At 42.2% G+C, this 144,179-nt stretch overlaps 1 protein-coding gene and 1 long non-coding RNA gene across 2 annotated transcripts; one reads left to right on the top strand and one right to left on the bottom strand.

The window, feature by feature from the left end:
• Positions 1–60,860: 60,860 nt before the first annotated feature.
• LOC120232165 lies at positions 60,861–70,563 on the top strand. The gene is made up of 3 exons (XR_005528509.1): positions 60,861–60,987; positions 66,675–66,773; positions 70,504–70,563. It is a non-coding gene; the product is annotated as an uncharacterized LOC120232165 (long non-coding RNA).
• Positions 63,029–125,994, bottom strand: MRPS9 (mitochondrial ribosomal protein S9). The gene is made up of 11 exons (XM_039232660.1): positions 125,825–125,994; positions 114,341–114,520; positions 94,178–94,240; positions 94,063–94,093; positions 81,996–82,075; positions 74,218–74,303; positions 73,102–73,177; positions 70,515–70,680; positions 69,490–69,598; positions 65,297–65,466; positions 63,029–63,307 (listed from the first exon to the last, which is right to left on the bottom strand). The coding sequence occupies exons 1-11, from the start codon at positions 125,957–125,959 to the stop codon at positions 63,216–63,218; spliced, it is 1,188 nt and encodes a 395-aa protein (XP_039088591.1). The 5' UTR covers positions 125,960–125,994; the 3' UTR covers positions 63,029–63,215.
• Positions 125,995–144,179: the final 18,185 nt, after the last annotated feature.

The following is a 144,179-nucleotide window of genomic DNA, read 5'->3' as shown; positions in this document are numbered from 1 at the left end:
CTAGATCAAAGTTCCCTTGCCCTTCACTAGTTCTACCTGTCATGTCTGTAACATGGCCAGTTCATCCTTGGGGGTGCTGGTGTTTTCTCTGTACAGGGGGTGATGGAAACAAAAGGAGCAAGTGAAAATAGGAGATGCTTGGATTTAAGTCTGAGCTCTTCCCCTTCCTAGCTGTGTACATTCTGGACCTATTCTTTAACGTCTTTGTACCTCAGCTTCCTCATCTACAAAATGGGGATAATTCTAGAACCTACAGAAAATCACATAAAAATGCTTAGAACAGTTTTTGGCACTCCATAAATGCTAGCAATGACCATTTTCAATATTTTGCACCAAAGTGCCCTGAACAGTAGAATATTTGTGAGGCTCGGGACAATGCCCCAAAGTAGCTTCTATTGGCTTGAAATTTCTTTCAGGTATTCTATTTCACATTAAACATTTATGCAAATTTTACAGTCTACTCCATTAATAGTTAGTTTGTTGAGTTTGTTTTAATATCTAACTATTGTTTTTGCAAAAGTGTTTAAGAAAAGTGCATATTCTAGAAAGATAATTCTATGTTGTACCCTTGACATGGGGCAGAGACTCTCAGTGACACAGTTCTGTAGTTTGAGATACACAGTCCCAGAGGGCCTTGCTTGAGCCAAAGACACAGAAGACCGAATCCGAGGCCAGCACCGTAAAGTATTTCTCACTGATGAGTTCTGTGTGGGACTGATCTAGCCCCTATGCCCTCCTCTGCTGACCCTCCCTAAACTGAGAATCAACATCAGGCCATCTTTCCTCATTCGGGAGAATTGGCCCCTTGTTGGATATGTGGAACACAAGCAATGTGGGCACAGAGATAAAAATCTTGGCTTGTATTTCCCAGGCTATGATCATCAATAAAATAGGGCAGAAGAGAGCTATAATCTAATGTACTATATTACTGTAATTAGAGCTTCATGCATAGAGTTCTCTCCCGCCCTCCTTCCAAAATAATGAAACAGTTTAAAATAAATAGTAGTGACTTTATTCTCCATCATGCGGTGTTCAGTGATTGGGTAATTATGGTAACAGCGTACAGTTAGTGGATGTTGAGTTCAAAATGTAAGAAAAGACATTTGGGGAAAACACACACAAGGGATAGGACCACAGAATCATAGCATTGTGAGCTGGGAGGCATCCGAGCAGTTGGGTACCCAGTACCCCAACCCTTACAAAAGAGGAAACAAAAGAGACTCAGAGATTGCCAATGTGAGAAGCTTAGATGGAAGTGGAGTCAGAGCTAAAACCTGGGTTCCTCTCTCCTGTTCAATATTCTTTTCAACTCACATGTCTCTGGGAAACCACATAAGTCAGAACATTCTAGAAAGCTTTCTACATGGCAGGTAGACTTTCCTTCCCACATCTGCTGAGGTAGAGGACAATGTTTCTGTGCTTTTGTCTATCTTCATTGTTTCTGGGCCCCGAAAGTCATGGCTACTGAATGTGAACAGCAAACCAGCACTGAACACTTGATACATTTTTTGTTTTATCCCTTTTCTTCCTTTGATGTAGTGGAGAGGAAAAATTAACAAGTGTACAAATTAAGATTTTGTATAGCTTACTCTTGATGAGGTTAATTGTTTATTTTTCAGTTAGATTTTATTTCTGTTATTACATTGAGAACATTAGATAAATAGTAAACCTTCTCAGAAGAATATTTACATTTCTTTACATTTACACGTAAGAAATTCAGGAACAGTCAATGCTTTTTGTAATGAAGGCACAGGGGTTTCCCAAGAAAACAAGCTAAGGGTCCACTTGTGGAACAAAAAGGAAATGGACTCTAGCCTACAGATGTGTAAAACAGGTTCAGAATGACACAAACGTGCACTGTTCATGGGACATAACCCATGAACTCATGGACCCATGGACATAAACACAAACATTGCAAAAGTGACCGACAGGCTCTCCCTCTTGTCTTCTCCTCCTTCCTGTAGAAAAGGAGAGAAGGGCATGAGCTCATCTCTACTGCTAATCCCCACTGATTCTGTCATCTGCTCCTCAACTCCAGAACAGCCACACCCAGGGCCTGGGGTAAGTGGTCTCATTCCTTCCCACCCTGTCTGGTAGCCATCCAATGACACTCTCTCCCCACCACTGCTAGAAGCTAAACCCAACCTGAACAAGGTGGATGTGGAAAGTCTAATTCTGTCAATGACGGGACTATGAGCCACCCTGGAAAGAGCCAAGCCAGTCACTCAGCAGGAAGCAGCAATGCAATTGGGAAATATTCTCTGCAGAAGTAAGGTCCATGCCATTTCATCCACAGAGAGATACAGAAAACACTAAAAAGCAAATTTCTCATAAAAGATAATGTTCTCTATATTCTTCTTTACTCTAATTCCAGCCCTCCCTGAACCTTGAAATGGTAGCTGAAGCTCTTGTGTCTTGATTAAGTCATTCAGATGTCAAGGTGGGATTATGAAGATGTCAAGTTAGCTACTGAGATGGAGGACATAAACATGGGAAGACCCTTCTTTGTGGACACCTTTGCCTTCTTAGGGCCATCGGATGGTGCCACCAGCACAGGGCCCAATATAGGAAGTGGGAGCGCCCAGGTGACATACTGTGGCTGTATGCATTTCCAGAGTACTTTCCCATCATAAAGTGCTCTCTCGGTCAAAATTTTGTTGATTGCCCAGTGATAGCAGAGGTGCCATTGTCTTCACTCACTTGTGAGGAAACTGAAGCAGAAGGAGGCTGGCACACAGTCAGTGAGGGAATAGAAAAGACTAGAGGAATGTATGCTAAATATCTGAAGGCCAGTCTGTTCTAGATACTTAACAGTGCCTTACCTAATTGGTCTTCTCTGTAAAATGGATCTAAAAATGGCATCTCCCTTATAGGGTGTGGTAAGGATGAAAGGAAATAGTGCACCAGAAATGTCTTGCCTGGTGTCTGACACACAGGAATTCTTCAGTTTAAGTGTTAGTGGATCCCTATAATATCCTTACCAGTGTCTATTATAATCCCCACCTTATAAATCAGGAGACTAGGGCACAGTAGGAAAATGACTCACTCAGTTAACCAGCATGTTAGGTGGCCTCGTTTGGCCTCAGATGTAGGTCGGTATGACTCCAAAACCTGTCTACTCAAGAACACAAATATTCCAGAACTCAGGTTGCCTGTTCCCAAGTTCTGTTGCACTTTCATAGACCTGTTCATCCCGATTTGAGATAGTCTCCTACAGAAAGTGTTGTGACCTGGTATGACAAGCAAACACAAAGCCTTCTGTCTTAGAAAATACAGAACAATTTTTCATCATTTACACAAAGCCCCAGGCATCATTCATGTTCCATGAAGACTTTGATGACATCAACCATGAAGCTCTTATTGGAGCCCACAGAGGGTCTAAGCAGCTCTGAAGCCCAGCTGGGTGTCTGAGGCCAATAACGAACATTAAAGTCAAACGAATGTTCTCATCAACATTCCTACGATTTTAAAAATTCTTTGCCTTTATTACATAATTTCCAACTCACTTCCTTTTTTGGGTAAAATGTTGAGTAGCTACAAAAAAGGTAATTGGGGAGAAAAACCCTGTTTTATATCTATGGCTTCTTGCATGTAGTACGCATTCCACAGACACCTGTACAATGTATAGATAAACTGATTATGAATGAATGCATCTGTTTTCTTCTAGTGAATTAGCTCTGAGGGTCAAGTTTACAGGGACTGACAAAAAAAACTACATCCCTGAGAAGTCACAAGTGTCCAGTAGTGCTTCTCTGAAAAGTATTACTGTCTTAACATTTTCAATAGTGCAGATGCAAGGATATCCCCCACGAATGTGGCCAGAGGCTGCTGGGTGGGCTAGTGTAGCCAGCACTCATACCTGCTTTGTAAGTATTCAACCTGAACTTGAGTAGGAGGCTCCCACATTCAGGCCAGGACTCACGGCACAGACAGGGAGCACACTTTCCTTTGGTGTTGTAGCCATTATGTGCCACTTGCTGTGGACTGGGCAGTTCTGATCCCATTTCCACCCATCTGATGATTCTTCAAAAGAATCCAATCCACATGCTAAAAGAGCTACAGGCTGACATCTCTGTGACACGACACATGCTTTGTGGGAAGTGCCATGACGGAGAAGTTCTCAGTGAAAAGCACCTGTTATTGTTGGAACACCTGAGTCAGAGTCTTGGCTCTGTGGTCCCAGCAGGGAATGTTTCTCCTCCCTCCTTATCTGTAAAAGCGGCCAGTTAAACAGAACTTCTGTGCACAGAAAAAGTTTGTGAAAGCGCTTCGTAAACAACAAAGAGAGAAGCTGGCCCATCTCCAAAGATCATTACCACCAACAGAGGGGCAGAAGAAAGCTCACGGAGTGCATTTCTAAGTGCATTGCCTTTGACTTGGAAAGAAAAATATCTCCTGATATAGGCTCAACAGCTAGCAACTTCAGATTGCTTTCATGTACCCCACTCTCAGATATGCTGAGCTGGAGTCGCCCTAGAGTTAGCCATTTGTGTGCCTGCCATCTTTACAAATTTTGGCCATAGACAGCTGAGTCTCGCCTAGGTTATAATTTACCTAGTATTTCTTCTCACATCAAACTTAGGTGAATTTTATTTCTGCAAGTTTTCATCTCGGTTTAAGCAATAAAACATAGATTTGACATGCCAGTAACACATGCTTCTGTGTTGCATTAAAATATGTGGGTAAACACTGTATTAAGCAGGAGATCACTGCCTTGCCTAATCCAGGCAGGTGTAGGAAAGGGAGCCCGCAGAAGCATTGTGTGAGTTGGCACAAGGGATGACTTGGATGTCTCCAGAGTTGAGTGAAAGAGCAGCGCAAACACACTGAAAAGCCACCTCGAACTATGATCCAGTATCTCTCCACTTATCATAAGGATTACTTGCCTTCCTATAGCACTTTACAGTTTTAACAACACATTCATTATCATTTTACAAGGAGTCCTGACCCCAAATCTGGCTGCAAGTGGGGTGGCTGATACCATCCTTTTGCACAAGACTGGGGGTTTGTACGAGATCATGTTGAAATAAGAACAGCACCACTAACTTCTCTGCCTTCAGATCATTTCACTGTAACCTCCTCAGGGGGGAAATATTTTTACAAGGACTGCTTTTCCCTCTTTAGACAGGACAACTCTTTCATGCCACTTTTTATCTATCTACTCTTTTACCTGCACATCTAGTTATCCATTCATCCATCCATCTTCCCATCCCCTCACCCATCCGTCCTTCCATCCGTCCATCCATCCATCCATCCATCCACTGATCCATCCAACCACTTAGCCACTTCCCCATCCGTCCGTCCGTCCGTCCGTCCATCCATCCATCCATCCATCCATCCATCCATCCATCCATCCAATCATCCATCCATCTGGTCAATATTTGGGGACTTTCTCTGTTACTCAATATACAGAGCACTGGAACTACCTGCCAATTTTTATTCTTACAAAATGAAAAGTGTTCATTGTGAATTGGAGTGGCAATAAGAATAATGTCTGCATCAATTTCTTCTGATTTGAAAATCTACCACAGATTTTCCCTGATGGTAGCAAAACACAGTAATGTGCTCTACTTCTTCCTGTCAAATGAAACAAAATACTCAGGAGTATGACAACAAAAGAAGCAGGAAAAGACCTAGTTTATAAGAGTCCTCTCCTTCATAAGTGCGTTGGAAGTACAATAATTATGGTTATGTTGTTGGATCACTTTAGATGAAAAGGGCACACTTCCAATTACTTCACATGAATAACAAGTTCAAATAATTAGACATATATCCCTGATAGAGTCTTGGAACTTTTTGGAAGAGCTAATTTAAGCATCTAGGTGTTTTCTCGGCTGCCATTCAGAGTTGAGACTCACTTATCTTCATGATTGCACTCTGTTTTGGTATTTTAATTCCTCCATTTCAGAGTTGAGGGCAGCAAACCAATTATCAGTGATGCAGGTGGCCTAACATATTGAGAGCCCATAAAGGAATGTGTCTCAACGTAGATAAAAACAGAACTTCAAAAATCATACAGAACAGAGTGAGACAAAATAGGAAATCTATTATCAGCTAATACAGAAAAGAAAGAAAAACTTTCAAACATGCAAAAAATAAGTAACTAAAACACTGGAAATTTCTAAATAAAAAACAAATCCATTTTTAACACTCTTGCTAAATTTTTTACAATGTACCCCAAATAGGCTGTAACTTCAATGAAATTGTTTTTGCCACACTCTCCAGTCACCAATGGTTTCCTTATCAATGAATGCCACAGAGCAATGGTTCTCAAACTTTAGAGAACATCAGAACCACCTGGAAGGCTGGTGAAACCACAGATGGCTGGGAGCCACTCTCAGAGTTTCAGACTCAGATTCAGTAGGTCTGGGGTGGAACCCAAGAATGTGCATTTCTAGATTCCTGGGTAATGCTGTCGCCATGGTTAGTCTGGGGACCCCACTTTGACAAGCACTACAACAGACCACCTCTAGTCTTTGTCTTCCTTCTCAGCTATGTGTGATACCAGGGACCACTCCCCAGACTTCTGAGTGCCTGCCATCTCTCTCCTTCTCCTTTTTAGAATCCTAGTGTTCCTTGGGAGGCTATGCCAGCCTTCTGTCCTTTCCCTGAAATCTTCCTGAGCAACCACCTTGAATTTGAAGCCTTCAGTTAACCACGTACATCTGGTAGCCCCCAGGCTGCAGCTCCAACTTGATATAACGTGAGCTTCACAAGGGCACGGTGCATTGTCTTGTTCATGGTGCGTCCCGAGTGAGCAGTGTGCCTGGCATATAGAAAATGCCCGACAAATACCTGTTACAACTTCCTAGTAGTTACTTCTACCTGAAAGCTCCACAGGCTCACTTGCAACTGAAATTAAATGTCTTTGGAAAGCAATACAGCAAAGAAGCATTATACAAGCTAGTTTCCTTCCCTGTACTTCCAATGGTACCATCATCTACCCATTCCATAAGATCTAAGAAACCTAAAGGTCATCCTTGAGCCCTTGTGTGTCAAACACCATGTTGTGCTGGTTTCACCTTCTAAATCTCTTTCAGGTCCATCCATTTCCCCCCAGTCTCATTGCCACTGCCTGATCAAGTCCACCCCAGCCTCTCACCTGGATGCCATGGCAGTCTCCAGTCCTTCCTATAATCTCTGCACCACACTGTCAGCTGAGAGATCAGATCTCATTCTGTGTACCTGTGACTAAAGCCTACCCAGCAACTCTCCTTGGCCTTAGAGCAAAGTCCCACCCCTCTCCATGGCCTTAGTCTTTCTGACTGAGTCCCTACTGCCTCTCCAGCTATATCTCACATGCTTCTCCCCAGCCCTGTACTTCCATCTTCTCCAACTTGTTTTTGTTCCTTGAATACTCCATGCATTCTCATTTCTGAGCCATGGCTCATGATTGTTCCTTCCACCTGGAATATTCCTTCCTTTTCTTCCCCCTACATGTTTCAGCTGACCACCCTCTACTCATTTCTCAGTTCCCAACTTAAACATTCACATCCTCCAAAAAGCCTTCCCTTCTCTTCTCATAAAAACACAAAACAAAACAGAACATCCCCCAAAACTGGGCTATGGCTTGTCTTGTGTTCCTATGACCATCTGTATATGCATATACTAAGTATTACCCCTGCTCGTTTAATTATTTGTCTTGTTTGCTCTCCAGGAAAAGGCCCATGTCTACATAGCGCTAGGCCCAGGGCCTGGATCTGGTCATCACTGCTGAAGGAATAGGCCAACCAGACTTAACAGGAGGAGATTTAAAAGATATTAAGGGACATGAGGGGACCTGCTGGGATGGTGGAAATATTCTGCATTTTGTTCAGGGTGGAGGTAATATGAGGGTAAGCACAGATAAAAATTCATCAAGGGGCGCCACGGTGGCTTAGTCGGTTAGGCGGCTGACTTCGTCCTAGGTCATTATCTTACCGGTCCCGAGTTCGAGCCCTGCGTCGGGCTTTGTGCTGACAGCTTAGAGCCTGCTTCAGATTTTGTGTCTCCCCCTCTCTCTCTACTCCTCCCCTGCTCATGCTCTGTCTCTCTCTCTTAAAGATAAATAAACATTAAAAAATTTTATAAAAATAAATTCACCAAGCTGTACACTATAAAGAGCGGTGCATTTTACATATGTAGATCATGTTTTAATAACAGAAATGAATTATTTTAAAATTGTGGTATAATTCATATGGAGATATAAAAATTCATACGGATTAAAACAATTCACATGGGTATAACACCAGAGTTCAGTAACAACCCAAGGCATAGAAGTTCCTTAGGATGTTAATTATTTCCTGAAGATCCAGAATTAAAAACACGGTGAAGGAATTCTTAAAGTCTTGGTTCTAAAAATGTAACTGCTTTCGGTGGACTATGCCTTACTTAAATTTGAGGCCCTGAAATATTTTTATAAAGGAAGATAACTTCAAAGTCATTTCCCAAAGAATCACATATACTATTTAAAAACCCCATTTCACAAATTAGACAGGTTTGAGTTAATGATGTATAATTATATTTCGACATTTGAGGTATTTTCACTCAGGCAATGAAAACTGCTCAGTTGGGTCCACATTATTTTTAAGACTATCACTTTTCTTTTTCTCCGAGCAGGAAGAGGACACAGGGCAAACATACTATGTGGTTCATTACCCTGTTTAAAAGGAACCTTGCCACACTGACTTTCCAAGCATGCCAAGCAATGTGGGATTGTCTAGTTGTCTTTCTTGGACTAGAATGTAAAACACGGGAAGTTCAGGATTCATTTTCTCCCTAGTAGGCCAAAATGCAGAGCATTGAGTACCCTGTGTTCTGTAGTTACTTTTCCCCAGAAGACCCCTGTTCTCTGTCATGCTGGGTTTCCTAACAACCCCTCTGGCTCTGTTGCTATTTGATCAGACCACCCAGCAGTCCCTTGGACCAGGTAAGTGCCAGTTTTGAAACACAGCAATTAAAACATTCTTCAAGTTGGGGGGGGGAGCACCTAGGGGACGCTACATGCATCCCAAATAATGACATCTACAGCCACTAATCACGAAAAGGGTGCTTTCACTTTAGACAATAGTCATTGCCTTCAGCCCTCTCTGGTGATTTGTCTACAAACATACCTGTGTTGCTTCTATTCTTTAGTATTATTTTAGTCAAAGTTTTATTTTCCTTAGCTTCTATTTGCTGCTGGCATTTTGACATTCAAAAATCAAAGGAGAGAAGAATTTAAAACTCTTGGTTATTTAACTCAGTGAAGTACCACTTTACCATGTGAACACCATTAATACCAGACGAGAGAAAAAAAAAAAGTATCTAAAACCCTTTCCGGTACCAAATTAGAAAAGCCAAAAACCTGTCTGACTGTGAGGAATGGAGCATCCTCGTGGTCCTTTTTCTGATGAGAAAACTGAGGTCGCTAAGGGGCAAAGGAGAGATGCCTGAGTGTCCCACAGCAGAGGTACTTATTCCTAATTTGGAGCACTCTGTCGCCGTTTCCAAGTATCACCCAGGAAAAGGAAATAATCTGATAAAGTTGACGTTACACTGGGGAAATGAGAAGGGAGGGGAGGTCCGGGGCAGCTGGGATGGGCGACGGGCAGGGATGGTGATGGTGGTGATGATGATGGTGACGGTGGAGGCGATGGTGGCGGGGATGGTGATGGTGATGGTGACGCCGGCCGGCTCCACTCCCGTTTCTCCATCACTGCCTGTTCTCTCTGCCTTCTCCGTCCCCGCGTGGCCTCTGCCCGGAGAAACACAGCCGCCAGGATTTGCACCCACGCCGCACGGCCTCGGGCACAAGGCTGCGGCGCCCCGCGCCCCCCGCGCCCCCAGCGCCGCTCTCCGCCGCCGCCCGCAGCCGCGCGCCCCCCGGTGCCCGCACCGCCTCGCAGGGCGCGCACCGGCCCGGCTCCCCGCCCGCGCGCCCGACCCGCCCCACTGGCCCGACACCCGCGCCGCGAGCGCCCGCGCCCCCCGGCCCGCTCCCCGCCGAGCCCCCCACGGCCCGGCCACCGGTCACTTACGCCTGCGCCGGGCCCCGCCGCCCCGCGGCCCCGAGACAAAGGCTGCGCGGCCGCTGCGCCGCCGGCTGCTCCTCCAGCAGCCTCTGCCGGGGACCTGGAGGAGGGGGGTGGGGGGAGGCGGAGGAGGCGAGGAGGAGGGGACGGCGGGGAGGGGCCGCCGCGGCGCCGGCCACCGGGCTGCAGCGGCCCAGACCCTCGTCCAGCCACCCGGCCCGCGGCTCTCCAGGGTGCCGTCCTCCCCGGGTCGTGGGCCAGGAAACCTCCCCCAAGGGACCAGGGTACCGCCCCTCGGGGGTTGGGGGTGGGAGGAAGAGGAAGGAGACGTGTGTGTGTGTGTGTGTGTGTGTGTGTGTGTGTGTGTGTTCCTTCTTTCCACTTATGCTCCCCTCCATCCGCCCCCGCGCCCCCCCCCACCCCCGCAATCTCAGGACAACGCCAGACTCTGCCTCACCTGTACAGCTCTGGAGGCGCGCCCACCGACCGCCTTTCCGTCCACGCACCTCTCCCCATGACGTCCAACCGTTTTGTGAAGCGCGAAACTGAGACCTGGAAGGGCAAGTGCCCAAAAACGCAAGGTGGGAGAAGGCCAGGATCGCGAACCCTGTCGCGGGGAGACCCACATCTCACCTGGTTTCCTTTCCCGGGCTTAGCTTGGGGCCAATTGCTTACTCCCCTGCCCCTAGCAAGGGACCGAGGGACCGGAGAGGCTGGAGGGTAGGCGAGTGCAGGCCACCCCTGCTCCCCCAGGCACTTGCGGGGAGTCGGTAGGCTTCCCTTTCTGGGAAAAGTACCACTTTCGCTTGGCTCTGTCATCTACATCTTGTTAAGAACAGTGGCTTTGATTTATTTTTATTTTAAAAACTTTTCCTTATGGAATTAAAAAAAATCCAAAGTAGGATACCATAAGGAACCCCTAAGTGCTCAGCTGGGGCTTCAAAGATTTTAAGACTCTCCATTCTTCTTTCATTTATTCCCCACTCTTCCCCATCCCAGAGGCTAAGGACTTTAAAAGAACATAAACACAATACCATTCCCTCACCTCACCAGATAAAGACTAATTCCTTGCACATCATCTGACTCTGATTTGTTACCAGCTGATGGTTATTAATGAATGGTTATTGCCAGGTTTGTGTGGAGCGCCTTACCTATGCTGCTCAGCTTTGGTGGGGACCCCAAGTGTCCCCAAAGCTGGTGGTAGACAGGTTGTACCCATTGTTGCGGGCTTGCAGTGACTCACGGAGCAGGAATGAGGCAGCGCAGATCTAGCAAGGGCCAGAGACTTCTTCCTAGCCCCAGACCCTTGGAAAATTGTGACTGCAGCCTATCCTTCCAGGAAAATGCACACACAGAATTCCAGGGGTATGAATTACTTCTCACAAGCCACCTGCACTCAAGTACGGGTTACAAACTACAGAGCAAGTGTTCCTTGCAACCCCTCGGAGCCCCATAGATGGGATTCTGAGGATTCTGCTGGGTTCCCCTCTTGTTTGCTGAGAGTGCTGGGGCCCCAGGACAGCAAGGGAGCCACAACAGGGTTTGGGGCCATTCCCCCTGGGAGAAGGCTCAGTATTTAAGTCCTCTGCAAGTGTGGCGTGGAAGGGGGGGGTCTCAGCGGTTTCTCAGGATAGCATCTTTCCAGGATGAAGAGGCCTGAGCTGTGCCAAGGGCATCGAAACACTCGGCTTATCTAACCTCCCAAGTGGCAAAGCTGGAACACGTCTATGGGTGCGGGGTTTGGGGGGAGGAGGGTTGTCAAACATTAAGCATAGCAGAGCGGTCAGGATGCATGCTCTGAACTCTGCCTGACTTTAAAGCCAGTACCTCTTGCTAGCCCTGTGACCTTGGGCAAGTTACTTGACATCTCTGTGCCTGTTTTCTCCTTGGGAGAAAAAATAGGGCTGTCGTTGGAACCTGCCTCTTTGGGCTGCCGGGGGCCGGGTGGGGCATTTATGCAAGTTCAGTGCCTCGTTCAGAAAGGTTGGAAAGGTGCTCAGAGGAAATATCTCTGAGATGCCAAAGGGACTAATGTATTCTCTATCCACCCACCCCAGCCAGACTAGTCTTGGTCAGAAGAGGGAACCTGATGTACCCTCTCCTGCCTCTCCAAGACTTATCTCCTCTGTGAGGTCACTCTGACAACCTCAGGCAACAGAAAATCTTCCCCCGCCTGAGCTCTTGGGCCACCCCGCATTAGGGATTAACGCTGTAAGTTGCTATGCCTATTTCTCGGGCCCACCTAGACTGCAGATGTGTTGTGAACAGAAATTGTCATCAACTGTCCCAGCTTTGCCCATGACACCCTGTTCCTCGCCCACCCCAGCATTGGAGCAAAGAATGCTTCCTGTAAGGTATGCAGATTATCCTTCTCCCAAGAGGGTTCCACCCAGGCCAGGATTCCCGTGTTCTGCAGCCAGCCCAGCAACTAGCAAAGTAGCTCCAATCTGCTCACCTGCCAGCCCTGACCAGGGCTGGGTCTGAAGAAGAAGGGGTGTGATCCTGGGCTGGGGCATCCCGGGCATCCTGATTATGACACTCTGACTGTGAATCTTCATCTCCTGCTTGCTCTAGAATCTCAGTGCTGCACTGGAGAGCATTACCTACTTCCCCTGGTGTGGCTCTTGGTTTCAGTGACAGTGTTCTGAAGAGAACCAACCTTTCTCTTCTCTCTCTACCTTCCCCTATCTCGGTACCACTTCCCTTCCCTCACTGACAAGTCTCTTCCTTTCCTACCTCGTAATATGGGTTGCATTGATTTTTCTTTTTTTACCTTTTACCGTTTTAAAGTATTTATTTATTTTGAGAGAGAGAAAGAGAGCACAAGCTGGGGAGGGGCAGAGGGAGAGAGAGATTCCCAAGCAGGTTCCGCACTGTCAACACAGAATCCCACATGGGGCTTGATCTCACAGACCGTGAGATCATGACCTGAGCTGAAATAGCCAGAGGCTTAACTAACTGAGCCACCCATACTTGGCCTACTTCAATTAGGGAGAAGGTAGGTGAGGAGAATCAAGACTAAAGTTCACGTAGAATGATACAAACAGATGAAAGGTAGTGTCTAGTCATGCTCAGGGGAGAAGTGTTAAAGTGGAGGTCTTCTTCCAGAATGTAGAATATTTTAGGGATACTCAGACTTTATGGGTCTTCTTGGGAATAAATTTACCCAAGAGCCCTTGGGTTAAGACGAAACCCAGCAAAGAATATTATTACCATCCTTTTGCTCTTTGTGGACAATCTGACACTCTTTACCAGCTCTAAGAAAAAGCTCTATAAGCCATTAAAATGACAAAGAACTTCAGTCCTGATAAAGAAATAGAGTTTGGCTTAGCTAAATGGAACACCATACAAATGTGAAGGACGGCTTGGGGTGATGAATGGATTCACGGCTATAAAGATGAACTTACAGAAGATTAATAGAAGGGAAGATGGATAATATCGGGGCTTCCAGCTGTTGATGAATGCTAAACTTATTGACATTGAAGATAAGCTTAGATAAAAGACATTCAGTTCAAATGGAGAGAAAATACTTCAAAATAAGCCTAATGCTAGCAACTAAATTAAGGCAGTAAATATATCTGTGGTTCCAGCCCATTTGTTATGATAGAGACTACAGATCATTATAATGAACGGCAGATTATTAGCCACAAAATACCCTGTGCATCACAGGGAATTTGAACCACTTGCTCCCACATCAAAGGAAGTCCACTTGTCCCAAGAAGGAAGCTTTCATACGCTAGTTAGAAACTAAGACAATTGAGAATATCCCAGGGGGTGGCTTTAAAACGTCAAGAAGAGCTGTCTATGAACCCTCCCACTGAACCTGGATGGGCTTGGTTCTGCTTCACAAACAGAGAAAGGTAGCAGATCTTCTGCGGGGCAGATCATAAAAGGCATGCAGTTTCCATCCAGCTCGGTTGGAATGCTTGCTCTCCAGTGCTCCCTCTTGGGAAACGCCTCCTCAGGACTTTCAGATGATTTCAGTGAATATCCAACAGTAAACAAAAATATGCCAGGTGAGGTAGGAGATATTGCCTTCAAAAGGCTTACAGTCTTAGCAGAGATCAGCGGGACATAAGCTGAACAAGAAGGTTGGGGTCTCATTGAATTCCAGACTGTACTCTGGCCTTCCTGGCGACATAGGAAAGTGACCATCTCTGTGCCCAGTGTCCCCTCCTGTAAAAGAAAGAGGTCATGAAGAGTGAATACACAGGAGGCATTTAGGACATGGCAGGTATCCCATAAATCCCAGGCATTGTTAAGGTTATCATGTGCGAGGATACACTCACTCTGTGCCACAAAGCAGAGAAAGGGCTCCTGGACCTGCTCATATCATCAGGTGATTTCTTTTTCAAGAAAAGCAGATGTGTGTAATGTATTTGATTAATAGGCTCTATAGTTTTATAACCACTTCACAATGGCTTCCTTTAAATCAGGGCTTTACCATCTGTTTTAGACTATGACCCACAGTAAGAAATACATTTCCCATTGTGACCTAATACACACCAGAATCCACCCCTATAAAGCCATATTAAAAATTTCATTGAACAATACTGGCCCTATGTGCAATGCACTCTGGTATTTTCGATTCTGTCCTGTTTCATTTTTCAAAATCCACTAAGTTGAGCCCATAACCCATCCAATGGGTCAAAATCTACAATTTGAAAAGCAGTGCCTTATGCAACCATTTTTATATGGTTTCCTTGCCCTAAACTTTTCACTGTTTCCCCCTTCGTTGCCCAGTTCTTCTCCACTTTCTGGAAGTCTCAATTCTCCAGGATGACCGGTCTACTGCCTCCCCATCCAGATGGGCGGTCACGATGAAGCTGAACTCACTGCTCCCAGCACAGAGCTGGCACGTGGCAGGTGTCCAACAAGGAGTTTTGAGTTGACCTTAGAACAGAGATACTACCTCTATTTTTGCTCATGTTTTACGTGTGCTGAGCACTTAGGTCTCAGGTGATTCCTAATTTGCTGATGATGCACTGTCAGTGTCAGAGACAAGAGACTCGGCTGGCATTCCTCTCTCAGATGTTCCAGGCAAACAGACACGGTTCTAAAACCTTAGCCTGATCACAATGCCCGTCTTTCTTGAAAGCTGTTTTCACTTTACAACCACAGGACATTTCAAATCAAATTCCAGAAAATGCCTCGCAATTAAAATTTAACACTGCCTGCCGCTGCGTGCCAGCTTTGCTACTGCTTTTTGTCACTGCCCATTATAAATAATGACCCTGGCATGCATTTTGTTACTAGAGTCATTAACCCAAAAAAACCGTTCCACTCACATGAAACAAGCCATGCATCTGCTAAGATGACTTGGTGGGTAGGTTTTTTTCCTTTTTGTTTTTAATTCTGCAGAACCTGATGATAGGCAATAAAATGAGCCAGTGGAAATTTCAGGGAAATGTACATTAGAGCTGCTGATTCTTCATGGGGTATCTATGTATGGCTTATAATACAAAACATTTTTGTCCACTCTTGGGGCTTCGTATTGACAAAATGAGACTGCCTTTGCACAGGGGTGTCCCACCTTAATTTCATTTTATCTGCAGATAAAAAGAATTACCTTCTCTTCATGGGGAGCCCATGATGGAGTAGAAAGAAGATGGGGTTTGGTGTCACAACACACAGGTGTTGGCTTAAAGCTCTGACATTCATTAACTGAGCAACTAGAAGCCAATTGCTTTAGATCTTTGAGCTTCATTTCCCTCATCTGTAAAATGACATTAATAATGCAGATAATAAGATACCTCTCAGGGTCATGAGAAAAGTCCATGCAACACAAAGTGGTCAGAAGCCATTCCTTGTTCATGTGCATAATGCATGTCTTATACCATGGCATTCTGCCTTCCTGACCAAAACTGCAGGGGCCAAGGAATGACAGGTGAATGAAAAGCAGTTGGCCAGTGATCATGGGATGGCCTAAGTCACTAGATGAACAACCCCAATCAATTAATTTAAAAAATAGCTTTATTCAAAGAAATGAATACCCATAAAGTCCAGACAGTGGGTGTGACAGACAGAATAACAGTCCCCAAAGATATTCATATCCTAATCCCTGGAATTGGTGAATATATTATATATACAGATGTGGTTAAGTCAAGGTTCTTGGGGTGGAACAATCACCCTCAGTAATCCAGGTGGGCCCCGTGTCATCACAAGAGTCCTTATAATCTGGGGATCAGAATCAGGGAGGGGGATATGAGGACAGAAGCAGAGGTTGGAGTGATGTAGAGCCATGGGCCCAGGGTTGCAAGCAGCGTCTAAGGGCTGGAAATCCACGGTCTCCTAGAGCCATTAGAAGGAATGCAGCGCTACCAACAGCTTGATTTTAGCCTGTGATATGCATTTTTAGACCTTTGATGGTCAGAATGAAACAATCATAAATTTGTGTTGTTTTAAGCCACTAAAATGGAAATTTGTCACAGCAAAAACTAATCAGTCAGTGGAAGAAGGGGACTGTCATGGGAAAGAAATATACAAAGGTGGGCTTGTGGGGGGCTGGCCTCATTCTAGTTCTTGATTTGGGTGAAAGGAACCCAGACACATGGGTATTCAATTTATAACTGTGTGTTCAATGTTAGATACATGCTATGTATATTTTTCTTATGTAAGTTACATTTCATAAGTTAAACATAGTTTCAATGGCTTTTTTACTTGGTAAAAGCTGGGATCTAGCAGAAAATAGATAAGACCCTCAAACTGGATCATTGAGGAGAGTTTAAAGGACTGGATAGTTACCACATGTGACCAAGTTCAGGGAAAGAAACAAAGGCCAGCACACTGGCCTGAGACTAGCGATGGAGGGAAGCCATCACCACCGGGCTGGAAGAGGCAAAGGAGAAGGGCCTTCCAGAGCCTGAGAGGAGCAGCTGTGTGGAGAAGACTTTGAGACAGGCGCCGGAGCTGTCAGGGGAGGGACCTCAGAGTGGGGGAGGGAGGGGAGAGTTGCAGCCCACCAGCCAGCCCCTGTGGCTGCCTCCCATTGGCTGATCCTACCCAGAAGCTAGAGCACAGGACCTGGTTGACGCCTCCCCTGCCGCAAAGCAGGGTGGAGAAAGTTGGAAAGTGGGTCTAGAGAGCCAAAGGAAAACATCCTAGACAGTCTGTCCCCTCTTGTCTTTCATTTGTATTAAAAAAATCATGTTTTCCACAGAGGGGGCGTGCAAAATTATATCAGTTGTGATATTCAGCAATTCGTCCGTATACCGTGGGAAACCTAATACTTTGCCCTGACAGTGCTCTTCCTATAATGAAACGTAGGTGGTGGGAAAGAGGGAGAAGGAAAACAATGAACAGAAACAGATCTGCTGCATATTCCTCTTCTGTGGCTGGTGGTGATGAGGCCTAAGTGGCATTATTACTCAGCTTGCCCCTCCTCCCATACTATGTCCTTCTTCCTCTCCACCAGTGTCTCAGCTGAATGATGAGGTTCTCTGATGTGTGATGGTGACCCAAACCCTCATACCTGAATGACTGGAGTCCTTGACTTACTGCAGCTTTCCATGGATGAGGACAGTTGGGGGGGAGTACCAAGAGGCTATATCCCCAGGAATCCCTTAGGTGAACCCCCCAATCCTCCCTGCTCCTCTGTTTTTCCCCGATAATTTTTAGCAATGATCCAGTTTTTCCCTGGTAATTGAGATTCGTCATGCTGCTCAGCCCAGTGATCTTTTGTAGGGTTTTGACTCAACAGCATGAGAAGATCTAAGTGGCCAGGGAGCAGTCTCCTATTCTAATTTAATAGTGCTATGACTATGTTCCGTGGTGAGAGGGTCCTCTGTCAGGTTCTAGGATTTCCAAAGTTACCAGTTCTAAGATCACAGGATGAGAAGGAAAAAGCCTCCCAATGGATTTCTGGGGGATTAGGTATAAGAGACTCAGAGACACTGCCACCTCCAACCTTTGATTCCTAGACCCATGGATCTGGATAATAGGAGAAGGCACTGAACATTAACCATTGGTAGGAAACACATGCTACATCCTATCGGATGGCTTCCAATAATTTTCAGGGTATTCCTCCCATCTGCTACCATAATTGAGCCTTCAAAAGGCCATCCTACCATTCTATTGATGCTGCTTTTGGGTGGTAGTGGGCCATGGGGTAATACTAGCCCATTTCATGAACTGCCATCATTGGAAAATGCGTCCTGGGTGGAGAGAAAGTTGTAAGGGGTATTTTGACTACAAATGAGGAATTCTTCAAGTCCACATTTGGGGATCTGGCAGAGCACTGAAGAAAGAAAAGGCAAATCCATGCTCAGAGTATAGGTTATCATTTTGAAGACAAATTTCTGCCTCCTCCATCATGAAAGAAGCCAGTGTAATGGATCTTGTAAAAGGTAGCTGCACTGGAGAATGGTGTCATATCAGGAACTCCATGTTGGCTTCTGCTGTTGGAAAGAGCCAGATCCTTGTTGGTGAGGAGAAGACCCTCTTGCTGAATGCCGAATAATCCTCATTCCTGCCACCTAGACACATGGTCATTGTACAGGGTGGTGGGGAAAGGAATGGCAGCTTTAGAACACATCATCTTGTACACCTGATCTTAGAGAGCCTTACTTTGGGTGGATGACTCTTGTGAGGATTTGCAGAGAATTTAAATCACTCCACATTCCATGGAGGTTAACCACGTTCCAAGAGGTTACCACATTCTTCTAAGAGCTCCTTCTGCCAGTTCTCAAATATTGCTCTTTCCAACCTCGCACTGGCAACTCATCTGTGAGTCACAGCTCAGGAGTCAGTGTAGATCCAGACTTCTTCTTCCACGCATATGGACAACCTCAAGTTTTGCCCACTGTGGGGGAATTCCCTTCACCAGTGGTTTTTAGGACCATCCCTGAGTGTGACTGCAGTGTCATCTGCCTCTAACTATCCAGCTCCCAGTTATTTCCATTAAGATCAGGAAACCTATTCCATTGTAGTATCTTCCACCCTGACCTTTAGCCTGCAGAGGACACCACCACAGAGTCCCCTGGTGGTGCTGATGGCCCATTTCTTAATGCTGTGGTGAGGAGGGTGTCCCTTAGACTCTCCCAAGAAGTGTGCTGAAAAGACAGATGTGCAGGTTGCACAGATCCATGCTTTGTAACTTAGCCACTTTCCTGAGCCTATGAACTTCTTTTACTATGGGCTATCTGGGGCATTCTGAGACTTTGCTCTCACTAATTGTAGTGAATCTGTGGAGGAAAGGGGTGATGGTGGGAAGTATCAGTGTGGCTCTGAGTGTACATTTTCTCACTTACTCCCCTCTGCCAAGCTTCTTCTCAGAGACAGAGGCCCAGGAGAATCTTGCAAGACACTCCTCCCTGAATATACATGGAGAGCGTGTTATCTGAGCAGGGCAAGGGGTGGACTGTGATAGACATGGAGAATGCCTCTTCCTTCATGGCACCAGCCATGCCCTGTGTGAGGAGCATGGGACACAGACAACCTTTGCTCATCAATCAGCTCCTTGATAGTCCATCTCAGCTGCAGAGAGCCTCCTAGCCTGAGGTCACAGCCATATGGATGAGAGCCCTCATCTGATGACTGAGTGAGGTGGAGCATGAAAGCACGGGTATTCTGGATTCTAGTGAATTGTTTTCGCCCCAGAGCTCCCTGCCAGCTTAGCTAAGACTTTGGGGGGCTCACAATGGTGGTTGAGATTCTTCTCTGTCCAATACTTTTTCTTGCCCTTCACAGGTATTGATCTGTGTATTAGTCAGCTTGGGCTGTCATAACAAAATACCACAGACTGAATGGCTTAAGTGGCAGAAATAAGTTTTCTGACAGTCCTCAAGGGTAGAAGTCCAAGATCAAGGTATTGGAACTCATCAGCAGGGGTGGTTTCTTAGGAGGCCTCTCTCCTTGGCTATAGATGGTGGTCTTCTTGGTTTTCATATCATCTCTCCTCTGTGTGTGTCTGTGTCCTAATCTCCTTTTCTTACAGGGACACCAATCATATTGAATTAGGTGGCACACTGATAACTCATTTTAACTTAATCACCTCTTTTGAGACCCTAACTTCAAATACAGTTGAATTCTATGGTACCAGGAGTTAAGGCTTCAACATAGGAATTGGATTAGTGGGCGGGAGGGAGGAAGGGACGACATGGTTCAGCCAATGAAAATCTCTATGGAACGTATTGCACCCCAAGCCCCATCAGCATCTGCTTCTGGGAAATCCAGCCTGGGACACCTAGCTAACACATTAACCCCAATTCCCCATGTTAGTCGGCTTAGCCTGATGGAATCTTCCATTCCTTCCATTTTGTCTACTGCCCTTGTAGTGCACCAGCCATGCTCCTGCTCTTGCCCCTTCCCTCTTTCCGTGTAAAAACCACCTCCTCTCAGAACAAACAGCTGCAGATGAAGCCTTATTTTGTCAATCTTAATATTAGTACCTCTTTAATGTGTCTCTTCCATTCCATGACTACTGCCTTCCATTCCACAACTACTGCCTTAAATCCCTTGTGATCCTTTGCCTGGGTTTTTGCAACAACATCCTAAATAGGCTGTCTCCTATCTTGCCTATGTTTAATTCATTTCCTGCACTGCATCCTGAGTGATCTTCCTGAAGAATTCTGCAGGCATAATATCTGTGTGATATTAAACAGATGCATTTTTCCTTTCTCATAGGTAATGTAGGCTTCCCTTCCATTGAATCAGTGGCATTCAGAGCTTGAGAGGGAGGCGGAAAACCCCCTAGAAAGGGGTATGTGCTCAGGTCTGCACAACAAATGAGATATTTTAAATATATGGCAAGAATGTATTCTTATAAACCTGGCTAAAGTGAAAAAGAAAAAGATTGTTTGTTTTTTATTTCCTTCTATGCTTCAAAATTATACTTCCTGCAAGTCAAGAGGCAATCAAGAGTCATGAACAGAGTTTGCTGAGGACATAGAGTAGGGACAGGCTGGGACATGAGGAGATTTCCCACTGGGGGGATCAGGGGAGCCCTTATAAAGTTGGAAGAGGAGCTTATAGGAGAGAGAGTAGGGCAGGGGTTCAGAAAGTAGAGATTCTGGTTAAGACTGGAGCTAATTCACCCACACCTGAAACTTCTCAACAGCTTTGGAAGAAACCACTGGATAGGGAAGATCTCTCCTCTATCCACTGAGCACAGCCTGGGAAAGCAGAGTCCTGGCAAGGGTTGGCCTCTGGTTCCCATTCATAGTTTGTGGGAAGAGGAGAGGCCTGAGGGAACTGAGGATCCCAGAAGGGAAGAGCCGCAGGGCTGAGAGGAGAGAGTCTTCAAGTGCCAGGGTCTCAGAGAGGAGGCTGAATCAGGTTGTGGAGTTGGCAGCCGCTGGCCAACACCTGAAGTGCAGACTGGAGGCCTGCCTCAGTGACCAGCGGCCTGGGTCACACTGAGGAGTGAGATGCTAGCAAGTCCTTAGAGGGAAGAGTGTGGACCCCAGGATTCTCCTGCCTCCCCCCCTGGGGAGGGGACCTTGGCTGCTCCCTGGGCCCAGACCCCATCTTCAGAACTTGGAGGGATGAAGGAGATGTCCTAAAAGGAGAGAAACTTCTAGAAGGACATTTTCAACTTGGACAGGCATAATCTGCCTCTTCCCCTCCCCTGTGATCTCTCCATCGGTGAGAAGATACAACAGGTGGTTAGCTACAGAAAATGCCCTTCCTCCCTGCCTCCATCTTTCCGTCTCTCTCTCCCTCCCTTCTTCTCCCCTGTCGTCTCCTTTCCTCTCTCTCCTTCTCCCTGCCTCTTTATCTCTCTCTCCTCCTTTTCTTTCCTTTCTTTCCTCCCTCCCCCTTCAAATTTCAGTTTATCATGTAAAATCTGACCCCTGTCTGGACCACTTCTGATCATTTCGCTTTCCTGCCAGGGCACCCTGTTCTCTCCCAGTGGTCAAACCCTAACACAAGCCTTTGCTACGAAGGAAGTGCCCATTGGCTCTGGGACATCTATAAAGGAAGGTGCACAGGAGAGAAGGAAGTTGGGAAGGACCATGGTGAGCATCTTCACAGAGATCCCAGTTTACCAAGTCAGGTCAAGGCCACACAACATGGTTAGACTCTGGGAGGGAAGACCCAGAGATGCCCCTCAGAGCAGGTGACTTCCAACCGTGTGACCCTTGGTTCTTGTGCATGCTTTACCCACTTGGTAATAATTTGCCCATTGTGGTGGAAACTGCCCATTGCAGTGATCAAACTCTAGGATGCCCCCCCCATGACCCTTGCCTCATGGTATATGATTTGCCTTCCTCACTCATGAGTGTGAGTGGCACCCGTGCCAAGAACAGAAACTCAGGGTTGGCTGGGAAGGAAATTGAGAAAAGCAAATCTTTGCACCCATGTAAAGAAATCTTTCTGGTGGTGAAGCCTCCTTTCTAGATATTAGCAGCACATATTATACTTGGCCTAAGATAATGAGAAGCATGGGGAGTGAACAGGACACCCAGGATGTCCGAAGTAGCCAGCACTCCCCGAACCCAGCTTCAGGCTAGAAAGTCTGTGCATTTAGACAGGTCTCCATCTGTCTTCTGTCAGGAGTCAGACCTGTCCCCTGGGGCTAGACTTTGGCTAAGGAATGGGGCTCGGAACACCTTTTCCAGCTAGATGCTTATCCTGTGCCTCATTTATTTTGTCTGAATTGAATCCTCAGAATATTAAACATACACATAATCAAATGTAAGTACAAGCCCACATTTGAAAGTCAAATATAAAAGGTTTCTGGATTTGTATCATTTTGCATTATCCAGGCTTCTGCTTTCATCCACGAGAATGAATAAATAAGAGTTGTCTGAGACCAAAATAATTCTCTGGGTAAAGCGGAATAAATGTATTAAAATGAAGGGAGGGGGAAATAAACCCTGAAGATGAAAAGGTTTTCACCCAAGATTGAGCTGGGAGAGATGGAATCTGCCTGTTATTTTCAATTTTGATCATTTGGCCTTTTATTACCAAGGTAATGATAGCGGAGTACAAGAACACCACTGAGGGGGAGAGAGGAAACCACAATGGACGAACGGGGCTGTTCATCAATTAGTCCCAAGCAGGCACTGCTGCAGAGCCCCTGACACCAACCTCGGAAAGTATTAGAGTCTAATCAGTTCTCCTCGAGGTTCGAATTAAATTCCTTTTTTGTGAAAAATCAAATTTCTTTTGATAACTTAATCAGTATTTTCAGAGGGAGCTTGAGAAAGCAACCCACTGAAGACCCCAAGTGAGGGAAGATGTTCATTCAGACGAGAGAGGCCCTCCATTCTGTTTCTTCCTTCCCATTCTTAGAAAAGAGTACACATCTTTCAGCTGGAGGGATTTGGGAAGCCTTCTCGAATGAGGAGAGATCATTTAGTATCAAGTTCCTGCTCTTTCAGCAACTTGAGATTTTTCATCTTGGGTTATTGAAGAGGCCCTATCTCTATTTTTAAAAATGGCTTCCTCGATAACATTTATGTAAGAATCAGTTCTATTTTTAATTATGCATGCATCTCCCCTTGTTAGGTTTAATAGGCGCTTTGATTAGGGAAATGGAATCAATGGATTGAAAGTATTTTTAGAAGGGTGACTTGGATTGTTGCTGCCTCTCTGAACACAGAAGTTGCAGTTTGTATTGTGAAATATAACATCCATACAGATGTGTGCAGTTTAACGGAACACTCTAAAGTAAACAGCAAATATAATCACGACTTGGATCAAGAAGTAGAGCATTATCAGTACCCTCAAAAGCCCACCCTGGACTCCTCTTTCTCCCACAACCACTGACTTCACTGACAGGCATGTCCTTATATTTCTTTGTATGTTTCCATTTTACATATGGATCCCTAAGTAAAGATAGGCTTCTCCCTCTCTGTCCCTGTCACACACACACACACACACACACACACACTCACGCTCAAATTGTCCCAGTTTGACCAGAGAAAAGCCCATTAGGTGCCTTCTCTGTCCTTTTAACTTTCCTGTTTGGTCTTTAAAAAACAACTTCTCCATAATATTATTTATAGAAAATGAAGTGCACCCATTGTACCTGTGGCGTCCAGTAGCTTTGACAAAGGTGTGTACCTATGTGACATTTGCCACCATCACAGAGACAATTTCTGGCACCTACAAACTTCTCTTGTGCCCACATTCACTCAGCATTATCTGCTTTCATCAGCATTGATCAATTTTGTCTTTCTCAAGTTTCACATAAATGGAGGAATACAGTGTGGGTTCTTCTGTGTCTGTTATCTTTCCACTTCGTGTGGGGTTTTTGAGATTGATCCCCATTGCTAGGTGCACCCATGGTTGATTCCTTATTACTTCTGAGTACTACTGCCCTGTCGAACACACCACAATTTGTTTTATCTGTTCACCTGTTGATTCAGGTTGTTTCCAGTTTGGGGCTAGGGAGAATAAAGCTCTATGAAATTTGCATATAAGAAAGTCTTGTTTTGAACATAATTTTCATTTCTCTTGGGTAAAAACCCAGGCACGAGATTGCTGTTTTTTGTACTTGGCCAATAACACACTGCACAAGATGACCCAAGTTCATCTTGTCCATTCCCGACAAAGCAGCCGTTTCTTCAGTGAACCCAGATTACTTTTTAGCAAGGAGCAGTACTTGGTGATCAGGATCAGGAGTTGAGTACGGCAATTGCTACCAGCAGTGCATGGCATGGGCAATGCGGTACCAGTAGCAGCGTCACTTCTGGTGGAGTAGTTTTATCTCTGTTTCCCATTGTCCCAACCATTGCAGGTCACCCTGCATCCCTGGCTTTCATGCAATAAATGCCAGTGTCATCCCTCAGTCATGAGAACACACACACACACACACACACACACCCCACACCAAGAAATCTCTTGCACATTTTCCCACCATTCTATGTATAGCTTTCTACCATCAAATGGACCTATTGATTTGCATGGACACCAATGTGTTCTTGGGTCCCTCCTGTTACAACAGAAGAATTGAATTGTTTCCTCCTCCTGTCTTCTCATCTCTTACATCCCCAGGGCTTCTTTCCAGCATCTTCATCTCCTTCCCCAACATCTATGCTTTCTCCTCCATCTTCACTTACTCACCCATTCCATTAGAAGTTAACTGCTCCCAAGACTCCCCATCTCCGTGTAAAACCAAAACTTCCTGAGGCCCCACATCCTCTTTGGCCACTCCCTTCCCTCTCGCTTCTCACTGCCTGGCCCCCTATTCAGATCATCTCCTTCCCCTTTACCCCCCGTGTGGCTTCCTTCCCAGCTGCACCTGTTCTGGCCAAGGTCACCAACGACCTCATTTGTACCAAATCGACTCTTCAGTCTTTACCTCTCTCTGCACTGAGTTGACCCTGCCGATTCCTCACTCCCCTTCCATGGAGGACTACATGTCCTTGATCTCTGGGGCTGGGCTGTCCACTTTATTCTGTCTCTCTGGCTGGTCCTTCAAACCCTTCTTCCTCCTCCTCTCTCTATTTCCTTATCCTTTAAATATCACTGGACCACAAAGGCCTTTTCTTTTTCAATCAACATACGCCCCTCTCCTGAGAGATATAATTCTCTTTCATGGCTTCAGATACCACCTGCATACCCCCCAATCCACATATCTAGCTCTATCCCTTCTCCTGGGCTCCAGACCCCTCCCTCTCTGCTCATCAGACGCCTGCCTGTGGATGGCTTGGCAAGTGGCCTCTCTCCCGGGCTCATTCTCCCACTCTAACTTCTAATCAAAGTGCCAGAATTGACAGATTCTACCGTCTAAATCATCTCTCTAGTCTGTCACTTTATTCTATGGCCACCACTCCAGCCTGTGTTGCTTCCTCCAGGATACACATGATACTGTGATTTATAATAAATATATGTGGTCTTCTCCCTGTGTCTGGCACAGAACTCCTAACACTCATGGGGTTTTCCTACGTGATAAGAGTGATAAAGGGGTCTTTTATTGTCTTAAGGAGCACCTTTCTGAGCACATCTGAGTTTATACTAATGAGGTGACAGGGTAGAGCCACAAGATCCCTTCAGGATGGGGCTGGTCACTAGAAAGACCAACTCATAGGAGGGCTGGAACTTCCAGCTCCACCTGTCAATCTCTGGGAAGGGCTGGAGGCTACATATTAAGCTTTATAAAAACTCTTGAATAATGTGATTTGTTGAGCTTTCCAGCTGCTAAATACATTCGCATGCTGGGAGGGGGGTATAGCCTAGTTCCATGGGGACAGCAGCACCTGTGCTCTCAGCCTTTCTAGATCTCACCCAGTGTACCTCTTCATCTGGCTGTTCATCTGTATCCTTTATAATATCCTCTGTAAGGAACTGGTAAAGGTGAGTAAGTATTTCTCTGAGCTTTGTGAGCCATTCTAGAAACTTATCAGTCCCAAGATAGGGGTCATAAAAACCCCTATTTCAACCAGCTATCTAGATGTACAGGTGGTGGGGCGCCTGGGTGGCTCAGTCGGTTAAGCATCCTGACTCTTGATCTCAGCTCAAGTCTTGATCTCATGGTCATGAGTTCAAGCCCCGCATTGGGCTTTGTGCTGGTCATGAAGTCTACTTAAAAAACAAAAACAAAACAAAACAAAAAACCAAGAAGTACAGGTGGCAACCTGGGCTTGAGATTGGTGTTTGAAGTGGGGGCAGCCTTATGGGGCTGAGCCCTTTACCTGTGGGGTCTGATGTATCTTTGGGTAGCTGGTGTCAGAATTGAGTTAAATTTGTCAGACAGCTATTCAGTGGCCACTGGAAACTGGGGACTTGCTTGGTGTTGTTAGAAAACACACCCGAATATGCCAGATCTTCAGAAAAGCTACTGATCACATTACTTAATACTGTTTGCAATTACAATATTTATTTATGAGCTATTTTTAAAAAGCATTGATGATTTATCTCCACTACTAAAATATAAGCTCTGTGGGAGAGGGATCTTGCCTGGTTTACTGATTTGGTCTCAGCGCCAAGAACACTGCCTGGCATATGGAGGAAGGGAGAGAAGGGAAGGACAAGGAAATACAGAACTATGTCTGATTGAGTTTCTTGGGGAAAAAAGTAAAGGCTGAAAATTTCCTCCAAGTATGACACAGAAGAATCTAGAAGAGTATGAGAAAGTTAAGTATGGAAACTGACTGATGGACTCATTCCATCATGAAATTATATTTTTCATACCTCAAAGATTCACCTCTTGTAACAAAGCTTCCTTGGTGAATAGTAACTACATTTGAAACTTACCTTGTCCTTCGATGTCCATTAAGTCATCTCAGCATGCATGCATATTATATATTTATTTTTCCTTATGCAGTAGTAGGAATTTAATAGAACTTTGTGGAACTAAACTGACTTTTGTGTTTTACACAGCTATGTGAATATTATATATAAATACATCAGGTATGAGTGACTCCATGAGACTAATTCTTAAGGAAATTTATCGTGTAGCATTGGATTATTCAAAATAATTTGTGTCATGTGTATTAATGAAACAAACACCTATCGGCTCACCACCCAACTTTGCCAGCCCATTCACAGTACTGTCAAACTCCATGTCTGCTCCTGACCAGTCCCATCCTCCTGCCTTCCCGAGAGTCATCACTACCTTGAGTTTTGTGTTTATCACTGAAATACTTCATCAACAATCATGCCAAACATCACCTAACCCATGAGAGTTCACCCATCAAAGTAGTCAGCTCACACCTCTCAGAACATTTTCTGTTGTCCCTTATGGAATTACCTTAGGAGCCTCTCTCTGCCATATACTTTGAATATCCTCTCTTACAAGGATATAATTTTTCAAAACAGTAAAGCGCTAACAATGCTTGCTTCGTTTCTTCAATATTTATTATGTGTCAGGCACTGTTCTATGCTCCCTGGATTTATAGCTTCCTTAGTTCTCACTATGTCCCCGAGTCTATTTTATAGCTACACAATAGAGACTTCACTTGGTGAATAACTCCTCCCCAATCATCTGGCTAGTAAGTAGCAAAGCTGGGTAAATCTGACTGTGAAACCTTATCCTACTCACTGCTTCATGACCCTGGTGACCCTGCAAAAGCCAACTTTTGAATAACGGGAAAGGTAGGGTTAATCAGGATAGGAAATACCATCTGTGATTAAGAAAGTGGTGCCTAGGTGGCTCAGTCGGTTAAGCATCTGACTTCAGCTCAGGTTATGATCTCGCAGTTAGTGAGCTCAAGCGCTGCTTCAGGCTCTGTGCTGACTCAAGCCTGGAGCCTGCTTTGGATTCTGTGTATCCCTCTCTCTCTGCCCCTCCCCAATGGTGTATGTGCTCTCTCTCTCTCTCTCAAAAATAAACATTAAAAAATAATAAGAACAAGACAACACTAGAAGTACTAATTTTCTTCAGTCATCTTGGCTGTAAAAGGAAGTGCCCAGAAAGAGCTCAGGGTTTGAGAAACAGTCTGAAGGTGACCTTGGAAGGGCTCGGCATGGGTTTGAGGCTTGTTAAACTGTTACACGATGCATACAGACCTGTCTTATCACCTTTGCTACACTGCCCCTCTCCTGCACATAAAGCACCTTCATGGCCAGTCCAGCCCCTCACTCGAAACTTCCGTGTTGATAAAGAGGAGGACACAGAAGGAAAACACCCAGTATTTGATCTTGCATTTCTCTTCAGAAACCAATACTGCTATGCATGTCTATGATCAAAAGATGGAACTCTTTGTAACCAAAGTACCAAAGCAATTCCCTGGAGGAAGATGATCTTCTTGACAAATGGTGCTGGGCAATAGGACACACACAGGCAAAAAAAAAAAAAAAAAAAAAGGTGGTGGACCTTGACTTAATGTCACACATTATACAATGAAAATTTCCTCAAAATGGGATCACAGGACTTAAAAAATGTAAATGCAAAGAATGTAAAACTGTCAGGAAAAGTAGGAGAATATCTCTGGGACCTAGGGCTAGGAGAAGCATTCTTAGACTTGACATCAAAAAAAAAAAAAAAAAAAAAAAAAAAGGATCCATAAAAGGATAATTTGACCTCATTGAAATGCATGAGGTCACCTGCTTTGCTCTTTGAAGGATCCCATTACAGGATGAGGCAACAAGGTACTGCCTAACAGAAGGCATCAGCAAACCACATATCTGATAAAGGATTTATAGCAGCAATACATAAAGAACTCTCAACAGTCAACAGTAGAAAGCAAACAGTCTGACTAGAAAATGGGCAAAAGACATGAAGGGAGATATGACTTGTCTTCATGAGAGCTCCCAGATGGCAAAAGAGCACGTGAGAACATGTTCAATATCATCTGCCATTCAGGCAATGCAAGCCACAAGAGGATATCAATCCATACCTACCAGAATGGCTGAAGTTTAAAATAGTGGCAACACCAAATGCCAGCAATGATGTAGAGAAGCCAGATCACGCATGCATTGCCGGAGGGAATGCAACATGACGCAGCCATTCTGGCAAACAGGTTGGCTAATTCTTATAAAACCAAACACACAGCTGACCCAGCAGTTGCACTTCTAGGGCTCCTGGGGCTCCCAGAGAAATGAAGACTTAGGTGCACATAAAAACATGTGCACGGCCACTCTAGCATATTCTCACAACCTCAAATTGCAGTAAAAGATATTTTAAGTTGGAGAAAAAATTTTAAATCGGCCATATTCATCAGCGATTGCAAAAACCACTCCCCTCCCCACTTAATAGAACACAGTCAGTAGCTAAAAAATGCCTTTCATAAAATTCTTTTCTGCTGTGTAGATAGTGCAAATCAGTGGATGACCAGGAAAAGTTCTTATGTGAAAAGAAGGGAAGTTTTCCATTTAATTTATTAATATTCTAAGAAGAGTTTCAAACACCTGGCTTTTGAGAGAAAGGAGTAGTGAGAAATTCCCCACAGTTTACATGCAGAGGCTCTGCCGGACCTCAGCCCAGAGCAGCACATTTCCTCCCTGACAATATCCTAACTCCTCCTGCCATGTAGCTGAGTTGTCAGAAATTCCCACCCAGCTTTATTTCTTGCCTTTCTCATTAGAAAACCCATACACTTTAAATTTTACTTATGCTAATGTTTTTCAAACAAACCTTGCTGTCTTATTTGCATAATATCCAACTAGTGTTCAAAATCTCACACTTATCTTGGTTAACTTCAAGCCTGGAGCCACATGAGGACGGAGATGAGTGACAGCCTCCTGTGACTCCATCTCCTCCACTCTGTGCAATCCAGGCCCATCTGCCGGACGCTTTTTTCATCACTGCCCAGGATGCCTGTGAGGAGGGGAGGAGGGTCTCCAATAGACAAGCCTGTGTGTTACATCCTCCAGGATTAGAGATATTTCTCCCTCAGTTTAGTGCTGAGTCAAAGACTTATACAGCTTACCATGTGCCAGGCACTGTTCTAAGCATTTTACATATGTTAATTTATTCCTTATGACCACCTTATGAAGTAACTAGTATTCTTATCCCATTTTACAGATAAGGAAAGTGAGGCACAGGAAAGCAAATAACCTGCCTAGGACATACAAACTGGTGGCAGAGATAGAATTCAGATTAAGCAATTCATATTTAGACTCTTAGCTATGCTGCTTCCCAGATGAATGAAAGAGTAGATGGCTGGCTGGCTGGATAGATGGATGGAAGGAAGGAAGGAAGGAAGGATGGATGGATGGATGGATGGAAGGAAGGAAGGAAGGAAGGAAGGAAGGAAGGAAGGAAGGAAGGAAGGAAAGAAGGAAGGAAGGAAGGAAGGATAGATGGTTGGATGGATGGATGGATGGATGGATGGATGGATGGATGGATAGATAGATAGATAGATAGATAGATAGATAGATAGATAGATGGATGGTTGAGTGATTGGATGGATGGATGGATATACAAATGAGTGAATGAACAAATGAATAAGCTTGTCCTCCAAAACAGAATCCCCATTAGCCTGGGAGCTTGATTCTCAAAGCCTATCTGTGGCCTCTGCAAGTCAGCCTTTGGCCTTGTTCCTAGCCCAGGACTTGCTTTTTCATGAATGCCATGGCTGCCAGGAGTCCAGGATTGGGAGGCAGGAAATCTGGGTTCTTACTCTGGCTGCACCACCAACTTGTGTGTTTTCAGGTAACTCAGTGGCCTGCTTTCCTATCTATAAATGAGAGAGTTCAATTAGAATAATGTCCAATATTCCACAATTCCATGTTTTGAATTGTCCAAGTGAAAGTCCATCAGTAAGACCAGATATATAGGAGGTGGGCATGAATCAGGTATCACAGACATGCACTAGAGAGCCCTGCAGAGACTGAGTGTTGTCCAAGTTCATGAACCAAGAGACCATGGTAGTATTGTACGGCTGCAGCTCAGGGAGAGGTAGCAGATGTGGCCAAAAAAGGTGAATGGAGACTGATCCTCAAGGACTTGGAGCACATGCTGTGGTGTTGCAACTTTGTAGGCAGTAGGGAGACACTCAAGCTTGTTTTTTTTTTTTTTTTTTTTGTGGTAAAAAAATACATAAAAATTTCCTTTTTAACCATTTTTACATGTACCATTCAGTAGCATTAAGTACATTCATGTGGTGCAATGACCAGCACCCTCCATCTCCAGGACTCTTCCATTTTCCCAAACTGAAACTCTATGCCTATGAAACACTAATTCTCCATTTGCCCCTCCCTTCATCCGTCTCTGGCAATTACCATATGACTTTCTGTCCCTGGGGAATTGACTCTTCTGGGCAACTTATAGTAGAATTACACAGTATTTGTCCTTTTGTGACTGGTATATTTTTCTTACATAATGTCCTCAAGACTCATCCATGTTATAGCATGTGTCAGAATTTCCTTCTTTTTTCAGGCTTAATAATATTTCTCACATGTACATATCACATTTTGTTTATTCATTCATCCATTGATGGACACTTGGATTGTTTTCATCTTCTGGCTGTTGTGAATAATGCTTCTATAAAGATAGATGTACAAATATCTGTTGGAATTGAAAGATTTGAAAAGTTTTTTTTAACTTTTATTTGCTTTTGAGAGACAGAGCATGAATGGGGGGAGGAGCAGAGAGAGAGGGAGATACAGAATCCAAAGCAGGCTCCAGGCTTTGAGCTGTCAGCATAGAGCCCACCATGGGGCTTGGACTCATGAATGTGAGATCATGACTTGAGCTGAAGTCAGACACTTAACTGACTGAGCCACCCAGGTACCCCTGAACTGAAGGATTTTGAGCAGGATACTGGTTGGACCAGATTTTTCCTTTGGAAAGTTCTATATGGCGGTGCAGAAGAAGATGATGATGATAGCAGCAATAAACATTTAATGAGTGCCTACCATACACCAGGTACTGTCTCAAGTACCAGACATGTACTGATTCATGTAATCACCAGCCCATCTCACACCTACTCCCTTGAGGTAGATGCTGTTATTGTCTCCATCTTACATTTGAGCAAATGGAGAGAAGCTGAAGAAGCGGTCCAAGATTTCACAGAGAGAAGATAGAGTCTGTAAGTGAATCCAGAAAATTCACCTGTCAAACCTACCTGCTCTCGTGACGGACTGGGAATGTGGGCTACAGAATGGAGGCCATTTGTGGGGCCATGGGAATAATCCAGGCAGGATCTGACAAGAGTTGTGAAGTGAACCCAGGAAGCAGTGAAGGATGGACATGAGGAGAGAGATTGGAGAGCTTTAGGAGGTAGCATGGACAAGCCCCTAGTATGTGAGTGGCCCTGGCTATGAGGAAGCGGTAGGAGTCTGAATGACAGGCAGCTTTTAACCTTGATCACATAGGTGGAGAGAGGTGTCATTCACTACAAGGACGTGAATAAACTGGCAAGTAAGGTGAGGGGAGAAATGGTGATTCTATTCAGTACCTCTGATAAGTACTGAGGATAATCAGAGGAAAATACCAGCAAGACCTCCAGATAGAGGTGTCCACCAAGCACCTGTAAGATAAGAGTCAAACTCACTAGAAAAACCTTGTTGGAGGCACAGATTGGGAAGCCATTTGCATAGGGGAGGACTACGATCTTGGAAGCAAATGAGCTTGTTCATGGATCATGTGTATAGAATGAAAAGAAGGCAGAGACCAAATCCAGGATTGGGAATCACAAAGCCAGGGTAGAGGACACACTAGGGTTTATAAATTTTAGAACCATCATGGCAGCATAGAGGCAGGGTGTGTTGCCCCCATTGTATTGTCCTATGTGCCATTTATCTCATTTGGAGGGAACACCAATGGCTAAGGACTGGGTCAACAAAGGGAAGACAGCAGACATTTGCAAAGAAGCATCAGAAGGGTAGGAGGACATGGAAGCCAAGGCAGGAGGATTTTTCTAGAAAAGTGGTATCAAATGCCTCACAGAGAGCAAATGAGAAATACCTCAAAGATGTCCACTGACTTTTGCAGTTAACATCACTGGCAATCTTAGAAACAGCCATTTTATGGAAGAGGTGGGAGCAGGAGCCACTTTTTCTGGAGTGAGGCACAAAGGGGAGGTTGGCACATCTATGGGGTATGGGAGCACACCTGAGGAAAAGAAGGAATAGCCCTTGGGCTGCTGGAGGGTCATTGGGGGAAGTGTGGGCACATTTATAGAAAGAAAAGGAATGGTTCTGAGGGTAATCAGAGGATAACCAGTGGGACCTGGTCTGGGGGGGCGGGGTTCAGGACGTTGGGGCTGAGATAAGGTGCACACTTGCAAGTATTCACCTGTGGTAGGGGGCCATCCTGGAACAGAGAAGGGCAGTAAAGAATGGCTACGTGTCTGCTGGGCAGACTGTGGGAAAGCTGGAAGCTTCCGAAAATGAAAATGCTCTGCCCTGATGGGGACACAGTGGAGCTGACACACTCACATGGGGAAATGACAGGTTCCTTTTGGGAAGTCATTTGGCAGTAGGTATAAAAGTCATAGTTCATGCCCATTAACTCAATAAAGTCCATTTGGGGAATTTACCCTCGAGCTAAAGGAAAAGAAAAGCATGTATGGAAATATGCTGGTGGCATATTATTTACAATATTATTTTTAAAAAGCGCATGTGGCTAACGGTATGGAACCTAGTTAATTATGGAACATATGCTCAATGGATGGAATATTATGAGGTCATTAAAATCATAATTATGACGCTTATAGCTGCACAGAAAAGTGATTATGACAGTAAATGTAAAACCAGTTTTAAAATGGTATGTAGAGCTCTAATTGCAGCTACGTGAAATGGGCTTTCACATGAAAGTATACTACAGTAGAATTTCTAAAACAGACTAGCTGTCAGCTGGGGATACTGGTAAGATTATGGGTGCTTTGTTTTCTTTTCCCAAGTAGTAGATTCCTTCTGAATCCTAATGCTACAGTGCTGGTTGGAAGGATAAAAATGTAGCCTTGTAGCCTATGAGTTATACATTATTCCAAAGAGAACATAGCTGATTTTTCTCCCTCTGCACTCTGATGGTACTGAGGTCCAAGAAGGTTATAGGATGTCTGGGTGGCTCAGTCAATTAAGCAGTGGACACTTGATCTTGGCTCAGGTCATGATCTCACAGTCAGAAGATCAAGCCCTGCATGGGGCTCTGTGCTGGCAGCTCAGAACCTGCTTAGGATTCTCTCTCTCCTTCTCTCTCTGCCCCTCACCCCCTCGCTAGCATGTGTGCTCTCTCCCTCCCTTAAAATAAATAAATAAACTTTTAAAAAGATGGATTTTATGTGGCATAGTGATTCCATTAGAATACCCCTCTCATCCAATGTCAAGGTGGAGTGTTGATAGTAAGTAATGGTGGGGGGGGCTCCTCTCTACCAAAGCAGCCTAGGTCATCAACAGCCCACAGTGTATTGGAGTGCTTTGCATAGAGGACATGCCAGCCCCACCTTGAACGGCATTCTCAGCGACATGACATGCCGGGATGGATTGTGGGTGGGAGGCAGGGAAGGGAAGAGAGGACTCTTCTTGCCAATCCCAGATCCACAAGCCAGTGTGGCTTTCCTTCTGCAGGGGCAAGTCCTTGCTGTCACCAGCATTCTCATTTGCTTCTGATGCCCCTCTCCCCCAAGCCTCAGGATGGAATGCAGTCCTTATGTCTTGTTTTTGAGTCTCAGTCTCTTATCATTGATCTTCCTCTTTCTCTCTCTCTCTCTCGTTTGTACGCCAACATTTAGAGAGTTTATTAACAGTTCCAAACGTTGATGTACATATACATTTTGAAAAGGCACTAAAAGGCGAATGGTAGCAATTCTTTGTCGGTGGCAGGGCGGTTTGAGGTAGAAGCAATGGGTACCCGACTGCTGTGTGCCAGAATGTTTTCTCATTAGAATAAGCTGCTGCTAAGTCCAATTTTGGCTTCTAGTCTTCTCTAACAATTTGCCTTTTGTTAAAAAAAATCAATTTAATAAGTGAGATAATTAGAAGTTCAACATGTAAGCATAAGAAAAATCAGAATTTAGAAATTTATCTGCGGTAGATGGATATTAAAGAAGAATAATAAGCCTGATGTTTTTCAAGAGGCATTACAATGCACATGAATCACCTAGATTAAATTCTGGAAGGGGGCAGAAACTCCATTCCCTTTCCTCTCTTTGCGTTTAGTTGCTTATTCGATTGTAAACTACTCCATCTTGTGGTTGAACAAGGGTACTCATAGCTAAAAATCTGGACCCTTGTCACAGTGAAAATCACTGTATTCTCTCCCCTGTTATAAAAGTTATGAATGGGCTGTAAATTTTTTTTAACTATACCGAAAAGCAAAAAGGAAAATTTATCAATAATTTCATTGTCTAGACATATCTAGACATACATATATTTTGTAAGTCAAATATAGGGACGTAATACTTGCTTATCCTTTTATGTAAGACACAGTGGTTACCATTTGCCTTCGAATGAATCATCATCTCAACATGATTCAAGAGAGAGCTAATCAGTGTTTGGTTAGTGGGTTGGAATAAAAACTGAATATTTTCAGGGGTGTGTGGGTGGCTCAGTCGTTAAGTGTCTGACTTTGGCTTAGGTCATGATCTCATGGTTGAAGCACTGCATCAGGAACTACACTAACAGTGAGGAGCCTGATAGGTATTCTCTCTCTGCCCCTCCCCTACTCATGCTCTTTCTCTCAAAATAAATTAAAAAAAAAAAAAAAGAAATTAAAAGCACACATTAGTATACTCCTGAGCCACTAGTGTCTGTCACCCCCTCAAACCTCACAAGCACTGGGTCAGGCTCCACATGCAGAATGACATCTCAGCTTCCATTTTAGTGTTACCCATGAGTGGGCTCCATTCTGTGGAAGGTGCTAAGTTTGTAAAGACCTGCTTTGGAGTTTGGGGTGCCTTGCTTTCAGTCTCCAAATTCTCCCTTCAAGCCCTCTGAGATCCGAAAGGCTTTCTACCAATCAACCAGGCAGTTCTAGGGAAGAGAGGAGTGTGGAGACAAGGGTAAGATGCTGGATGGTGAGCTGCACCTTTGTCTGAGATACCACCATTCGTCCATTCAGATCCCAAGTTCAGAGGCAGGCTGGGTGAGAGGCAAGGGGAGGAGGGAATCTGGGAAGTTTTGGACCAGGGAGAGACCACAAATGTCGATACCTTGTGGACAGTCAGAAACACCTATCAGACATATGTGATGATATCTGGGGCTGGTATTTAGGGAGCTGATAGACAAAGGCTAAAATTAACCCACTGTGCTTTTATAAACAAGTATTGTAAAGGTAGGGGCAAGAAAGTCAGAAATTAAGTAAGCTGACCTTACAATTTTGAATTTGTCCCATCTTGGTAATGAACTCAATGGGAATTCTTAACTTGCTGGTGTGGAGAAGACCCAGTCTATGGATGAACTTCGGGGTACTGTGAACCTCTCAACGTTTTGTATGGTATTGCCAATGCATGACGTTTTTCTCGGGCAAGAGTCCTTTGCTTTCATCTAATTCTATTACTCTAACATAGATTAGTAGAATTTTCATGCAGTTTAGTCACATCATTTGGAAAGAAACTGAGTGTTGACAGTGTGCATGATGGCTTTGAGCTTGGACAATATTTGTTTGCGAAGATGTCTGTAGAGAAAGCCTCTGACACCTGTGTGTCCGACCACAGCTGACAGCCCTTGTCATAGTGTGTGAGATAGGTCAAGGCAAAGAGAAACAAGAGCCAAAGCATCCCTAGAAGAGAGAACATCAACATGAATTTCAAGCCAATTGAAGCCAAACCAACTCACGTATGAAGAAATAAGCATAGCATGGTCCTCAGAGACCCGGTGACACATCAAGTCAGGTTTTCCTACTGGTTTTTTCTCAGGAAGAGAAGGCCCAGGTAGAATGAATACCAACATCACATGCCTCTCTAAACGGTGCCTGCAGATCAGGGCTTACTTTTTCCCCAAAGCAGTTTTGACTTTTTGGAACAACACTGGTAACACCTGTAGGGAAAAACAAACAAACAAAAACCCACCACTGACCTTTCTTCCCTTCTAGGCTTTTTTTGGCTGGCCTAATAATTACATGGACACAAAACAGATTAAGAGGAGAAAAACAGGTTTTAATTTTGTACATATAAAAGTTCGCAGAAATATGAGACTCCCCAAAGTGACCTGAGCAGGGAGCTTTCGTATCTTTTAATCAGAGAAACACTTATTTGTGAAGAATTGAGAAGGGGTTTGGGCTTGGGGTAGCAAATAAATGAAGTAATGAGGTTTGTTTATTCAGCCTTGGTGGCCTTGAATGCCCTATTTTGGGGATAAGGATGCCTTCCACCCTCCAGATACAGGGAGGGTAGCCTTCACATGGGGAGTATTTACTGCTTTCAGAGGACAAAGGAGGGTCAGAGTGTTCATTTTGCACTATTTCTTAAGTAACTTTATATATTTTTAAAGTTTATTTACTTATTTTGAGAGAGAGTACACAAGTGGGGGAGGGGCAGAGACAGAGGGAGAGAATCCCAAGCAGGGGCTCGAACCCATGAACGGTGAGATCACGACCTGAGCTGAAATCAAGGGACACTTAACCGACTGAGCCACCAGGCGCCCCTGTTTCTTAAGTAACTTTAACGCAAAATGATCAACAAACCAAAGTGGCACATTTTGGGGTGGCCAGCCCTGAACCCCATCAGTTCCCTCCTCTGAAACTTCCCTTGAAGGTGCACACACTAAAGCTGAACTGGTGGTTGTAGAGAGCAGAATCAGGTTAGTAGCTGAGTGGTAAGAGGTCTGCAGAGGGAGAAAAGAGTGTAGATTAGAATCGGGATGGACAGAGAAGAACAAATGGAAGTAATTTTGCGCTCAACTCCTTAAACCACCTCCCGGTCCCCTCGATCGGTCCAAAATAATGGCTGTGCTTCATTTATCTGGCACACGGAGCTCATCTTCTCTTTCAGTAGATGTACATTAGACTCCACGTGTCCTGTTTGATTTATGTCACAGCAGCGTTTTTCACCGACCATTACATAGGCTCCTCCCCTAAGGGCAGTGAGATGAACTTGGAAGACAGCAGAGGTCAAAGCTGTTAACTTCTGACTGAGTAGCTCCCAAGTTCACATGATGGTGTTGAACTCTTGTTCAATTACCATGGAAGGGTTTAAGATCACCTTTTCCAATTCATAACTCCCACCACTTGGGAACAAGATCCTCAGGGCTACAAAGAGCTTGCAGTAGTGATACCCAAATGGATTTTCTATTCTGAAATGTTTATGTGGCCTGATTTCATCAACAAAGGTGCCCAAGTCTGCAATTTGGCCAACATTTAAGGTGGAGTATGTAGTGACAGAAAGAGCCAGATACCTGAGTCCATATCATCCTAACCATGTAGGTGGGAACCCTTTACACACCTTGTCACCACATAGGATAAAAAGACCAATATGATTCAAAGGTAATGTCAGAGCGGAATCTGTAATATCTCAGATCTGGGGTTTTCCATGACCTATGCTACTAGTAATGTTAGCATCCATACATCTGCATTTTCTCGGCATGTAAGAGCAGAACAGATTGCAAAACATCGGACATGGGAAGCCTGCACTCTGGCTTTGGCAGCTTTAAACTCTTGGTGTTGTTACATGGCCAGGTTAGACTTTTAGTCCACTCACATATAGCTTGGGGTGTTAGGTATTCCAATCTGGGAACAGCTGAGATACCCTGAGTCAGACAAGGGTTGCCTGGGAACCATCTAAAACATTTGGTGACTTGGCACACATCTGTGCATGGGAGGTAGTGCTAAGAGTTGTTTTCAATCTCCTTGACATGTTGGAAGATGCCATCCATGGACTCAATCCACGGGGTTTGACAGCAACATCGTCCTGGTATATCACCCAGGAAAGGTCCAGTAGCATGTCTTTATCTGGGAGAGGGACAGTCCTTGAGCTCCTACAGAGGTTTTTCCAGGCCCAAATTACCCACCCAAGGAAGAGGCAGAGTGATCTTTCTCTTGTCCTGGATACCATATCCCATCATTCACCCATTTTCCATACTTAGTCCACCAGGTGTCCACACTGGAAGGATAGAAACCAGTTCAGGTTCTTTTGCACTATCTAGATGTTGACTTAATGAGTGGTCATATCCATCAGTTCCTGCAGCCAGGGTATAGTAAACTGGCCAAAAGGGGTGACGGGCCTGTGCCTAACCTGTTGAAAAGCATTGACAGGAGCAAAACACAGGTTGAAAGGGAGCCCATCGTGGGAACTCCGAGGGTGCAGAGGACAGCCTGAAACAAGCATTCTCCAGCCAGCCTTCTAGTAAATGATTAATAAGTGTGGGGGGGAAATGCTGGCTAATAAAAAGAGGTGTGCATATACATATGTGTAGGGAGTCTTAAAAAAGAAGGGGAGAGAGAGGTGGAAGCAAGTTTCTTAATCCATGATCTTGGGAAGGGTTGTCAACCTCGTGATGCCGCCTAGGGAGTGCTGACGACAGTGACACCATCTCTGGCGCCCCACCTTGGTCATCCCCCGCCATGACCACCCTCAGGGCCACATGCTTGAGGCCCCATGGAGGTTAATGGACACCCTGACCTGAATGAGGAAAGGCTTGTTCTGAACTTTTCTCAAGTGCCTCCACTTGAGGTAATTACTGGAGCACAGAGGGCCCCACTTTAGATAACGACCCTGCAGCCTTACCACCATGTTCGTCCTGCTATAAAAGCTGGCGATTAAGGTCCAGATTGGGTGGAGGATAACTGAAGAGTGTCTTGGATCCTCTCATCAGTAAGTTACCCTGAATAACACTGTAAACGGTATGGGGTGGCCTGCTTCAGTTTTCAGTCTCAAAGTGCCTTCTCAGTGTGGAAGACACTACTGATGCTCTTTCACCTTCTGACAAACAGCAAGCTGGGCAGGAGCTGGAAAATGAAATAAGCACGGGGTACAGGGGCCGTGCTGGGGATAGCCCACAGTCTGGGGACAGTCCAGCCACCACCATGTGGGGAGACTTGGCCAGGTCTTTTGAGTGTCCTGGACCAGAGCATGAGTATGGGGACACCCTTGAAATGCTGCAGGGATGGTTAGATGTCCCAGCTGAAGCAGTGGGGGGAAAGTGAGCAAGCTGCAGGGGCCATGGCTTGGTTCTCGACCTGTGTGTGAGGAGATGGCTGCCAGGAAAAGGGAGTGAGGAGCAAGGGAATCGGAACTGACCGGGAAGCGTTGGCTTTGGCAAATCATGTGTGAGCCACAAGCTCCTCTAATGGGGACATTACATGCAAGAGAACCCAAGAGTGGGAGGAAGGCCTGGCAGAGGCTGGAGAGGCGCCTGGGCACCGACTGCCTTGTGCTAAAGTGAGTGCAGGTGTGGTTTGGGAGCGCTGGGCCCCTGGAAAATGGGGAGGCCTGGGATAAAGACTCCACTGATGAGGAGGACAAGTCCTGGAGGAAGGGGAGGAGGTACAGGACCGCCCTTTGATTTGGGTGGAGAGCCAGGCCACTTGTGAGCCTGGCCATGACCGACAAGAAATTCCCACTAGTCAGGAGACGACTATTCAAACTATTCAGAATATCCAAACATTCTGCCACTGAATTCGTGGAGCTAAAAACCATTTTAAGCCAAAGGGCTGAGAAGAGGTGGCTGTTTGGGTGTTAGGACTTTGGGATCCTGGGGAATGGTATTGTGTTGAATGGGTTTGAGGTGCCAAAAATGGCATCAGTCTCTGCTCAACCTGCCTTGAGACAAAGATTGACTATTTCAGGCATGTGCACTGGCACACAGCTAACTTGATCCATTGGGTAAGTGCTGACCTTGAGATGAGATACACTGGCCTGGTGAAGTGGGTGTTCCCACCTTTCCCTTATGCTGGGCCTCTATGGAATAACTACAAGAAGTTATATGTGAACTAGGAATGAAACATGCCATTAACACCCTGCATTTTAGACGCCCAGACACAGAATGATTTCCCGCTAGCATGAAAGACTGTATTCTGCAGCCAGGCCTAGGGCCATGGTGTGGGACTTGAGTATCTATCCTTACCCCTATGGTTCATGGGGCCATTGCTACAGTCATGCTGTGGTGGCGGATTTAAGTAAAGCCAAAAAGAACCTGTCATGAAGGACACAGACTAGTTGAAAATCAGGGAACAAAAGACCCTGCCAAGGATAAAATGGCAGACAGGGGACCCATCAAGGTCTCTCCTAAACAATTGTGGCAGGATCTAATATTACTTGGGAGCCCAAGAGAAAATAAGGATGAACAACTCAATTCGGTCTTGCCATGCCTATGGAAGGTGTTACCTAAGGGAAAGCAGTTTACTGCCCTGAAGGAGGGCTCAGAAGGGCCAAGTGTATCCCTGAGTGCCCTTCCACTAATGCAGGAATTTCATGGGTGGATACCTTTTACCAGAGTATTAGGGGTTAGGCCAGTACCCTCTAGTGCAGGCAATAGGAGGCAACCAGTGGCCCCCTAGTTGAATTAATTACTTATTGGTCTTGCACTAACAGATTGTACTAGCTCTAACATTCACTGGCTAAATGCACATTTATCTATGGAAACTCCACGAAATTTCAGGGAGAAATAAAAGTAATTGATAGTTATGGGAGACAAACTGTTACCAACTTGAGTCCTTGAGCTCTCCAAGCAATAGAAATTGACTGGGGCCAAGAGGAATTTCCAGGCAATTTTTGTTGGGGCTTAGGCTCAAGCACAAGAGAAAGGATCCTTCATGCTAGTGTTCTGAACAAAGGCCAGGGAATATTTTTGAAGAGCTTGAGGAAAGGAATGACATCTAAGCATGTAGGGGCTGGGCGAGATACAGAAAGTTGGGTGCACAGACTCTGGACAGAACATGTTTTGTCATGCATTGAATGGCTCATTAGCATGTCAAATCTCCACCCCTGAGTGTGATTTTTAGTATAATGAGAGCAAAAGTTGGTGAAAAGTTGGTGGTGAGAGGAGGGTAGGAGTGTCCCCCTTGGTGCAGACTGGTTTGGTCTTGACCAGTCTTTGTAATTGAGTCCTGCCTTTGGTAAGCATCTTGTTTCTGCTTTCCTGCAAGACAGGCTACTCAAGAGGCATAGGGTTTTATCTATCAAAGAATGCTGGATTTTTTGGTCAGAGTTGAAGGGACCTGAGTCCAGTCCCTGTTCTGTCTCAAAATTATCAAGGTCAGACAAACTAGCCTACAGATCAGCAGGCTTCCTTCCCACTATTTTCTAGGGCATATCTCCCCCACTGCTGAATGCATTTTGGGTGTAGATGTTTTACAGGATCTGGATATAATCACAACAGGCGAATTCAGGTTGTGTATCTGAATAGTAAAACCCATGCAAAATGGGTCATGCAAAATGGGAACCTCTATAGCTACCAGTTCCCAGAGAGTGACAAAAGTAAGACACTATAGGGGCACCTGGGTGGCTTAGTTGGTTAAGCGTCCGACTTTCGCTTAGGTCATGATCTCACGGTTCGTGAGTTCAAGCCCCACGTCGGGCTCTGTGCTGACTGCCAACTCAGAGCCTGGAGCCTGTTTCAGTCTGTGACTCCCTCTCTCTCTGATCCTCCCCTGCTCACGCTATCTCTCTCTCTCTCTCTCTCTCCTAGAAATAAATAAAACATTAAAAAAAAAAAAGTAAGACACTATATGCAACCACTACCACAGGTGTGTGATGAGATTACTGCCACCATGAAAGAATTAGAGGGGCACCTGGGTGGCTCATCAGTTAAGCATCCTTCGGCTCAGGTCATGATCTTGCAGTTCACAATTTTAAGCTCTGCATTTGGCTCTGCATTGACAGTTCAGAGCCTGGAGCCTGCTTCAGTTCTGTGTCTCCCTCTCTCTCTGTCCCTCCCCTGCTCACACTCTATCTCTCTCTCTCTCTCTCTCATAAATAAAAATAAACATTTAAAAAAAAAGAATTAGAGAAGGTAGGGGGGGTCATCAGGCTTGTTCAAATCCCTTCAATAGTCTGGTTTGGCCCTTAAAGAAATCTAAGGGGACCTGACAAATGACAATAGATTATAGGGAACTCTGCCCATATGCACTGCGGTGCCTAATATAGCCTTACATTCAGAGAAAATCATGGCGTCCATTAAGACATACCATTATGTACTGGACCTAATGCCTTTTTCAGCATTCCATTAGGACTTGAATCCCAAGATCACATGGAATGGGAAACAATGGGCCTTCCAGTCATTGCCCCAAGGGTATCTCCATAGTCCCACAATTTGTCACGTGATGGTGGCCATAGATTTGAAAAAGTGGATATTGCCAGAGGACATGGTGCTTTCTCATGAGGTAGTTGTCATGTTAACTTGTCATGATTTATCCTCCCTGTCTCAAGCAGCCACATCATTCCAGGCTTAATTAAAGTCACAAGGATGGGAGGTAAATGCCATCAAGATGCAAGGGCAGGGTCAATCAGTACAGTGCCTGGGTGTCCTCTGGTTGAGTGAGACACAGGTGATTCAGGAGAGTGTCATCCATAAGATCTGAGCCTTCCCAATCTCCAACATGGTAAGAGTAACAGGTTTTTGTTGGCTTATTGGCTTACTGGAGACCTTTTGTTTCCCATCTAGAGCAGATAGTAAGACCTTTATATACCTTGGTTAGGAAGGGAAGTCGATGGGATTGATGTGCTAACCAACAAGAGGTTTCTTAAAGGCAACAACGTTAAAGGTCCTGGGGTATTGATGCCTTGATGCCACATTCGAGTTGTGAATGAGCTGGGAGTTCATATCCAGAAGGGCTCCTCTGGTGGCAGTGACAAAATGAGAGACGAATCCCGTCAGGATAGGTCTCAGTTATGGAAGGGAACAGAAGCCAGGTATAATCCCGTCGAGAAACAACTATGAGCTGTTTATCTCATACGGCAACGGCCAGCAGTCCTGCTGCCTGACCGGCCCATGAGGGTAGGAACCTCTGCAGGTGGGAGAATGGATTAAGGACAAGTTCTGCAAACTGAAGAGTGCCTGTGCAAGGGAAGCACCTCACAGACATGGCACGCTTATCCACAGCCCCAGACATTATTCTCCAAGTAATGAAGGGGGAGGCTGACCTCCAGCAGACACATGGTACACTGATGACGGTTGCCGGGGGGAAGACCACTCCAAATGGAGTTCTTCTGCCATCCCACTGGAGTCTGTTTGGTTCAGAGAAAGAGATGTGGGAAGTATGCACTGAACCCGATGCAGCTGTCCAAGTATGGCATGTGTCCACTCAGTAACCATCCACACCACCAGGCAGTCATGAGACAGATCTACAAGCTGATGACAAGGACTGTCCCCCTTGCCACTTCCAGTCACAGCTGGGGCATACTGGTCAGACCACATGGCAAATAGATGGCATAGGCCCTTTGCCAGTATTGGAAGGGCACAGATACACATTGATCTGCATAGACAATGCCATGGAGCTTGTACCACCCTTTGCCTGTAAGAGTGCCAGCCAGGCTGCAACTATAAAGGGGTTAACGAACTAGAGGGCATATATAGGACCTGATGCGGATAGATAGTAATCAAGGGATTCAGTGTACTGGCCCTAAGGGTCAAGAATGGGCAGAGGTCTGGGACATATTATGGACTTTCCATCTGCTGGGCACTCCACTGCTGTAGGATGAATTGAAAGGATGAATGGACTGACCACATACATTTTCAAGACTTTGTAATCAAACGGCCTCCTCAGAGGATGGTCTCTATTACTAACAGAGGCAATTCCACACCTTGACGCCTCACCCACAGCAGAACAGACATCAGCATATGATGCTTAACCAACAGCAGCCCCACAGCATGGGCGCTCAGGTGCAGGACTGTCAGGAGGTTGAGGTCTATCTGGTTGGAGGAAGAACTCATTTTGCAATTGCTACAAGGCCTCCCACCTGGTAAGGCTTCAGTTCATTGGAAATTAGCTTGGAATGCCTTTCTAGGTAGCTTGGTGTCCCAATGCCTTGGGGCCAACGGCTCATATCCAGTATTATTCTTAATCTCTGGACATTGGTCAGGGCCCAACACCCACAAATAACTTCTGAAGCTCCAACTCTTCGTGCTGAGGCAGGGTTGTTAGTATGGATACCAATCAAGATGACAATATAGACACACCCTCTGATATTAAGGAGCAAAATCTATGGTATCATCCCCCAGGGAAAATCCCTAAGCCAGTGGTGGTGTTGACTCATGGGGACCAAACTGCTGTGTCGCTCTGAAATGAAGACTTGTCAAAGCTATTGCTGTAAAACATTTGTCTTATCGCCACAACCCTCACATTTCTGATGTTTCTTCCTATCACATCCAGAAACCTCTTCCTGTCACGGGCCACCACTTACACTGAAGTTCACCATCCCTCTGTGGAAAGGACCTCTTTACTGGGTCGCTGGGGAACTATACTTTTAAGTTTTTCTTTGGAGACGGAGTATTTCAGTGGAATACCACTTGACAGTGAGAAGGAATGAAATCCTGCCATTTGCAGTAACGTGGATGGAACTGCAAGGTATTACTCTGAGTGAAATGGAAGGTATTATGCTGAGTGAATAAGTCAGTCAGAGAAGGATAGTATGTTTTCACTCATAACAGAAGACCATGGGGGAAGGGAAGGGGAAAAAATAGTTATAAACAGAGGGAGGGAGGCAAACTATAAGAGACTCTTAAATACAGAGACCAAACTGAGGGGGGATGGGGGGTGGGGAAGAAAGGAAAATGGTTGATGGGCATTGAGGAGGGGACTTGTTGAGATGAGCACTGGGTGTTGTATGTAAGCCAATTTGACAATAAATTATATTCACAAAAAAAGTTTTTTCTTTGGGCTTAAAGGTATGTTAATGTTGCTGTCAGAACACAGGGGTGCAAGTCACCTCCTAATATCTGGCTCTAGGGTCATCACAAAAGGAGGACATGAGATTGTACGAGCTGTAAAGAAGGCAGGGGTAGAGCATAGAAGTGCTGACAACATTGACTCCATCTTTGGCCTTCCATCTTGTTCATGCCCCACGATGACCACCCTCAGGCCCACATGTTCCAGACCCCATGGAGGTTAATGTATGCCCTGACTGGAATGTAGGAGGGCTTGTTCTGATCTGCCCTAGAGAGGTACACAGAGGGCATGGTAGTTACTGGCAATGGCTGGCGTGCAGAGAGTCCCACTTTGGGTAACTGGTGGAGATTCTTTGGTGCATAGATGGTGCCACTTTAGAAAACGGCTCAGTGACCTCACCACCATGCCTCTCACTCCAGAAAAGCTGTGGATTAAGGTTGGTCTGGGCAGAGACTGGGGATGGAGAATGGCCACTTACCTCATGGATCCTCCTGCCTGCCCGATCTCCATGTCAGTAAGTTACCCCGAACAAAACTCTGTGTAAATGGGATGCACAGTGGGTTGCTTCATTTTTTCAGTCTCCAAGTGCCTTATCTGTGTAGAGGATACTTCACTGACCCTCCTCCACTTTCCTTCACTGTCTGTTTCAGGAGCCTGGGGATTGTCTCTAGAAATGCTTACTTGAAGGTCACCTGTTGGGGTTGTCTTCCAATTATCTCAGAAGTGATGAGCTGGGGCTTTTTTGGCATAGCTTGCATGAATCCAGAAGGACTTTTTTTTTTTTTTTTCATTGCAGAGTAAGTGGTCAGCAGGACCCTGTGAGGTCCTTTCCAGTGAGGTGACAGTGCGTGCTTCCTTCTAAAGACCTTGAGATTTGTTGGTCTTCTGGTCAAGAGTGATGATGAGGCTTGTCTGTCAGTGGAGGCTATGCCTCTTTACCTGCTGGTGATGCGCCTTAAATATGCAAGTTAGTAGTTCTTTTTTTTTTTTTTTAATGTTTTTTATTCTAGCAGAGAGAGAGAGCGTGAGCAGGGGAGGGTCAGAGAGAGAGGGAATCACAGACTCTGAAACAGGCTCCAGGCTCTGAGCTGGCAGTCAGCACAGAGCCCGACGCGGGGCTCGAGCCCACGAACCGTGAGATCATGACCTAAGTGAAAGTCGGACGCTTAACCGACTAAGCCACCCAGGCGCCCCAACAAGTTAGTAGTTCTTATATATAGCTCCTCATAGCCTCACACAGTTCCCATAATGTTTGCTTAATCCAGGAATGGAGGTGTTTTTGTTTTTGTTTTGAGAGAGAGATAGGGTGCAAGTGAGTGAGGGGCAGAGATCGAGAGAGAATCCCAGGAGGAGTAGAGAGAGAATTGGGGCTCACTGAAATCAGGGTGCAAGCCTACCTGAGGTGGGGCACGAGCTCACAAACCATGAGATCAGATGCTTAACTTACTGAGCCACCCAGGTGCCCCAGGAATGGAAGTTTGTATTTATTTATGTATTTATTTATAATTTTTAAAAGTGTTTATTTTTCAAAGGGACAGAGTGTGAGTGGGGGACGGGCAGAGAGAGGGAGACACAGAATCTGAAGCAGGCTCCAGGCTCTGAGCTGTCAGCACAGAGCCTGTTGTGGGGCTCAAACCGACAAACTATAACATCGTGACCTGAACCAACATCAGATGCTTAACTAACTGAGCCACCCAGGTGCCTCAGAAATGGAGGTTTTTAAATGTCAGGAGGCATTGGGTGTCCAAGCACTCTTTCAGAACTGATCAATCCATTTCTCCTATTTGGAGTATTCTGGATCTTTATAAGGGACAGGGGTACTGCATCTGGCCATTTAAGTCCAGTTTCTTGACTGGTCTTTCCTAAAGTCCTTTTTATGTCTAAATTCTTACATTCCACTTGTCCTGTTGATTGAGGACGATATGGAGTCTGAAACTGTAGTGAGTATCTCTGAGTCTCTGCAAGCAGGTGGTTTATCTCTATTGTAAAAGGAATTCCTTGGTCTGACTCGATCCACAAAGAAATGACAAAACACGGATTAATCTGTTATTAGTTTCTGTACATGATGGCAGTATCAGCACATCTAGTCAGCTAGCATCCAGTCTGTCCACCAAACATACAGACAAAAAACCAAACAGTGAGAATCGCTTAAGTCTGGGGGCAAATCTATAAAATTCATTTGGAATGCTGCCAAAGGTGGCGTGGCCCTGGGAAGACATCCTAAGGTATGTCAGTTTCTTCTAGAAAATTGGTGAGGCTGACAAGTGGGGGCTGGGAAAGAATCTGAGTAGCAATTTTGTGGATGCTGGGGCGGAATCAATTGTCTTTTAGTTCCTTACCTACACCCCATCTGCACGTGGGTCCCATTTGGTGGGAGAGAAATACAAGTCAACAAGTTCAAAGGAAAGGGGCTATAGATGTCTGTTTCGCCCAATGTGTAATCCAGCTGGTAACTTGTTTGGCACCTTTTAGGATCCATTTGTCTTTTTCAGATTGGGATGGGGAGCATTTGTAACATCGGTCCAGGAGGAAAGAGGGCCTAAAAGTTGAGTGGAGATAGGAAGGGATTTCTGTGTTGGGCTGCATACTTAGCCGCTCTGTCTGCCCTATTCCTTTCTAAAGATATGATATCCATTTCCTTAGTGTGGGTTGAGCAGTGAACAGCAGGGATGTTAGAAGGAGGGGAATAGCTTGGAATAAGGCAGCAATCATATGCACATTTGCAATAGGAGTACCAAAGAGGTTAAGAATTCGAGGAATTTCCAAATTGCGTCAACAGCATGGCAGACCCCCAAGCCTATCTGGAGTCCATATGAAAACTGGCAGCTTTCCTTTCCTCCAATGTCCAAGCTGTGGTGAGAGCTGGCAGTTCAACTGCTTGGGCTGATTTACAGCAGGTAGGGAAGGAATATGATGCCAGTGTTTCACATGGGGACACGAGGCCACAGCCATTGTTTACGTTTCCCTGGAAATGTCATTTCTAGCAGCCATGGCAAATAAGAAGTAAATCTGGGCCATCTCTGGGGGTGTCTAGCAGCTCCTCCAGTGACTTTGAGACCACTTCTAGAGTTGCAAGGCAAGCATCATGGTGGGAGTTGGGGGAGTGCAGTTAGCATGGTCACTGGCTTGAGAGTATTACAACTCAGGATGGTAGATTAGTCACAAACACTTGGTTGTAGGTGGTCTGTCACTGTGTGGAGAGATGCTCTGTCTTATGAGCTTGTCAGAGGGTAGATCCCTCATGAGGAATGTGGGCGAATGGAGAGCCTGATGAAAGGCTTTGTCAATCAAGATGGCTGCGCGGGCTAGAGTGTGCAAACCTGGGAGCCATGCCTGAGGCCACAGGGTCTGGCAGACATGAGCAGTATGCCGCAGGATGAGAAGTAGAGGCTGTCCTGAGACCCTGTTATTTTCATGGCAATATAGATAAAAAGCTCGTCAAAACTAGGTAAGTGGGGGGTGGGGTGTAAACGATGTTTATTTAAAGGCTTCAGAGAGGTTAATGCCTTTGAAGGCTGGCCAGGAAGCCAGCTCTGGGGTGTTCTCTGGAAGGAGGACATAGAGATTTAGCAAGGGCAGCAAAACTAAGAAGCTATTGGTAGCAGTAGCTGCTCGCCCCTAGACATTTATGTAGCTGGTTTGGTTTGGGGGAGAGGGATAGACAAAATTGACTCGAGGCATTTTAGGGTGACCTTTAGAACCCCCTGAAGACCTCTCATGTCCTAAGTAGGTAACAGTTGTTTGTACCCACTGAAGTTTAGATGGGGAGGCCTGACGGCCTTCTTCATCTGGTGCCTTTAGGAAGATGAGGGGGTCTGTAAGAGCAGTTGGGCTTGTGTTTTTACAGCATAACAGATCATCAATATACAGAATAAGAGGGGAGCCTTGTGTGAAGGCTACAGAATCCCAGCCAGCTTTAAGGACTTGGGGAAATATTGAAGGAGACCCATAATATCTTTGAGGTATGCGAGTCCACGTTAACTGCTTCCCTAAAGAAATCTAGAGTCAGGGCACAGTGGGATTAAAGAGAAAGCCAAGCAGAGGTCAGTCATTGTAAGTCAAATTGCATTCCAACTGAGGTAAGAGTGGTGGCCAGATTAGGGACACAGGGTAAGGAGGGGGTGTGGGACTTTATGGCTCTTAGGTCTTCCACAAATCGATAGATTTGGTTCCCGTCCGAGTCGAATTTATCTTCTTTCTTTACTGGCAAAAAAATTGGAGTGTTATAGGGTGAGGCAGTAAAGACCAGTGCAATCTGCTACTAATAAATCTCTTAGGGGCTCAACTCCCCTCTCTGTATGTCTGGGGACAGGGTGCTAGGTTGCTGATGGAAATGGCTTATTCCTTCCCAAGAAATGCACTCAGCTCAACACTCAGTAACAAGCCAACCTCACCTGTGTGTACAGCCCGGAGACAAACTTGGCATCTTTTTAAAGACCCCTCTTCTTCAGAGGAATCTAAATCAAGATGAGTTACCAGTGAGGAGAGAAGGAACCCTGCAGTTTGGTCCAAGGGCAGGGAAATAAGCACCTTTCTCGTTATCCTTTACAGTGGCGTTGAACTTCCATAACAACTTTGTGTCAGAAGGTTTGCTGATGAGAAGCTGGACCCCAGCAAGGCATGCCAGGTGCCAGGAAGGCCTGAGGATATTGGGTGGCTGAGCCAGGGCCATGGAATAGGGTGCCCAGAGTCTCTGATACCTTGAATAGAATCAGGTGACAGGCAGAGGTGAATCCTCTGAGGGGATGGTGAGAGCAAATCACACGACGGCCAATTTAAACATCCGGTCCACTGGGACGCCTGGGTGCCTCAGGCAGCTGAGCATCTGACTCTTTTGATTTTGGCTTAGGTTATGATCCCAGGGTCGTGAGATCGAGCCCCGCATCCGGCTTTGGGCTGAGTGTAGAGACTGCTTGGGATTCTCTCTCCTTCTGCCCCTCTCCCCTTCTTGCAGTCATGGTCACTGTCTCTCTCTCTCTCTCAATTAAAAAAAAAAAATTCTGAGTCCTCTGATTCCAATTTAACAGTGGGCTTGAGTGTGACTAAGAATCAGCTAACTCTGAGTTGATGGTGAATTGTCCCACAGGAGAAAAACTGACCTTCTGGGGATGCCGAGGTCCCAGGAGATTGCTTCTTTGACTTTTCTCTCTTAAGTGAGGACAGTTATTGTTCCAATAGTATTTGTTATACTATCTGTGAATGTCTAGAGGCAGATAGCGAGGGTCACAGTAGCCTTTGAGTAGCTTTGAGAGTTACGATTCTGTCACTCTAAAGATTCACACTGCAGAGAAAGAAGAGTTGATTTTAACTTTTTTTTTTCCTAAAAGCTATTTTCCAAAGAATTTAGTAGCTGCTTCTACTGTGACATTTATAGGCTGGCCGGCCCATCCAACTACATTATTTCAAACTTACCTCTTTGTATCAGGGAGAAAGTTTCCTACTCAAGTGGAATTTAAAAGGTTTTTTTACATTCTGGAGTTTCTGGATTCACTGCAGTTACACGTTTGAAGCGTTTGTATAAAGCATTCCGCCAAGGTCTCAGATATTCTCCTTCCCTCTGAGCTCACAATTCAACCTTAGACCAATTTGCTTGGAGAAAAGCCTCGAATATTGTTCCTATCAAGCCTTGAATAGCAGCCTCCAGCTGAGCCATCTCCTGGTCATTTGCAGAAGGGCCTTGGAGAATTTCTGGCCATCTGTTTCCTCCTCAAAGGGGTTTTTCCAAGGGGCCGTCTGGCCTGCATAATAACCCCAGGATAATCACGGGTGATCTTTAGCAGGCAATCAGGTCTCTGGGAATAGGCTTGTGAATGGCTGCTAATCTTCCTAATTCCTCTCTACATTCGGTAGGATCTTCTGAAAGTAGAGGTAAAAGGTTTTATCATTTCAAAGGTCTGCTGCTGTCCAGGGGATGTGAATTCTTTGAAGTGGGAGTTGCAGGTCGCATCCGTATCTGTGTATCTGTATCCGTAAAGGACATTGCATAGGAAGGCCTGAGGCTGTCAGGGTCTGTGGACAGAGCCCTGGAAAGTAAGAGGAGCTGCAGGGGACAGTAAGCAAGCCTCATAGCTGGTCCCAGCTGCTTCTACTATATTCCCTTCTTGACGGTCAGCATGTCCACAGGCAACCTGGGCCAGGAAGTCCGGCCAGAGTGCCCTCGGTAAACCTCGTAAGGAAGGAGAAGTTAAAATAGGTAGCTGGGTGTTGAAGGGATTTTTCTGAGCAAGGTGGAAGGGTTTGGGGAGCTAAGAGAATTTTCTGGGGAGTGGGGGCTGGCTTCTACAAAGGGGGACTTCGATCCAGAGACTAGAGGTCCAAAAGATCATCTGGAGTGAGGGGATGGGGAAGCTGGGGGGTAAAGCGGCGCGCCAGAAGGTGGGGTTGGAGGGTTTTTGTTGGATGTGGATTTTAATCGTTGTTCCCAGTCTAATTTCCATTCCTTCACATTGTTAAAGGAGCTCCTAACGTTAGGCATCGTACTCCCCGCTGTCCTGTTCTCAATCCGATCGTCCCAGAGCTACTGGTAAGAGAGCTGTAGAGGAGGAGAGCTCATTACATTTGTTTTTAAGTACAGAAAATTTTCCACTTCAGAAGATCTATCATCTGGCCATTGACGAGCGGGGTCTCTATAGTATATTCATTCCAAATGCGGCTCAATCCAATAAGCCTTTTTAATGGAAAGACCTGGAGGTAACTTCCAAGGCTTAGAATAAATCAATAAATCCTAACCATGGAGGCAAAAGGCATCTCCAAAGTGAGTACAGAAGATGGAGCCCCCACAATCCAGAGTCTCCCAGAGTTCTCTTATGAAAGCACAGATCTTTGTTGTCACAGGTGAACAGTGTAATGAAAACAGTGGCTCTGGTCTGTCACTGGAACGCGAAGACACCTGCCCCAGGAATGGGGCTTATGGGGTTTTTCTAACATTATTAGCAAAACAATGAAAGTTGGGGCGACAAAGGTGCCCTACGGGCTGGGACCCCTAATAACAAACTCCCCTGAGAGCCGACACGAAGGACAAAGAGATCCCTGCCTGTGACCGTGTGTCTTGGATTCCTGGTCTCTCAGACTGGCTCCCAGATGCAGACTGGTACATGCACCTTCTAGATGGTGGAGGCCAGCAGGCATGCTCTCACTGATCACAGAGCCAGCTCTCAAGACAGAGGAAAACCTCGTCTACCTTTTACAGAGGGGACCCACAGCAAAGTCGGTCTGAAGAGACGCTGGTCTGGTGAGAACCGTGAACTCATATCAGTGTGAGGCCCCCGGCCGCTGAGGCCTATGCCTGTGTCCCGCCATGTGGGTTTCTTCCCTGTGACAAACAACACAAAAGACAGACAAAAGGAAGCAGTGACCATCTGTGGGAGGAACAGAATCAGTAGAGGGTAAAAGCACTCCTCACAAATCTTTACCAGAGTCACTGTATTCAAGGAACTAGTGCACACTGATGCTTCTCCCAAGGAAAGGGCTCTCACTATCCTCCTTCTAGGGGACCCTGCAGGCAGAGCCCCGGGAGGCCGATGTGGCACAAGTGTCACTTCTGCCAGCACTTGTCAGTGGTCCCAGGGCTCAGCCATGGCAGCCTCGGAGTGAGCTGTGTCCAGCCGCTTGAGAGCCCCACGTTGGGCACCAAATGTGCTGGGGGAGGGGGGGGATCTGACCTTTCTTCCTTTCTAGCCCAATCATTACATTGACACAAGACCGATTAACAGGAGAAAAACAAACTTTAATTTTGTGCATATGGGAGCTCACAGAAATAGGTGTCTCCCCAAAGTGACCCAAGCACGCAGCTTTTATAACTTCTAAACAGAGGAATAATTATTTGTGAAGAACTGACAAGGAGGGGTTTGGGCTTGGGGTAGCCAATGACTGAAGAAGTAACGAGGTTCATGTACACAGCCGTGGTGGCCCTGAGTGCCCTATTTTGGGGATAAGCATGCCTTCCATCCTCCAGGTGCAGGGAGGGTACCCTTCACCTGGGGGGTATTTTCTGCTTTCAGGGGACAAAGAAGGGTCAGAGTGTCCTTAATTAAGTAACATTAATTCCACGTAATCAATATGCCAAAGTGGCAGCTGCCCTGAACCTCATCACACGTATTCACCAGAACGTGCCCACATCACATACTCTACTGGGTATTTGCCCATGTTTGCTGAGTATGCATAGAACCCTGGAAAGTAGAGATAGTGACTCCAGTTTTCAGACAAGAAAGCTGAGGCTTGGTGAAGGCATTGTTTCCCAAGCACCTATTACGTGCCAGGCCCCATCTGGCTCTGAGTCTGTGAGACCAGAGCATGGGGGCCCCGTGGCTGCCACCTCCAGTGACTGTCCTGGTCGTGCCCTCAGCTCTGACTCACTCCCTGACTCACAGTCAACACTTTTTGCAGCAGAGGTGAAGACTTAATTGTCTTCTGATCGTTTTCTCTAGTTAAGACTCTGGGGACAAAGTTCTGACTTGATCATTTATTTTTTGTAACCCTCTTATTGCCGGACCCCAAGAGTTCTCCGTGAATGTGCATGGGGCCACAGAAGAGTCCAGACTGCACCAGGCAGACGGGCAGATCGCTACCTCTGAAATAACCTGTTTTTATGAGGAATCAGTAGTGAAGTCCTTGAACTATTCCTGCCCCTTCTGTGAGCTAGGCCATGGGGCATGAAGATGAGCTGAACGCTCCTTCTGCCTTTGCCGAGCTTACAGTCGGGTGGGAAGAGAGTACAGGAACAGGCACTACTGGCTGAGCGCTGTGACTGTTGTGTGGGGCCAGTGCTGTGGGAGCGGGGGAGAGCCAGTGGGACAGTGAGGTCAGGCCTCAGCACCTCAGGTGGCTGTTGCCAGTGTGTTCGAAGAAACAAGCCTGGAAATGTGGGTAGTGGCCATATTCTTTAATGGTCAGGGGCCCCCAGCACCTATGTGGCAGAGGGAGCTTTCAGACTACCTCCTACAGTCCCCTCTCAATGGCCATTTCTGTTTTAAGATGGCCCAGGGATGCTCCTGGGGCGCACGGTTCTTTTGTCTGTGGGACCACTGCCTTCTGGGGATAGGACCGGCTGTCTTCTAGGAGCTGTCCCATCTCCTGCCCCAACCACGGCCTTCCATGGGAGCTGCCACAGTTCCGACACGAGCCCCACTCCCTGCAGCGAGCTGGAGGTGGGCTCATGAATGGTGTCCCAGAAGTTCCTTGAGAAGCAGGTGATACATGAGAGCTGGCGGGAAGGAAGCAGAGGGTGCGGTGAGAGTTCCGGAAGCATGGCGTCCTGGAAGCCTGAGGTGCTACTGCCTTCCTGCAAGATGGCGCAACTCTTCCTGCGAATAGGCCGGTACCCTGGGAGCTTCTGGAGAAAATCCCCCTTTGTGGTAAAGATAGTCCAAGTTTGGGGTTTTTGCTGCCTGCGGCCAGGAGAGCCCTAATAGCACCTAATCCTAACTAAACACCACTACCGATTGATGTGATACTGTTTCCTAAACTCTATCCATTAAACACCCGTGTGAAAACCTCTCTTCCCTCTACCGTTTCCTCCCTTCACTTCAGAGATGCAATGCTCCAAAATTACAAAAGAAAGATTCACCTTAATAGTAGGGGACACCGTGAGGGAACAGTTTCCTCCAGAAGCCGTGGTGGCCTCAGTGTGTTGGGCTTCCAGGAAGGTTCCGATCATGGAGAGCTGGGTAGGAATCTTTCATTACTGACCTGGAGGCAAAGGCCTCACACAGCGAGGCTGGTTCCCCTAGAGATATTTTAATCTTTTTTGGGAGGAGTGCAACCAGGTGCTAGGAAAATGAAAAAGGAATAAGTCGGGACTTCTGATGAACAGTTTTCAGAGAAGATCCCAAAGTGGTTCTAACTTTTGTTAAAGCTGAAGCAGTGGTGAATTAGTGAAGAGTAACAGGGGGGCGCCTGGGTGGCTCAGTTGGTTAAGCGTCTGATTTGGCTCATGTCACGATCTCACAGCTTGTAAGTTTGAGCTCCATGTTAGCCTCTGTGCTGACAGTCTGCTTCAGATTCTGTTTCCCTCTGCCCCTCTTCTCTTTGCATGCACACTCTCTCAAAAATAAGTTAAAAAAAAAAAAAGTAATAGCAATTTACCAACTTGGGAAAGGGGTGTCTTCCCTTCATCTTAAAAAGATTTCCTGGAAGGAACTTGTCTGGTTGATGCTTACAACTGTGGTAAGTAAATGCTTGGTGAATAAAAATCAAATACGAAAAAGCACTAACGTAGAAGAGTCATCACAATTGTAGAACAGAGGGATCATAGCATAGCAGTGACTTTCATGGGTGAGGCCTTGTTGACAATGTAGGTTTTATTATGATTCAGGTAGGGTGAGGCCAACAGATCAGGAGGTAACTGCCACTGGAAAGACCTTTCGTTACAGTTCCCGAGGGGAAGGGGCACGCTGTGCCACGCGAAGCCATGCAGGGCAGCACCAGGGCCGGCCGGGCCACAGAGCAAGTGGAAAACATGGTTTTGATTGTGGTTTTTTGAGGCATGGAGCATGTGAGACTGTGTAAGCAGGCTTAGGGTTGGCTAGTTTCGGAGGGCTCTGGGACACAGGGGGTGTCCCTAGTTGTCTGGCACATGGCCTTGAGGTGATTAGGGCAGGAGGAGAGTGTCCTGGGGAGTGACAGCCAAAACAGGCGGTGGCTGGGGGTGTGGAGGCTGGATGGGTTGGTTGGTGAATGGAAGGTTGCAGGCCAGCAGGTCCGGCCCCAGGATGTGAACACATCAGAAACACGTGGTTAATACAGGCTTCTGCTCCATAAATCATTTATGATTTACACAAGGAAACGTGAAGTGTCTTCTAAGCCTAACTGAAATCCTCGATCTCTGGTTCCTTTTATATACAAATTTTATTGATTTAGTGTTTTCCTGTTTTGTTTTTTGAGAGACAGAGTGAGCATGGGAGGGGGAAGGGAGACACAGACTCCAAAGCAGGCTCCAGGCTCTGAGCTGTTGCGGGGCTCGAACTCATGAACTGTGACATCATGACCTGTGCCGAAGTCCGATGCCTAACCAACTGAGCCACCCAGGCGCCCCATAGTGATGATTTAGTTTAAGAAGCTTAACGGTTTATGATTGAAAGGCAAGTAATACAATGATGGGACTTGAGTTCTTCTTTTAAAATCTTTTTCACACTTTGCACCTCAGTAATCATTTGTATTCTATTTCCTGTGAAATGGCAGCAAAAATTCTTCTCTAAGACTTTGTGCACAGGACTGATGTTTGGTAGTTTTTTTAGGTTAGTGTTCAAAAATTATTTACGGTTTTTAGTCGTGTGCTGATTGTTTTAGCCAAAGGCTTAGAAGAGAAGCTTCTGTCGTTTTTCACCACACAGTTGTTCACCAGAAGGGTCATACTTTCTGTGGGGTGACAATTTTTATTTTTATGGTTCTTTGCCTGTTGATTCCGGGGACTGTGGTACAGCCTATTGAAGACACTTGACTTCAGTGTTTGCAAAACACAACTTACTGATTCTTTCTGGTAAACACCTGCAGTCCTGTACCAGGTGCCCCCGCCAATGGTTCTGGGGGGCTTTCCCAGGCTGGACACGCGCGACATCTGTGCCTTCCTGAATCCAAGTCTGGCCTAGCCCTTCTCACAGACACGGAGACACTTGGTCTGCAACATCCAATCGCTCCACCATTTGTGCCGTCATGGGTAGTTTGTTCTGTGTAGACCGTGAACGTCGAGCCACAAAAAAAGGAAACATCTACCGAATGACGTGGTCCTTCGTTTTCAAGGCAACTGCCTTTTGACACCACCACTTCTTACAAGCTCATGGGTCCCCATGTACTGTTGTTTAACCGAATGGCAGAGGTTAAAGACGGATGGCAGTCATGGCCAATATTCATAGAGCACTTCCCATGGGTTTCACGACGATCCTTGGACATGTGCTGTTCTCTCCACTTTGTGAATGAGCAACCAAGGGGTAAGGAGGTCAGCTTGCCCGAGGTCACGGTCACAAACTCCAGAGACTGTTCTGACACTTCCACGGACTGCCTCCGGGTAGCCTTCCACCTACTTTTACCATGTAACAGTACAGAAGGAAAATCCTATAGGTCACCTGTGGAAGGCATAGTAAGTGGACACCCACGGACCCATCTCCCCACCCTCTGCCCTCAACTGGTGCAGCACCTCTTCCATGTCCTACAACAGCTGCTCTGCCTCACCCACCGCCGTCAGGCCTGCATACAAAGGCCAGGCTCGTTTTCCTTAAACGAAACAAAACCCGCCTTCTGCCAGTGGTTCTTAACATTACAGGGAGGGAGGGACCCCTTTGGGCATCTTGTGAGAGCGACGGACCCACGCCTAGGAAAAATGACCCAACCACAAGACCTTGGGAAGGTTTCGAAGGTTTCACACGAGCCCTGAAGTGCGGGGAGCAAAAGAAAGAACTACTTAGCAGTTCTACGGAGATAACCACTTACACTGAGAGGCGGGGGCTGGGCCCTCGTGGGCAAACGGGTGGAGCCTCACCTTCCTCCAGCTCTGTCCTGGACTACTGTCGTTCATGTCTCACCTAGAACCTTCTCCCCACCACTGTGGTCCTAATGATCGAGAGATGGTGCAGCTGTGACACTCCTCTGGATGCGATGAAGGCTCTAGGTTGGTTGTAGGGAGTGGCATAAATGCTAATTAATCAATGCTTACCTGTCCATTAGGATGTGCCAGAAACCCTGCGTCCTCTGCCAAAGCTTCTGACTGCATTGAACAACGTGGACCATATGAGCACGGGTGGTCGGGGCGGCTCACGTGTTCCATCCTGTCCTGTTTTGATGCTGCACGGGGTTCAGAGCGCATGTGCTGGAGCCACAGTTCCAGGTTTCAACCTGGCTTGGCCACTCCCTTACTGTGTGACTTTGGGGATGTTACTCAACCTCCCTGGCACTGATTTTTCTGTACCTATCTAACAGGGTTCCTTTAAGGATTAAGCCCGTTCTTTTTTGTATTTAGAACAGTATTTGGCACCGAGTAGGACCCAGAAGCCATCAGCTCTTACTGTTATCTCGAGGCCGTAATCTTGTTAAATGCCTACTTTATAAAAGAAACCGGTTCCTGTCAGCCCTTCCAAACACTGTGTGTATACACAGTAGGTGTTCAGAACACACTCCCCAAGTTTCCCCACCCAGGTGACCCAGAAGGTCACAAATCAGAGGCTGGAAGGCCGAGTGCCTGCTGCTCCACCCAGAACCACTTGTTTGCGAAAGAGCCCGCCTCAAGCTGAGCAAAGAAACAAGGGCTTGGAGGCACTTTAATCCTCCTGGTGGCTGCCCTGTCCCCACACACGGAAGGCCGGGTGCCTGGACTGCAGTGGGAACAGAACGGGCTGCCGCTGCTTTCCCACTTTCTTTAATTTGATCCTCGTGAAAGGGCAGGTGGCACTGCCAGGGCAGACAGAGACCCCAATCTGATGTGAGGGTACTGAGAGTCGGAGGGCAGTGTGACCTGCTGAGTACACAAAACCCGTGTTTCCACCAGAGCCAGCACCTGTGTGGCCACACGAGAGGACACCTGTGGCTCCGCCCCCCAGATCCCTTTCCTTCCCCTGTCACCGGTGCCGATTCTGGCTCTTCTCCCTCCTTCAGACTCTAAACCTCATGGCTATTCCTCCAGACAAGAGTCTGCCTTCTTTCTGCCATGCGTCCCTCCCTGTGGATTCTAGCTGCATTGCGAGTGCCCCACCGCGTGACGGCCTCCCCATCAAGCCTCCAGCTTGACACCCGCCTCTCATGTCCAAGTGTGCCGGGTAGCACCACATCGTGGTCCCCAAACACCTGAAACAATGCAAAACCCAAGCCAGACCCCGTAGTGCCCCTGCCCCCTCTGCCAACTGCCCTCCCCGGGTTTGGAGTTCTCTGCACTTACTCTACTTGGTATCTGCCCCTGCTTCCTATAGCAGTAGGTCACCTTCGTCCAGGCCGTGTCTGGAACGTTCCACACACACTCCCCCTTTCTGGTCACCCTGCTTGATCCCTCAGTGTCACTGCCGTCTCCTAAGGGGCCCCCTATGTTGAGTCCTTTCTGCTCCACAACAGCTGTGATCTTCATGAGGTAGAGATCTTCAGAGCGTGTCCCCTAGAGCCACCTCACAGGAAGGCGGCACTTAACAGATTCTGTTACAGGAGGACCCTTGTGCAGCATGGGGGCTCAGGGCACTGAGCCCTGTGCAGGACAAAATCCATGTATAACTTCTGACTCCTCCATAAGTTAACTACTAATAGCCTACTGTTGACCAGAAGCCTTCCTGGTAACAAATAGTTGTTTAACACATCTTATGTATATTTATTATATCTTCTTGTAATAAAGCTAGAGGAAATGTTATTAAAGAGAAATTGTAAGATACGTTCACAGTACTGTACTTACTGAAAAGAAATCCACATGTAAGTTGACCCGTGCAGCTCAAAGGACCACTGTACTGTGTGTTATGATCCTACCGAATAGCTAAAATAGGGAAGAGTCGTGTGGCTAACAGTCTGAAATCCTTGTTCGGACCTCAGCCCTCGTTATTCTCTCGAAGGCTGTGAATCGCCCTGGGCAGCGAGCAGCGACATCTCTGTGACATTTCCGGCTGCCGCAGACGTGGCTGGCTTCCGCGGGCCCCCACCCGCCGGGAGCACTCCTGCGCGCAGGTTTCCTTCCGTTCCCCGAACATCCGTGAACTTGCCTTCCGCCGGCCTCTCTCCGGCTGCCGGAGTCTGCACTCCCACCTCCTCCCCCGACTCCCGTGTCTGTCGGGTCTCCTGTCCTTCGGCCCTGGTCAGCGGCTCCGTTCCTGGCGTCGCCATGACTGCACAGTGGTCCCCTACGACGCTGCCTACGCGTAGGTCCTCCAGCACCCCAGGGACCTGCCCAGAGAGGCAGGAGCAGCGCAGCAGGGGGTGGCCCCGCGGCCACCGGCCACCCACAAGCCCTCGGCAGACCCGCGGGGCCACGCCACGCGACACTTCTGTCTCGTCAAGGTGAGAGAAAGCAAGCCTGCTCCGAGGGGCAGGGGCTGCGCGAAACCTGCCGCAGCTTCACAAGAGAAGGGCGGCTGCGGAGGAGAAAACATGTTTCCTGCGATTCCGCCGGAGATGACTAGTGCACTGGGTACGGCGCGGCGACACTTAGCGCCTGTTTCATGTTACTGTCCCGCTCAAAGATCTGACACGTTTCGGACCTTACCCCAGATTTTTTTAAAGACAAATTTACAAAGAAATCAGTATTAGATAACTCTCTACAGGAAGGAAAACTGAACACCGAGGGTCTGTCTTTAAGTATTGTATTTGTTAAAACAATTGTATTAAAATGGATGTAAGGTACCTCTGTCACCAATTACCTTTCTCCCTCCAGAAGCCTACTGCAAAGGTGCAATAAAGTTAAAATCTAAGGTCCTCAAAGAACTTTAGAAATCCTGTAACAAACTCGAGTGAACACGAAGCCGTGACTGAGGAGTCCGGCCGTTGGCCAGAAACCCGAAATGTGATCTTTCAGACCCAACGCAGGCAGAGAGGCTGTCCTGGGGAAGCAGGCCTCGCCACTGACCTGCAGACGGCTACTGCGGCCTTCCGGGGAGTCACCTGCAGTCAAGGACTCAGCACCTGGGCCCCCACCCCTGCTCTTCCACCTCTGAATTCCCGGCCTACCCACCTTCCTTCAGGGCCTCCGGATCTCCTTCCTGGACACCCCTGCTGAGACCTGTGGGCCGGGGAGCACTTCCCCTGGGGTAGTCCCCTGTTTACCCAACACAGGGAGGGATTAGACTAACTTCATTTGGCTTTCCCTGCAGCTTTATGGAGGCAGAACTGACAAAGTCATAATAATATCTTTAAGATGTAGAGTGCGACGACGCGGTGTACATCTGTGGTTACCTGTGGTTTCCGATGCCCGAGGTCAACCACTGTCTGGAAGTACACCATCCTCCTGCTACTGTATCAGGTCAGCAGTGGCCTAACACCACTTCCCAATGCCCAGGGCACTCACCTCCCTGCATTGCCTCACGTGGGCATTTTATCTTCTCATGCCATCACGAGAATGTGGAGTACAGCACAATAATGTATTCTGAGGGCCCACATTCACATAACTCTTATTACAGCATATTGTCCTATTTTATTATTGTTAATCTCTTGCTATGGCTAATTTATCAATTAGACTTTATCATAGATATTTATGTACAGGGTAAAGCCCTGCTATATATAGGGTTTGGTACTACCTGTGCTTTCAGACATCCACCGGGCATCTTGGAACCTATGCCCAGGAGGGGGGAGGGGGGAGGGGGAGGGCAGGGTGGGTGAGGGGAAGCTACTGCGCATACACACAGATTGTGAAAGGGTTCCTAGCATCAAGTTACTTAACCCAGCCATCACCTCACAGAGTTACCCCTTCGCACCTTTTTTTGGTGAGAATGCTTGCGGTCTACTCTCCAAGCAAATTTCCATCATACAGTATCATCACCACCACGTTAGAGCCTCAGAACGAATCATTCTGTAGCTGAAAGTGTGTACCCAACATGGGGAGCAAGATGCTCAGGGAAAGAAGGTGGACTAAGACCAACACCACATGGTACCGCTTCTATGTAGCGTCTTTACAAAGCTGGACCCACAGAAACAAGGATGTGGCTGCCAGGGGCTGGCAGGAGACTGGCCCGCTGTCTGAAGCCGCTGAGCTCCTTGACGCCCAGCAGTTCAGTCCTCTCCAGCTCCTGACAAAGACGCTCACAACTCACTTCATTCTTCTGAACAAGCATCGTCATCGCTCAATTGGAACAGTCTGTGACAACAACTGCCGGGAGAACCTCAGAATCAGGGGAAATGAGTTCTGGTCTCCCTCTCATTAAATTAGGAGTGTAGCTCCGGTAGGTCCCTTCATTTTGGAGGCTGGGCCTTCTCATCTACAAAATGAAGTTACTTGACTAGATTTTGTTGAATGTTCCTTTCAGCTCTAATATGCCAACATTCTATGAATCATGCCTCTAAAACTGCTGTCTGAAAAAGTTTAAAAAATAAAGCAAGAGAAGGAAGCTAAACATGTTTTAAAAATTTTATTTACAAGGTAACCTTTACAAAGTAGCATTTAAAAATAAATCATCCCCACAACTCAAACGCCCAAAAAGTGCTGCCCTCCCGGTGGCTGGCAAAACTTTCTCGGATGTCTGCCGCATGCGGGCACACATGCGCGGCATCTCCTGGCCTGGCCCATGCAAGGGCGCTCAGCGCTTCTTCCAGGTGAACTTCCTGCGGGCTCCCTCCTGGCCCGGCTTCTTCCGCTCTCTGACACGTGGGTCGGTGGTCAGCAGTCCAGCTGCGGCACAGAAAGAGAAGCCTTTATGAGCCATGGAAACTGCATGCTGCATAGCGGGAAAGCAGCCAGCCCGGTAATAATCTACCAGCCTGGAATAAATCTCATGGCCGCGGTTTGCCTTCCCTCTTTGAGAACAGTCTCCCCATGTGGAGACAAACACCGGCTATACTGTTTGAGCCTGCTCTCCTTATCCCATGAGGGCCATGGGTCCCTGTCAGTTTTTAAGCCTGTTCAACTTAAGTCTGCTCTTGTGTGGGCGGCCACGCCTCACTGTGACTGAACTTCCGTCGCCCACTTATTGTTACAGGTGTGGAAGTTCCAATGGAGAAGAGAGGCAGAAAGCAGCACGGTGTGGTAAAGTGAGAGAAAGTATATGGACACTGTAGATCAACATGAATATATAAACACATGCAGCATGACTTATCACACATATCTGAGAAAAGAAACTTCTGGAAGCTTTCACTCTTAATCAGCAGGAGCAATTAAGATTTCTAGGGAATTCTCAAGTTATGCCCCAAATAATGTGCCCAAGTGGTGGCTGGAACCACAGGTTTCAAAACTTCCAGTGGTAAGAAAGCTCTTACACTGCTTTTATAACTATGTAAACAGACCACGGTCTTTCAGTGTCTGTTTTACTCTTCCAACACTAGCACTTCTCTTCACTGCATACAAGGTGCAGGTATCTTATTAGGAGTATCTGAATGGCCATAAAGCAACGGCAAACTTCAATCACTTGTTAAAGAAGTGTTTGCATTTACTTGTCTTTAAAAGGCATGGAGTAAAACAGTATATGGGGACAAAACGCAGACATGACTTGTCTAAATTCTAGTTTGAATTATAAGTAATAATACTTTACTACTTTTCAATATACACAGTAAGTCAAACGAGCAAAGCTGTTAAGTCAAGTCCTACAAGTTACTTTAATGACTAGATATGAATCCATGAAACGGTGGGATTCTTAAAAATCAATTTGCTTCGAACTTCTGAGAGACTTGAAAACTCAACTATCCTAAGCCACACGCGACGCTTATCTGCAGCACAGAGTGAGGGCCCAGAGGCTCCCGTGGGAGGGCAGGGGGCGCAGAGGCCAGCTTACACGCCCAGAGAGGAGCTGCGGGCACAGAGGTGCTAAGTGACCCGCCCAGGCCACGCAGCTGGCTAGGAGCGCCCGCAACACTTTCTTCCCTTTGCAAACAGCTGGAGGACGATCCGACCAGAACTGCCCGATCTGTAGGAAGTGCTAAAGCAGTGCCCTAATGGATGTACTGACTGCATAGTCTTTCTCACACTGCACAGACTCCTGTACTCATGATGGGGGCAGAGTGTTGCAGTGAGCAAGACAACATAATGCTTTTTTTTTTTTTTAAAGTAATTTTTTTAATGTTTTATTTCTAGGAGAGAGAGAGAGAGACAGCGTGAGCAGGGGAGGGTCAGAGAGAGAGGGAGTCACAGACTGAAACAGGCTCCAGGCTCTGAGCTGGCAGTCAGCACAGAGCCCGACGCGGGGCTCGAACCCACGAACCGCGAGATCATGACCTAAGCAAAAGTCGGACGCTTAACCGACTAAGCCACCCAGGCGCCCCGTGAGCAAGACAACATAAAATTCATGTCACATCACAGTGGAGTAACAAGTGTCCCCAATGATGCTGGAAACCGTGTGGGCTTCATCATTACATCAAACAGTTCAAATCTCTATGATAAAAGAATCACCAGTTCACCTGTTAAACACATTGGAAGAGCAAGCGCTGGAAGAGAAACTTTCCCTGACGCTGGGGAGCACCTCCTTTTCTTTCTTTTTCTAATTCAAATTTACCTCACAGAAATCAAAACTAAAACACACTGTCACGGTTCTGGAACACAAAAAGAGAAGCCAGCAGTCTGCAATTCTAAGTACTTTCTGATTTCCGGTAACTAGTCCGGGACTCTGTGAACACTTACAGATCACGCGGAGACAACTACCTCCCCCCTACAACTCCCACCAGCACATACCTTGTCTCATCCACTCGACCTCTTCCTCGGTGACAAAACTGCACAAAGCTTTTGCCATTGCCAAGCGTATGGCTCCAGCTTGCGAAGACCGCCCACCACCCGACACGGTGCAGGTCACATCATGTTTTCCAAGCCGGTCCAGGAAGTGGAAAGGGAACATCAACTGTTCTCTAAGACATGTCACAAGGAAAGGTAGTTTACTATAAAGATACTTGCTTTCTAAACTGCTCACAGTCTCAGCATTTATAAAAAGTGTATTAGGCCTGCCAGCGTTTGTACTTCACGACCAACCCGTATGTGAAGGCCTACTGGTATTTCCGGTATTTAGAATGCTCTGCTGACAGCAAGGTTTACTCCTCTTTTTCTAGGCTAGAGTAATATATGCCATCTCACTGTTGACCCCCCGCTTTCTCTCCTAAGAACGTTGCAAAGCTTGAAGATAACCTCGTGAAAAAGTTTCAAAGTTGGGGAACTCCACTAATCAACTGAATCTCTCTGGATTCAATCATCAATCAATTATCAAAGCCCACCTGGATTCACTAAACAAAATATATCATAAATACCTGTATAATGTCTGATGCTCATTCTGGCATGGCTGGTTTATAAAAGGATTAGCACCACATTCAACCCCCCCGCCCCGGCCCCAACTCAAAACCTATTCCTAGTACTAGTTTTGAAGCGGCGGGGTCCCACTACCTGGCTGGTGCCAGGTGACGCTGCACAACCCCGGCCAGGCCTGCCTGCCATAGCTGTGAGTGCCCAAATGGGCCCAGGAAGGCACTCCAGGATGAGGGACTGGAACACAGACACAACATGGCCCCGGACCTCCTCTCGCTTGACCCAGCAAGTATTTGAACACCATTCAGGTACCAGGTACAGTGTTTACCACTGCCTCTGTCAGGTACTTTGATTTTGCTGTTTTGCCTTAATACCTCTACTGAATATTTAGCAAAGCCAATTTATATTGCATTTGCTTGCTTTATCTGATGGTGTTGCATTCTGGACCCCAAATAAAGCTTCCCACACTGACGCGGAAAGACTGATGCAGACAAGATATTCCAGTGGTCCTCCTCAGACTACACGAGCAAAATAATCGCATGCAGATACATGGGCAGAACCTTCTCTCTGAACAAGACCTTCCAAGAACACAGTTAACCGGAGTTTGCAATAGTGCTGTTTCAACACGGGTGTTGTTTCACTACAACAAACACAGGCCTGAAATGACTTAACTCTATGTTGCTTTTGTGAATAAAGCAACCAAATCAAAAATAGGAATTTATAAAAACAGCACTATTATACGCAATAGCCATATTATTATAACAGCTAAAGAAAATTTAGAGATTGAAAATGTAATTCCACCATTTCACTTTGCCAACAGGGACAGAGGGGCCAAGACAGACTCCACGGGACTGTCAGGCATGCGCGCACGCACGGGAGATCTCTGCGCTGTCTAACACAGGCAAGTGGTTAGTGACAGGTAAGTGACATTAGAAAGAGAAGCTCTGGTCACCCACTTGTTTGGGAGCGTAAACATTTATCTGTCTTAATTCCTAAAATTCTAAGAGTCCCTAACAAATGCTTATATAAAGAAACCTAGACTGAAATTCAGAAGAACTACATCCTACAATCTACTCCAGATATACTCCAGTGACTGGGCTGGAGCAGTCAGGGTGGGACAGACCATCATGAAGCATCTGGACAGCTGGGAAGCTGGTGCACATGGAGGAACAAAACTGAATTTGTAAGTAGGTGACAAAACTCCCAAAGGGAAATGATTATATACAGCGATCGATTTAACTCCTCTGGACTGCAAACAAGCACAGGCAAAAGCAGCCTTCATCTTCTCTCAGGTATCTTAGAGGAAATCCTGAGTTAAGAGAATCAAACTTATTTTGTTTCTTGTTACATAATCAAAGTTATTTTGAAAAAAATAAAACAATTTCCTTTCTATCTTCCCTGAACACTACCCCTTAATGGTACCAATTCAAAAGCCTATAACTTAGCATGTGTACAAATGCGTACTTTTTTTTCTGTAACTGCTTAGAATGCTAACCTTATCTCCTCTAGTACATGGCTAGTGCTGTGTGGGGACCGTGTTTCTTTTGTACAGATGATCAATTAAGAGTTGCTCTAGTGGCGGGTTGACAGAGCAAAGGCCTTTCCAAATCAGAAGGGCTATTAATCCTTGCATTCCACAGTGCTAGGCACATAGTAAGAAATGCGTAAGTGAATCAACGAATGAACAAAAATTTTCTGGGTACCCTGGGAAGGCACCACAGTCAATGTTCCCAATGATCCCTCTGCTATGCTTGTGCCAACAGCCTGAAGGAAGGGCCCTGGGGACGGGGCTTGCAGTCCAGCGGGCTTTCAGGAGAACATCTGAGAGATTAAGTCCAACTCTCTCCTACTGACTAGCCAAGTGACCTTTACATATCTGAGCTAAGGTCACACAACTAGAAAACAGAACTAGAAGCAAGATCATATGATCCCCTGTTCAGCTGTTTTCCCACTGGCCAGTGGTCACCTCGTTGTGGAGTCTGTAAGCTCCTGAGTAGCTTCCGCTTGAGAAAAGGCCAGCCCATGGGTAGCACAGCTGCCCCAAATCCCTACAGCAGCTTAAAGATGAGAGGGTCTGGGGCGCCTGGGTGGCTCAGTCAGTTAAGCGTCCGGCTCCAGCTCAGGTCATGATCTCACAGTTCGTGGGTTCAAGCCCTGCATCGGGCTCTGTGCTGACAGCTCAGAGCCTGGAGCCTGCTTCAGATTCTATGTCTCCCTCTCTCTCTGACCCTCCCCTGCTCATGCTGTCTCTCTCTCTCTCTCTCAGAAATAAATAAATAAAAAATAAAACAAAAAAAGATGAGAGGGTCTGGGGCCCATGCCCGCCAACACTAGCTTTGGGCTTCCCAGATAAGTTTCTTAATGACAGAAATCGTATCTTAAATAGCTCTGATCTCTTCCCAATGCCCAGAACAAGACTGCACACATGGGCAATCCTCAGTACATGCCTGCTGAATCCAGAGTGAAGAACAAGTTCTGGGGATACCCAGAAGGATACCATTTAGTTATGAGAGCAAGCCATAACTGAGACTTGTTAAATCATCAGGAGTTCTATCTGAAAGCAAACTAACAGGTTCTGGGTCAAATGCTACTGCTCCAGGCACTTCCCACCGTTCAAGTTCTGGGTCTCTCTTTGGCTTTTCTCAAGGGAAAGAAAAGCTTCCTCCACCCAACTCCCTGCCAGAGGGATGGCAGAACTAGTCTGCTCCATTTGAAGAGAGCTGAACAGAGTTAGTTGCTCCTTGACCCAGACTATATAAGCAATAAAATAAACATATATTTCCCGAAGTAAGTATTCAGTCCAGAAGCTTGCTCTACACTAACAGGGTCCTCTTTTCTTTTAATAAGCATTGGGATCCTAAGAGCTTTGCCCCTTTTCACCTTAAATAGCCTCTTAGACATTCAGGGAAGAGGAGGATTAAAGAGACGGGCCTAATCATGTACAACTTGTGTTACTTGTGGGTCACGAGAATAACTTCTATAGAAATCATAACTGTCTCCAAAAGAGGCCTTTGGATAGTAACTCACAGATCTAAGAGGAGCATATTTAGAGGACTTGAACTGTAATACCTAGTTATGATTAATGTCTATTTCTCCATGGGCTACAAAGTTCAAAAACTAACGTTGCCATATTTAGCACTGGGAACTAAAGCAAAGCCTGATGAGCTCTTATTTTAACGCATAAATGTCAGGTTTCTTTGCTTGCTCAGTATATAATCAATCTCTGAGTAGGAAAAAAATCCAAAATGACAAAGCGGGTTTTTTCTAATACTTCTAATGGTAAGGGCCAAGGTTGGTTTTGGTTGGTTTGTGCACGCCCACCCCCAATTGGGGAAACACAGGTGGTAGTCTCTTTCTGGCATAGTCTGCATTTCAGAATGTGAGATACGTCCCAAATACTCCACTTCCAGTAGGGGCTGATGAAGGGAGGAGGAAGATTCAACTGATGAGGAATTTTAGAGATGCTTTTTCAAAATCCGGAAAGCTGCATAAAAAACGGTGATAGCTTCCCTCTAGCTAGTTTGATAAATTAATTACATTGGAAAAGATAAACTATCATTCAGACATATATAATCAGAAAATCAGAAGCCGCCTTAATATAAAGACAAAAATCAAATGAAGAACCAGAAACTAACCTGTCCTGCGTCACTGGGAAGTAAAGCAGATAATCGGTTCCATTTACTTTTATTCTTCCACTTCCATGCTCATAAACAATGGCTTCTGCTTTTGCACTCTTTCTTCTACCTTTAAAAACAAAGTTTCTATTAGGAAAATCTTTTAAGACTTTGGCCTTTAGGCCAATGCTTTCACACAGGTAGAATGACATTAGACAGCCCCCCCACCCCCACCATGACAATATATACCTGGGGTAGAGGGAGATTCTATAACTATTATAAGTCAAACAAAAACAAAACAAGTAACTACACCCTAATGGAGGTAGTAAAGCTTATTACAGGGTAATTTTGTTCCTCAATTGCATTTTAGGAATACCGCAATGATTTTCAATAACTGTCTTCTATAATAATCTTCTATAATCAATCAGAATGGATTTAATCCTATAGCTTTTGCAAATATATGAGTGGTATGCTAAAATATAATTGGTGGAAATGAAAGGAATCCTGAGGAAAGGTCCCATTTCTCTGAAAACACAGTTTCTTCAATTCTGAAGAGCTGCAGATTTATCATTCAATAGGGTCAGTCCTTAAAAGCCGTGTCATAACGAATGTCAGCATGGCTACGAGGAAGAAGCAAGGCAAGGCCCACGTTTTCACAGATTCGGTATCTGGCAAGCAGATTCCCTGAGCATTTTCATTTTCCATAGGGAACCTTTATTATAAACTTTTCTTTCTGGCAGTTGAAAAGGTGAAAATAAAAAAATGTAACATAAATCTGTGAAAATAAAGTGTTAACGTGATTGGGTAGGTACACATCCACATTTTTTCTTGGGACATTCATTAAACAGTTCAGATTTTTAAAACTTCAGTAGAGCCTTAAAAATTAGAAAATCCAATGTAGCTGCAGCAAAAAAAAAAAAAAAAAAAAAAAAAGGAAAAAAACCCTCAAATGAATCAAATGAATACCAGGGAGCAAGAGCAAATGAAAATAATTGTAGTTTCTCCGTTTTTACTAAATTTATTTTCTCTCCACAGAATGTCATTACCTTCACTTGTGCTGAAGGCCATTCCTTGCTCGTCATACTGCAAAGGTTCAATCAGCTGTTTTTTTGATTGAATGGTTACACTCCTACGAAACTGCTGCACAAATTCTTCCTCGGCACCACACTGCACTGTCAATAACCTTTCTAACAGCCGGATGAACTGTGCATACTGCAGACAATAAAATAAAAATTCATTAGAAGATGCAAGTGTAATTGCATTTGCTAAATTTTTTCTATTTTTGTAGACTTGATCTTTCCAATGTTGCTTTTCTTGATGAATTTTGACAGGATGACACTCCTGCACCTTCATGCTGCTTTTAAACAGCATGCAGATGCAACCCTTTCCCTGTGGATCCTCAGTGCCCAAGCTTTTCTTTTAAGAAACAAAAGACACTTACCAGGCAAAGAAAAATCCATTTCTCTATTATTATTAAATGAAACGGCGATTTAAATTCATTTAAAAAAATATTTAGATGATCTTCAAGTGTAACTTCTACTCTTTTATTAACTGGATCAAGAGGAGGTTCAAAAATAATTTCCAGTATGTACAGTAAAATGGGAAGAGTCTGATTTTGAGAAAATGCACCTCTTAAATTATATTTCATAATATATTTGGCAAATATATCTTTAGCTGTTCAAGCTGTGTTACTTTAATGTTTATGATTTCCTTTAAAACCGAACAATCAAGCTATTTAAAAATTCAAGAGATACTTGACTTAAAGGGCAACCTCTTGAAATAAATTATCCCTGCTACTCTGTGCGTTTTTTTTAATAGTTCTCCAACATGTGATTAGAAAGTAAACAACTTGGTATTAACCCCTTAAAATTAGAAGCCCGAGTAATCACTCTAAAGTGTTTATGTAGGAGACACCTAATACTGGAGATCCTTAGTTAATGTGGATTGTGAGACCCAATTTTTGATAAGCTTATTTATGTTTCTGTCAACCCTAAAAACCATCCTCCTCTGTCACCTCGGACTTTATCCGCCACTAACAATTGGAAATGTGGAAAAACCTCACCAGTAAGGTTAAACAGGCAGCTTTAGGCGCTGCTTCCGGGGCTGTTACCATAAAAGAGAAGGAAATTTTCTGAGTAAGGGTGACATACTTCGCCACCTGTGATACCGGGCCTGACAGAGCTCTGCTCCTGCCCTCCACTTATAGACCTGTGTCCTTAGCTCTCAGCGCTTCTCTCAATGTCGCCACACACCGACTGTGAGTGTATGAAGGAGGGCCTACATGTACGGCAAGCCTTTCTCAGGGACGGGGGTGAAGGCTTATAAGGTCCCTGCCTTCCCCACCCTGGTACCAGCCGGCAGTATCAGGATTTCTGTTGCTATCCAGGACCCCAAAAGTGTAGAAGACTATCATATGCACACTTACGTATATGATACACATATATCATGTATATGCATATAAAATGTATCTATTTGTTTTCTCTTTCCTGTTGCACACCTGTAAAGAAGTCCTTGGGATGTCTTCAAAATGGGGGAAAAACCCCAACCAACAACCCCAAACTTGTAGTATAAAAACCAAAGCAGCCAGAAAGCAGAGGAAACAATGAAATGATGCATTCAATGAAGAAGCAAAGAGAGATTTTTCGGTTAGATCCAGGCTGCAATACCGACTTGGCAGTTAGGATATTAGAAATTAACTCCAGATCCACCGCTCACCAACTGCCTGACACCTTGTTAAGCAAATGGCAATGTTTCCAAATCATTAATTTCTCCAATATGTTAAATGAGAAAAAGAGCAATTTAAGTACATGCCTTAAAATCAACACGGGTGGCAAGGTACTAACAATGTTAGCCAGTGCCATGGAAGAAAAAACCTTCTTGGAACAATCTGTGAAATTTACATCAAATCTTGTAGAAATGATCTAAATTTAGAACATCAGCATATTTAAAACATCAAATCTCCTCTGATAATATTGGCATGTATTAGAACATTCGGCAAAAGAAGACTCTAATTAAAACCTCAAGCAGGAGCACAAACATTATAGGGGCGAATCCTCCCCGGGGAGCTGCTGCAAACAGCAATTCCAGGAGCACACCCCTAGAAACTCGGAGGGAGGTCTGAGTTTCTAAGCAGGGAGACTTGGGAGACTGCATTTTCTAAGCAGCATTTCTAAGAGCTCTGATGCAGGTGGGGCTGCAGACTCCAGGATGAAAACTACTGTCCTTGCAAACCCTGCACACAGGTGAGCCGGGAGCAGCAGACTGCACGGAAGTCACCAAGTGCTCCGTTCTCTTCGCACTTGACCTGTGACGGTTCCTTACGCTTACCATTAGCTTGTAAAAATGGGCTATCTGCTTTACCGAAGAAGGTAAAAACTAACATCTGCCAAAGCCGCTAGAACAACTGTGGGACACACAAGGGCAGCTACACAGGAGGATCTGGACACCAGGCGTGTCACCTTCCTGACCACAGTACGACTCTGTGGCAGAAGTCACCAAAAATACGCCTAAGAAAGGAAAACGGTCTCAGGAATACCTGCGTCTGAGAAACACTACTAGGACGATCCTAAACACAGCAATTGTCTGCGTTTTTACGGCACAGGTCCCCTTAAATTTAAAAGATTAATTACTCACATCTTGATCTGACAGTTTTTCCACTAACATTTCTTCTAGTTCCTCCTTAATCAGCCATCTGCTGCCAATCAGGTCTCTGTTAAAATATCACGTATATTCTCTTTTAAATTAACCATGCAATTAGAGTTCTATCACAAAAGATCCCACATGTAGTAGCGATTCTTGATTGGAAAACAAAATTTTGTATTCTAAAGCATTAAAACCCAAGTAAACTATTTCTGAGAAGTGTCAGTTCATGCCCTCATTCTACTTTAGAAAAAAGATACACAGTCTAGCAAATGTTTGTTTGAGGACTTAAACATGCCACTGTGGAACTATGTGATACTAAAAGGTACCAGGTTCCTCAAACATTAAAATCGTGCTTATTTTTCATAATTCACTTCAGAGGAGAAGTTATGGACACAAAGTTAGCCTGTCAATGGACCAAAGTAGTAATAAAGTCGAAAGAGTTAAGGGTAGGATTCACGACTTAAACAAGGGATGCTCAAACAATTGTGTCTTCTGCCTAAGAAAAAGTTAAGCGAATAACCAGGCCAAAATAGCCAGGTTGACAGATCTAATCTATCAGAATCTTTCATGGTAGATCTAATCTAATTCCACTGCCAAATGGAAGTCCAAATCTTTGTTTTCGGTATTTCAGTAAATAGGCAGCTATATAAACAAAAATTCTAAGGACATCTTCAAATATAGAAATGACGTGCCATTTAATACATAAATCTGGAATGCAGTAACATAAAAATAACTTTAACATCCAGTTCCTCCCAAGCAAAAAACTCACCTATTGTTCTGACTCCTAACTTTAATGATTAATGCTGAAATATTGATCAAAATGCTAGGCTTTAAATATACCTAAAAAACACCACTGACAAATGTCATGTTTTTTCAAGTTTTTCATGTTTTTTTTTTTTTTTTTAACGTTTATTTATTTTTAAGAGAGGGAGGGAGACACAGAATCCAAAGCAGGCTCCAGGCTCTGAGCTGTCAGCACAGAGCCTGATGTGGGGCTCAAACCCAGGAACTATGAGATCATGACCTGAGCCAAAGTTGGACACTTACCTGGCTGAGCCACCCAGGAGCCCCAAATTTTTCATGTTTTCATTCAAGAGAAGAACTTACTTTGTTTTAGTGTTTTCTGAAAATAGACCTTTGGCTTGCAACTGATTCTGACGTTTTTCTATATCTAGTAGCTTTCCATATGCTTCCTGTAGCAAATAAAATATACACACTAAAATAAGAGATGCAATGCATTATTATTTCTACTTCCTACTTTCCCTGTGAGCAGACTTCATTTCAGAAGTGACCTCCTCACATAACCTAGCTGCACAGCAAATAATACTGAAAGTGCTTTTTTAATTATACTATTTCTCATTCAAACTAAAGGAATATTGTATCATACACAGTAGTATACTTTAACTGATTTTTAAATGACCCTATAAGAAATTTACTCTATAAAGAACTCTATATAAAAAAATTCCAATGAAGTTGGTAAAAACAAAACAAAGCTACAAACCAAGTAGGACCAAAAATTATCCTGTAAAAGATAATCATAATTTATATAGCAATATGCACTTTAAATGTGGGAAATTAACCAATAAAAGTTATGGTATTTACAGCTGAACTACTTATCTCATACTCAATATTTACATAATATTTAAGTCCTCACTATGTTAGTCTGTATCTTAAAAAGTTTTCTATTATATTTATTTTTCATTTTTTGATTTCTTTCCATTAATTTACTTTCTAACAAAGTCTGTGAGTATGTCACTTGTTAAATTATAATGCAAACGGGAAAAATTGCCATTTTGTTAGAACTTGTAAAAAGCAATAAACTGGCAATGAAGATTATCAATAAAATACACTTTCCAAGAAATAAGTTTACAAAAGTAGAATCATGCGAATTGTCTCCCAGTTTTTTGACTGAGCCAATTTAATTGAGGACTCACATCCAATACGTGTGTATTCATTTATAATTTAATATCATCTACCATACTGACACCTAATGAGTAGACATTTTCAAAGCATGAGCTAGAGATGACATGACTTTTCTTTCTTGCTGATCATGACCCCTTCCAATATCATTAGGTAATGTCAGATAAAGAAGACACAACTTATTACTGATGGACATATCCATCCATATATTAGTCTTAAGAATTTCAAATTTCTGTGGTGCAACTTCATGTGGGCTCCGATTAAACTGCTCTCTCTCTACATATGTTCCGGTTTGTTCTAGGAAAAGGGTTAAGTGTCTCTATGCCCCAGTCTCTGTATGTACCACTGCGTATGTTAACAGTGTAGACGAGTATCTCAAATAAAGTGAAACCATCACCGGCTCAGTAATTCTAAAGGTAAATGCCCAGGGAAGCAGCAGCAGTACGCAAGCCTAGAACTGGTTAGAAATATAATTTCTTGGGTCCCAGCCTGTACTTTCAGATGAGGAACCTCTGAGGTGGCACCCAGTGACCTGTTTTAATGATGATCCCAAGTGGTATACACTGCACTCTGGATCTATCTAAACACTAGAAGTACCAAGAGTCTAGGTCAACATACTATGGTGAAGGGGCAAAATCAGTTAATTCTACTCTAGCATCCATATTAAGTATAACAATGACTACAATTATATCTAACATACAAATGCATCAGAACTACAACGGTCCATCCCAAAGAAAGCAAAAGCAAATGTGAATCACCCACACATACTATGTGTGCCCACTACTGAACTTAAAAGTTTACAATGTCTCTCGCAAGAATCATGGCTCAGCCTCATTTGACTGTTTGTACCCGTTTTTTCCCCTGTACTATCATTACCTTCCAGGGTTATATTTAGCACCATAATAACTTGTTAAATACTGCAAGTGAAATAATCCAAAAAAATGTGTAATATGAAACACAACCCATGAAAAGTACACGTCAAATTTCAAACAGGTACATTCTGTTTACCTACGGCAGATGCTTATACTTTGATGGTTGTAACCCATCGATTTACACAATTCTTATTACACCACCCCATATACGTCTTCAAACAGGAAAACACGTGTCAAGTACTCAGCCCAGTGCCTGACCTGTATTGGTCAAGAAGTGACAGCAGGGGGGAGGTATGGCACTCAAGAGCCTAACAACTGAAACAATTTTACTGGTGTACCAGTTCTATTTATTCTTTCTCTTCTCTATATAATAAAACTGCTCTTGAGATTCTATCTTGGTTAGTTAGAGACAACAGCTCTCTGGAAAGTAGATTTTATAGCTTCAACTCCCTGAAGAGACGTGTATTAATGTGCATCTAAAAATCCTTGAGGGTACAAAATATGTCAGGAACTGTCAACATCACAGATTATCACTGGTAGCTTCTGGTATATTGTTAAGTTTCCACTTAATTTTTAAAGGACATTAGAGAATAACAGTGACCCCACCTACACTAAGTTTATATACTGTATTTAATAGTATAATTTTCAAATATTACAGGAATAACCCAGATGTGAAATGCTGAATCATTAATCACAGCTATGATTAATATTTCATAAAATCAAAGCAAGCCTATCCACCCCTCGTGTCATCAGATTTCCATAATGTATGAGTCAAATTTAGAAGGTGCCTAATTTGAAAATACCAGATGCTCAGGTTGCAGAAAAAGGAGACTTAAAACTAAACCCTCCCTGAGCATAAGCAGTATAATTTTTAGTATCCTTCTAAAATCTGTTTTGGCTGTATTAATCATGTAGAAATTCCAATTTTAGGAAGGGTAAACAAATAACATTTCTTGCGGGGGTGGTAGAGGAAGTCAATTGTATTTTGATACCCAAAACATACAATAATAAACTAATAGTAACTGTCATCTTAGATATTAGTTAAATCAGAGAAAAGTAAGAGACTTAAAATATGTATTTGTTAAAGAAAAAATCACAGAAAAATCAATTCCCTAACTAGCAACCTTCCCAATTTCTTGGCTACTGGCATATATAAAATGAAATGAAACAAACATAATATATAATTCATTTATTATAGTTACTGCTATTTATCTAATATTCCAAGTGACATACTGCTATCCTAGACCCCTGCTATCACTCTGTGAATATTATATAGCAGTATAGTCTTAAAAGAGCATGCAGAGATCATGTCAGCACCAATCGGTAGCTTTTTAAAAATCAGCCCTTTGCATAGTTTTAAGGGAGTTATTTCATGATATCTCATTGTGAAAAGGATCACTTTTTAACTCCATTTTTAAAGATAAGGACACTATATCAAAAATTTTAAATATTCACCACAGGGGTACAAAGAAGATGTAAACGGTGGAAGAATTCTGTGGTACTAAATCCCCAGGACTTTTGCTTATTGGGGATCTGGAATCTTCATGTAACAAAGCCGTAACAAAGCCGCATGCTTCTGGGGCTGTCATTCTCTTGCTTTATAAATACAGAGGGTTACTTAAGTCATTTAAAATAAACCAGGGAATTTCTAAATAAGCCAGTTTTCTTTCAAAAGGCAAATGAATCCCATTTATGCGTAAATTATCAGGATTAGAATTACTTGATTTTCTTTCAAATTTTAACCCTTCTTTTTTTTACTTAAGCAGAATAGTTTAAATATATAATGATCTACTTGGTCCTTAATTTCATACTTTTTTGGGTACAGATTTCGTATGTGGCCACGTAATTCCTTCAATTTAGAGAAATACTTTGAAAATCATCCATTGTTTACTGTAAAACTAGTCCTGAAGCATGAGGCTTCTGTAAAGGGCTCAATTCCCAGAGCTGTTTCTAGAGATGCACAATCTTATCTTCAAACTCCAGGTGAGGGAGCCTCAGTAAAAGTTCAGGAAATGCCTAAGGTATCTGACAACTGGGTGCAACATCAGACGGCCTTTCCCAAGCACTGGCCTCATGGGGCATTAAAAGGGTTCTGTGACCTGATGTTTGAGCAGTGGTGGGTTACTATAACAGGCTTCTTTATCATGCTGCCCGTAGCTCCTCGTTAGAGCACCCCAGGATGCAGGACGCAGCCTGGCCAGACTCAGTTTCAGAACCTCTTTCATGAAGAATAGTTTAGAACTTGTGTTTCTCAGCAGCCACTTTGGGACAGGCTGCAGTAGACATGCCTGGACTTTATGAATCATATTTTACACAGGGTTTCCCACTTCAGAGCCAAATAATCACCTCCCACAGTGAATTTTAAATAGTTTTCAACTCACTTTTAGTGAATGAATTAAAAATTTTTCAAAAACGTGTATGTATTGACTAGTAACATGGAATTAGCATTTTCCTACAATTAAAGGCCCTGCCCAAACTCGGCCATGACCGTCTAGGCTGCAGGTGTCTTGCTCATGGGTCCAGACTTCTTTGCCACCAGCACGATGGGCCTGGCCTGGCCGTTGTGGATGAGGTGTACGTAGCTCTGGGCGGCTGGCCGACCGAAAGGCAGACCACCCTTCCAGCCCATCCCTTAACTACGGACACACTGTCTTCTCCCTCATCCAGCCCTCGGCTACTTCCAGCTTGGTCGGTCCAAGAGATAGCATTTTCTTTTCTGCACAAACACATGTATCCGCTTTAAAACCTCTTCCCTTTCCTTTACACTTGGGCTCCGTTGTTTCAGGAAACTTCTCTCATTCTCTCTCTGCTTCCTCCTGCCGCCGCTAAAATCCTAAACTGAAACTCTATATCATGTCTGAAAAGTATACAAGTGCTACTCATCACACGGCTATTAAGGAAATGGAAAGCCATCCTTTTGGGCGAAAAAAGACAGATGAGCCAGTGCCAAGCAAGCATGGAGCTCTCTGTCCAGTACTCGGCCATCCTTGGAGTAACTCCTGTAGTGTCTGAGTTCTTCTTTCGTAAACTACTTTTTACTGCCTAAGACACGACTTGTTTGTACTGTTCTATACTTTTTACATTACATATGTACACCATATTCACCATTGGGTAAAAGAAATGGGTTTTTATTGACTTTCCCAGGAACCCAAGAACTTACATTGTCTCTGTAGGAAGAAGGGAGTTCCGATGAAGGAACTAACAACCTTTAGAACGTAAAACATGTTTACAAGGTCTGAGAACGCCATGGATCGGCACGTTTCCTCCACTTTGCGCTTTCCTATCATACTTCACTTCCGGGAACAATAAATTGCTTTCTTCTCATCCTCATCTTCCCTCAAAACCCTCCCCGCTCCTCCACAAGGCCAGGCTGGGCTAATGACAGGCCAGTGGGAAAGTGTGTACTAAAGCATTCTATGTTCTCCCTCACTGTAAGCCACACCACAACTCTTGTATTCATGGCTAGGAGGTAACATACAAGCTTCCTATACGGTGACCAAATTCTGGAAAGAGGAATTGGCATTATTACAGAAGATAAAAAGGTTAACTGCTGTCAGAAAGACGTCCTGGCAGAACTGCATACATGGCCTAGATCTGTGGGGGTTTTTCTGAGTTTTGCTTTTGCTTGGACTGCCACGCCTCACACAATTACAGCTGGCCAAGGATAAAAACCTACTTTGGCCTACTTTGGTCTGTTATCTGGTCCCGCAGGTAAGAAATTACAACAAAGAGACGTGGTTACAATGATACATTTCCAAGGGTTTAATGCCGGCCCTGGTCTATATAGCCAGGTCCCTGCTGCCCGGGGGTCGCTCTCCCATGGAATGGAACAGCACCCACGCCCCTCTGAGAGGGCAGAACAAAGGAGCCGACAAATGCACGAAGCAGCTTCAAGTTTGAACCTTTTACTTTCTACCCAGTGCTGACTTCCCCACAGACCCACTTCTATAAAGTGACCAGTCAGTGAATATTGAGTCATGTCCTGTTTCGAAGCAACAGAGAGTATCTGGGATAATCTGGAAAACGAGGCAGGGGGACTCCAGGTGTAAACTAATAAAACTGGCCATGTGATGCTAAAGTAACTGGCACATACTTAGGAAAGCATTTATCTTTTTTTCCATACACGAGTTTACCTTAAAACTCCATTTAAAAAAAGTTTGGGGAATACAAGGGTTTATTAATTATCTGAATTAAAATGCTCAAGTTAAGCCCGAAGCCTTGTGACTCGTCTGTGTGGGCTAAGGAAGCCCCACACTGCTTGGGGACTCAAAACATCTGACGAACCAAACTGGACCCAAATTACTGAATTTAACGGAAACAGAGAAGCACAAAGAACTCTGCTCTATGTGACAGACGCTGAATTACCCAAAAAGGAAAAAAAACATTCATTAATCAGACGCACTTTGACATTTCGGTCAGAGTACGGTAGTATTTTACGACTGAGAAAGCCTTCAGTTTTTTGAGCAGCACCTTTCTAAAACACGCATACCAGCCCAAATAAAAGTTAGGCCTCTTCTACAATGTCTAATTTCTTCATTATGATGGAACGCAACAAAATATCTTGCCCTTGGGTTGCTCAGTTTCAGCCCAAACACATGCAAATGGCTTGTCAGATGACAGCTGTTTGATAAGGCTCTTCTACAAGACCTGCGTGCGTTACTTTTTTCCGTGAAACTTGGGATGAAAGGCAGAAGGCAGGAAGAGAATTAATGTAGCATACAGTCTAAAGGCAATGCTACAACCGTGATTAAGTAGAAAAGTTAAAAGGCACAGATTTTCCACAGCTTCGCTGCGTGCAACCCATCCGTGTAACAAGTTGACAGGCCTAGCGCGTCAGCTCCATCATCCCCTCCGACAGCTAAAGCGCAGCATTGCATCCCTTTTCAGAGAAAATTTGCGTCTGCACCATGAAGCGTTGTACATTATTTCTTAGCACTGCAGGGGGCTCAAGTCCATATGGAACCTTCACAAATATTACCACAGATCAAACCGGCGGCGTTGGGAGGCAGATTTGACATACCTATTTAAATGAGCAGCGGGGGGCCCCGGGCGGCCTCGGGCAGGCGGAGGAGCTCGGCGCCAAGCCAGCCGAGGCTCCATTACTCAGCAAAGACACACTCTACATTTATCATTCATTTCATTTCTGCCAGGGCAAGAAGCTCATTTGCCCAAGGTCAACAAAAAGCGAAAAGAAGGTTTTCTTTTCTTTTTTTATTTTCCCCTCTTCTCCCCAAGAAATAAATGTACCTGACAAGTGGGGATTTTGTCCTTTGGGTTTGTGGAGCACAAATAAACACCAGAGCGCTCTGAAAGAGCGGAGTGAATGTGTGCCTGGGATGCAAGCAGCCTGAAATCCGGCTGAGGATGGGTTGGGGGAAAGCCCGGTGAATGTTCCTGTGACTTTTAAAAATCATATAATGAAGAAAATAAAACCTGACATCGTGTTCTTATGGTGAAACGGGTTCTGTTGTTGAAAACTGGATATTAGCATCTGGTCTTTTTATTCCTGGTCCCTTAGGGAATTCCCAAATTTGCCATCAAACACTTATAGCCCTGAAACAAAATAAAAGCAGGTCCCAGGACACTCAAATGGAGCTGTAAGCAAAGGGGAATACAATCATTTCTTAGGTCTCTAGGAGTCACAGATTCTAGACTCCTACACTACCTTCGCCTCTGAAAAGCAAAAATTATATGCGAATAAACAAAAAGTACAGACAACAATCTGACTCTCTCCTACGTTCAATGCCTTACAGCCCCTGACAGCAGCATACACTGGTCTCCTTTCCTGCTTCGCATCTTACCTTCAATGCACACAGGTGCTTGATTACAGAGTTGAGTGCCAGTCTCCTAAAATGATCTCAGTTTGTGAGCATTTTAAGGCCAAACCATTCTGATATAAATTCTATGATGTTTACCATTAGCAAAAATGAATTAATAAAATATAAAGCCTTTCAACATACTGCCTCACATCTAGACATCTTAAGTTTTAGTTCAATGTGAAACATACAAGGTAAGTTCTAAAGCTGACTAATCTCTGGTATAATTAGTCACTTACCTTACAGTTCATATTAATCATAAGTGTAATATACTTACATGCATTAATGAATAATATGACTGTTTGCCAGTATAAAAGAGAAAATGAAATGGACGGCCATCTTCTCCCCACTGGATCGCTAATAAAAAGCCAGGTGAAAAAAATAAACAAAAATAAAAATATACATGGGAGAGAGAGAGCGCAAATAGCTGTAGTTAGCTGAAGTTAAGACAGGTCTATAATTCTGGTTAACCTTAAAATAACAAAACAGAATTAATATATAGTTATTTTAACATTTAGGTCAGCATGTTTAACATGTAAATATTCAGGATATTTACAATTTCATATTCATCAATATAAAACACTTTATATCTGATAAAATATTGCTATTTATTTCACCATGAGAATTTCTTTAACTTGTTTTAAATAAACACACACAAAATAGGCAAAATCATCTTGTTAGAACAAAAAAATTTAAGTTCGGTTGTAAATACAATACGCTCCCATATTCACTAAAAGGGAAACTGATAAAGTCAATGATATGATTCGTTTAGGAAGTCAGGAAAAAGTACAATATAACAAAGAAAAAAACTAAACGGATTTTTCCATGGCATACTGCTTGTTCCAACTCTGTGGTGACACACCTCTGAGAGTTTACACATCGAAAACAGAAGGGGCCCCTCAAGGTGTTATGTGTAATTCCTTTTGAAATACAGATGGTCATTCACATCTAATAAACACCAAATAAACTGAGGAATGGAGGCACTGCACTAAATGAACCAAACCTAACTCCCTATCCTCTGCCCTTCTTTCTACTGAGTTGTTTCTGGGTTAACCATTTGTGGGAACACCAATACGTTAAAGGTACACTCCTCTGTCCATTACATAAGTTGAAAACTCTTTTCTCCCAATCTGTCATTCACCTTTTAATCTGGTTTACAGTGTCTTTTGTAATCAATAATTTATATGTACACACACACACTATAGAATCTATCACTTCCTCTCTGGCAACATTTCTTGACTGTTTTTCACTATCACCTCTACTAAGAAGTCTTGAGAGATATTTCCCCCCCTAAATGCCTCCCTCTCCATGAAATTTTAATACCACAAGTACACTGCGTATCTGTTGATGTATATAGTGGCCCTTCAGAGGGCCATAAACACTGTAACAGCTCAGACTTTTCTCACTTCCTGTGCACCCTTTTATGCCACCTCAGGGACAACAGCACTCTTATTGAGCGAGCATGCTTTAAGACTTGGGCTTTCTAAAAACTATTTTCCTGTATTTTCTTCTGGAATTTTTATTTTTTCCATGTGCAGAAATTTCACCTCTATGAAATCTGTGTCCATGAGGCAGAAACCCAAGTTATTACTTCGTCAAGAAAAGAGAGTCATTATCCCATTACTTTTCTGATAGTGTGCTTTCTGTTCAAATACCACCTGTACAATAAGTAGGATATTTTGTCTTCACTATTTTAAGTGAATACACATAAAATGAAGATCAAAATTTCTGATAAATTATGAAGAAAAGTCTTGATAGGGATTTTAGCTTGAAAAAAGAAAACAAATTTTTATTTGCCAATGGCTGTAGATGAATTAAATACTTCTCCCACATCATTTTTGGAGACTTCGTGAAATCCTGCATATCTTCCAAGATTTAGAACTTTACTCTACAATCCCTTTTCCCTGTATCATTAAAGCAATCAGTCAGAATGTGCCCAAGAAAGACAAATATCACGACTGCAGGTAAGACTCTACTGTAAAACTTAGAGGGGTTTCTGAGTTGGGTCTCATGGGTTTCACATGTGTGGGTGCGTGAGTACATAGGGGTGTGTGTGTATATATATATGGGGTGCGTGTATTATGTATACTTGATTTCATGATATTTCATTCCATCTAAAGATGTCCCAGATTTAAAAAAAAAATTTTTTTTATGTTTTATTTATTTCTGAGAAAGAAAGAGAGACAGCGAGAGCAGGGGAGGGTCAGAGAGAGAGGGAGACACAGAATCCAAAACAGGCTCCAGGCTCTGAGCTGACTGTCAGCACGGAGCCTGACGTGGGGCTCGAACCCACTAACTGCAAGATCATGACCTGAGCCAAAGTCGGACGCTTAACCCACTGAGCCGCCCAGGCCCCCAAGATATCCCAAATTTTAAGATGCCCTGTCATGTATCTTCTACGAGAAAAGAAGGAAAGAAAAGCTGATCATCATAGTTTACATTAATTGTAAAATGAATCCTATTGTCAAAGATCTTACAATGGAAAACCTGTCTTAGAACTCACAAGGTATGGCACCAACAAGCATGCTAAGCTGAGTCCTCTAATCTGGTCCACTGGTCTGTCTGTCAGAATCCTGCACCACGACCATCACTGGATTCAAAGCTTTTTGCTGCATGTTGACAGCTGATAGGGTAAGTTTCCTTCATTATTCTTATTTCTTTTTAAACATCTCTAGCTGTCTCTTGCACATTTACTCTTTCAATAAAGTTTCTAAGTTTCTCCCAGAAGCCCTACCAGGACTTTGATGAAGATCACATTACGTTTATTAATAATGTGAAAAGAAGCAACTTTGCAATCTCTTTCCTTACAGGAACATGAAGTCTTCTTTTCCAGCTATTCAGAGTTTCACTTATGATCTTGAAGGCTCATAATTTTCTACATACATACCTTGTATATTTTTGTTAAGTTGTGTCTGTATTTAAGTTTTTGTTGTTCCTGACACTGTCCCCACACTTAACCATGTTTTCTATAAAATTAACTTTAATTACACAATATACTCTTCTTTCACTACTTTTTAAATGGACTTTTTGTTTTAGAAACTTTGACAGCAAAAGAGGAAGGTAGAGATTTCCTGGATACTATCTTTGCCCCCACCTATGCATAGCCCCCTCCATTATAAACATCCCCCACTAGTGTGGTATCCCTGTTGCAAGTAATGAAACTACTCTATGGGACGTCATGATCATCCTCAGGCCGTAGTTTACATTAGGGTGCACTCCCGGTAGTCGGGGTTGAATCCACCAGTATAATATCAAAGAGTAGTTTCAATTTCCTAAAAATCTTCTATGCTCTACCTACTCCCCTTAACCCCTGCCAACCACTGACCTCTTCATGGTCTCCATAACTTAGCCTTTTCCAGAATGTCCTATACTCAGAATCATACAGTAGGTAGCCTTTTCAGACCGGCTTCTTTCACTCAGTAATTTGCATTTATGTCTCTCCATGTCTTCTCATGGCTTGTCAGCACCTTTCTTTTTAGTGCTAATATTCCACTGTCTGTACCATACCACAGCTTAATTATCCATTTACATACCAATGCATGTGGTTACTTTCAGGTAACTTGGCTACTTGGTTACTGTCAAGTTTTGGCAATTACAAATAAAGCTGCTTTAAATATCCATATGCAGGTTTTTGTACGGACTTAAGTGTTTAACTCCTCAGACTAAATACCAAAGAATACAACTGCTGGATCTTAGGGGAAGAATATGCTTAATTTTTGAAAGCCACTATCTTTCAAAGTGGCTGCCCCTTTCTGCATTTCCACCAGCGAAGACGGAGATCTCCTCCTGCTCAACATCCTTGGCATAATTTGGTAGTAGTGTTCTGGATTTTGGCCATTTTAATAGGTGTGTAGTGGGATCTTATTGTTGCTTTAATTTGGATTTCCCTGATGTGAAGCATCTTTTTATATGCTTATTTGCCATGTGTATATCTTCTGTGGTGAGGTATCTACAAAGAACTTTGGCTCATTTAAATTGGGTCACCAACAGTAAGAAACTACTGTTGACTTTAAGAGTTTTCTGTGTATTTTAGCTAACTGTCCTTTATCAGTTATGTCTTTTCCAAATATTTTCTACAACCTCTCTGTGGCTTTTCATTCTCTTGGTGGTGTTTTTCTCATAGCAGAAAATTTTAATGTTAATGAAATCCAGCTTACCCTTTGGTGTTGTATATAAAAAGCCATGGCCAAACCCAAGATCTTCTGGGTTATAAATTACTGATTCAGTTTCTTTAATTGGTACAGGTCGATTCAAATTGTCTACTTCTGGTGTAAGTTTTGACAGATTGTATTTTTCATGGAATTGGTCCATTTTATGTAGGTTACCAAATCTGTAGGTATGGAGTTGTTCACAGTATCCCTTAATTATCCTTTGAGTGTCCCTGGATCTGTAGTGGTATCCTCGATTCCATTTCTGGTATTAGTCATCTGTATCCTTGCTCCTTTCTTTTAGTTAGCCTGACTAGAGGCTCATCGATTTTACTGATAAAATAAAACAGATATATAAAATCTATTATCAAAGAACCAGCTTTTGTTGATTTTCTCCACTGATTTCCTGTGTTCAACTTCACGGACTCCTGCTGTCATTTTTATCATTTCTTTTCCTTTACTTTGGATTTAATTTGCTCTTCTCTGTCTAGTCTCCTAAAATGGAAACTTTAGATAAATGATTTCAGATCTTCTTTTCTAACCTGTGCATTTGATGCTATAAATTTCCCTCTGAACACTTCTTTTGCTTACTTCCCCTTATACAGATTAAATATTTCAATTCTCTTGCCAGAGGCAAGGTGATAGTTTATTGTTCTGGACTGTTTTAGTACATTTACATCTATCTATCTATCTATCTATCTATCTATCTATCTATCTATCTATCTATCCCTACTGAAATACCGAGGCCTGTCTGCATGTATTTTAAAAACACAAATGATATTAAGCTGTATTTACACTACCTACTTGTTATAGACTATTTGTCTTCCCCTGCCCCACAAATTCATGTTGGAACCTGATCCTCAATGTGCTGGTATTTTGGTGTGGGGCCTTTGGGAGGTGATCAGGTCATAAGGGCAAAGCCCTCACAAATAGAATGGGTGGCCTCACAGAAAGAACCCCAGAGATCCCCGGTCTTTCACCATGTAAGGACACAGCGAAAGACAGTGGTCTATGAACCAGGAAGCAGGCTCTCACTGGTGTGAGATTTTGGATTTCCCAGCTTCCAGAACTGGGAGAAATAAATCTCTGTGGTTTGTAAGCCACCTGGTGTATGGTCACCTGATCAGACTAAGACAACACTATAGCCTTTTCACTTGCTTTGCTCACCCAACAGTGTCACCAACCAGAAATGCCTCTCCTGATCACCAATATGTTACTCCACAGGAGGTTTTCTGACGGTTTATCTCTGACGGTTTAGTGAGCTACCTTAAACTGGTAAACATTTAGACCATTTCTAGTTTTTTGCTGATACATAATACTTAGTTTCCTATCTAATAAGGGAAAATGATTTCTTGTCATTGTTTCACAGATCACTGTTCTGATCTGATAGTTCCTTATGTTTACTGGTTACTTGTATTTTCATTTATGATTTGACTGTTTTTCTGTTCAGCTATTTTTAACATTAAGAGCATTTACTCTAGGTATCAGACCTTTGTCTTGTTTCATATTTTCTCCAGTTTGCTTGCTTTTTTTTTTTTAAGTTTATTTATTTTGGGGGAGCAGGGAGGAGCAGAGAGGGAGAGAGAGAATCCCAAGCAGGCTCCATGCTGTCACTGCAGAATCCAATGTGGGGGCTCGCTCGATCTCATAAACTATGAGGTCATGACCTGAGCCCAAATCAAGAGTCTGACACTTAACTGAGCCACCCAGGTACCCTAATTGCTTTTTAAATCTATAGTGTCTTTATTCCAAAAAGAAGTTCTGAATTTTAAAATAATTTATCGATCTCTGTCCTTTGCTTTTCTTGAGACTTATGGACATAATCTTATCCATTATTTGACAGTTGTATGTTTATCCGTCAACTAGCCATTTTACTTAATTCTACTCTAGAATCTAAATCTCTTAATTCCAAAGTCATAAGGGACTTTTAAGTCTTGACCCAGTTCTGTCATCTTCTGGATACATTTTCTTTTTAATTCCATTGAGTGGATTAAGCAGCTAGATATTTCCGTCCACAGACATGCAGACACCTATTTCCATCTATTTTTAAAAAATTTTTTATGTCTGTTTTTTATTGAGACAGAAACCGAGCATGAGTGGGGAGAGGCAGAGAGAGAGGGAGACACAGAATCTGAAGCAGGCTCCAGGCTCTGAGCTGCCAGCACAGAGCCCGACGTGGGGCTTGAACCCACAAACCGTGAGATCATGACCTGAGCCAAAGTTGGAAGCTCAACCAACTGAGCCACCCAGGCGCCCCATCCATCTATTTTTTTAAAGACTGCTACAAAATTAAAACAGAAAATGAGAATAATCCAAATGTTCAGCTCAAGAAATTTTGTTATGTATGAGCCCTCTTTGAAGAACATACCAGAAAATGAACTCCATTCAACCAAGTAAACTTTAGCAAAAGGTGTTATGGGTAGCCTTTAATAATTTAATTATAGATGTTAAGAGTAGAACAAAGACGAGTAAGAAGTACATAGACTAAAATGTTACCAAAACCAAAGGCAAAACAGAAGGAAAGTGAAATGCAACACTCTAAATTGAATTAAGTATTCTCAAACAAGCATTTGGGTTTACTGGAAAACACCCTGAATCAAATCTTCAAAACATAGCTCATAATGGACCAAAAACTAAAAGAAATGAAACATCTTGATTAAACTCAGAGAAGAAACAGAAGAAAAAGCTAAAAATCATCAGAAATGTATACTGCTTTATCAGTTACCCCAAGAACAATTAGATTAAAACATAATAAAGGCGGGGCGCCTGGGTGGCTTAGTCGGGTAAGCGTCTGACTTTCGCTCAGGTCATGATCTCACGGTTCGTGGGTTCGAGCCCCATGTCGGGCTCTGTGCTGACTGCCAGCTCAGAGCCTGGAGCCTGTTTCGGAGTCTGTGACTCCCTCTCTCTCTGACCCTCTCCTGCTCATGCTGTCTCTCTCTCTCTCTCTCTCCTAGAAATAAATAAAAAAACATTAAAAAAATTAAAAAAAAAACATAATAAAGGATATTGGACAGGAAAAGAAAAATAATCAAGAAAATGAAAATGAGACAAAGAAAGAAGTAAGGTGAATCAGAGAGATAGACCACGACTGATAGGGGAAACAACCAAAGAAGGAATAACATTTATATAATTGGAGATCCAAGGGACAAAAAAAAAAAATGGAACAAAACTAATAATTATAAAACTTTCTGGATATAAAGAGCTCATTGGCAGCAACGTATGCTAACCCTTACTAATCAATTCAACGCCATACTTTCATAAAGCTACTAAACAAAGGTAAAGACTCTTTAGGACTACCAGGGGAAAAGGTTAAATGACTCATAAGGAAAGATAACTATACTGATATGAGACTTCTCAAGAACGGCCAAAGCAAAGCAACAATAGAGCAGCACTTTCAAGAAGCTCAAGAAAAGAAAGTATTAACCAAAGGGTTTTCCCTCCAGCCTAGCTGTCTTTCAACTTTAAGAAATTGTTAAAATAAGAAAACAATTTTAAACACGTAAGAGCAAAAAAATTTTGCATCTATGAGCCCTCGTTGAAGAACCTACTAGAAAATGAACTCCTCTCAATCAAGAGATGACAAGGGAAACTTCAGCAAAAGGAGTTATGGGCAGCCTTTAATAATTTTAGACGTTTAGAACAAAGATGGGTAAGTATACAGAATAAAAAAAAATAGAATACACACAGACCCATATTTTTGTATGTGTATACACAGACATGTATTTATTTGTAAAGCTGGAATTCAGTGTTTTTAAAACAGCTCCTGTCCACCAAAATACATATAGGCAGAGAAAAAAAAATCACAATTGATTTGTTACGAGTGAGACCAACATGTTACTTAGATCATTACACTCCATTCCATACTGATTTGTGCGGTTTTGACCACCTTGCTGTCAGCAACTGGCAGGATGCTCATTATTATCTCTATATACTTAATATTTCATCCTTCACCTACACTGTGGCATGTTTTTGTCAAAGAGTTTCATTTTAAAAAATTAGAACAATTGATGATTTAAATGTTTCCAATATTCAGATATCTAAATAATGATATTCTACTGTAAATCTAATATAGTTTTTAGTTTGTGGTCTTGGATTTTCTAAGTGGGCAATCCTAACCTCTATGAATAATAATCGACTTATTCCTAATTTTAGTGCCTTTTTTAATCATACTGGTTAAGCCTTTCAAAACAATACTGAATACCAGAGGCAAGTGGAGACACACTTATCTTACTTTTGAACTTAAGGTAAAGGAATCCAATGAAATGTTGTTTTTTTTTTTAATTTAATGTGTGTCTGTTTCTCAAACTAAGACAGTTTCTTTTTAGTTCTAGTTTAAGAGTTTCATCAAAAAATAAATGCTGGGGCGTCTGGGCGGCTCATTCAGTTAAGCGTCCACTCTCGGTTTCAGTTTGGGTCATGATCTCACAGTGTGTGAGATCAAGCCCTGCGTCAGGCTCTGCGCTGACAGCAAGTAGCCTACTTGGATTCTCTCTCTCCCTTTCTCTCTGCCCTTCCCCCACTCTTGCATGCACACATTCCCTTTCTTTCTCAAAACTGACATTTTAAAAAATGCTGAAGTTTGTTACATTACCTTTTTGTTTCATCTATGAAAATGTTTTTTCCCTGACTCAAATAGCACATTAATAAATTCCTAATATTAAGCCATCCTTATATTCCTGGGGTGAAAAGGTCCTTTGAAACATTTTCATATAATGCTTTATTTGGTTTGCTATCCTTTTACTTAATTTGACTAGACTACAGGTATTTATGCAATTCATGTCTACATCTAATAACTGTGTGAGCCTTTAAAGTGAATCTGCAAGCTTTTGTTCTTTTTTTTCTGCTCTGTAACAGTTTAAAAAGCTCAAGCTTTTCCAAGGTATGATAGACCTCACTGACAGACCCTCTGGGCTTTGTTCCTCTCTGATTACCTCTGACTTCTCTAGCTCTGAGTGACAATTTTGGGAATGGTATTTTTCCTTAAACTACCTACGTGAGAGTCAGTGGGGTGCGGCAGTGCTCTGGAGTGACTACTGCCGGGGGCTATGTACATCCTGCCTCCCACACTTCCTGTGTCCTTGGGAGATCAGTCTTGGTGTTTTACTTCCTTCATCTATAAAATGAGGAACACGAGAGTATCTACTTAAGACTGTTGTGAAGAGTAGGAGTACATACATACAAGGCACTAAGAACTGTGCCTGACCTGTTCTAAGTTTCAATAAACACTGGTTATTGTTATTAACTAGGATATTCTTCGAAGTAGAACAAGGCTACCCAAAACAATCTTATACTTTAATAATACCCTCTGAATACTAATATCGAAACATTTTAACACGGTCCTTTTATGTTTTCTTTTTTCCTTGACCAAACTTGCCAGAAGTTGATCAATTTCATGGCTTTTTTGAAGAACCAGTTGGTTTTATCTTACCTCTTCTCTTTCTTCATTCAATTAGCTCTTTTTCTACATTCTTGAACTGAATGTTTGTTTCATTTACTTCCAGTCTTTCTTAATGTCTACTAAATACATGTTTGCCTCTGTATAACCTGTCCATGTTTCGTTGGGTTTGCTATGAACCATTCTCATTGTTCTACATTTCTAAATAATCTGTAATCTCAATTTTTATTTCCTCCTTAATCCAACAGTTTTATGCTTCCATAGATTTTAAGTCAGAAAATCTATATAATCTGTACTTCTTGGGATTTGTTAGATTTTCCTCTATGACCTATATAATTCTATTAATATTCCATTAGCATCCATACAGAAAAGTGTACTCTTTGCACTTGTATGTATAGCTATAAAATCATGCTGTGTTATTCAAATTCTTCAGAGCCTTAGTTAACAGCTTTTGCTATGAACATTTCAATGCTAAATGCTTGGTACAAAAAGGTTCATGGTCGTCAAAACCACTTAATGGATATTAGATTCTATCAATATAAATTAACATTCTTGTCTCATCGAACCATTCCCCGATCTCCTTGAATTCCATTTCATCTGGTGTTAGGTACTATTCCTTGAGCCTGTCATCAACCTGGAATATATCTTTGTTTTTTTCCAGTATTTTTATCACTTGCCTTTTAACAGCAGAGCTGGATTTTTATGTTAACTCAATCTGAAAGCTTTCACCTTTTAAATAAAGGAAGAGGTGGCACTTTCCAAGCACCATAGTCTATTCAAATCTAAATTTCACTGGTATTTTTAAACATAAAAAATCAGTTTGCCTATGTTTACAAAGTACAGCAACACGGGTAGGTAGGTGGCAAAAGAAAATTTGCTAATTCTAAAGGCGTCCTGTTTAAATATAGTTAACTGCAGTGTAATAAAATCCTTCCACTACTGACACAGTTCCAAAATAGCAAGCATTTTGCAGGGATGTGCAGAAGTTTCAGTGTTACATTCCAGCTGATGTAATAACAAACTTCTAATACTGAGAAGCTGGTAGGATTTGAGAGAAACAGCCTCAGAGGGGCAGATGCATAACAGATGCAATGAGTAGATACACAGAACAAAGAGAAGAAGACACGTAAGTGAGGAGCCTGTGAGGCTGAAAAACAGACAAGCCACTAAAAATAAGAAAAAAAAAATCAGATACCACATTTACAGAAAAGCCACTAGGTTTCGGTGTCTATGCCTTGTGTATGCAGTTTTATTTCTATACAAGTAAGCTGCATCTCGAAAACTGATATGTACTTTTGTAACACAGCCTTCATTTATTATCTCCCCAAGAGCTATTAACTGAAATGTTATAGTTTATAATCGGCCAGTCAAAGAAATGAGAAGATACAAAAAGACAGAATGTATTTATAAAAAGACTCGTAATATTTCTAATGGGATTCAAGTTATCACTGCAAAGAGAGAAGGGAAGCAGCAGAATGAGAGAATGGCTGGCTCTGAGCACAGGCTCAGACCTAGCAGAAGTGTCAAGGCAACAAATACATTCCTTATAGAAGTATCTGCTCTCCTACCAATCTCTGTGTAATCAGCTCTAATTAGATACTGAGTAATGAATGCTGCCTGCACACTGAGCATCTGTGGCTACCAGGCTCTTCTCTACCAGGCACATTTTTGCTGCTGAGTTACATGCTTACTAGGAGTCCGTTGTGTTCGCTCCCAAACCCATTTATGACAGTTTTACTTCCTTCTGTAATTATGTGAGTTAAGTATTACGTAAATGGATGGAATATGAGTGGAAACAGAAAAACCAGTTTTTGCATCTATGAAAATGAAGTTGAATGCTTTAGAAAAACTGAAAGGCAAGATACTAAAAACAAAGTTTGTTCATCTTCAGTGTCATTAGAGAAAAAGTCTGTAGAAGTGTAGAAATATTTTGCGCTTGGATTTCTTGGAAAGTCTAAGTTCTTTGCTCCACTGTAAGGAAACCAAAACTAAAATACTCTGACGATACGTCAATGACAGTTGGGTTATGCCAGAGAAATGGGGAAAAACAGATACCTCCTTAAAGAAAAATACCCTCTAGGGTTATAGCAAAAAAGTGATGGATAAATGTAAATTTATACCGAGTGTTTTTAAGAAGTGATTTCTAGCTTTAGTACCTTTTAAACAAACTGACGACTTCCACTAGTCCACACTGGGGAACAGGCTTTTAATGTAAATTAGACAACAGTAAACACATGATGTGCTGGCAACCTCAAAGCCTGTTGTATGTCTTCTTCTAGATTTAATTTTACACATTTAAAAAATAAAGCGAAAGCCTTAAAAGAAGCCAGAAAAAAGAGAGGGCCAGGCAAGAATGATGGCTAACTGCTCATCAGAAACAATGCAAGACAAAAGACAATGGAATTATATCGCTAATGTAAGAAAAGAGCAAAAAAAGGGGGGGAGAAGCTATATTCAGTGAAAATATGCTTCCAAATTGAACAAAAATTTTAAGTTTTCAAGTAAAAAATGCTGAATTAGTCTCCAGCAGATCTGCACTAAACTCTTCATCAAAAAAGCTATTAGATTAGTGTGACATGAGCACAGGCATGAACTCTAACATGACCAAACTGTAATACAACTGAAGAAACTAGTTTGTAAACTGCAGTCATTTATTAGTTATAAAACATCACCGACTCACTTCACAATGGCCACGACACAGTAGTGCCTTGCCGCCATGTGTGAGCCACTGCAGACACGCAACGGAACACTGCAGTAAAGGAAGAACTGTTAGTCCATTCATTCTTGAGCTAACTTACCTCTTTGTTTTGGAAAAATCTGTTCAGGATGCTGTAAAATAAATTAAAGTGCATTAGATAATTACTGTAACACAGAAACCTAAGTGCAATTTTTAAAAAATATTAAGATAACTACCTTCATTATGGGCCTGGCTTGCTTCTCAAACAAACCACTTGGAAAAAGGTAAGCAATAGCTCTCTGAAAATAGACACAAAGGTTAATTAACAATTATTATACACACACGTTAATGTTATGACTAATAGTTACTGACTGCTTACTACATGCCAGATAGCAAACTAAGAGCTTCATATACATGATCTCATCTCATAATCTTTTAAATGGGATAACAAAAGTACCTGCACATTTCCCCCAAAAGAAAAATAATTTGTAACTATTAAACTGGTTATTAACAATTTTCAAGCGTCGGTTTCAAACACGGAGGTGATGCCGCAAACCTCTCTTTCTTAAAAGTAAATGAGAGGCACTCCTCTATAATCTCTGTGTTCAAGAGCACCCCTGCAAACCACCCGCCCCCACCCCCGCCACGTTGGCAGTGCACATAAAGACCGAATACTAAAAAGAGCAGGCTCGATGTCTCACCCACCGTGACAGCTGGGACATCTTTAGATGTTCTCTGAACTCTTCCTAAAAGTTGTGATAGGTTTTTAAGCTACATTTTTTCCAGCCAAGTTCTCCTAAATGTCTGTTTCTCAATGGGGATGCTACTGGTGTTTTGAGTGTGACAGCTCCGTCGCAGGCATCCTTCCCAGTCCCCTGTACTGAAGGTAGAAGACACCCCAGCCCCAGCCCCTCTCCACAACCTATGCCAGTAATATCCCCAGCGCCTGTGACAAATCTCCCCCCCCACCCGCCCAGTCCCCTCCACGTTTCCAAACGACCCTCGCCTAGTATGCCGCCACCTTGAGAACAACCGCATAAGCTGCTCATTTCAGCATCTTCTCCAACACCACTCCTCACAGTGAAAAGCAAACCATGCACACTGTCATTTCTGTTAAAGGATGTTGGATGAGAAGTCTGTGGCCTTGGATCTTATCAGCACTGTATCTGAACTCTAAATGAACTGGCAGCACATATGAACACAGCACTGCTCTTTTAGAGAGGCTGTTCTCAGGATGGGCCTCCCTGCCCACCCACACAGTAAATGTGCTAGACCAGATTCCACCCCTGAAAGGAGGGACCTGTAATTTGGGGCTTATAAATTCAATTATATTAGGGAGCCCATCTGTGACTCTGGGTCAAGCTTAATTCTCCCATTCAGCCTTTTGGCAATAAAACTGACACTGAAGGCATCCTTAGATCAAACATCAGAGTGCTAATTTTGTGAACTTTTTTCTTTTTAAAACCAGGGACTCTTCTGCTTTCCTTTCTGAAGGAGAAAAGGTGGACCTTTTAGTAAGTGATGTTGAGAAAACGGACTGTTATCTGGAAAAAGATAAAAGTGGATGCAAACCCGACAGCATATACAAGAATAAACTTCAGATGAGTCAGACAGCTAAACACAGAGAATCAAATCAAACAAGTACTAGAAGAAAAACATGGTGAATTCCTTTATATGCTACACTCCCACGGGCAAAACCAACATACTCGCAGCTTATTCACTGATTTGTAACAACAAAATATGAGAAACACCCAAGACCACCCCCAAGGTTGGTGGCACAAATGATGGCACACTCTTGCCATCGAGCACTCGAACCATTAAAAAAAGACAGGTGAAAGCAAGATGCAGAAGAAATGTACTTAGAGTGTGACCTTTGGTGTAAGAAAAAGAAGTAAGAAAATACATATAGGAGTGGGGGGAAATAGTCACAGGTTTCTTTCCACACAGAAAAGTAGAGTGGAATCTAATAAAAACCACCGTCTATGAAGGGTGGGCAGCAGCAGGGTGAGGGGCATGGAGAGGAGTGGGGCTCCCTGGGTATGCCTTTATCCAGCTCAACTCTGAAGTGTGAATATGTTGTATACATTAAAGACTAAAATTTTCAAAAAAAAGCCTCTAAAACTTAATACAGACATAAACAAATAAACCTAACTTCTAATGACAAAAAAACAATTGCAAAGAAATCCCCAAATTTATTTGGAAAGCTTAATGTCAGTGATATTAATATTAAAATCCTGAAATATTTTGTGTATATTATAGCATAAATACATATATTAATTTTATGGTGACAAAAATTTTACGTAGAGGAGATACAAATATAAAAAAAATCTAGTTTGAATTAGACAAATCAATACACACTCAGGATCTTTAAAAAATATTATTTCCTATATTATTCCAATAATATTTAAAAGATACCAATTTTTAGTTGTGCCCCCTGAAAGAGCATAGAAACAATGAAACTCTAGGAACAATGGGTGGCCCCTAGCCTCCAAATCTTGGTTTCTAAATACAGTTTCCCGCTTTAAGGAACAGAGTATGGTAGAGAAATGCTTAGGCCTAAGGCAGGAAAAGTTTAAAATAAGCCCGAGACACTTTCCTGTGCCAGAAAACAAGGAAATGCTCAAAAAGAGAAGCCAGCTTCAAGGAGCTCCCACTGGCCACACCTGGGACAATGTGAACATCAAAAAGAACAATGACAATGCCTAAAAACACACTTAATATGTACTTGTTGAAGAGTCTGCATGAATACGTGCGTGCGCGCGCGCGCGCGCACACACACACGTTCGTTTGCTCGCTGGCTTTCTTTCTCTTTCTCCAGGGTTCTGAAGTAGGGGCGAGGAGAAAAGGAAAGCCTCTTTATGAAACAATATCAGTTAATAGAAGTAGAAGGAATGGCAGATGTAGAAAATCAATGTTTTATAACTTTCAAGGTAATCACCAATTTCAGGCAAGGATCACCAGTGGATGCTAAAATCACTGGCTAAAAGGTTACTGGGGAATGGAATATTCAAACGGATCCAAGGTAGCACCTTGCAGATTACTTGCCAGTTACAAGGGGGGAAGAAGTTCCTTCTACAATAAAGCCATCTAGTGGTTACTACTTTACTGTACCAAGGGGTAAGATGAACAATCAATGGTGTGACAAACTCGCGACGTGCCTCCTGGTGTGAGGGGAAAAGCAGTACACAGTATCACGGGAGCACTATCCTTTATACACCCTAAAGCGAATCACAAAGAAGCACGTAGAAAGCCAGAAGGTGGGACAATTGTAGAAGACAAATGGTCTGGGTTCTACAAAAACTAGCTGGCTATAAAGGCATTTGGGGAAAATTGAGAAAATTTCAGTATAGACTATATGATACATGACATTATAGAATTATTATAACTGAACTAGATATAAGAGTGGTATTGTGGAAAAAATGGTATAAAGGTTGTATATTTAGGGGTACATGCTGATCCATTTAGGGATTAAGCGTTACGACAGCTGCATTTTCAACGGCTCACTCAAAAAAGTCTTTATGTATACAGAGAAAGGAAATGTGGCAAAACGTGAATTGGCAAATCAATGTGAAAGGTATACATATATATGTATGTGTATGTTTCTATTCATTGAATATTCAGATTTCCTGGAAATGTGAAAATCTCCAAAATAAAAAACTGAGGGAAATGTTAAAAATTAACAAATCAGTCAGGTCTTTCTAAGCCTAACGTGTCTCAGCAGGGCCACCATGAGCCTATAGCATGTGTGGGCCAGCTGGACTTCGGGCCTGTCCCCACCGTCGGACACAGCAGCCCCAAGGTCGGTCAGCCATCTTAGCCAGGGGCCTGCGGACTCCAGGCCTGGGTGAGAATACTGGTGCAGAGGGCTAAAGGGCAGCTCCTCTGCTGGGGTGGGAGCACCATAATTACAGGGGGGAGAATAAAACCCACTTACACATCAGGTTCAAGCTGTTACTGGCATCATTTTCAAGTATAAAAATTACCATTAACTTAGGTGACCGCCAAAGACAGTCCAAGAAGAGAACAAAAATGTAAAGAATTCTATCCCACAGCTCAGGAAAATAAGACTCCAATAAGTCACGAGGAAGTTAACTGGCAGAACTTGAAAATAAAGCACTGACTGCAAAGGGTGTCCAGGTCTTACAGGCAATCTCAGTTTTAAAGAACAAAAACAAGCTGATGAAGAAGTTGCTAGAAATACTCAGATTTCCTGAAAGGATCAGGAAAAGGGGCACTGCCTTAAAAAAAAAAAAAAAAATCTCAGCTAAAAGCAAATTAACACATATTTACTAAATCATAAGTCCTCACTGTACTGGGTGATAATATAATGTGAGATGATAAAATACCTATATGTCAGGATGAAGTGAGGTGAGTGACACAGACACTGTGCCGTATTATTAGGCTACTACTGACCTTCTGATTTGTCAGAAAGAGGATCTTGTGCTGCTGGACTGGGACTCACCACAGATCACTGTACCCACAGACAGCACAAAACCACAGACAGCAGGAAAATACTGTACTCAAGGGATAAATCAAGAACCAATCAATGGACTGCAGAGTCCTCGAGTGAATCAGCTAGAAAATAGAACATTTTATAGACAATTGGGGAAACCGAAATAAAGAATATATAAATGTTCTCACACTTTGCTACGGACTGTATTCAAATTAATTTTGTTAAATGTGATAATGGTATTGTGGTCATACAGGAAAGCATCCCAATTTCCTGGAGATATACTCATGCATGAAGGGGTAAGGTATAACATAATATTTGTAATTAACTTTAAGAGAAAATAGTTCAGCCACAAAATATACAGGTGAAGCAAATATGACAAAATGTCAAGTTATTTAAACTGGGCGATGGTCATCGGGTATGCACGGTACAATGATTTCTCCTTTTCTGTATGACTAAAATATTCACAAGGAAAAGTATACACAGTAATGTCTACTGCTAGTGCTATTAGCCGAGAATATTTTGCTTTTTCAACTCTGGTTCCTACCCCCATGCTTAATATACATAGTTAAACACACAGGTGTGTGTGTGCGCAGATATATATACACATACAAGTGATGACTCTTGTTCTTTTATCATTGAACTGAAATTGTTTTAGTAAAGCTGCTGTTTCAGTCAGATAAAAGCAACTATTTTCTACACTTCTAAATTTCTATTTATTCTTTCGGTGTATTTTTGAACTGTTTTCAAAACCAGTATTTCAAGTATTTTGAATTGTTTTAATGAAAGACAATACAAAATGAAATCACAGAACGGTATTACTTATGCTTCCAAAGTGTTCTCTTTCTTTCAAATAATACAAGGCAAAAAACACAAACCCCTACTTGGGGAGAAATGACGGAGCAATCTCCTGGTCAACACAGTCCAAAGGAAGTTTCTCCGATAATGGAAATATTCTACAATCTGTGCTGGCTGATATGACAGCCAGTAGCCCATGCAGCTATGATGCACTTGATATGTGGCTACTGTGACTGAGCAACTAAACTTTAGTGTTAGTTAATATTAATTAACTTGATAGCCATTCCTAGTTTTCTCTTCTGTGAGGTGAGGGCATTTTAACACTCTGGATCTGTGATTTGATTCCTTAGGGGCTTGAACGGGGACTCGGTATCAGGGAAACCTGCAGAAAGTCGAATTTCCTGACATCCCTCTTGACATCACTGAGGTGCTCTGCTACTAACCAGAACGACTTTAACTAACGGTGTCTTGGAACTTGGATTCTACACCCCATTTCAGCCTGAATGTGAATGCTGGGTGCGGGAGGCAGAAACATTTATATACAGTAAGTGGCAGGAAAATGTAGGCGTATATATACAAACACTCATATGGAGTGAAAATGAAAATAATATCACAAGACTCCACAGATACCCAATTAGTCCTCTTGTAATGTTTATTAATTCAGGACCCTTATTATTATTAGCACAGGTCCAGCCGTCCCCGCCCCCGCTGTTCCTTTCCCCAGTTAATCTTTACTTGCTACTGGAAAGAGATGTAAATACAGAGTTGTGAACAATACTGAAAACTCCTGCTTGTTCTGCACCTCTTTCCTCCTAGAAACAAAGCAAAAGGAAGAAAAAACAACCAAAACGACAAGCATCTACTTCTTTCTTGTGGCCTCAGAACGCCCACCTGAAGGAACAAGGTCATCCTCCCGAGCCCATGAGGACAGAGCCTCCTCTGCAACGTACCCTGCAGGGAACACTCTCCAGACTCCGTGGGGCATTCAGACCAGGTCCACAGTACCGGTCCCCACCGCCACCTGAAAGGCAGGAATGGTGAAGGGAGGAAGGCACCCCTCTGCTTCCCCTACCGCGGCTGGTAGTGACATGGCTCCCGACAATGCATGTTTGCAAAGTATGAGACCGCGTGTGCTGCAGTCTGCTGTCCCAGCACCAACCTCCCCAGCACAGTCTCACTGAAGTCACTGCCATCTCTTGTTACTAGAAGCCCTGTCATCAGCTATGGGGGTACCAGCCCCTACAATGGGAGCGAGACCCAGCAGGGAGCACAACAGTTTTCCTGCTTCCTGCCTTTCACACTGTCTCCTTACCCACCAGTAAGATTTCACCTTCCTTGACCAGGATTACTCAGTTGTAACCAAGGCCAGGCTGGGAGAAGCTGGCTCAGTGGCAGGCACATCCCACATCCCTAAGGTGCGGGTGTCTTTTAGGGCATGGGGGCTTGACATTTAGTAGAGAGGCATTTGTGCAATCCCTTCCAAATCCAGCATTTACCTCCCCATCTCTCTCCATATACCACTAACATGCCCCTTTGGCTTCCTCAATCAGTTTCTCTCAGAAGCCACAGGCCCAAGAGACTTCCCCAAGCTCTGCCTGCAGATGGCATACAACTTCATCCTCACTCCTTACAAGTGACAGCCTCTGCCCCACACCTAAAAAGATAAAGTCTTCCATGGGCTGATCTCTTGAATCCTCAGGGCTTCCCAAGATATGCAATACCTAAAAATGCTATTCCTACTTCAACATAAAGCTAAGGACGGTATTTCAAGTAAGATAATTATAACAAAGAAGAAGTAACAAGAATGGTTAGCAGCAGAGGGTTTTGTTCAGATAAAATTTTAAATTAAGGTAGAGACTTGGTTGGGAAAGGTTCAGAAGTACCAGAAATGAAAATGGCAAATAAAAGTGTTAAACGGCAAAGAAAGTGTTAAAATACGTCAGTCTCTTGTGGGTTGTTTTTTTTTTTTTGCAGTTTTCCTGATGTTATTCAGAAATACCTGTATTAGCATGATAAAAAAATGGAGAATTTAAATATTAAGATAGGTGAAATTAGGTCAACCAGAAAATCAGTGAAAGAAGGCAGTGAGGGAAATGTTTGAGTCTCTGCTAACATTAACCCGTCACCTGTAATATTCTAGGTTTCCTGGCATGGGTGTGGCACTTCTGGGCACTGAAGTACCAGCAGGACATGGCCCAGGACCTCAAGTATCTTATAATTAGAGGAAAACTGGCAATTCACATCAGAATTGTGGTTTAGCCCACTTGGACCACATTTGTCAACTACAACAGAATTAACAGAAGTTTCCTAATCATCTAAAATAAGCGTTTTTTCACTTCAAAGCAATCTACATAAAAAACTATTACGTAAACTAAGAAACAGCCAATTCTTCCACAGAAACAAAAAACAGAAATATATGCATTTGAACAGTGAACAACACAGGTTTTAATTTCTGCGGGTCCGTGTATGCACTGATTTTTGTTCCGATGAGCACAGTGCAGTACTGTAAATGTATTTTCCTTCTGATTTTCTTAACACTGGTTTGCTTTAATATAATTGCATAGTATAGAATACACATACAAAATACATGCTCATCAACTGCTTATGGTATCGGGAAGCCTTCTGGTCAACAGCAGGCTATTAGTAAGCAGCTAAGTGACATTTGGGGGAGTCAGAAGTTCTGTGAGGATTTGATTCTACAAGGGGTCGGCACCCCCGACCCCTGTGTTGTTCAAAGGCCAACTGTATATCAGTAGGGGCTCCATTTTCCTCAAGAAGCTTGAAAACAATATTACTAGCCCAATATTTTTATTTGTCTTAGGCTAGCATTTGTGTTTCAAGAGAACCTTTTCTTAGTCTAGGAACCAGATTCTGGGTGTAGCTTGGAGTTAACATTGGTGTGCAAATATCATCAATGTCCCCGATTATATACCTGAAATAGATACCAAATCATTGTCTTACTCTGATTTAAGGTTGCTGATGACTTAATCTTTCCGATTTAAGTTCACTGAGAAGAAACTTAGCCACAGGGATGGGGGAAAAAAGAGTATTTTCTTATAATAAGTTCTAGCTTGACATTTCTTATATTAAGTTCTGGAATTCAACTTGGCAAAGTTCTTAAGTGTTTGAAACCTATGTCAAATTTGAAAAAAAAGTTACATACATGATGCAGGTTCAATAGTTGGTTGTCACAAAAACAAAAAACACAAAAACTCTGCTTCTTTTAGAAATAAAAAAAAGTGGAGCATACATTTAATGATGAGTAGGGAAACCTTTAAAAATTTAGGGGCACCTGAGTGGCTCCATCGATTAAGCACCAACTCTTGATTTTGGCTCGGGTCATGATCTCATGGTTGGTGAGATGGGGCTGTGGTGACAGCACGGAGCCTGGTTAGGATTCTCTCTCTCCCTCTCCCTCTCTCTCTCCCATCTCCTCAACACCTGCCCCCCGTCAATCTCTCAATCTCTCTCTGCCCTCCCCCTCAAAATAAAATAAATATTTAAAAATATTTATTGGACAACAGCATGGTTTACCTGAATCTAAAACAAAACAAAACAAAAAAAGCTGCAAAAGTAAAGAATGTAAATTAAAAAAAAATTCACCCACTTAAGTCATGGAGTAAGGTAATTCTCATTCTGTAAATATGTTTCTTACATTTTTAGATGTTTAACTAGAATACTGGTAATTCAAGAGTTCCCAAAATGAAGGCAAAGTATTTAACTACATTCTTAGGCTTAAATCAAAGTGTAAAAGGACTGCAGGCTCAACCCAGGAGGAGCACTGGGTCAGGAATGCAATCTCTATTAATTAGGTATCCCAGCTGGGCAGTGGGCTTGCAGCTGTTAACTTGATCAATGACTTACCTAAATGTCATCTCTACTGATTCGCTTATAAATTACCAGCAAGTGAGACTAATGTACAGGTGCTAATTTATTTAAACTGTTCTCTACAGTTCTACATAGCTTTATAAACTGCATCTGGCACCTAATGTTAGCTGTCAGTTGTACTTAGACATGCCTGTCCTAACGACTCTGTTCATTAGAAGTGAGCACAAATTATGAAATATTGTGAAAAATGATACATCAAATGGAATGGGCACAGCAAATCAATTAGAGAAACTTCATACAGCATATTCACACTTAGGAGAATAAAACATTCTGGTTTCAGAATGAGGTCTATAATACCAATTAAAAAGTAATTGGTAGACTTCAGCAGTGTTATATATCAATTTGCTGGCTTTTTTCCTGAAATTCTATAGTAATGTAGAACTTAACTTTTAATTCCCAAATAAAGACATTAGTAAATGCAAGTGCAATTCTGTATCCATAACATTTGATACAAATGAAATGTCTCCAACTTAAAACTGGTAATGATACTACTTAATTCAGAAAGGAAAATGCAAATAGCAGTGGTCCTCAACTATTTTGTGTGTTGACAGCATGATTTGAAATAACTGTAAACTAATGTCTACTCTAGCATGCCAGTGTGTTACAACGTCACCGGACCAGCCTTTTACCTTGGGTCTGTAGTGGAAGGAAGAAAACCGTTGCAACCCTGCCTCTGTTACACACTATGGGGGCTTATTTCTTTAGTATCCATACACATAGTCTTCTCTTGGTCAAACTATAACTGTTTTACATTGAATACAGAACCCACTCAGCTCACTCTTCAATCTGACAGTTCAGTCCTCCTCAGAGTAACTCTACGGTTATAGCCAAAAGTATTTTTTACTTGCTGATCAACATTTGGCAGTAATCTGTGAAAGGTTTAAGGAACAGGAGTTGAGACCCACAGGATTAAGACAGATTTTCAAAACATTCAGCATGCATTTAATACTTCCAGCCAGTGACCATATACACTACTGACTGGGAGAGGGGACCAGCTTTTCCTCCTCACAGATCTGCTGGGGTTGAAGTAGCATCATAGTGGTTCGGTGGGGGAGTGCAATGAGTGATTCCTTTCTTTTCAAAAGAACTTAAAATATTAGGCAAAAATTAAGCTATCTTGAAATGCAGAAAATCTATTTTGCTCATGACTCATTTCTTTCTAATTTGTTATTTCACAAACTAAAAATAATTTTTTCACATAAATGTAATACAAGATGAAGCATTAAATATAGCAAAGTAATTTTGGAAAAAAATGCTAGCAAATATACAGAGCTGTAGCTTTAATAATAAACTCTAAATAATGTAACTTTTAAGTAAATATTAAAAATGACAAGCAGAATTATTTTTATTCATAAAATTTTATATCATATATATCTTTTTATTGTATCAATCCACATCTGTAATCTTTAAAATTTTTTTTTAATTTATTTTGAGAAAGAGAACACACACAAGCAGGGGAGAGGCAGAGAGAATTCTAAGCAGGCTCCGCATTGTCATTGCAGAGCCTGATACAGGGCTTGAACTTACACACCATGAGATCATGACCTGAGCCGAAATCAAGAGTAGACACTCAAGCAACTGAGGCACCCAGGCACTCATGCACTCTTTTTAAAAGCTTTCATACATGCTATACATATATAACATGTAAGATTAGTAAGGTATAATTTCACATATTTTATATGCTGCCCTCAGTAAGGCCAGATTTCTACTCAAGTTCCACCTTCTGGAATAAAGTTCTAAATATAGAAAGCCACAAAAAATGCCTACGGAGAGCTGACTTAGCTGGCATAAATTCACAATTTTACTTAGTAGGAAAGACACACAGGTCCTCACACCAAGTCCAGAGGCTCTTAGTTTCAATCCTCAGGCCTAACAAGTTTAGTTACTATGCCAGAAGGCTGGGAGAGGAGGATGGCCAGAGGCAGACGCGCAGTCAGACATCTTGACAGGAAAGGAGATGGCCGGGATCAGTAATAAAGCATAGCCAGGCCATTCAGTACAGGGACAAACAGGAACTATGAGCCACAAGCAGGGTTATCACAGCTTAACAACCATACTAAAAGGAAAATCCTGAGGCACAGTCAGGTTAAATTACACTCACTATACTCTACTAAATAAGGCTGGGGAGACCATAATTTATTTTAGAAAATCTTACCCAAAACATTTATCTTTGAAAGTGTGGAAAAACAGACTTTGCATACAATAAGACCTGTACAGCCCCATATTCCTCAACAACAAATAGTGACCCCACAAGGGTTTTATAAAGATTGAGTGTGGTCATGTATACCAGCCTCCCAGACACACATCTTGCACACTTTCTGACAAGTGCTGGTATGTTTTCATTACAGATAACAATTAAAAATAGTTGTCCCTTATCTAGTAACTTCACTTTTGCAGACTACCTCATCATATAAAATAAAAGAAAAATTACTGTACCTGGCTTAAAATTCTTTCTTAAGAGTCAAACATATTACAAAAAAAGCATTACAACTTCTAATTATATAAAAGCAATCACAGTGTTCTCCTGAAGATTATCTGGAAGTTTAAAGTGTTTTCCTGATTTAGGGTATCCAAAAATTATTAGGTGTGTCTGTAGAAATAATTAAGCCTGTTGTCAGTATGGAAACGCTACATAACACTCATTAGCTATATACTCTCTCTCTTTCTATACTCCTTCAGGTCATAGGTATATAGCCAAATCTCTAACACAAATAATAGGTTTGAAAACACACAGAAACAAGAACTGCAATAGGTGTATATAATTTTAATTCTTTGGTTACAGCTGGCTGTCTCTGTCCGTTTTTGCTTTTCCATCTACTTAGATGCCAAAGACAGTCCACTAAATTTAATAAAATGCCCAGAGTTACTTGATTTAAATGTGAGACTTAGTGAAGCAGGGAAGTCCCACACAGCAGAATTTTGTCACCAGTGTCAACACTCACTTCCACACAGGCCTTCAGGCAGCGCGCCAGATGAGACAAAATCCCAAGCTGGGGGTGCAACGCAATCTCTGGTTTCACTCACTCAACAGTAAATCAATATACTGAACGGCACTCCCCATTATTCTCCTCCACACTCAGTCTTATGTGGGATGGGAGATTTGTGTGACCAAGATAATTAGAGAACTAGTGAGTGATTCAAATTATGGCAGATTTAACTTATGACATTTAACAGTAATGAGGACAAGAACACGCTGCATTAATCTCACACTCTTTACTTGTATTCTGAGGTAGGCAAACAGGTATTATTTTAGAGATGAGAAAAATCAAGTGACAGAGTGCTGTGACCTGCCAAACATTACACTGGTTAGCGACACCGCGAGGAACCTCCTGATTCCAGGTTCTGCATCTTTCAGCAACATCACTTCAACTACAATGAATTTCTTTCTTTCTTTTTTAAATCAGTTTAAGTATAGCAACAAAGTCCTACATGTTCTACAAATATACGTACTCCTCACAACACAAGAAATTCCGCTTCATTTTAGAAAATTTTAAAGAAGCAACTGGGTGGCTTTCATATTAATTCATGATTCTATTACTCTATTGGCTAAATCTAAGGGAGATTTTTTACTATGTTCTATTAGCAAAATGACACAAAATAACATCACGTTACCTTTACCAACTGTATACACACTTGAACTTTTAAGAGTCCAGAAAAGCTGTCATCTCACCATACACATACTGACTGTTACCTGTTCTCTGGAAAACAATTCTATATTTTAAGAACCAAAACAAAACATATTGTTTCAACCTGACTGAATGATTGGATTCTTAAAGGAATATGCTAGATGGAGACACCCATGTGTGTCTGTTGGGAACACCTTAACAGATTTTAAAGATATCTTAATATATGAAAGTTGTTTTCAATCTTAAATATTTTTACTTAAGTACAATTCACAGATAGTTTCAGCTATCATTATTTTAGCAATTGGATAAGTAGTATGGAAAAACCAATTTCTAAAATATATAAAATAAAAAATAGTTTAACCTGAGTAGAATGGTACATAATTTACCAATGTGAAAATTACACAGTGAGCCTAGACTTTCAAGCAGGTAAATGAATTAAATTATAGGCCGTGTCTCTACCTAGAAGTTAAATCCTCTTGAAAGTATTTTTAATATCCTAAACTAATATTCTGATTAAATATCCAAGCACTGAACTATCCACTCCAAACAAGTTAATTTTTAATACTAAGACTGTAAAAATGGTTATCTTCTCAGACAGAATTACAAAACCACTGAATGAATCTATTTCTCAATGAGTTAAATATACCCCATATGCTTAGAAAGGTAGTAAAGATGCTCAAAAATGCCTTAGTGGTAAACTCAGTTGGGAGGTGGGGCCCTCTTGCTGTAAAGACTCAGGGACACACAGGTCACAAGAGAGAGGAGAATCAGTTTTAAATGCAACCACAAAAAATCCCAGGCCCAAATGAATTCAATCAAACATTTAAAGAATACCAACTCTTTACAAACTCTTCTAAAAACAAAAGAAAACACCTACCAACTCCTTCAATGAAACCAAATATTGCCCTGAATTCAAAGTGAGACAAAGACATTACAAGAAAACTACAGATCAGTATCAATAAGATACAAAAATCCTCAACAAAATGCTAGCAAACCAACTCCAAAAGCACATAAAAAGATGATCCACACAAAGTGAGATTTATTCCAGGAACACAAGGTTAGTTTAACATCTACATCAATTTACGTAAATAAAATAAGAATAGTAAAAAAACAAAAATCAGCATTTGTTTCCACCATCTCCAGAACAAACCTATAGGTAAAATGAGACCAAAATAATTACTTTGACTGTAAATGGACTAACTGCTCCAATCAAAAGACATACAGTGACAGAGTGGATAAGAAAACAAGACCTATCTATATGCTGCCCACAAAAGGCTCATATCAGACCTAACGACACCTGCAGATTCAAAGTGAGGGGATGGAGAAACTTCATGCAAATGGATATCAAAAAAAAAAAAAAAAAAAGGTGAGTAGCAATACTTACATTAGACAAAAATAGACTATTTTTAAAGGTTATTTGTTTTTGAAAGAGAGTGTGCAGGAAGGGGAAGGGCAAAGAGAGGGAGAGAAAGAGAGAATGCCAAGCAGGCTCTGTACTGTCAGCACAGAGCCCAACGCAGAGGCTGAACTCACAAACCATGAGATCATGACCTGAGCCAAAATCAAGAATCAGACACTTAACTGACTGAGTCACCCAGGCACTCCACAAAAACAGACTTTAAACAAAGTCTATAAAAAGAGACACAGAAATACATTATATAACAAATGTAAATATATATGCACCCAACATGGGAGCATCCAAATACACAAAATGCTTAATAACAAACATAAAAGAGTTAACTGATAACAACACAGTTAATAGTAGCAGATTTTAACACCCCCACTTATATCGATGGATAGATCATCCAACCAGAAAATCAAAAAGGAAAGAGCGGCTTTGAATGACACACTGGAACAGATGGATTTAACAGACATGCTCAGAACATTCCACCCTCAATCAGAATACACATTCTTTTGAAGTGAACGTGAACATTCTCCAGAACAGATCACATATGAGGCCACATAATAAGCTTCAGCAAATTCACAAAGATCAAAGTCATACCATACATCTTTTCTGACCACTACACTATAAATTTAGAAATCAACCGCAAGAAAAGACTGAAAAGAGCACAAATACATGGAGGTTAAATAACATGCTACTAAACACTGAATGGGTCAACCAAGAAATCAAAGAAGAAATTAAACAGCACATGGAAACAAATGAAAATGAAACACAACAGCCTGAAACATTTGGGATGCAGCAAAAGCTGTTCTGAGAGGAAAGTTTATAGCAATACAGGCCTACTTCAAGAAGCAAGAAAAATCACAAATAATCTACCCTTACACCCGAAAGAGTTAGAAAATGAAGAACAAATACAACCTTAAACAAGCAGAAGTAAGGAAATGATAAAGATTAGAGCAGAAATAAATGACATACAAACTGAAAAACAATAGAACAGATCAATGAAACGAGGAGTTGGTTCTTTGAAAAGATAAACAAAATTGATAAACCTCTACCCAGACTCATCAAAAAACAAAACAAAACAAAAAACCCTCAAATAAACAAAGTCACCAATGAAAGACGAGAAATAACAACCAACACCACAGAAATACAAACAACTGTAAGAGAATATTATAAAAAACTATATGCCAACAAATTAGACAATCTAGAAGAAATGGAAAAATTCCTAGAAACATGTAACTTACTAAAATTGGAGGAGGAAGAAATAGAAAATTTGAGCAGACCAATAACCAACAAGAAGATTGAATCTGTAATAAAAAAAAAAAACTCCCAAAAACAGAAGTCCAGGACCAAAGGGTTCCACAGGCGAATTTTACCAAACTCTATTTAAAGAGTTAATGCCTATCCTACTTAAACTATTCCCAAAAAATTGAAGAAGGAAAATTTCCAAGTTCATTCTATGAGGAGAGTTTCACTCTGATACCAAAACCAGATAAAGACACCACAAAAAAAGGAGAACTACAGGCAAGTATCTCTGATACGCAGATGCAAAAATCCTCAACAAAATACTGGCAAACAAAATCCAACAATACTTTAAAAAAAATCATTCACCACAATCAACAAAATACTGGCAAACAGAATCCAACAATACCTTTAAAAAAATCATTCACCACAATCAAGTGGGATTTATTCTCAGGATGCAAAGGTGGTTCAATATTTGTAAATCAATCAACATGATACAGCACATCAATAATGAAAGGATGAAAGCCCTATGATCATCTCAACAGATGCATAAAAAGCATTTGACAAATTATAATATCCATTCATGATAAATGCCCTTAACAAAGTAGGTTTAAATGAAATATACCTCTACATAATAAAGGCCATGAATGAAAAACCCACAGCTAACATCATACTCAATGGGGAAAAACTGAGAGGTTTCCCCCTAAGGTCAGGAACAAGACAGGGGTGTCCACTCTCACCATTTTTATTCAACATAGAACCAGAAGTTGTAGCCACAGCAATTAGACAACAGGAAGAGAGGGTAAAAAAGGCATCCAAAATTGGTAAGGAAATAGTAAAACTTTCACTATTTGTAGATGACATGACACTACATATAGAAAAGCCTAATGACTCCGTCAAAAAACTAGAACTAATAAATGAATTCAGTAAAGTCACAGGATGTAAAATCAATATGTAGAAATATGCTGCATTTCTATACAGTAATAATGAAGCAGCAGAAAGAGTAATTAATGCAGTGCCATTTATAACTGCAGCAAAAATAGTAAGATGCCTAGGAATAAACCTAACCAAAGAGGTGAAAGACTTATACTCTGATAATTATAAAACACTGATGAAAGAAACTGAAGACAACACAAAGAAATGGAAAGCATTCCATACTCATGTATTGGCAGAACAAGTATTGTTAAACTGTCATACTACCCAAAGCAACATATGACCTTAATGCAATCCCTATCAAAATACCAACAGCATTTTTCACAGAACAAAAAAATCCTAAAACCTATGAGGAACCACAAAAGACCCTGAAGAGCCAAAGCAAGTTTAAAAAAAAGCAAAGCTCTGGAGGTATCACAATTCCAGACATCAAGTTATATTACAAAGCAGTAGTGATCAAGATAATATGGTACTGGCACAAGTCAGAGTGGCTAAAATGAGCAAATCAGAGAACTCTAGATGCTGGCAAGGATGTGGAGAAACGGGCACCCTCCTACACTGTTGGTGGGAATGTAAACTGGTGCGGCCCCTCTGGAAAACAGTGTGGAGGTTCCTCAGGAAACTAACAATAGAACTCCCCTATGACCCAGCAATAGCACTGCTAGGAATTTACCCAAGGGATACAGAAATGCTGAGGCATAGGAGCACATGGACCCCAATGTTCATGGCAGCACTCTCCACTATAGCTAAAACATGGAAAGAGCCTAAGTGTCCATCAATAGATGAATGGATCAAGAAGATGTGGTTTATCTATACCATGGAACACTACATGGCAATGAGAAAGAATGAAATCTGGCCATGTGTAGCAACATGGATGGACCTTGAGGGTGTTATGCTGAGCGAAATAAGTCAGGCAGAGAGGGACAAATATCATATGTTTGCATGTATAGGAGGATTAGGAGGAACTTGACGGAGGAACAAGGGGGAGAAGAAGGGCGGAAATGGTGGGGGAAAGGGAGAGAGGCAAACCATGAGAGACTCTTGAATGCTGACAAAAACTGAGGACTGATGGATGTGGGGAGGAGGAGGGATGGGCACGGAGGAGGACACTTGTGGGGATGAGCACTGAGTGTTATGTGGAAACTAATTTGACAATAAACTATTTGGAAAAAAAAAAAGATAATATGGTACTGGCACAAAAATAGACATATAGATCAATGGAATAGAATAGAAAACCCAGAAACAAACTCACAATTAATCTTAATTAATCTTCACAAAGCAGAAAAGAACATCCAATGGGAAAAGGTCCCTTCAACAAATGGTGTTGGGAAAACTGGACAGCTACATGCAAAAAGATCACTTTCTTTTATCGTATACAAAAATTCAAATGGATTAAAGAGGCACCTGGGTGGCTCAGTCGGTTAAGCATCGACTTTGGTTCAGGTCATGATCTCATGGTTCATGAGTCTGAGCCCCACTTTGGGTGAGCATGAGCCCAGCTTTGGTGAACACAAGCCCACTCTGGGTGAGCCCTACTTCTCCCTCTCTCTCAATCTCTCTCTCAGTCCCTCATGAGACTCTCTCTCTCCCTTTCTCTGTCTCTCCCTCTTTCTGCCCCCACTCACTTGTGCCCTCTCAAACAAAAATCAAAAAAACAAACAAACCCAAAATGGATTAAAGACCTAAATGTGAGAACTGAAACCATAAAAATCCTAGAAGAGAGCACAGGGAGTAATTTCTTGGACACTGGCCATAGAAACATTTTTCTAGATATGTCTCCTGAGACAAGAGAAATAAAAGCAAAAACAAACCATTGGGACTACATCAAAATAAAAAGCTTCTGCACAGTGAAGGAAGTGACAAAGCTAAAAGGCAACCTATGGAATAGGAGAATATATTTGTAAATGACATATCCAATAAAGGGTTAGTATCCCAAATATATAAAGAACTTCTATAACTCAACACCCAAAAAGCAAATAATCTGGGTAAAAATAGACAGAAGACATGAACGGACATTTCTCCATAGAAGACATCCAGATGACCAACAAAGATATGAAAAGATGCTTAACATCACTCATTAACAGGGAAATGCAAATCAAAACTACAAAGAGATATCACCTCATGCCTGTCAAAATTGCTAAAATCAACAACACAAGAAATGGCAGGTGCTGGAGATGATTTGGAGTAAAAGAAACCTACTTACCCTGTTGGTGGAAATGCAAACTGGTGCAGCCACTCTGGTAAAGGGTGTGGAGGTTTCTCAATAAGTTAAAAATAGAACTACCCTACGACCCAGCAATAGCACTACTAGGAATTCATCAAAAGGATACAGGAGTGCTGATTCATAGGGGCACGTATACCCCAATGTTTATAGCGGCACTTTCAACAATAGCCAAATTATGGAAAGAACCCAAATGTCCATCAACTGATGAATGGATAAAGAAGATGTGGTTTATATATACAATGGAATATTACTTGGCAATGAGAAAGAATGAAATCCTGCCATTTGCAACAACATGGATGGAACTGTAGGGTGTTATGCTAAGTGAAATAAGTCGGTCAGAGAAGGACAAATATCATATGTTTTCACTCATATGTGCAACTTGAGAAACTTAACAAAAGACCACAGGGGAACGCAAGTGGAAAAATAGTTTCAAACAGAGAGGGAGGCAAACCATAACAGACTCTTAAATACAGAAAACAAACTGAGGGTTGATTGGAGGGGAGAGGAGTGAGAAACGGGTGGGATGGGCATTGAGGAGGGCACTTGCTGGGATGAGCACTGGGTGTTGTATGTAAGTGATGACTCAAGGTACTCTACCCCTGAAACCAAGAGCACACTGTATGTTAGCTAACTTGACAATAAATTTTATATATATATATAGAACTACCCTATGATCCAGCAGTCACACAACTGAATATTTACCCAGAAAATACAAAAACACTAATTCAAAGGGATTCAAGCATCCCTATGTTTATAGCAGCATTATCTATAATAGCCAAATCATGGAAGCAGCCCAAGGGTCCATGGACAGATGAAGATGTGATACATATACACAGAGGAATATTATTCAGCCTTTAAAAAGTATGAAATCTTGCCATTTACAATGACGTGGATGGAGCTGGAGAGTATAATGCTAAGTGAAATAAGGCATTCAGAGAAACACAAAGACTGTATGATTTCACTCAGATGTGGAATTTCAGAAACAAAACAAAATGAGCACGGGAAACAAAAGAGAGAAAGGCAAACCAAAAAACAAACTTTTAACTACAGAGAACAAACTGATGGTTACCAGACAGGAGGCTGGTACAAGGATGGGGTTACAGAAGCGATGGGAGGAGCGCACTTGTGAGGAGCACTGGGTTCTGTACGGACGTGTGGAATCGCTACATTGTTCACCTAAAGCTAATATAACACTATACGTTAACTATAATGGAATTCAAAATAAAGTTTTAAAAAATTAGAACAAATCACGAAGTTGTTAAATATTAAGTAGCTCTGCTATGCTGGGACATGTCTCGCAAAAGTGTATTACTTATCATTACTACTTTTATGAGAGTCAGAACAACTCAAAAGTGGAACAACAGAGTTCTAACTCAAACCATTTAGAAGATGACTTTGAAAATTTAAATGTATAGTTAAGATAATTAAAAACACCTGACTCAGGTTTACTCATGGAATTTCCTATAAGCTCGACTATATTTCTATCACCATTTGTTTCATCATTTTGTAAGAAAGTGGAGTTTAAGACTACACAACAGGATCACTGTTTCCAAATTGTGTATAAGCATTTGTAGTGGCTCCTAGGACCTTGACACAAGAAAATTATCCAATTCTCGTTAAAGTCTAAAACTTACTCCGCTTGATAATGCTTCAAATACAGAGTAGCATCTCTCTTTGAAAGCCTGGTTCCAACATGCAATGCATAATGGTATTTGTCCTTACTCTGACAGTTTGATTAAAATTTACACAGAGCTAAAGAACTCAAGCTGGAGAAAAGTATTTTCAGTATCTAACACTCTACAGTAATTAGTTTCCCAGCAGAGTAACTGTACTTACATCAATATCCTCCTGCGTAAAAGTTTCGGGATCTTCTCCCATCATGTTGGCTAAGTGTCTCTTTCCTATGTTGAACTCTTCAATCTGCTTTTTAATAAACTCCACTGTGTAGGTTTCACGTCTTAAGGCTGCAACATTTTTCTTTGTTGTTACACCTGTGGTGTGTCTCAGCCTTAATATCTAGCAGAAAATATAAACAAAAAGAAAAAAATATTTTAAAATAAATAATGATCTTGTAGGCCACTGTAGCTAAATAAAACAGGATGTTCAAACAGTTGTCTTTATTACAGGACTCAGTTGGCAAGAGTCTGGAAACAGGTGAAAAGGCCTGTGAAGAAAGCTATTAGAAATTGTCCCTCACTCAAAAGCTTGCTTATTAAAAGCTTCTGCTTACACAGTAGTTTAAAGTAGCATTTCAACATGTTAAAACCCCAAACACCTGTAAGTGATATACCACCAATCTATGACAAACATCCACGTTTGATACAGACTGGTCAAAGTCAACAAGTGGTGATATCTGACACACAGGGAATGAGAATAAAATGCCACTCCCTTAAAAAGAGACAAATGCAGGGGCACCTGAGTGGCTCAGTCAGGTAAGTGTCCGACTCTTCACCTCAGCTCAGGTCATGACCTCAGGGTCCTGAGTTCAAGCAAGCCCTGCACTGGGCTCCGTGCTTCACGTCTACTTTGGGGGAGAAAAAAAAAAAAGGCAAATGCACGTGCTGGCAGAAACTAGCAAGCAGAAGATGTGGGAGGGAAGGGACGTGTATTGGGAATAGCACACTTAGACTAGTCACCTTGTTCACGGGTACAAATATAGCCCATCTTTCAATGCCTTAAAATAGTTTAGCTTAGCTTGAGACTCTTCTGCAGTCCTTATTTTAGGCTGATACAGTGAAGAGACTGCTTCACTAAACATCAAGATTTATCATTAATTTAGTTCCACAAGCCAACTGTAGAAATAAGGGCTTTCCCCTCCTTTTAAAGTATTGGTAATGGTATCACAAGTGCTGCTGTGAATCATTTTATGCTGCAGCACTAGGAATTTCCCCCCAAGGCATTAATAGTTCACCTACAATAAAGGGTGCTAAGGAACCAGAAAAATGTTTTCAAATGACCATTCAGCTACATTCAGTAGCGGGATGTAACCAGAACAGATATTTCTGGTCCTGGCTTTTCTCAAAACCTCAATCTGTGGTTCTCAACCTTCATCCCAGCCTCAACAGTTTTAAACACTCTTAAGCAATTCAGATCTTAAGAACTACAATTCTTAGTAACTCATTCGATTCCCTTTTCATCAACATAGAAATCTCTCTTGCACATACCACCACCACCACCACCCTCCCTCATCCATGCCCTAGTCCCCTGAGAATCAGAGATTCAAATAACTATAATCACTTGTCACTTCAGTAAAAAGTAGAAGAAAAAATACAGGACAAATATTACAGTACCCTATTAAGAGTAAAAATTACATTCTTAAACTAACAAATCAAAATAGTGATAAAATGGTTTCTTGCCACTCTTTAATAAGTAAGACAGGGCAATTTAAATTCCATGAAATTTTAGAGTTTCTTTTTCCTTCGGGGAGCACAAAGGAGTTTCTCTCTTTATATTATTAATCAGGAATCTTAAGATGCTTTCTAAAGAAACAGTGTCACTACTAACAAGTAAAAACATGACCCAAACTTGCTTAAATACAGTTAGCCTGCCCGTCTGTACACGCTGTCGCTTCTCCCCACAACAGGTGCCACCCAGGACCAAATCCCCGTCTGAGAAGTTTTACCATTTATTATTTTTACTTTTTCAAGGGTTTTGCTTGTTTTGTTTTTTTTTGTTTTTGTTTTTTTTTTTTTAATGCTTCCATGTCTTCTTTAAACACTGGAAGATGTTGCTTCCTATATTCAAAGTGAAAAGAAAATGCCTGTCTGTCCCAAGAATCATGGCAAAGGTATGGATTTGGAGGAGAAAGCAGCAGTCGCTCAGTGGAGGAGATTCTCGCAAATGTTCCACTGGCCAAAAGGATGATTATGCTGTGGGTTTTCTAAGTGATATGACAAAATGGTTCTGTCCGTAGCTAAAACAACCCAACTGCAAGTTGATAATATGGGTGAACCCACTGCACTTCCCACCAATCACCAACCACAGCCCTTATGAGAAATGGTAGTCTTCCGTATTCACTGGGAGACTCATTCACTGAAGTAATGAGTTGTACAGGAAGAGTAAGATTAGGGAGGAAAGTGATGAGTTCAATTTGGGGCATGACAAGTTTGAGATCCTTGATGGGCATCTCTGGAGAGATAGGTGTCCGGGAGGCAAATGGCTCGGTGGGTGCGCACACAGGAAAGATCTGAGCTAGAGATGCCGTCTGTTAATAATCAGCATGGGACACGATGTGACACCATCAAAGCAGGGAAAACGGCAGGCATTAGTGTTAGAATAAGAAACATATATTCTACTATCCGAAGAAACAACAGTTTGTGAGGGAAGGTAGGCGGAAAGGATGACTTATGCCTTACGGCCATTATTTTTATAAAACAGGACACATGATGGGTCTGCAGAGTAAGGGATGACAGGTTTGACAGACTGAATACTTCATACTCAAAGAGCAACAATACAGCAGTTGTAAAGGAGAACAATTAAAGGAAGAAAATTAGAAAAAGAAATTAAAGTACTCCTTTATAACTGGATGTGTGCCAGGAGAGTATTACTAAAGAAACAGTTATGAATCAACATCTATACAACAGCTACAATATTTTCTTTGTCAATTATCTTTTGATTTCCAATAGATTGCCTTTGGATGTTTCAGTGGAATATTCAATGCACTACTTAGTTCAGGAGAGTTCTGTCTTAGGGCTGACTGTACCCTGCAGCATTATAAAGTGTTCCATTCCCAGGTAATACTTTTATCTTTAATTTAATTCTGTTGGATCATAATATTGCAACCCTTTCAAAATTCAATTTGCATTTCCCTGGAATGTTACTGCCTGTACTTTTCATTTAAATTTTGAATCATTTTAGGTTTTGTTTTTTGACCCAATCTGAGTTTTTAATCCATGAGAATATTCCATTTAAATGGAATTCATAGATATTCTGTATCATTTTTCATCTGATTTTTCTTTATTTTTTTTTATGCTTTCATTCCTGTTTTCCTTCTTTTACTAGATGGTCTGTAGATTTTTATAGTTGTCTTTTGATCTGGCAATTTGGATACTATACAGCCTGCCTCCATTTCAGTACTGATTACCTATAGGTCTCCGAATAAAATGTTTAAATATTTCTCCTATCAACTTCAGAAAGTAATACTCATTAAATTCTCACCTATTTATCCTCTTTTCCTCTTTGTCCAACAAAATTATGTTTTTCTGTCATCCATCTGTATCAGCTTCGCTTCTCTCCATCTTTCTTACCCTTTGTTCTGCATTCTGTGTGATTTTTAAACCTTTTACTCCTAGGAGGCAGGCGGTGGGGGGCGGTGTTTTGTTTTGTTTTTGCAGTGTCAATTCTGCAGCCACTCTGTGAATTTTTAGCTTCTTAAATCACTGATCTATCTTCAAAAATCTTTCCTTAACCATTTCTTTAGTTGTATATTCTTGTCTTACCCTCTGTTTAATACAGCTCTCCTTCATCCAACTTTTTAAAAATGTCCTTGACAGTGTAAAGCAGTTATAGCAAAATAATTCTTCCATTTTGCTGAGTAAATATTCCTCTGTGTTCTCATCTCACTCTCCCACTCATTTCCCTTTCTTCTTTTGTTCTTACAACATTTTGGTATCACCTCAAGCAAAAGAGTTGATTATTGGCCTGAAGACTCACTTCTTCACTTGATCTTCACTTGATCTTGTATCTGTCTACATTCTTCAGAGCTTGTGACAGCTGGCAGCTTTCTTAGTTTTAACATAAATGAGGCTTAAAAAAACTAAAATAATTTTATTGCTGTTTATTTGGAAAGAAAGTTTTGACAAAGTCCCTACTTTGCTATTTTTCATAAAATCTCCTTAAGATCTTTTCAAAGACATTTGTATACTGCCTAAGAATATGACCTTCTGGAAATTCTTATTTATTAAAGTTACAAAGCCATCACAGCACCAGTACCAGATTGATAAATATATTTATAAATGTTCCAAATTATTCTAGCAATGATTCATACAAAATATTTACACTCAAAAGAGACCATTATTCATTAGTACAATCCATTGAGTAATTGTAAGAAGATGAGGCTGAATCTGAATCGACTAGATCTTTAGCTATGAAAAGTCAGAATTCCTGGAGAGAATGTGCTTTGCTACTGTTAAGTACAAATCCCCAACCAAATATTCTATATGTTCTATTTCCAACTGAAAAGCTGTGACAGAGAATTTTCCTCACACTTTGTTTTTATGGAATGGTATAGATACAAGTTGACAGATTTGTTTCTTTTTTAAGATAATCAGTGGGTCAGACAACTATAATTTCAATCAAGCAGGTTGCCAGAGAAGCAGACACATCCTGACAGAGCAGTGATGTCCCAAATCTGGCCAAGTGCCAGTGCCACATATTACTTTAATGATACTACGAGAGTAACTAAGGACTTTCCTTTTTGTTCAACTGGATAAAAATGGAACAAAGAAGAATCTGCTGCTAATCTGAACAGAAAAGGCAAAAACAGAAATGCTTCCAGGAGTAAAAGAGAAGGTAAAGACCGAAGTCAGATTAGAGAAAACATGGAAAGAAAGAAATATGAGGATCCCAAGAGAGAAATGATAGTAATCTTTCTGAATGAGTTTTTATTTTTATCAAGTAGAGGTCTCTGGATGCAAGCAAAAGAAAATGACAACTTAAGCAAAAGAGACACTCAAAGAAGACTAACAGGGGCCCACAGGACTACAGTTGAAGCAGGCAGCTAAAAAGCAGAAATTCCAATGATCCACGACACACTCAATGAAGTCTGTGGCCATTAAGATAAAATGCTATTCCAACTGCCCTTATCTCTCTGCTCAAGATCTCAAGGGAGGGACTATCTAATGGGGCTACCTTGGGTCAGATGCCCCAGATTATAGTTCTTCCAGACTGTATCCAGTGGGGAAGAACTCATTACTCCTGAGAAAATAGGAGTGCCCCGATGAAAGGGAAAAGGACACCAGGTTATGCAAACAAGGAAATGTACTAGACTACTTGAGCAAAATTCACCATTTATATTCATTCCACAAACTTATAAATTTAGAGCCTTAACATATTTACCAAATAAAATATATTGGATTCTGAATCATGCTTTGAATAAACTATAAAAAATTATTGTTGGAACAACCAAGGAAATTGGAACACAGAATAGGTAACAGATATTTAAAAATTATTGTTCATTCTGTTACATATGTGCATAGTGACATGGAAGCTATGTTCTTTTATTTAAAAAAAATTTTAATGTTTATTTATTTTTGAGAGAGAGAGAGAGAGAGAGAGAGAACACAAGCAGGGGAGGGGCAGAGAGAGAGGGAGACAGAATCTGAAGCAGGCTCCAGGCTCTGAGCTGTCAGTACGGAGACTGATGTGGGGCTCACACCCACGGACCACTAGATCATGACCTGAGTCGAAGTCAGACACTTAACCAACTGAGCCGCCTCGAGGAAGCTATGTTCTTTATTTAAAAAAAAAAAAGCTACCTCTTAAAAAAAAATCAAGTATATATATAAGTAATATAACAGAAAGCCTGAGATTTACACAAAAGCCTACCAAAAAAACGGTAGGAAGACAGAGTAAACAGGATTGGTAAAACATTAATAATTGTTGAAGCTGGCTGACATACACATGGGGTTCATTACAGTATTTTAATTTTGCAAATATTTGAACGTGCTTTATTTTTCATAATAAAATTCTAAAAAGTAAACTATCTTACAAGTTCATTTAAGAAATTTAAGCAACTACCATGGACTAGGCTATATACTGAATTTTAGCAGAAATAACTATCAAGCAGAGCTGAGTGGTGATAAAAAGAGAACGTTGCCATACTGAGAGAAGGAAACATGAAACATGGTAAAAATGCAGTTTTCTTATTTAAGCTACTATCTGGCAGAAAAGAATGTGGCAGGTGTTCACACGTATACAAATGTGCATACACAAACGTACACATGCACATAACCCTACATGTAAGAACTCACATGTTTAATTCCAGAAATGACCAGTGAGCATCTAGGTTGTCTGTGGGCACTGTACTAAGCATCAGAGTAGGGATACAAAGGTTATGTTATTCTTCTCAAGAGGATTAAAAACCAACTGTAAGGGAACGACCTAAACATACAAGACATTCAGATAATAAAAAAAGAAGGAAACGTGGGTCTTTCACGGTTATAGGCAGCTTCCAAGAGGGCTCGCAGTGATTCTACTGGTTGATACTCATCCTGTCCAATCCCCTCGAATGCGAGCTTGAGTAACTGGCTTCTGACAAATAGAATACTATGAAAGTAATAGAAGGTCATCTCTAAGATTAGGTTACGAAAAGATGGTCTTCCTTCTTTCCCCCTCTCTCTTGATGAACCTGATAGAAGCCAGATGTGGTATGGTAAGCTGCCCTACAGAGGTCCACATGGCAAGAGCTGAGGGTGGCCTCCAGCCAACAGCCAGCCCAACAGCCTGCCAGGAAATGAATCCTGCTAATGCCCAAAAAGAGTGAGCGAGCAGGGAGGTGGATTTCCACCCTCGGGCATGGGGAGGACTAAAGCCACAGCCAACACACGGACCACTGCTTTATGGGGGACTGAGCAAAAAAGCCAGTTAAGCTGTGAGTGGAATCCTGACCCACAGAAACCATGACATAATAAATGTCTGCTGTTTTAAGGTGCTAAGTTTGGGGGTAGCTTGTTACACAGCAATAATTAATTAATTCAGCATCCTAATTACAACGAAGCACAGTACAAGGAAACTTACTTATTTGATTTAAGAACAAAATATGTGAGAATGATGGTAGCATCTATTATCAACCTCTCTTTAAGTAAGAAACTACTACATAAGGAAAATGCTAATTTTAATGTCTCCATATTTTTCAAAATTAAGCAGTGAGGAACACACTAAATCTATCCTTAAAAGGCCAGGGTAAGATCTCAAAAGAAACAACTTCTCCCACCAAAAGGGATTTTATTCCCATTGCTAATAAAATGGGATTTTTTTAAAAACTTAAGAGTTACATGGGGAAAAACGTAACTAATTTACAGAGCTGCATACAGCATTTGATACAAATGCAAGCCAATTTTTAAATTTGTTTTTCAGGGGCGCCTGGGTGGCTCAGTCGGTTGAGTGTCCAACTTTGGCTCAGGTCATGATCTCAGGGTTCGTGGGTTCAAGCGCCGGGTCAGGCTCTGCTGACAGCTCAGAGCCTGGAGCCTACTTCAGATTCTGTGTCTCCCTCTCTCTCTGACCCTCTCCTGCTCACGCTCTGTCTCTGTCTCTCTCAAAAATAAACATTACAAAAAAAAATTAAAAAAAAAAATTTTAAATTCGTTTTTCAAAGAGTTTTTAGGCAATTTATCAGTAAAGTTTATGAAGACCCTACTGTAAACCAACTGGATGCTGTGATACATAAAGGATAAGAACAGATACTTAAGACAAGGACAACAATGTTTTTCCAATAAAACCAAAGTATACAAGGACTAAGCTCCCAAATGCCACTGATCATTCTTTGGCACAGTCCAATTCAACAAGGGAAGTATTATTGGCTCAATAAAAACAGAAAGTTTAAGCATTAAGTGTTTAGTAGAAAATAAAATTAAGAAGGCCTATCATTGATATTTGGGAATACTAGCTTTCAAAATAGAAATTGAAAGAAATGCAAAATGCTCAATTGGTTAAGCATCCAATTACTGATTGTGGCTCAGATCATGACCTCACAGTCCTGAGACTGAGCCCTGGGTTAGGGGCTCCCCATTGGCCATGGAGCCTGCTTGGGTTCTCTCTCTCTTTCTGCCCCTCCCTGGCTTGTGTATGCTCTTGTGCTCTCTCTCAAAAAAAAAAATAATAATAATAATAATAATAAGTGAAATAAAATAAAAAATAGAAATTGGTCTACTGCTTTACTTATTATAAAAGCCATAAATATTTCAGAAGACTCAATCAGTATTCTTATACTGAACGAGAATTTAAGAATTCATGGGTAACCTTTGCAGCACACCATGACTGACAACTGCTTATAATAATGCCAGTGCTACTCTCATTAGTGAAAGCAAAACAGACCATAATCTGGGGCCTGCTAAACCATCCTGTCTCTCACCATTCTTCCAATTATGCCAATTATAACTGCTATAACCAATTGTTTGCTGTTGGCAGAATGCATGTACTCTGTACATTATCTAGTGCTTTCTGTAACCTATCTCATCTTCCCAGAACAGAATACCCCTCTTGTTTAATGGAACTCCCAAATGCTCCTGAAAACTCTATCATCTCCTTTGAGAAGTTGCCCACCACACCACCCTACCTGTTACAACCTATTTGCATTAGGCACTGCACATCTGTGCTCTTCTGTATTTACCTCTGCAAATCTCAGTACACTGTATATAGGTCCCTGATATTCAGGGGTTTATAATCTCAAGTTTTGCCATTCACACGTAAGATTCCTTCTTCCACCCCAAATTTGCAGTTGTAGAGAAACTGATATGAAATGTGTATACCACAAGACTGGTAGGCAAGAGGGCATCTGCTGGTGAGGGTCCCAACTGAGGACCCAGGAATCCTAGTTTAACAAAACTTGTTTCTTTTTCCTTGTGGCCTCAGTCTTCCTCAAACTTTCTTGACTGTGACTCACTATAATAGCTATTTCTATCACCACCTAGGTCACACTTCTACACATAAACAAAATGCAAAAATACCCTGTACAAGATGTATTTATTATTATTCTATTGTTTTAAGAAACATGATCCTTAGGAAAAATACAATTATTAATGTTGCAGATGGAAGTGAAGAAACATTAATATTTAATTAAGACAGACAAGTTCCATGCCAGGAAAAAGCTTTATAAACATCTTTAGCCATATATATGATAACAGTAAGGGTCTGATTGGGGTCAGTTAGGTCTTTCAGTTATGTCTGAGTCCTACTTCATGTGATCAAACATGAGCTGTGATCCTGGTCACGAATTTGGGGGTTTGGTGGTCTAAGGCCCATCCCTGGAGAGTGCTAATGGTCAGTACTGTCTGGGTAATTATTCGATAATGATTTGTTTACTTCACAGTGCCTGGTTCAAGAAAAGTACTCAGTAAACATTTGCCATATGGGGGGAAAAACCTTCAATTCAAGAGTGGTCAGGGAAATGAAAATTGAAATTTTCACTCATCTTAATGGAAAAAATACCTAATGCTAATAGAAGACGGGTACTCTCATATATGAATGATGGAGTGTGGATTGCTATGGCCTTCCTGGAAAGCTATGTGGAAATACCTATTAAAATTTAAGATGTACAGGGGCACCTGGGTAGCTCAGTCGGTTAAGCGTCTGACTTCGGCTCAGGTCATGGTCTCATGATTCGTGGGTTTGAGCCCCGCGTCAGGCTCTGTGCTGACAGCTAGCTCAGAGCCTGGAGCCTACTTCAGATTCTGTGTCTCCCTCTCTCTCTGACCCTCCCCTGCTCACACTGTCTCCCTCTCTCTCAGAAATAAATTATAAAATTTAAAAAAAAATTTAAGATGTACACATACTTTGTAGCAAGAATCTCACAACTGGAACTCTCTACTGCACAAATAAAAGCAACAGTACTAAGAATTATGCCAGAAGGTTTACTGAACACTTTACTAGTGGGAAGGAAATGCAAACAAAATAAATGGCCATCAAATATTAACTCTGACACATTCATAGCACCAAATATTATGTAGCAGTTAGATACATAATGCAGTTAGATACATAATGGGTGACTTGAAGGAATTTCTACTATATGTGTAAGTTGGAGAAGCAAAATGTAGAATGGAATATATTTTTTTTAATACAATAAAAGGAACATAGAGAAAGGCATAAGAGGATACAGATTCCAGAGTTTCACGGAGGTAGAGAAAGTCAGCATCCTTCCCCAGACACACACATTAAGTGTCAGCAATAAAAACATTACATATGCAACAGTCCCTTTTCTAGATTACTATGCATACACAGGAAAAAATATATTTAAAAAAGATCTGCAAAAAAATAAAAACTCCCAACACGTTTTCCAATAAAAAAGAATTAAAAACAAATGATGGACAAATGAAGAGATGGACTGGTTGATTTAGGTTAAAATATAAAAGAAAGATGATTAAAAAATGTTTCTTCAATAGTTTTTTTTTTTTTCTAACGTTTATTTATTTTTGAGAGCAAGAGAGAGTGCTCAAGCAGGGCAGGGGCAGAGAGAGAGAGGGACAGAGGATCCAAGGCAGGCTCTGCGCTGACAGAAGCAAGCCCAATGTGGGGCTCGTACTGGAGAACTGTGAGATCATGACCTGAGCTGAAGTCGGAGGCTCAACCAACTGAGCAACCCAGATGCCCCTTTTGATAATTTTTTTTTATCATACTATTTAACTTCTTTACGATATTTGGTACTTCTTTATCACTTTCCCTACTTAAAACATCCACCTGTTTTCCATGACACCACACCATCTGGTTTTCTCCTTACTTCTTTGGCAGTTCATTCTCAAACTCTGGGAGGCTCTTCTTCCTTGACTGTTGTCCTTCAGGGTCTTGTCCCTCTCCTTATTCCAATTCAGTACCCCTTCACTAGGGGTCTGAATTCACTTCCAAGGCCTCAATTACCATCTACAAGGTAATTGAGGATTGTAAATCAGTTCTCTTCTTGACCTATAAACTCCCCAATCTTTGAGCCTATTGGAAATCTCTACTTGGACATCTCAATTATAACTTTATAATAAATACAATTATATCCAACTCGTTTTCTAGCCTCTCAAACTTTCCCTCCTTTTGAGATCCCATGTCAGTTAATGGCATCATCACTCAACCAGCTGCGAAGCTAGAATCTTGTCTTTTCACTGCCCTCAGGATGAAAGGAATTGTTCAAGTTCTGGTCTCCACCTCTCCAGCGGGAAAATTATTAAGAAAATAGAAACTGCACAAAAGTCACTATCAGTCCTATCCACTGCGTGACTTTCTCCATGAAGTCTTCCAGACCACTGCCGGAGTCCAGTTCTCATTCACGTCCTCTGGCGCGGCCCTCCTCCCCATTGGACCGCGGGGAAGGCGGCAAGGCCCAGACCCTACGCCCCACTTAGGCAGAGACTCTCTTTAACCTGGCAGCCAACTCAAGGAAGGGGGTCGCTCTAGTTCCGTCTGCAGATGACTTCCTCCCTCACTGCACCCTGCGAAAACCAGAAACAACCCCAAATGGTCGCCGCAAGCCAATACTCATTCCTCTCAACCACAGAACTCTACTAAATACCCAGGACCCTAGGGTCCCCGTGAGAGGGCACGCGAGATAGCAGGCGAAGGGAGCGGCGCCGGCTCCACATCCCCGCGCTACACGGACCCGTACTTCCACTTCTCCCTTACCTGGGACCCGGCACCTATCTGCAACTCTGCAGCCGCGGCCTTCCAGACGCCTTGTCTGCGGGCAAGGCTAACCCTACCTCCGAGAAAGATCCGGTAGAAAACCGCTGCGCCGCAGGAGACACAGGGAGCCGCCATACTGGCAGCAGGAGACCCAGGCGGGAGGGTGAGGAGGCGGGGCCTGGCGACTGCGCAGGCGCAGGTGAGAGACGGCGTCCCGAGGTTGTCGGGAAGGGGCAGGGGGCGTGCTCCGCGGGGCGGGGCGGCTTGTCGCTGATTGGGTGTGTGACCCCCGCGGGGCGTGTCCGACTCCACCCCCTGGTTCGTAGTAGCCCCAAGCTGAAGGAGTAGTGTGAGGGGTAACACTTGGCCTCTCGCCTGCTGCAGCTGTTGGATTCTGTTGTTGTCCAAGTCTTGGTACGACTTTCACGTGGCTCTTTAACCAACCCTTGCTTCCCTTGCCCGGTGCTGCACCTCTAGCCGGTTCTTCCCGAACGGCAGAACTTGCGCAACCCGTCCGCACCTCCCTCTGCAGTCTGTCTTCACCACGCTGCAACCCGGACGCGGCTCTCCTTGCTCACGCAAGAATGGACCCCAGACCTTGGCTCCTATCTGTCTTTCTAGTATGGGTTTCCCCTCCTGTCTCCCTTTCCACATTTTTTAGATTCCAGGGTCTCCACCCTGCTCCAGCAATTGCCAAACCACTCTACGTTCCAGGACACTCACACGTCTATTGTTTACTGTATAACGTGCAGACTAAACCACTAACAGGTAAGGATGAAACAGTCTTCCCCATCTTTGCACACCATTCACCATAGTATTAGTCCTAAGCCTTACTTGAAACCCAATCAGAATTAAATTCACAGTCATCGAATAGAAATGAGTATAGCTTGCTTTCTGAGACTCGTGTGCCCTTGAGAGTAACTCCCAGGTTTCTTCCTACAGAACACATTTTAAATGATGAAAGCTGTTCTGAAAGGATTTCTAAACATTTAGACTTGAAGGATTAGTAAAATTATAACACAAACACACACACAAAATCTGAGGTCGGACAAAATTGTCAAGCAAATAAATCCACCATCATTTCTTAAAATACATTTTGTCATTAAAAAGGTAGAAATGGCATGATCTCAGGGGGGAAATGGAGGGGTCCTTTGAATGAAATTCATTTCATTGTATTGAAAAGCCCACTCTGTTGTTTTTCTGTTATTACCTTTTAGGTTAATTTCATCAGAAATTGGCAGAGGTCCACAAACTATCATTTTGAGCCAAAACTTTATAGCTCATTAAAATAGATGCCTTTAAACAGCAATTTCTATATGTTGTCACAAAAAAAATGTTTTTAACTTAACTGTGGAAATTTAATTAAGTAGAAAACATTCAAATAAGTATGTGAATGTAGAATTTTTACTATTTTTTAAAAAACGTGTTGAAACATAGAAGAACGCTATAGATTCTGAAATTAAGGCTAGGAATTGTGGAGGTTTTTTTCTTCTATTTTTTTTTCTCTAAATTCACATTACAGTCTTTCACTAGATTACAGTAAAGTGAATGTAGTACATTTCCCACCTCTAGGGGCAACACTTGAACTGCTGCTTTAAATTTCCTGTGTAGCCTTTGAGTTTGGAACAAATATACCACTAACAGTTGACATTAGGTACATAGTTTGGAGTCAGAAGGAATGACTGGAATCAGGAATGTGCTGATAAACACTTAAAATGAAAAAAAATTGTAGTTTTACCAAACAGCTAAAGCATAAGATTCATGTAATTGTTCTCTCATTTACTGAGCACCTATTATGTCAGAGGCATCAAGCATCCTAGGCACAAAGTCCCCAAAGTCCAATATGGTGGTGTCACATCTAATGCGAGGGTTTGGTTCTAAAGTCAGCTTGTAGGGTAAACGTCAGGAGAGTCAAAATACTGAACTAATAAATGCTGCTGAGCTGTGAGCTAGCAATAACTTAGATGCTTCTGGTGGATGTGTACTAGTACAGCCCTTCTAAAAATCTACCAACCAATCAGTGATGTTAAGGGGAGTATACCCTACACTCCATCAATTACGTTCTAAGGCATATACGCTGCAGAAATTCTTACACCGTGTATCAGGAGACATGTATAAGTGTCATCAGTGAGACCCCTGAACTCAGGAAACCCCTAAAAGCTTCTGCCTAACTACAGATTTTATCTTTTAGAAACTAACCAATTGCTGGAGCAAGAAAAGAAACCTTTGAAATATGATCCCCCGGGACAGATGCCCATGCAGATGAATCATGAATCATAAAGTATCTGACAGTTACCTGAGCTTCATTATAATGTTAAAATCCCCCACCCAGAGGGAAACATAAGCCTCACTAGATAGCATGCAATATATGTATAGGCATGTTTTCTGAACGGGAATGTGTAACTTGATGCCTCCCCATTACATTCAATGATGAGACCTGCTCCTCTGAATATTCATCCGAAACCGCAGTAAAAGGAACCTGCTTACCTTGTTTCCAGGCTTTGGAAATTATTCCCCCTGATCTCCTTATTTGCAGCAAATAAAGATGACCTTGTGAAGATACCCCTGGTATCACCTCTGTGTCTCAAACTCACCAAGGAGTGAACACACATTGATACGCTAACAGAACAATGTTCATAACATTATTTTTTTGTAACAACAAAAGTAACCTATCTATTGATCAGAGGATGGATGGACACCAATGACAATGAATTAACCAAAACCACGCCATACGGATGGGTTTCACCAGGCAGAGGAAAATACGGAAAGTCACGTACACTCACCTAGACTGATTCCATTTATGTAAAGTTCAAAAACAGATAAAACTAGGCAAGATATTGCTTAAGGGTCTATCTCTATGTAGTAAAACCATAACGAAAACCAAGAAAGTGATCAACACAAACTTTGGCCTAGTAAACAACCCAGGAAGAAGGGAGAGGGTGCGATGATCTGTGCACCCAGAGGCATCGGCGCGTCTGCCAGTGTTCTTTGTCTTTAGATGACTGGCAGATATACAGGTGTTCATTTTCTTCTTGAATTTCTAAAAATATAGATACATGTAACAGGAAGAGTTGATTTTATCTCACTTCCCAACCCGATTCAAACTAGATGATGTAGCATGCTATAGCAGGAGTCTAAATTGGTACACTATTGCTTTTTCCTATATTCTATCTCTTTTCCTTACTCCTCTCTCCTTCATTATCTCCTCTTCATCTCCTACCCCCTCTCTTCTCCTTCCCAGTGTAGATAGCTTAAATGATGAATGATGTAGTTTCCAGAAAATTCACACACACACACACACACACACACACACACACACACACACACCTTTAAAGGATTCCTGGAACCTCAGAGCTTTGTGAGTCAATGTGAAAAACCTAGAACCCAAAAAAACACAAAGGCTTCATGACTCCACAGATAACTGAGATCTTCAGAGAACTTTGGGCCAAGGATGACCAAACACTGTGGTTCACGGAAAGTGCATTGAGTGTGGATCCAGAAATGTGAGTTGTCATCTGAACCCTGCCACAAACCTGCTCTTTGACACTTGGTGGTTCATTTAGCTTATGAAAAACCTACATTAGTGTAGGTTACATGTAACATTAGTTACATTAGTGTAACCAGTGGGTTAGACCAGTGATTCTCAAAAATATGGTCCCCAAAAGAGAGTCCTTAGCCTTACCTTGATTGTATTGCGTGTTAAATTGTATCCAATTCAAAAGATGTTGAAGTCCTGACACCCGGGACTCCATAACATGAACTATTTTGGAAATAGGCGTTATTATAGAGGTAATCAGGTAAAAAACGAGGTCATTACAGTGGGTCTCCATCCAATATGACAATAGTACTATAAAAGAAAGGAAATTTTGATTTAGAGGTAGACATGTATAGAGGCAAAACAATGTAAAGACACAGGGAGAAGATGACCATCTGTAAGCCATGGGAAGTGTGAGGTTACCAGAAGCAAGAACAGAGATCTGAAACAAAATTTCCCCCATAAGCCTCAGAAGAAACCAGCCCTACTGATATCTTGATCTTGGACTCTCAGCCTCCAGAATTGTGAGACAACAAATTTCTGTAGTTTAAGTCACCCAGTTCACGGAACTTTCTTGTAGCAGACTCAGAAAGACACCCAGCATATTGGTTTTCAAAACTGGTTTTTCAGTACTCTTCCTTTTGAAAGGTAGAGCCCCTCCTTTTGAATACAAGCTGGATTTACTGACCTATCTCTGAAGAATAGAATTTGGATACTAGTCACAAAAGCTGGTTTCTTGCTTGCGCTCACTCTCTTGAAACATCCACTCTGGGAAATTCAGATGCTGTGTGGTGAGACAGACATAGAGAGAGATCTGCCTAGTAGGGAACTAAAGCCTCTTGCTAACAGCAGTGGGAATGAGCCATCTTAAAACTGGGTCCACTCTCCAAGTCTTCACATGACATCAGCTGCCATCAGCAGTTTGACTGTTACCTCATGACAGATCCTGAGCCAGGACCACTAGACTCCTGGACCACAGAAATTTTGAGATAAAAAAAGTATGTTCTCTTAAGCCACTAAATTATGGGGTAATTTGTTATGCAGCACTAGATAACAAATACCCCTGGGAATTTGTTGGAAATGCAAAGTCTTGAGTCCCAGTCCAGACCTATCACATCGGGGAAGGAGTCCCAGCCTAAAACCCTCCAGATAATTTATGGTCCTTATTTAGGTCAGACTCCATTACGTTTCATCCATGTCAGCACTCCTTCAACTTGACCATCTGGACTGATCATACAGATTCCTACATGTCTTTTGTGTGCATGTGTGGTTAAAAAATACATACCTTAAAATCTACTATTTTAACATATTTATAAAGTGGCATCAAGTATATTCACAGTGTTGTGCAACCCTCACCGCCATTCATCTCCAAATTGTCAATCTTCCTAAACAGAAACTCTGTCCATTAAACACCTCCCAGTCCCCTTCTCCCGACCCCCTGGTAACCACCATTCTATTTTCTGTCTTTATGAGCTGACTTCTTTAAGTATCGCACGTAAGGGAAATCACACAATGTTGGTCCCTTAAGGCCTGGCTTATTTAACTTAGCATAATGTTTTCACATTTCCCCCCGTGCAATACTGTGTTTCAGGGGTTCACTCCATTTTAAGGACAAATAAGATTCCATTGTATGTATATACCACATTTTGTTTATCTATGCATTCATTAAGGGACACATGAGCTGTTTCCACTTTCTGGCTATTGTGAATAATAGTGCTATGAACATGAGGGTGCAAGTATCTTTTTCATTCCCTGCTTTTGATTCTTTTGGGTACATACCCAAATTGGCATTGTAGGATTGTTTTCAATGGAGCTAGATTTTTAACTTAATCTACACAAGCAAGTACACACACAACTTCAGCAATCTTTAGATCTACACTTAAAAAGATTTAATTATCAAGACCACTCCCAGCTAAAGAAGCAGTGTACATGGGCTAAGGAAATGAGTAATGCAAATTTCACTGAAGTGTAAAAATATTTATGAGAAGTAATTTTAGTACATAATTGCTATAGAAGAAGCTTCTATAGCAGCTGAAAAACTGAATCTGTCTCAGCCTACAAGTAAATCTATTCTCCAGGTTGCATATATTTTACCATATTAATTGAATTTTAATTAATAAAAAATAGAACAAATGTCTTCTTTGGTGTTTTCCCCCACTGTGTTCAATGTGGGCCCAATCCATCTACATACACTCTTTACCTATGAGCTGTCAATTATGCTTGCTATAAAAGACACAGCACTTGGGGAGCTGTCAGTCAATGCTGTTATGATGCTTCAAGAATCATTTCTCCAGGCTTCATTATCAAAATTAAAACAAATTTACAGGGAACATAAAGGTGGATCGATCAGACCATTTGTGGTGCACTGAAAATGATTTCCAACATACACAAGTTCAGGGCAGTGTGCTTAGGGCCAGTGTCTTCTTGACCATATTTGTAATTATTTTGCATAGATTAAGTCAGTTTTTTAAGTGCATGTAGATAGTAGAAGCAGTTATTCTGATTGGGTGGTGGAATTATATAAGTGGTTTCCCTATTGGGAATAATAACACGTGGAAAATGTTCTATCGCATTGTGTGTATTTCTTTCATCCATGCCCTAAGGATGGATTTGCGCTCCATACAAGACTTTCTTGTGATGAATGCCAAATGGAGGTAAAGAAGGCCTAGAAAAAGGGAGTTGTTTGAATGAATATAGTGGAGATACTAGGATGTCAGAGAAAAAAAAATGTTACGAAGGAATATAATCAAATTCAGTAAAATCAGTGAGGGCCTGATTAAAATAAATACAGACTTAGTAATTAAATTTCAGAAAACTAGAGCCAAAATAAACTTCTTGAGGCATAAAAGAGACTATTTTAGGGCAAATAGAAGAAGTATCACTCTGCCTAGCAGGGAGTCACCTTACAAAGTGCATTGCTGCTAAGAAGTTGATGCAGCCTAACAATGTAAATACCCAGAAGAAGATTATCACCTGGACCTAGAAGACGAAGACGAAGACGAAGAAGGAGGAGGAGGAGGAGGAGGAAGAGAAGGAGGAGAAGGAGGAGGAGAAAGAGGAGGGGAAGAAGAAGAGGAGGAGGAGGAGAAAGGAGGAGAAAGAGAAGAAGAAGAAGAAAGAAGAAGAGTTCTGAAGTGTAATTTTCATTCTGATGCTCTTGAGGAAACAAAGGTAAGAGCAACATATTTCTAATGTCTCTATCAGAGAAAGCATATGGATTGAGACGGACCATATGATGCAATTCTAAGAAATGTAAAAGAGAGTTCTATAAATTATACATCATATGCAAATGATCACACACAATATTAATTTAAAGAGCATCATATAACATTATATGTCATTAACCGGGGGCTGTTCTAACTTTTTGCCTCATTGGATCATAACATCCTTATGAGACAGACACTATTATTTTCCTCATATTAGACCTAAGGAAGCTGGGGCATGGGTGTGTTTAGTAGCCTGTGTAGTGTCCCACAGCTAGGAAGGGATGGAACCAGGCAACACAGCATCGGAGACACACACCCAACCATTCTTCCATATGCCTGGTCCTGGGAAAACTGTAAGTTATCAACAAGGGTGTCTTTAGAACCCTCACTCACCCCCTTTATACATTGTATCTGCTTGCTGTTAACCATTCTCTTTAAGGACCCAATTCCTTTATCCTCTTGTGATAGCTTCCTACTTCACTTATTCTGTGTGCTGCTCTCACACTTCCCACCCATCCCATCTTCTGTGGAAGGACGTGAGAGTACATCTATCTAGGTTGCTCTTCAGAGGGGAAAACTGGTTGCCCTTCAGATATGTTTTCTTTGGTCTGAACAGTGGTGTGTGTGTGAAGTTTAAATATGGATGCTTTTCAGCCATCAGACAACAAAAGGAAATAAAAGGCATCAGAATTGGCAAAGAAGAAGTCATACTTTCACTTTTTTTATATGACATTATACTCTACATAGAAAATCCGACAGACTCCACCATAAGCCTACTAGAACTGATCCAAGAATTCAGCAAAGTTGCAGGGTACAAAAGCAATGTACAGAAATCGGTTGCATTTTTATACACCAACAATGAAGCAACAGAAAGAGAAATCAAGAAACTGATCCCATTCACAATTTCACAAAAAAACCATAAAATACCTCGGAATAAACCTAACCAAAAATATAGGAGATCTGTATGATGAAAACTATAGAAAACTTATGAAGGAAATTGAAGAAGACACAAAGAAATGGAAAAACACTCCATGTTCATAGGTCGGAAGAATAAATATAGTTAAAATGTCATTACTACCCAAAGCAATATACACATTCAATGCAGTCCCAACCAAAATTGCACCAGCATTCTTCTCAAACTAGAACAAACTATCCTAAAATTTGTATAGAACCACAAAAGACCCCGAATAGCCAAAGGAATATTGAAGAAGAAAACCAAAATGGGAGGCATCACCATCCCAGCCTTTAGCCTCAGTTACAAAGCTGGAATCATCAAGGCAGTATGGTATTGGCACAAAAACAGACACATAGACCAATGGAATAGAATTGAGAACTCTGAATTGGACCCACAAATGTATGGCCAGCTGATCTTTGACAAGGCGGGAAAGAGTATCCAATGGAAAAAATACAGCCTCTTTAACAGATGGTGCTGGGAGAACTGGACAGCAACATGCAGAAGAGTGAAACTAGATCATTTTCTCACACCATACACAAAAATAAACTCAAAATGGATAAAGGACCTGAATATGAGACAGGAAACGTCGAAACCCTAGAGGAGAAAGTAGGAAACAACCTCCTTGACCTCAACTGCAGCAATTTCTTACCTGACACATCCCCAAAAGCAAGGGAATCAAGAGCAAAAATGAACTGTTGGGAGCTCATCAAGATTAAAAGCTTCTGCATGGCAAAGGAAACAGTCCATAAAACTAATAGGCAACCTATGGAATGGGAAAAGATAGTTGCAAATGACATATCAGATAAAGGGCTAGTATCCAAAATCTATAAGGAACTCACCAAACTCCACACCCAAAAAACAAACAATCCACTGAAGAAATGGGCAGAAGATATGAACAGACACTTCCCCAAAGAGGACATCCAGATGGCCAACAGACACATGAAACGATGCTCAGCATCCCTCCTCATCAGGGAAATACAAATCAAAACCACACTGAGATACCACCTCACACCAGTCAGAGTGGTTAAAATGAGCAAACCAAAGGACTCTAGATGCTGGCGAGGATGTGGAGAAACAGGCACCCTCCTACACTGTTGGTGGGAATGTAAACTGTTATAGCCCCTCTGGAAAACAATGTGGAGGTTCCTCAAAAAATTAACAATAGAACTCCCCTATGACCCAGCAATAGCACTGCTAGGAATTTACCCAAGGGATACAGGAGTGCTGATGCATAGGGACACATGCACCCCAATGTTCAAAGCAGCACTTTCAGCAATAGCCAAGACATGGAAAGAGCCTAAGTGTCCATCGGTGGACGAATGGATCAAGATGTGGTTCATCTATACAATGGAATACTCCATGTCAATGAGAAGGAATGAAATCTGGCCATGTGTAGCAACATGGATGGACCTTGAGGGTGTTATGCTGAGCAAAATAAGTCAGGCAGAGAAGGACAGCTACCATATGTTTGCACATATAGGAAGATTAGGAGGAGCTTAACGGAGGACCGTGGGGGAGAAGAAGGGGGGAAATAGTGGGGGAGAGGGAAGGAGGCAAACCATGAGAAATTTTTGAATGCTGAGAACAAACTGAGGGCAGTTGGGGTGGGGGGGAGGGGAAGGGGGGTGATGGACATGGAGGAGGGCACTTGTGGGGATGAGCACTGGGTGTTATATGGAAACCAACTTGACAATAAACTATTAAAAAAAAGAGAAAGAAAAGATCAGAATTAAATAAATAAATAAATATGGATGCTTTAAGTTGACCACATGCCCTCCATTCACCATGTCCCCTCCACCCTTGGGACCCCACTCAAGGCTGTTCCCATGCATGTTCATACTCCATCCTGCTTCCTACAGTGCCCACTGTGAGTGCTACACATATGCACTTGTTAAGTGTTTCCTGACGTAAACACAAACCTCTCTATTCAGATTTTGCCTACGCAAAGATAGCAAGGAATGATGGGGCTCTCAGGCCCAAAGGATTCTTCCAGAAATGCCAACCAAGAAACTGGATATTTCATATTTTGGAGACATAGATAAATCTGCCCAATATGTCTGCTCACTTGGCTGCCCAGCTGAAAAGTTGAAATTTGGCACTTTAGAAATTGAAGTAAGAAATTAATCTACACAAAAAACTATTTTATCTTTATCACCCAATATTTTTTGATACATACTTAGAAATGCTCTTCGATAGGAACCATCTGGGTATTAATATGATACCTGTCTTTCAAGGGCTTATAAACACATATAGAGAAAAAGATATTTACACAAATATGATCATTCTAGAAAGATTGTGATACAGTCATGAAAGAATTGCAAAGTAATTTGGGAGTTTGAGAAGGAAAACATTACTTCCTGCCAAATGGATCAAGATGGTTTTATTTCCTAAATGTTTTATAGAGCTGCAAATCAAAATAAGAAAACCATCTAGCTCATTTCTTTACCATTATGCAGAACCACTTCCAAACCCTCTCTGAAAGCAATTAACCTACCCCATTTCATAATACCTACAATGTAGAATTTTTCATCTCAATTTATCAAATCAGGCGATTAAAAATTATTCTTCAATATCCTTAAATGACTCTTAAGCATTTGTATGCCACCTTTCTGGTTTCCACCGAAGACACATTGCTGGCCCATTTTCCAAGTGTTTTCCAAAATCAAGTATCATATCTGAAACCTGAAATTGTGTCCAATTTCAAGAAGCATATCACAGCCTGGTGTCTGATTAAACTATCTCATCTCTTTATGAATAGTTTGCTGTGATTAGATTGTAAACACCTGCATGGTGTTATTCTGGCTTTAGACTCAAAGGAACATTTTATTCTGGTACGTACAGATTCCTGGAATAAGCATGTCAGTTTTCAAATCAAACTATTAGAGTTACATTCTTAATGACCCAGTTTGAAAGTTAAAATTATTTAGGCTTGTGTGGTAAATCCATGATTTCCTGTCGTCTTATTTAGATGTCCGGCACTTTTTAGATGTAGATCACTGAACTCAAGGCACAAACTTGCCAAATATTCATATTCCTTATAACTTCTTATCCAATCAGGACAATGTGTTTCTTTATGTCGTCAGAATTAAGAGTTCAACTGAAGATTTCAACAACTCATGCAGTTATGCCAAAGGTAAGATTGGTGGTATGAGGTAGCATTACTTGCAGATTTTTTTTTATATCTATTTGGCCTATTGTTGAAAAGAGAATGTGAGAAAAACAAACAAACGAGATTTTGGTGTTCATCTTCTGCCTTTTGTGTGTCCATAATCAGTATTGTAGATTCATAGCTTCCCAGCAGTAGGGAGGGATTCCTGTTAGACAATAGTTACCAGCATTATGTTAATAACAATGTGTCAGTTTGTGTTCACTCAGTTTCAGGCAATTGGATCTAACTGGTTTCAGTTGAAAGGGGTTTATTACCAGGTATTTAAAAATCACTGAAAGGGAAGGTGGATCCAGCTGTGACCATACTTCGAGGAACATCTCCCCGAGGACAACACTGCTATTACGTGCACCAGCCAACTGGGATATGCCTCTTGCTCTGCTCATCTCTTCCCACTCAAACCAGTTACTGCTTTAAGTTTCACATGAATCCCTATGATCGGCAGAAACTAAACCATACCTGGAACTCCATCTGCAAAAGAGTCTTTACCTTTCCTGCTGTCACAGTACAGGAGGGAAATAATGTTTTAAGTGTTTGGTTTACTGCTTTACTCCTAACAGTTTTTCAAACAGTACCCAGTGCCTGGAATACCCGTGTGTTGAAGGAAGGAAACTGAAAGGGATGTTGAGCAAGCTAATCCACGTTTTTTGCAACAGCCACTTAATAGGGTATTACAAAGGGGGCTTAAGCTTCTGGTAGATGCTTCCATGAGATGAATCAGAAGTCCTTTTCAAATCCCTCGAGGGCAAGGCCCATGTGTGTTTTGTTCATATTGTATCCCTAAGCTGGACTGTGCCTGGCACAATACTAGGTAATCAATAAATGCTTGTTGGCTAAATGAATGATTGCATGAAACAAAAATCGTCTTTCTCTCCTACCTCCACCATCCTTCAGTGGTCACGGTTCATATAGTGGTTATTCTCCAAATTTTATTTGATGTCATATAGATATTTTTGATAGTTTTGTCATTTGATTTCCTTCTCCTAAATTAAGAATATATACGAACTGAGGATTTGTGAACATGTTTGGGTGCACCTTCTCTGTATTTTGGCAGCAAAATTTATTTTGATGCTTGCTTAGCTCTGTGTACAATTGGTCATTACAGTAACAGTGTGGTTGCCCAATGGGTCCCCTTATACTTTTATTACACAGAAGAGTATCATTGATGATTTAGCCCTTCAGAAAATGCCCTCCTTCTAAGCTTAGAAAGTGGCATCTTGGACCTTAAAGCAAGGCAAATGCAACATGATTAGTAAGAAAATACTGACCATCAGGTCAGTTTTTTTTTTTTTTTTCCAAACAGCGTGTTGTTGATGTGGCTTTGTTTCTATGATTTGAGGTGAAGGATATAACAAGGAGAACTGCCAGTTTCTTGGCAAATGCCTCCCTCCTTTGTTTCATATCTGTAATAGAGGTTTTTAACTCATTTTTCATTCCTGAGTTTAGAAAACCTGATTGTTTTATTTCTCCACGAAAACTCACTGGTGTTTCATTTTCTGTTCAGACATCTCTGTTTCATTTTGTGTGCAGACCCAACATGCACATATCTCTATAAATGAATTATTGTAATGATTATTTAATTGAGGTACCCAAAGCTCAGCACCTTTAGGAATTAATTAAAGTGAATGTATTGCACATGATACACAACTCCATGTTTTATTTTACAAATTTCCACTTTGTGAGATCCGTTTTTCTCCATAATTAGATTTATAACCATATCTAGAACAAAATGTAGACCTTAACTTTATTCAATAATTTATGTTTCTCAAGGCATTTTTTTATATATTTTACCTCATTTGATTCACATGACAGTCTAATTAGATCTTAAGCATACCAGAAATGGTCAAGTTTGGATACACTGGCTTGTATATATTAAATGTTAAAAGTGTATATTAACAATGGGAAAGTGTTATTTTATCTTTAGAAAGAAAAAAAACCCTATTAACACTATGATAATAAAATATCTCAAAAGGAAAAATAAGACATTAGATAGGTAGATTCGTTGTGAAAAATAGAATTACTGTTTAAATTTCTTAGATGTTCTTAATTTATTCAGAGAGAGGCAGAGAGAATCAAAATATCCTGAAAAATGTGAAAAAATAATGATTTTTGACATAATTTCATCACTGCAAACACTAATTTGTGCTAAATACTGGTATCCAGGTTTCATGAAATACCCCCTTAGCCATGGGTTCAAGCTTATTCTCCAAAATCAGAGTAAGAGACAGTAAATAAGGATTAGAAATACAACTAGGTGAGATATCCCTTCTACCTTTTCCTTGCCATTTTCCTTCTTTAACTTATAATCCTTTCCATAGAAACCCTCTCTCTCTTAGCTTGATATTAATGTCTCTTTTTTCTTGTTGTGGTAAAATACACGTAACATAATACTTACCATCTTAACCATTTTTAGTGTACAGTCTAGTGGCATTAAGTGCAGCAGAGAATCTGATGTGGGGCTTGAACTTATGAACTTCAAGATCATGACTTGAGCTGAAGTTGGATGCTTAACTGATTGAGACAGACACCCCAAAATTTCCTTTCTTTATAAGGTGGAACAACATTCAATTTTATGAATATGCCACATTTTGCTTGTCATCTCGTCTGCCAGTGGACACTTAGGTAGCTTCTACATTTTTGCTATTGTGAATAATGTGCTATGTGGTTACTATTTGCACGGAATATCTTTTTCCATACTTTCACTTTCAACCCATTTGTGTCTTTGATCTAAAGTGAGTCTCTTGTAGACAGTATATATTTAAACCACGTTTTAAAAGTTATTCTGCCAATTTCAGTCTTTCGACTGGAGAGTTTAATCCATTTACATTTAAAGTAATTACTGATGTGGTGCCTGGGTGGCTCAGTTGGTTGAATGCCTAACTCTTGATTTTGGCTCAGGTCACAATCTTACAGTTTGTGGGATCGAGCCCCACATCTCCCTCTCTCTCCGCCCCTTCCCCACTTGTGTGCACACACCCTCTCTCTCAAAATAAATAAATAAACTTACAAAAAAATAATTACTGACGAGAGACTTCTGTCATTTTACTATTTGTTTTCTATATGGTTTATCACTTTGTTGTCTCGTATTTCCCACATTACTGTATTATTTTGTGTTTAGTTGAAGTTTTCACAGTGAAATGCATTAATTTCCTTTAGATAGATATATTCTTTGTGATTACCACAATTACATTTAACATCCTAAGGTCAAAACACTCTACTTTGAATTTATACCATCTTAACTTCAGTAACACAGAAAACCTCTCCTATATAGCTCTGTCCCCACCACTTTCAGTTATTGATGTCAACTTACATTTTTACACATGTGTGTCCAAAATGTAAAGTAATAATTGTATTTTTTTGTGCATTAGTTTCTTCAATTATAGACAAAACAAAATGTAGGATCACAAAGCAAAGTTAAAGTAACACTAGCTTTTAGAGTAATACTTTTTAAAAGTGTATTTGTCTTTTAAACCATGTAGAAAACAAAAAAAAATAGAGTTACCAATCAAAATTACATTAATACTAGCTTTTATAATTGCCCATGTATTTCTCTTTACTGAGATCCTTATTTCTTCATACGGATTTGAGTTGTCTCTTGTCTAATTATCTCAAGCTTCAGGATTCCTTTCAGCATTTCTTACAGAGCAGATCTAGTGGTAACAAACCCCCTCAGCTTTTGTTTACCTGGAAATGTCCTACTATCTCCCTCACTTCTGAAGGACAGTTTTGCTGAATCTTGGATTCTTGACTGATGGGGTTTTCTTTCAGCACTTTGAATATATCAGCCCACTGCTTCTGGTTCCAAAGTTTCTGCTGACAAGTCTGCTGATTATTCTATTGAGGATTCTTACTTGTTGAGAACCACTTCTCTCTTGCTGCTGTCAAGATTCTCTCTTCATCTTTGGCTTTCAACGGCTTGATTATAATGTGTCTTGATGTGGTTCCCTTGGAATTTATTCTGCTTGGAGTTCGTTGAACTTCTCGTTTATATTCATGCCTTTCATCAGATTTGGGGAGTTGGGGGCCATTATTTCTTTAAATAATCTCTCTTCCCCTTTCTCTCTCTTCTCCCTTTTGAGATTCCCACAACATGTATGCTGATTGGCTCACAGTGTCCTCACTTGTCCCGTAGACTCTGTTCACTTGTTTTCAGTCTTTTTTATTTCCTCAGATTTTATATTTTCAATGTTTCCATATGCAAATTTGCTGATTCTTTCTCCTGCCTGCTCAGATCTGTTTCTGAATCCCTCTGATCCCTCGAGCGAATTTTTCATTTTAGTTACTGTATTTTTCAAGTCCAGAATTTCTGTTTCTTTCTTTCTTTTTTTTAGGTTTTTAGATCTTTTCATTGTTATTTTCATTTTGTTTATACATCATTTTCTTTATTTTTCTCCCCGTCTGCTTCAGTTCTTTGAGCATCTTTAAAACAGATGTTTTAGAGTCTTTGTCTAGTAGATCCATCGTGTATTCTCCTCAGGGACACTTTCTGTTGTTGTTGTTTTCTCCCTTGCTTTAAATGAGCCATACTTTTCTGTTTCATTGAATGTTTTTTTTTTTTTTTTTTTTATTGGCAACTGGGCGTTTGAATCTAATAATGTGGTAACTCTGAAAATCAGATTCTCCTTTTTCCCCAGGTTTGCCAATTTTGGTTTTGTTTTTATTTTTTGATTGTGGTAGCCTGTCTCTGATCAGCCTGAGGTATAAAGTAAAGGTCTTCTTAATTCCTCGCTGAGCCTGCACCTTTCCATGGGCATGTCTGATGACTTTCTAAATTCCCCCATATTTGTGGTTGCTTTTGAATATCCTAGACCTTAGCTATCCGGCTGCCAAAAGAGGAAAATGAGAGGGGGCTGAAAACAAAAGAATATTTGGAAAGACACTGGCCCTTTAAATTCTATGATAGTCATTTCAGCCTTAAGAGGATAGGCTTCTAACAGTGGAGTAAGGAAGGCAACAATGCCTCTCTGTGTCTGCACTCTGCTCCAGCAATCAGTGATCAGATCACAGATCCCTGGTATTTGGAGGCAGAGTCCGTAGTATCCTTCCTGGCTCCCTCAAGCTGTATGCAAGCTGCTCCTGAAACATGTGCACAGCTGTCTACTGTGGGGCCAGAGGATGGGAGATGGGTAGTTGCTACAGTGAAATTGACTGAAATTAAGTGCAATTTACCATCCGGAAAATTTAGTTCCCCTGGAAGTGGCAAGCCCTCAACAGATACCAGAGTTCCAAAATCGTTATATCAGACAGATCCTGCCAGTGCAATTCCTGTCTAGGTGGGGAGACAGCTTCCTCCCCTGCCGTCTTCCCAAAGCCCTCCCTTTATGTTTATAAGATAAAAGATAGCTTTATTATTATTTCTTAAAATAGTTCTCTTTGTTTCGTATTTTTAAGATAATACAATGTTTCCCCTTAGATATCTGCAAAACTCTTTTTTTTTAATGTTTTATTTATTTTTGAGACAGAGCATGAACAGGGATGGGGCAGAGAGAGAGAGGGACACAGAATCCTAAGCAGGCTCCAGGCTCTGAGCTGTCAGCACAGAGCCTGATGCGGGGCTTGAACTCACAAACTGCGAGATCATGACCTGAAGTTGGATGCTCAACCGACTGAGCCACCCAGGCACCCCTACAAAACTCATAATAGCTTGTCCCTGAACCAATTAAACAATTTTTAGATAAGTACCAAATCATACAAAGGCAAGACATTTTCCCACTCACATGTTATCTATTATCTTAAGGAGTAGAATTTTTGTTTGCTTGTCCTGTTTTGTTTTAACAGACTAGGAGCTAAAACCGTTTTAGGAAAGGCAACAACATCCTTTCGCAAGTGCCATCAATATCAAGACCATATTCTATGCCAAAGGTTCTTAACACTGAACAAATACTGATGTCTGGCACCTGGCCCGGAGGTGGTGATTGAATGGTCTTGGGTATGTCCTGGGCTTTGGGAGTGCTGAAAGCTCCCAGGTGATTCTAATGATTATGGGAATCTCTGCTCTATGCTTTCTTTGTCTCGAGGCCATGAGCATGCTACTCAAAATGACTGCACAGACATTTCTGTACTCTTCCAGGACGGAGCTCATGATTTCTGAATGAGCACTTATCCCCACTTTACAATTCCAGGCATATTGTCTAATGTTCCTGTGTGTATTGGACACAGTTGGGGCTCAGCCAGATTCAACTGGATCTCTTTTATTCTTACATACCCCTCCTTTCGCTTTGGTATGCTTTTGCTCATAACTAGCCACACCTGTGTCTTTCTTTGGAGGTCTGCCCAAGGTCTGCTCAAGTCACTTTGGGCACAAGTACAGAAAGCAGGAAATGCCTGGGAATTCTTGCCTCCTCGGGGAAGCCCCTAGCCAACAGCTGACTAGTGCAGCCAATGAAAGCCCAGCTCACTTGCTTTCGGTTGGGATAAACTGAGGCAAAGCTTGTAATCCAGTTCCCAGGCCAGGTCAGGCTTGTTCTTCTCTCCAGTGAAGTTTGCTTAGATCATACCCTGGCTTGCACTTTCCCTTTCTGTGTCTTGCTTCCCCAGTCCCCTATTGGTTTCTCCTGGGAGGCACTTCCTGAATAAATCATTTGCACACATATCTCTGTCTCAGTATCTGCTTCTGGTGGCTCCTAGAAGTAGGTTAACCCTAGAAGTAGGTTAGTTAAGAGAGGAAAGAGGAGGTAATAGAGAGCGAAACATTGATTGGAAATAAATAAACTTATTCAACAATGCTTGAAGAAATTTCAGGGTCAACAAAGAGCACTTTAATCATTTGAAAGTGAAAAGATGATTTTGTGTGTTTTTGAAAAACTGCCCAGGGATATCATGCCATGACTGCTAATGTTTTCATCTATTAGGGAACAGCCCCAATAGCAAAATGTTTTCGTATATGCAATCATCAGTATCAAATTTGCAGAGGTATGTGTTCTGCCAGCATGACTTAGCCAGGCAGACTTTTGCAAACTTACATCCCCTCGTCATGTTCTTTGGTTACTGGCATGAAAAATTACGACATGTCCATGTGGGGCCATCATTCCATGAATGTGCAAAGAAAGCATTGGGTTACTTTTAAGTAGATCATGACAGTTCAGGAATCATCTGGACCAGTTGCGGATGGAAAGACAGAGCATCTTATTTCTGACGCATGAGGCTCCTGAAAGCACCACTACTACAGATGCTCATTTTCCCCCCTGAAGACTGCAACCTTAGCAAAGAAGCAAATTCTCAGTGAAGGTTAAAAGTGACCTGAGCCTTCTAGTCTTGGTACAGAACTGAGGCCAGTAGCAGCATAAAGGGAATTGTTTTCTGAATACGCAGATTCTGAGCCTGAGTAAAAGGCTTCGTTTCCTAGAGCTGTCAGTCTGATGCAATTCCCAGCAATTAGATTTACTAAAGAATTTTATAGTGCAAAAAATGAAAGAAATTAAGCAAAATGTCCAGATGTCATCTGTTAAAAATGTTTTATTGAGACAATAAACAAATAACATCAACAAGTACTA

This window comes from Hyaena hyaena, unplaced genomic scaffold, assembly GCF_003009895.1.
Source record: "Hyaena hyaena isolate Hyena2069 unplaced genomic scaffold, ASM300989v1 scaffold_68, whole genome shotgun sequence".
Lineage (NCBI taxonomy): Eukaryota > Metazoa > Chordata > Mammalia > Carnivora > Hyaenidae > Hyaena > Hyaena hyaena.
The sequence above is the reverse complement of the archived record's forward strand: the minus strand, read 5'-3'. Positions and strand labels throughout refer to the sequence as shown.

What these genes read in the sequence shown, in the direction of transcription:
- MRPS9 (XM_039232660.1), bottom strand. Translation starts at nt 125,959, where the DNA reads ATGGCGGCTCCCTGTGTCTCCTGCGGCGCAGCGGTTTTCTACCGGATC. An exon ending in TCAGAAAACACTAAAACAAA is followed by an intron (nt 73,178 to 74,217) that starts GTAAGTTCTTCT and finishes ATATTTTAACAG; the next exon opens with AGACCTGATTGGCAGCAGAT. An exon ending in TTCCCAGTGACGCAGGACAG is followed by an intron (nt 65,467 to 69,489) that starts GTTAGTTTCTGG and finishes GACATGTCTTAG; the next exon opens with AGAACAGTTGATGTTCCCTT.